Source organism: Nymphaea colorata, chromosome 9 (genome assembly GCF_008831285.2).
Source record: "Nymphaea colorata isolate Beijing-Zhang1983 chromosome 9, ASM883128v2, whole genome shotgun sequence".
Classification (NCBI taxonomy): domain Eukaryota; kingdom Viridiplantae; phylum Streptophyta; class Magnoliopsida; order Nymphaeales; family Nymphaeaceae; genus Nymphaea; species Nymphaea colorata.
In genome coordinates, this window is record NC_045146.1 from 1,970,024 (window position 1) to 2,114,202 (window position 144,179).

The following is a 144,179-nucleotide window of genomic DNA, read 5'->3' on the forward strand; positions in this document are numbered from 1 at the left end:
ACAATCTATTATGTCAATATTTGTTTTATATTCCTAAAATTACTAGATATCTTTTGTTTATCCAATGGTTTCCCAAGATATTGATGCATGCTTTGAATTTTAAGCAAATCACTATTGTGTTAAAGATCAAGCAACAAGGAACATGATACTGCAGGGAACCAACAACAATGGATTGCATTCATGAACTTCAGGGCAAGACGAAAGAAACATATTTTTGCAAAAATGCTCGTCTAGATAAGTGGCAGAAAAGATTAGGATATCTTGCCTTGATGTAGTGAATAAAGTTGTACCTCATTTTGTGCTTACCATTTGAACGTATCGTTGAAGTTACTTCTGTGAATCTTGTTGAAAGAAGAGTCGATTTTTTTTTTTTTCGGATGTTCCGCTTTATGGTTCAAGGACCTTCAGACATTATACATTCAAATGTTTGACAACCAAACCATGAATATCAACTCAAATGTTACTTAATAAGAATAAATATTAAGCAGCTTCAATATGATGGTGGAGGAGATTACCAAGCCTTACTGAATTGTTGAGAGAATGTAATATAGGGCACAAGATCTCATGTATATATATATATATATATATATATATATATATATATATATATATATATATATATATATATATATATATATATTAGACATGAAATAGGCTTGCCCTTGATGGATTAGTCTCAAATCCTCTCATATCGTTAGTGTTATATTCTTAACACCACAGTCCAGGGGCGGAGTCAGGATTTTTTTCAGGGGCGGACCAAACGGTCTAATGAACTATAGTATATATATATATATATATATATATATATATATATATATATATATATATATATATATATATATATATATAATATATATATATATATATATATATATAGTTACACTCACACACTTTAGATAATATTTGCAAACCACAGTATAGTAGAAGTGAACACATGTTGTATATAATTGCCACGTCATGAACGTGAAGCGCGACCCGTCCTACGACATATTAAATAATTGCTTGTGTCGTTAGCACAAAACGTGCTGTCCTCAACAAATAAGCTGCTCTATTTCTATTACAGTGACGTAAGTGTGAGCAGTGAGCATAAGGTAGACATACAAATATCAGAACTCAAAATATAGCAAATAAATACATCTATAAACTCCAAAACCAAAACATGTTATTTATCTAAGACAAACAGTTTTGCATTCTTTTTATGTAACACAATCAGTTTTTTGCTTCTTTTTTTATTGAAAATAGTTACATATTATCATTCATCCACCTGCACAATAAAATATAAACAAAAACTACATCATTTATTATTAAAATTAAATAATGACTCAAGTAAACATTAACATAAAAATGATGCAACAAAATACTTTACCTATTACAATTGTGCTCTACGACCTTTTATCTTATAAAAGACATCAATAATATCATTGAAGTTAAACATTTGAGCAATTTCTTTTTCAATATACAAAAGTAAATAATCTGCAAAGAATTCATCTTCCATTTTGTTACGCAACCTTGTTTTAATAAGTTTCATAGCAAAGAATCTCTTTTTTGTAGTTGCAGTGGAGACCTGAAACATTAGAATGTGACTAAGCAACCTGTATACATAAGGATATCTTTCATTTTTTTTCTACTACTTACCATTATTTAATATATATATGATAGTGTACTCAAATTTTAAAAACGTGGATGATGATAAATATCACTCTTATAATGTCTCAACTGATAATTTAAATTCATAAGATTTGAGTGTAGAAAATCTTCAAGATAAAACTTCTCTGTAAGAGTGTATGCATCTTGTGCATTAAGCGACTCATGTTGATCTTTAAGGTAAAATGTCGACATTAAACGTAGTATTTCCATAGAATTTTCATTAAATTTACTGTTCAACTCTATCAACTAAGAATTAATGGTAGCAATAAAAATATCGACATAATAATGATGTCTCATTGTAATAAAATTACGTTCACGACGAGAACGTGATCCCCTAACAAAATATTGAACATCGATATCTTGAATAAGGATATCATGTTTCATACAAAATGCTCCCACAGTATCTATAAATGAATCCCAATCATTCTCCATAAGTTCTTGTAGGAACTTTTTTAAATTATAAACCATAGCCATTGCATTTAAAATATCTTGTTTTTGTCTTTGCAATGACTGACAAAGAGTATCACTTTGTCCCAAAATTTTTTGTACCAAGTGCAAAATAAATACAAAGTTAAATGTTGTGATCATGTCGTAAGTTGAAAGACCTTCACCCCGTATTTGATATGTTGACCCATTGTCTTTTAAATTTTTCAATACTATACATGTTGCATTGTAGTGATCCAATTTGATTAAGTCATCTTCCTGTTTCAAGTTCATCTATAGCAATCTTAAATACAAATTCAGTTTCATGCAATTCATCATTACATTTACTGCTTGCACTAATAACATTAATTACATATGTTAACTGTTCAAAAAATTTATGAACATGGGCAACTTCTTTTGAAGTTGCAACAAGTGCAAATTGTAATCTACGAGCAAAACAATGAACATAATATGTATAAGGACATTTATTCAAAATTAATGCTTGCAATTCATTCAATTTACCTCACATATTACTAGCACCATCATATCTTTGACCCTACATATCTTGAATGCTAAGATTATGTTGAGACAACAAAGTAGAAATTGTATTCTTCAAAGTAATTGTTGTAGTACCCCTTACATGCACAACATCCAAAAATAGTTTACAACTATAAGAACAATGGCCATTTGCTCTTTTTTAGATTCATCTCGAGCTTCATCAATAATAATATAATATTTAGCATCACCAATTCTTCTATAACTCTCACTTTACTTGCAAAAACATGTAAAATTTCTTTCTAAATTGTTGGTGATGTATATTTAACATTCTTTGAGACATTATTGAAGACAACTTGTGAAACTCTGTCATTATAACTAGCTAAAGTTTTAATGAACTTAATAAAGTTATCTTGATTCAATGGACTTGAACTTTCATTATGGTCTCTAAAAGCACAAATTTGAAATGATAATCAACGAACTGCGTCTATAGATGCCTTTAATCTCAAGCGAATGTTGTAAACAAGCTTTGAACTTTACTTTTCAATCATTTTATCTATGTGTTTGCTTTGACGACTTAAGTTATGAAATGCTCACACATTCATATTATGAGGCGAATTTTGATTTGTCCCTTCATGAATACGAAATGTACATGTTTTCTCACTACCACCCATCCTCTTCCAAACTCTGAATTCTTCAGTAATAAATGGACTGTCATTTGAATTTGAAGTATTTAAAAGATAACACGGCAAACAATATGCACTATCTGTTTTGAAAGAATATTCTAACCATGAAAATTTTTGAAACCAACTTAGCTTGAAATTTATGAGGATGATTTGAAGGACATGACATTAGATATCTATGAAGCTTGTATTGTTATGGCTCGTAATTAATATATGCTCGCCTAACTTCACCTCTCTCATTACTGATATCTCCCATATAGGACATCCCAACCCTAGATTATGCACGATGTTTTCTTTAGTTTCAATTTTTGAATACTTAAAAGGTGGAGAATCTGAGTAAAAAGAACAACATCAAGAGCTTTCAGACTAGAACCACCAACATTTTGGTTTTCTCTTTTTTGGTTTTCTTTCTCTTGATTTTTCCCTCTTGGTTTTCTCCCTCTTGATCAATAACTTGTTTTTTTTTAAATAATCTTGAATATTTTTCATCATCTTATCAATAAGCTAACAAGAAAAACCTAAAATTTAAAATAAACAATAAGAGTTAAACATTTTAGATTATATTTAATACTTTATCTCGGAAAGATCAGATTCTAAGCTAGGCTAAGCATAGCACCATATTCGGCTTATTAAGAACTAAACTAAACTATTTGGCTTAAATTCCATTGAACTCGCAAATGAAGATAGAAAATCAAGTAAAATACCATGTAATTAGCAAAAATCCAGTACATGATCCTGAACGGCAAGATGGACATACATCGGTGTCATAAAGAGAAGCTACCGGCCATCATGATACTAAAATCCCACATCACACAAAGCACAGAGGAGAAAATGGCCAAAAGGGCCAAAAGATAGCTCAAGCACCTCAAGCCATAAGTAACATTGCCATTCAAATCACCAAGTACTCAGATCCATGTACATTATGAAAGTCCAAACCAGCACCTTGAGTAACAAGCAATCTAACCTAAGAACACGTGCCTACCCAAAAAAGCTAACATGTCGTCAGAGATTAACAATCTAAACTAATACGTGTTAAAATAAAAACCTCATTTGATTAAATTTGTAGTTCAATCAACAATTAGAGTCCGAGATTGCAACCAACGGAGCCCGAACTCTTGAACTCCTAAGCTGTCGTGCCCACCGGCAGCAGATCAGAAAACCAAAATTACTAAACACAGAAGTTAAGCAATCTCCAAAGACATTGACAATCGACACCAAAATGACAAGTCCATAAGCGAAAACAGCCTCACACCAAGAAGCCCATACCAGATACCACCAGAGTAACCAGCTCATTCAGATGATTAACAGACGTTGTTGTGTTGTGGGCCAGGGAGGGAGGGAGCCAGCGAGAGAGAAGGGCGAAATAGGGAGGGAGGGAGCGAGAGGGAGGGCGGGGCCGGCGAGCGGCAGGTCGGGCCAAACTAAAAAAATTTGATTTTTCAAATATAATTTTTTTTTTTCTATAGGTTTGGGTAGGGACATGGCACAGACGGCCCCCCTCCTCCCTCCTTCCTCTGCCCCTGCCGCAATCTATTTGATTAGTAGGAAGCAAATACCTTTAAAATTTCACATATGTTCATGAAATCATGTTTACAATTCAACCTAGTTACAAGATGATAGAAACTCTAATTTTGATTGGAAAAATGTGCCTTGTTGGCGTGTGTCTCCCTAGTATCATGGTTTTTATTATTTGAATATCAAAAATAGGAAAATAGTCTTAAAACATGTGGTTTGACAAATGTGAGTTTTCGTAATTTCAAAAATCAAATATAGCAAGAAAAGAAACTACCAACTCTTTGTTAACTCTTGGTGTAAATGCCTCCAAAAAATATAGCCAGTTATACAACATATTTTTATCCCAAAGCTTTTTCACTGCTTTTCTCCAAACAAGGAGTTAGTAGATTTTGAGAAGGTAGTCTTGAATGAAAATTGGAAGAAGGAATGCAATGTGAATGGATGTAAGTAGATAATATGAAGTGAGATGATGATGATTCCCAAAAAAAGTTAAAAAGACCCATCTCCTTGCCAAATGATGCAATCAATTAAAGGGTTTAAAATTGGTTTGAACATTTAGTCTTATTGTCAATCCATCCACCATTTGATTAGTTCTCCCTTGCAGTGCAAAGATAAAACAGAGATATTAGAAATTTGACATTCAAAATGTCCTTTTTACATGGTTCCAAGGGACATAGCATAGTTGGTCAGCTTGAGTAGCGTGCTGTCGATACGTCTTCAATTTGATTCCCGTGAGTGCTACTCCATTGTGCTGCAAATGGTGACATGCACAATACTCAAGCTAAAGAGTGTATTGTAGAACCACGCAGGTACCAAAACAGCTCTAGAGTTCAGGACAGAGTAAAGGAGGGGGTGGTGGGGGAGGATTCAGCCTCTCACTTGAGCAGTGCTTTCCCCCACTTGCTTGAAATGTCTTTTTACATGGATTTTTTAAATTCCAAACTTAATATTCAAAAGGCCTTTCTGTATGAGTTTTCTATTTAAAAACTGTTCACATGAGCTAACATATGGGATAAGTTTTTGTCCACTCGAATGGCAAATGGTCTAGAGATACACTAAAAAACACGTCTCATTAACTTGAATTCATAAAAAAGAAAAAATAGTCTCAATTTCAGGCACAAAAACAGACTACCACGGTATAGTTAATTCCTTAATTGAATTATCATGCACTGGATATATTTCTAAATGATCTTGCATTCAGGTTAAAAAAACTTCCCAAAATATAGTGAGACAATATAAGGACACCATATCCTTTTATTTGGCTACTTCATCAAAACAATGGACATGCATTTTACTTCTGATAAGGTCGCTCAAAAGGAGTCAAAATAAATTTAACATATCTTCACCAAGATGAAATCATGGACATTCTAACTATACCTCTTGCAAGCCTCATAAAGCAGCTGGACGACAAGATGGCTCAAATTCAAGGGGTCTGAGGTTCGATTCTTTTGGTTGCCATCAAGCTCCAGTATCTGAGGTTCGATTCTTTTGGTTGCCATCAAGCTCCAGTATGTTAATCCTATGCTACAAACAGTGACAAGAACAACACCCATGTTATCAAGCTCCAGTATGTTAATCCTATGCTACAAACAGTGACAACAGTGACAAGAACAACACCCATGTTAAAGGATGTATTGTAGGTTCATCTTGACACCGAAACAAGCTGAAACCTTTGAACATAAAGGTATTAGGCTGCAAGTAGTGGCAAACACAACACCCAAGTTGAAAAATATATTGTTAAGCACCGAAACAAGCCAAAACATTGAAAGCATACGGGTATGACCTTAGAGACTAAAAGTCAACATTAAAAAACTATGCCTCTTGCCCTTTGAAGGACTACTTGTGAAATTCGTGGGACTCTATTGCACATATGGACAAGTTTGAAATGATAGCTCGGAGAAACATATAAGAAGTTGCCATTAAATGAAAAAGAAGTCCAATGTGCATACTATATGGGTTTCTTGAAGGAAGTGAACAGCTAATTTTCTCCAACTTCAGGGTAAAAGAGCACTCTGTTACTCATGGATAATTTTATTGGTTCCCTTCGACCGTTTATTGGTTCTCTTTAACGAACGAATCGGTATGAAAATGATGAGAATTTATCAAATCTACGTAAGAAGTTCATAATTTTCATTAAATCCATATTTAAAATTATAATCAAAGTAATTTTAATCCATTCATTATTTAAGCCCTATCACAGATATGCTGCGAAAATACTAGTAGATAAAGACTTGTAAAGAAGCAAGACAGAAGAAATTCCACAGATTCCTGTGGCGGCTTTTACCCATATATCTATCCCTATTCCCTCTTGTCTTAGGTGTCGGTGCTAAATCAATCTCAGTTATCCAAATGATCAACCAATTGCAATTGAATCAGTAGAGAAACGATATAGCAGCAAATAGATTTTTGTCGCTTCTTACATTTTTCTGCAAACTGCTAGCAATTAGCAATTGTTCTATTTCAGTTGTTTGAGCCTTATAAATCATTGTTTATTTTTCTTACAATCTTTTCAAAATCGTTCAAAAAATTCTTAATTTGATCTCGTATTGTATTACCTGTTCCTTTTTAAAATTTAAACATTCATTTCTCGAGACTTTTCTCATCTCGATCCATTGGATTCAGCCAGTTTTGTGAATCTTTTCCAACACCTGGTAATTGGTATGCTTCCTCTAGCGATCCGAAGTAGGCAATGTTTTAAAACCTGCGGTTTGTATCAGTTCGTTACATAAAGTTTTCAAATATCGATAACATCGAGAACACACTATGTGGGGTTGAAATGTGGCCTGTCTATCCTAAGATCACAACGACCACATATGCAGGAGGAAGCCGAACGTCAGCACTTCCTTCTCTCCCACGCTGCTTGTGGCAGAAGATGCACATAAACAATGAAGGCTCTCTGACAAAGGAAGGGAAAAGGAACATTTATCATAATAAAATTTTGAAGTGGCAGAGCCCAAAACAAGCGGCGGCAGGGATCACCGTGGTACTAACTAAATAAATAGCGAGGGGGGAAGATGTTGAGCGCAACGTCCTCCACCTCCACCATCTTCACCTCCTTCCGTTCCCACACTCCTGCTCCTCTGCTTCCCAGATTCCACCGGTTTGGCTTGTTGGGTGCTCGAGGTTCTGGTCAGCATCTCTTCTTTCCCTCCCTCTGCACCAAATTACGTCCTAGAATGTCGGTTTCTGGCGCAGCAAACCTGTCTGTCAGAGCTTCAGCGGAGCGTCTCAAGAATGCGGAAGAGTTGATAAACTCCGTCGAGACTTTTATCTTCGATTGCGATGGTTGGTATCTTTTGGAAGCCGAATTCTTCTTCTGAGTAACTTCTTGTAGTCACAGCTTCAGGTTTCTGCTTTGTGGCGTTCATTACATGATTTTTTTTTTCCTTTGATATAGATGTTATGTTACTTGTTTTCCTTCTTGTGTCTGTTACTTGAATTCTGCATTTGTGATAGGTTCCTTTCTGATTAGTGTTGAAGAGTTAAAAGTATATTTTTGTCATTCATGTAGTAGTATTTGGGAGTCTCTTTGATAGATTTTTGTTTTCCTTGGAAGTTAGCCATCGCCTTCATGGGCTAGTTGAATGTTCTGAATTTATTTTGCTTCCCCATTCTGTGGGCGTCTCTTAGGAGTGATATGGAAAGGAGACAAACTGATTGATGGGGTGCCAGAAACTTTGGACATGCTCAGAGCAAAGGTCAGTAGAAGATGTTTCTTTTGTTTACTTATTGCTGCCATTGAGTCTGTGAAACACCCAACTTCATGGCTTCAGCTTCAGGGGTCCTTGACTGGGTGAGCATTGCAAGGGTATGTTACGCCAGTGCTCGTCTGTTAGTTGCCGACGAGAGGATGGGATGTTGGTCAATTGCTCTTCTATGTAGATTTTAGGACGTGTCTGTGATCCTAAAGGATCTTTCTCTAATCACATGGACAGAACATAAAAGAAACTTGTTTTCAGTAAATGGAAAAGAAAGTATAGTTTCCATAATTATATGGGTTTCGTTAAGGAACTGACAGGGTGGTTTCTCAAACTTCAGGGTAAAAGATTAGTCTTTGTGACAAATAACTCAACCAAGTCCAGGAAACAGTACGGAAAGAAGTTTGAGACACTTGGGCTCAGTGTTTCGGAGGTGAGCTAAAAGTGACATTGTGAAAAGTTTTCCTTGCTGTCTCTTCAAGTAATTCATTTGGATTTACAGGAAGAGATATTTGCATCATCCTTTGCTGCAGCTGCTTATCTGAAGTCTATTGATTTCCCCAAAGAAAAGAAGGTGTGTGTTTTCCCGTCCTCTGTTTCCAGAAATGATGCTATTTTTTGTCCTCATTTTTGCTATAACTTTTCCTATTGAGATGGCCATAACAAGACCTTCATAAGCATGTATGATTGTTCTGTGATGCATATACGGAAACATGTTTCTTTGTATCTTGGTATTTTGGTGATATTTTTTGTTGAAAATGTCTACTCAGGGTTCTGATGTAATTGTAGCAAAAATGAATTGCTAGGCTTGATATGCATGCTGTGGATGATCCATGACTCCTTGAAGTGGTTAGTCAGACTTATGAAGCTGAATGGCCCTCATTTTCCTTTAATTGATGTGTCCGCTTATGCTTCCTTGCTTTCTCTTTCTGGATCAATTGCTTAAGCTCCTACTCTTTTTTTTATTGATTGGTTGGAGGTGCTCCCATTCTCTTTCTTGATTGTTCATGAACTGCATTCATTCATTTGCTTTCTTCATCCCAGAAAACAACTGCTACCTTGCCTTCAAAGCCACCAGTTGTCATAATCTTTTGAACTGGGTGGGGCAAACTATATGATACCTGGACATTGTTACCAGCAAGCAATTCCATCCCGAACACGAAACAGTATCTTCTTGATTCTAAATGCTCATACTCTTTAGCCTTTATGATGTCCTACACATTGACAAGAACATGGCTTTTTGTTGGTTCCTAGATTTTTAACATGGAGATCACAACTCACATTGACAGTTTCGTTAAAAGCACTTGTAGTTACATTTTAGAGCTAAAGCATATATGTCCCCACACATAAAGCACACACATATGAGAGAGAGAGAGAACATTGGCAGGTAGAAACTGCATCTGCAGTAAGTAAAACCAAAGGAGGAAAAAGGGAGGTTGAAGATGAACTGATTCAAGAGAATATGAGATTCTTCTTTGGAAAAGGTTTCCTTGCACATAAAGTTAACTAGTTCCCCAGAGCTCAAGGTTTATTGGGCAGTACCAAATAACCTTCTTGGGTTTCTATAGGCAAGGTTTTGCCAGATATTAATTGGAAAATTTGTTTTTATGAGAAATCTCAAGGAAATCTTAGGAACTCAAAAAGTTTAAAGGTCTATAAAAAAATAATAGAAGAAATTATACAATTAGAAGGTTGCTACTGATTATCTTAAGTTCTTAACTGAACATCGATAAAACTTAAAATAGTTGCAACATAAATATCTTCTAGGGTTTTGACTGTTGAGGTTTTTCTCAAGTGGTAATTGGAAAGTTTGTTTTTCTCGGGAGGAATTCGAAAAATAATATGTACATACCTACATACATACATACAAAAACATTGATAAAAATTCACAACTCAGGAGAACTTCAAAACGCTTAAAATATATTAAAAAATATTGTTCCAGAAAAACATGAAAAATGCAAATTCATTTTGACATTTTTTTTTGAAATATTTTATTTCCCTTCATGTTCCCCTTTTTTTGGGAAGAAGCACCAATATTTATGGCGATATTTAAAATGTCAAAAGCAACATCAAAATTTAAAATATATTAAAAGCTGTTTATTTGGAAAGCCTTACTGTATTTCTATTTTGCCAATATTTCAAAATATCAAGATATTTTTACATTTTTCTGGAACCATGAGTTCAAGAAAACAAGCAGCAAACATGCTTACTTAGAGTTTGTTTTTGTTTAATTCAAAGTATTTCTGTCCTACTTTGTTATGATATCTCTCATACCATGCCATCTATGAGGAGATTGTTGGAAAATGTATCTTATTGTCCGTATATTAAGGTCCATATATTAAGGTCTCATGCAGGCGCGGAGCCAGAAATTTTTTTTCTATGGGGCACTAAATATATAGTTAACAAATTTTCAATTGACCTTAGGGCAGTGACCTGGATCTCATGGGGCTACCCTATATAACTGTACCCAAGTTCACCCAAGTTTTAACAAGTTTCAAAAAATGGGTGGGCCGTATGCCCCATGGAGACCCCACCTGCCTTCGCCCCTGATCTCGTGGTTGTCTTTGTATTCATTCTTCGAGATCTTTGTTTGGTGACAGTGTAACACCAGAGTAAAAGTTATTTCTGTAAGAGCTAATTTAGTCTGAGTCTTATGCTTTCTTTTAAGGCTGATAAGGTCAACTATTGTATCTACTTTTGTACTCTTTCTTTTTCTCTTTTGAACAGAAAGAGCTTCTTCTCTTGAGTGGTTCTTGTTCTCCTCATGTGAGCTCAGTTAATTTGTAGTTTTGTACATGTACCACCATGGTGCACACACACACACACACACAGACAGAGAGAGAGTATAAAGATTTGAGACCTGTTATGATCATAAGTTAGTGCAGAAAACAAGATCACATATCCTGTTGTGGTATGTGTACACAACAAAGTCACTTTCTTAAATAACAGTTACCAATTTGGGTTTTGTTGTAATAGGTTATTAAATATTCTTTAATATGAACTTTGAAATCTTACAGTGTTGCCACTCCCAGACATGATACAGCAATCAGCATTTTTTGTACCCTGAAATAGAAAAATTGAAACAACAGCAGAAATTTTCATGCATTCATGATTTAGTTTTCCTAGTTGTCATCTTCTTGTGCACCTGTCGATTCATTTGCTGTCATAACTAACTAATTTTTCTGCTGTAAGCCCTGCTTTCAACAATTTTTTTGTGGTAATCATTCTATGTCTGTTTGTGTATTTGAAAACTATAACCGATTGTCAATTTGAAATTTGTTTATTAGTGGGCTTGTTTATTTTTACTTGTTGGAATCTCAGGTTTATGTTATTGGAGAGGAGGGTATACTGAAGGAACTAGAACTTGCAGGGTTTCAATACCTTGGTGGTCCGGTAACTTTCATATTAGAAATTAGATGTGCTTCTATTGCATAAAATTGCACTTGGACAGCACCTTTCAGAGGCCAATGAAGATAGCTTTCATGATTGTTCATTCCATTTCTTTTTTCAGCAGCATTTTATTATCATATCTCATTTTGAATTTGTATTGTGCATTACCAAAATCTGATGGAAATAAAAGTTAGCAATGAGAGTTTGCTTTCATGCTCAAGATCTTCATTTTATAAATTCCAGATGAAAATGCAAGAAGAAGAATACTTGCATTCGGTGATGAAGTCAATAACGTCCTAATGCACAAATAGGTCAATTGGCTAAAGGGATTGCTATTGCATTTTTGGCATACATATATTACTCATGTATTTATATGCATTGTTGCAAGTGCCTATGGTGGTAAAAGTTTGACAAAACAAGCAGCATCAGATGACAAAGGAGCAAAAATTATTCTATGTTAATGGAAAAAAATGAATTTGAAGCTATCACATAGATATGGGTGTAAGAACAGGAAAGTGTAGTAAAATGCTTGGCATGATGCCACAGTTCATAAATGTTAGTACATGGGACCGCAGCATGTACCAGAAAACATGTTACTTTTAGAACAGCATAAAATAATTAAACATGAATATCTCCTAAATGCAAGTTTATGAAGAAAAAATTTGTATAATTATATTCATAAACTGGAAATAGCAAAAATGAAACAAGCTTGAAAAATGCAAGATAATAGATGACAACATTTGAAAGCAAAAGAACAAAAATCTATAAGAAATGAGCAAACAAGATTGCACAAAGGAAATAAATAAAGTCAATCAAAATGTATGGATTGTATAAAGCGCTGGTGGCTCCATGGCCACAAAGTATCCTGGTTTCAGGCATTATGATAAAGGATAAACTTACTAGTGAAAATGTCTTTTGATATAGAGCTGAAGGCATATAAGAGCCATTATCTGTTGGATATCAATTCAGATGTTCATAAGAAGATTGCAGTAAGATGCAATTGTGCATTCTTTAAAGTGTCTATGAAAATTGCATATATGTGAAACCCAAATATTCTAAGCAGAAGGAAAGTCTGGACACTGTGTCATTATGATACAGGTGCATGGTTTTTCCAGACCTATCAGAAGAATGAAAATAGGAATGGGGACACTAGAAAAGCAGGAGGGTGCTGGATGGGAAAGCTATGGGAGGCTTCTCCTTTTTTGAAGGAAAAAGCTGCTACGCTTAAATGCACTGCTTCTCTATGCTACTATCTGCAGTGGACTAAGATCGATTGCATAATAATGTTCAAAATAAACACAACACTTAATCTAGTCTTCCTGCACAAGCAGCAGCCCATCTACTGGACAATGGTGGTGTAACTTTTTCCAATATAAACCAACCAGCACAGAGCCACTAGCAATATTTATATCATGTTTCCTTGAAAGATGTCAGCATAAATTTAAACACGTGAATGCCACATAGATGCATGTGTTGGTGATCCTATCTCAGTATTATGGGGTCTGGTTTCCTAGGAATTTTGCAAACCAAGCCCATTGCTTCCAAGGGAAACTGAAGTTCTAAACTTTTAGTTGCTTAACCTTTGATGAAATAAAACTTGTTAGAGATTCTGATGACATGTCAAAAATGTGCTTTTAAAGGTAATAATAAAGTTATGAAGCAGAAAATCCATAAGCATTTCCTACTAAATCTCTTGTTTAAAGCCATTATGTATGAAACTTGACTAATTATTGGCCTATTTTCTGTATGTGATTTTTCCTTTGAGGTTCCAGTGTAAATTATTTATAAATTATGATGCTCCATAAAAACAATGTTGAATACTGAATCAAGTTCATGTATCTTGTTTTGCAGGCAGATGGTGAAAAAAAAATAGAGCTGAAGCCTGGGTTTTATATGGAGCATGATGAGAACGTATGTTCGTTATTTTCTTTCCAGATTAATGAAATTCCTAATTGATTCTAAAGAAAAATATTCTGATCATCATCAAATGTCACTCATTTCATTGTAATAATATGCCTATTTTAATAGGTTGGAGCTGTTGTTGTTGGGTTCGATCGTTATTTCAACTATTATAAAATTCAGTAAGATCATAAACTTTTTCATTTATCTCATTACTAGTCTGCTTATCCTTATGTTTGTGCTGGGAACTTCCTGGATCCACATATGATGTGTTAAAACATAGATTACCAATAAAGTGAAGTTTGCGAAAGGCTATCAGTTAAATTATCCAAAGGGCACGCTACTTGAAACTTTTGAACTTCTGTTTTTTCAGTCTCAGATCTCCAAACTCGACTTCTAAAGAAGTCAGAAGGTCCATTCAAGATCCAGTAGGTCATAATCTATTTAAGTTTTCCATTGTGCCTCTCTCTTGGGAAGCTTCTCCTGTAAAGCTTTTTCCTTTCAGGGACTCTTCTGAGTACCTCTACAAAAGGAATTTTTTTGCACATTGTCGTTGTGTTTTGAAGCATGCATGATGCGTATGTAATATTTTGAAGTTATTTTGGCAACTGAATTTTCTTTATGAGGTTTATTGCCGCTATGATCAGAAATAATTGTTCATTATATGAATTTTGCTATCGTGTTAGGACCAATCTGTTATGATCGGAAAATAAAACATTATAGTAATTAACAGATAGCTACTTCAATTAATCTATTTGCATCCACCAAATTGAAGTTATCATAAAAATGTTCAACGAATCCATTTATGAAATGTCATCATGTTAGACCATCATGCATATTTTGTTGAACATCCTTTTTGGTGTCCACAAATCATCATCATCAATATCATTCTCGGGTTTTTATCAGGTAAAGTTTCTCAAAACTCAAAAGTCTTTTCAAATTTCATCTTTTTAGAAAAATCTTGGAAATTGAGAATATGCGTATACGTAAAACAAAAATACTATAATATCATGATTTTTTACTAATGTTCTGGTAAAATATTGCAGAACATGCATAATAGCTTTTTAAGTAGAGAAAGAAAGAGAGAGAGAGAGCATAGAAGGATCTCTCTCTCTCTCTCTCTCTCTCTCTCTTTCTTTCTCTCTATGCATGCCTTGGGCAATGAAAGGTTGCGAAAGAGAGAGAGAGAGAGAGAGAGTCTCAAATTTAAAGATTTTTTTTTTTAACTAAAAGGGAAAATGTCATGATAGATATATTTTTGTAATACATTTAAAATCTCCCAATATCCACTGCATTTTATTGGATAAAATGATGCAAATACAATCATAGAGGTGATTTCTTTGTATGATTAAGATGATCTATAAGGTTGTGATTAGCTTTAATTTGAGAGCAGTTAGCATCCTTTATCATCTCATATGTTGTCTTGTAAATGAAAGGTATGGGACACTCTGTATACGTGAGAATCCTGGTTGTCTTTTTATTGCCACAAACCGTGATGCTGTAACTCACCTCACTGATGCTCAGGAGTGGGCAGGTTTGTTCTCTTACGTTGCATATTTTACTTTTTTATATTCCTTTTTTACAAGTTGATATCACATTTAGTTTATTAGAGCTTCTTTGTCCATAAGTGCTAGTTGTGAGTTTGTTGAATTGTTCATGTGAATCAACACTTGTTTAACCAGAGCTATTTTTTGGTGCAGGTGGTGGCTCAATGGTTGGTGCACTACGTGGATCTACTCAAAAGGAACCTCTTGTTGTGGGAAAGCCTTCAACTTTTATGATGGATTACTTGGCAAACAAGTACAGCACATGGATTCTTATGATCTCTTTCATAGTTTGATTTTGACCCTTTTGATGATTGTGCCTTATATTTGCACAAAGACTTCTTTCCACAAACAAAAACATCACTAATTCAAAAAAGGTACCTTATTTAGGTGCCAGCTGAATTATGGAGCCAGCCATCGACTTCTCTAGAAGTATAACTCAGGAAAGAAATTTAAATAAGTGTCCCCTCTAGGAAGTTTTAACTGTTTTTTTCCTCCTCCTTGTTTGTCTTCACTTTAACAAGGACAAGCCTGATGTCAAGGAGGTAAATTATGGCCCTTTATCTCTCATTTTCTTTGTTATTTCCTACTGAGGGAGGACTATATCTTAATCTTTTAGGGGCACATGGATTTTCAAAACTGTCAGGGATCAGCAACTCTAGTCTAGCATCTTTTATCAGGTCTCCCATCTCTTCCTAGATGGCCAGAACAGTTCACATAAAGAAGATAAGCATTCTGGATGTACTTTCCTTAATCATGATCTCATAGCGAATTGAAAGCTTCAGCTAATAAGCTTTTCTTTTATCATTTGTGTTGAATAAGAAAAGTTTTATGTTTTAGGAGGTTCCTTGTAATATTAAAGAGTTATAAGATCTCTTTAATATTTTCCTTATTTCCCATTGAGTTATTTTGTAAATCCCTTTTTACCCTAATCTCTTTTATAAAAGAGATAAGGGTTATCGTAATAAGGAGTTCTTTTAGTTCAATCTCACGGCAGCTTCTCTCTCTCACTCTCTTCTTCTCCGCTGCAACATGGTATCAGAGCTACGGACGTGACTGGAGACTTGAAGCACACAGCCAGCGCGCGGACGTGACGCACACCGTCGGCGATCCTCCGCCTCCTTTCAGGCTTGATCTCTTCTACTTCCTCCGTTTCTTTCTCCTTCACCTCTCGCCTGTTCTAGTTGCTGTTTTCCAGCAACGGAACAGTGTGGAGGAGTCTATTCACGCTAGGAGAGATGCGTGAATAGACTCCAGCCGTGGATTTTTTTCAGAAGTGTATATAGTATCGCAGCTGTGTGGGAGTCTGCGCTGATTAATCGCCTATGATTTGATATGTTATATGATCAACGCAGCCAAGTGGAGGACTGCTATCTATGACGTCTATGGCAAGTTTATGTTGATGGTTTTATTTGCTGTCGTTATTCATGATCTATGAAGGATAAACTATGGTACAGCAGCGTTAGATGCATAAATAGATAAGTCGTTGGTCAGCGCAAACAATACAAACAGTGGGGATTCGTTTTCAGTTGTGGGCTTGCTGATAGCAGCGTTTTTCTGTCTTCAGATTGCAGTCCTCTTTGTTGTGGTATTGCTGTCAACAGTTGGACAGCAGGTTGATTGTTTCTGCACATCTAACTTTGCCGTGTGGGACGTCTGTTCTTGTTGATCAGTTTCTTTTTCAATAGAAATATATATATATATATATATATTCTCTTGCTATTGGTGGTTGATCTCTTGTGGACAGATTTATGATGGCTGAAAGTAATAAATCTGATTTTTCTCATGAAGTTAAAAGTGGAGGAAATCCATTTTCGTATGGTTCTACTGTAAAGTTAGATGGATCTAACTATGAGATTTGGTCTCGTGTGTTTATGATGTCTGTGATTGGACATCAAAAGGAGCATGTTATAGAAGAAAACGAACCTGTTGAAAAGAGTGGAAAATATAGTTCATGGAAGGGAGATAATAATATTGTCATGTCATGGATCATGAATAGTGTGCAACCCCAAATTGTATCAACTATTGCGTACTACACCTCGGCTAAGCAAATGTGGGATTTCTTGAAACAGACTTACTCGAATGACAGGAATAATAGCAAAATATTGCAGGTAGAGGAGGAACTACTTAATCTGCAACAGGGTGACCAAAGTCTTGCTCAGTACTTCGCTTCCCTTAAGTCCATCTCTGAACGACTTAAAGCATTACGTCCTCCATGTCCAACATGTTATAAGACCCATGGTGAACAGTCTATGGTTGCGAAATTCCTACAGGATCTCTCCTCTGAATATGCAGTAGCAAAGGCTCAGATGCTGACTGGAGCAGAAATCCCTAATCTAGCTGAAGCCTACAACAGGCTTAGTCGTCTTGCTGTGACCCTCTCTTCACCTGCCAGTGATATCCATGCCTCTGCCTTAGCAGCTTCAGGAGGACGTGGACGCGGTTTATTCAGGGGAAGAGGCATGGGCCGTGGGTCAGGAGGAGGTCGGGGGAGATTTCAGTGCACTTATTGTGGGAAAATAGGTCATTTGGAAGACAGATATTGGGATAAACATGGTCGTCCTACTGCAGCGCCATCCTTAGGCAGAAATGTTACATCAAAGCTGGGGAAGAACTCTTTACAGTCTTCTATTGGAGCGGCCCAAGCAGCGTCATCAGTAGTAGATGGGTCTTTATCTTCTTCTCAGCCTGAGACAATGACTGTGAGTATCAATAAGTCAGAGTATGAGGACTTTCTAGCACACAGATCTACTCAGCCATCGGCCTCCACAGTTATGACTGACAGCGCTATGTCTGTTGACACTATCTCACATGATACAGGTACTACTTGGATTATTGATTCAGGGGCATCGAGGCACTTTTGTAGTACGCCTTCTATGTTTACTGTGCTACACTCACTACCTCAGATACGTCATGTGAGACTTGGAGATGGTAGATTGTCACCCATTATGGGATATGGAGATATCAAGATCTCTCAATCTATGACTATTCCCAATGTGTTATATGCTCCTAAGTTTCCCACAAATTTGTTATCTGTCGGACAATTGGTTAATGATTTACATTGTCGTGTTACGTTTGACTCTGGTTTATGTTCATTTCAGGACTTGCCAACTGGGAAGACGATTGGTGGAGGCTATAAGAAAGGGGGCATCTACTTCCTGTCGGATCCCGTGGGTATTGCAGCATCATCGATCACATCGTTGTCCTCCTCATTCCAGTGGCATCTCAGACTTGGTCATCCATCTGTCTCCAAGCTCCGTCATCTCCTTCCACATCTCTCCTTACCAGAGTCGTTCCAGTGTGAAGCTTGTCAACTTGGCAAACACACTCGTAGTAGTTATTCATCGAGTCTTAATACGTCCAGTTGTGGACTATTTGATCTTCTTCATGTTGATGTGTGGGGTCCTAGCAGAGTTGCTAGTAGGTCAAGATTTCGTTATTTTCTTGTCATCGTAGATGATTATTCTCGAGTCACCTGAGTTTTCCTTTTGAAGGAAAGGTCTGAAGTCGTATGTACTCTCAAAAACCTTATTATTGAAATAAAGACCCAGTTTGGTATTCTTGTTAAAAACATTCGCACTGATAATGCTCTTGAGTTTAAGGCATCTACTTTAATGAAGTTTTACTCAGATAATGGCATTTCTCCTCAGTTTACATGTCCCCATACTTCCCAGCAAAATGGAATAGTTGAGCGAAAACATCGTCAACTTTTAAATGTGGCTCGTTCCCTTATGCTTCATACTAATCTCCCTGCATATTTTTGGGGAGATGCTATTCTTACTGCTTGCTACTTAACCAATCGTTTACCCTCATCCTCCATTGATAACCAGATCCCCATTAAACTTGTGCACCCACAAAGATCCTTGTTTCCAGTGGCTCCCAAAGTATTTGGTTGCACATGCTTTGTTCATATTCTTGGACCCACACGTGACAAATTGGGAGCCCAAGCCATTAAATGCATTTTCATTGGCTACTCCAGAAACCATAAAGGCTACAAATGCTTTGATCCCTTGACTCAAAAAGAGTATATCAGCGCGGATGTCACATTCTTTGAGTCTTGTAGAAATACGAACAAGAAGACGAAGAGAAACAATGATCACGATGTAACGTGGAAAACCCTCAACACGAGGGAGAAAAAACCACGAATGAGGAGGAGTTGGTGTCCACTAGCAGCCAGACTCTCTCTCTCTTAAGATTATCATTAACACTTAAGGATTAGGGTTACATGACTTAAGTAGAGCCCAAAACGGGCTACAAGGCGGGTTGGGTATGGATCCGGACCCGAAACCCACAATCTATCAACACTCCCCCTCAAGTTGGGCATACATATCAAACATGCCCAACTTGGATACATTCCTCTCAAATGAAGCTGAAGGAAGAGCTTTCGTCAGAACATCAGCAGTTTGGTCTTCAGACTTCATGTAAGGTAAGATCAACTCTTTCGCATCAATCCTTTCCCGAATGAAGTGACGATCAATTTCAACATGTTTTGTTCTGTCGTGAAGAACAGGATTGTTGGCTAAGTTGATTGCAGACTTGTTATCACAATACATCTTCATAGGTCCTTCAATCTCTATTCCAATGTCAGTCAACAATATCTTCAACCATAATAACTCTGACACTCCCATAGCAACTGCCCTATATTCTGCCTCTGCACTGGATCTAGAGCAAACATCCTGTCTCTTGCTCCTCCATACAACAAGGTTTCCTCCCAAGTAGACACAGTACCCTGTAGTGGATCGTCTGGTATCACCACAACCTGCCCAATCCGCATCAGAATAGCCCTCGATTTCTACAGTCTCTTGTTTCACATACAGGAGTCCCTTACCAGGATTTTTCTTCAGGTAGCATAGCACTCTGTCCACAGCCTTCAGATGTGCATCGGTTGGCGCATGCATGAATTGGCTCAAAACATTCACCGCAAAGGTGATATCAGGTCTCGTGAGGGTAAGATAAATTAGCTTCCCAACCAAACGTTGATATCTTCCCTTGTCTTCTTCACAGAGAGGCTCTCCATCTCTAAGACTCAACTTGTGCCCAGTGTCAAAAGGGGTAGGAGTAGGTCTACATCCCAATTTACCAGTTTCTTCCAGCAGATCTAATGTATATTTCCTTTGGTTTAGTACAAGACCAGTACTAGACCTAGCAACCTCCATACCAAGAAAATACCTTAACTTGCCAAGGTCTTTGAGGTCGAATTCTGTAGCCAGTAACCCTTTTAGCTTGATAATCTCCTCCTCATCATCTCCAGTAACAATCATGTCATCTACGTAGACGAGTAGAAGAGTAACCCTGCTCTCCTTCTTCTTCACAAACAGAGTGTGATCTCCATTTCCTTGTTTGTATCCATGACGTATCATCACTCTTTTCAGTCGTTCAAACCACGCTCTGGGCGATTGCTTAAGGCCATACAAGGCCTTTTTCAGCTTACAACACTTTTCTGGTTCTTCATATCCTGGAGGCATATGCATATATACTTCTTCTTCGAGGTCATCATTGAGGAATGCATTCTTAACATCCAGTTGATACATCTTCCACTCCTTCATCACAGCTAAGGATATAACCACCCTCACAGTCTTCATTTTCGCAACAGGAGCAAAGGTTTCCAAGTAATCAATTCCATATTTCTGGCTAAACCCCTTGGCCACAAGTCGAGCTTTATATCTTTCAACACTCCCATCTGGTTTGTACTTGATGGTATACACCCATTTGGATCCAACTAGGTGAGCGGCTTCAGGAATCTTCACCACTTCCCATGTCAAGTTTCTTCTTAGGGCATCTATTTCTTCTTTCATTGCATCAGCCCACTTGGAGTCACTTTGAGCTTCAGCGACAGTCCTGGGAATCACAGCCAAAGAGAGAGTAGAAACAAAGCACTTGTAATCTTTCCCAAGTCTGGAATAAGAAACAAAATTACCAATGGGGTGTTGAGTACATGACCTGACACCCTTTCTCAGGGCAAGGGGAAGATCGTCATTCTTCTTTTCAACCTCATCATGAGTCTCCACGGTCTCCTTGGTAGGACTTGGTTCATCCAGGGAAGGAGTGGCATTGGGATTGGAAGTAGATCTAGCATCACAAGTCATCACCTCTGTCCGAGTACCTCGTCTAGAGTAGAACTGTCCAAACAACTGAGGGCCTTCTTTCTCAATGCTATTGTCACCCCGTTCCTCCTTCTCAGGCACATCAACAGTATTAAGTGATTCTGCTTTCTTGTAGTCCAAGAAATCTATAAACTGAAGTTCCTGTCTCTGAGAATACTCTTCCCTGCCCACAGACTGCTCCCCCTGAAGAGGATTCGCACCAAAGTAAGAGGCATGTTCCAAGAAGGTAACATCCCTCGTAACATAAGCTCGACCAGTAATAGGATCAATACATTTGTATCCTTTTTGCGTAGGGGAGTATCCAACAAAGACACCTTTGATAGACCTAGGATCAAGTTTCTTGACATTTGGACTGTGATCATGGATAAAACATACACAACCAAAAACAAGAGGAGGAAGAGGAAATGGTGGACGACTGCCAGGAAGCAACGAGTGGGGAGTCCTACCATTCAAAACACGACTGGGCATGCGGTTAATAAGATAGGCACTAGTAAGAACTGCATCACCCCAATAGTGTTTAGGAAGATTTCTCTGAAACAAAAGAGCCCTGGTGACATTAAGAAGTTGACGATTTTTCCTTTCAGCTACCCCATTTTGAGGGGGGGGTGTAACTACAGGATGTCTCTTGAACAATCCCCCGTTGTCTAAGAAACTCCTCAACAGGCTGACACATGTACTCACGGGCATTATCGGACCTGAAAGTTTTAACATTCGCACCATATTGGGTATGCACAAGAAGAATAAATGTCTCTATGATGCGAGGAACCTCGCTGCGGTCTTTTAACAAGTATATAAATGTAGCACGAGAGAAATCATCAATGAAAGTGATAAAATACTGGAAACCTTGACGGGTATGAATGCCCGAAGGTCCCCATACATCAGAGTGAATCAGGGAAAAAGCTTCATTAGCACAACTAGAAGAAAGAGGGTACGAAGCCCTCACATGTTTGGCAAACTGACAAACATCACAAGAAATGGAAGACAAATCAAAGGAGGAACACAAGTCTGGAAACAAATGTTTCAAAATCCCAAAAGGTAAATGCCCAAAACGTTCATGCCAGTACATAAAAGACTGAAGACAATCTTCTCTTCTCTTATCTGTCTTGCGGATCGCTGTCAACAGAGCAGCAGCCACACGTATGGGAAGACGATATAATCCATCAGAAGCTAAACCAATCCCAATCCTCTTCCCTGTCACCAAGTCCTGCAAAACACAACGATCGGCAGAGAATATAAGTTCACAATTCAATTCTTTAGTAAGTCTACTGACTGATAAGAGATTTAAAGGAAACTGGGGAACATGTAAAGCGCCCTGCACATGAAATTTGTCCAACAAGGACAGAGTGCCTTCGCTTGCCACACAGGTAGAGGAACCATCTGCAAGAGAAACACGTTCCTTTCCCGAGGACAACTTATACTCATGAAACAATTTTGGATTACCTGTCATGTGATGAGTAGCACCACTATCGACAATCTATTCCCCCACAGAAGAGTTACCTTGATTGCCAATAACCGCGAGAGCATGATTAGCTGTAGTTCCCTCTGAGGTCTCAATCTTGTTGACATCGATCCTGCCCAAATAAGCCCTTAGTTCACGAAGCTGGTCAGCAGAAATGGAGACTTTTTCTCCACTGGATGCTTGCACCTCAGACACAGGCGTTCTCCCAATCGAAGATCTCCCTTTGTTTCCCTTCTTTTCTGGATGAAGATCCCAACAATAATCCACGGTGTGACCTGTCTTCTTGCAGTGAGTGCACCGGCGAAGGGATCTAGACGGGCCGCCAGGACCACGACTCACGAGAGCGGATCTCTCGTTATAGGGCACAAGTTCCCTCTTCCCTTCTTTTGTAACAAGCCTCCTCTGTTCTTCCGCTTCAACACAGGAGTACACATCTTCAATACTGGACACCTCCCCTGAATTCAGAATCTGGCTTCGAACACCTTCAAACTCATCATTTAAACCTGCTAAAAATAGGAACACCCTGTTTTCCCATTCATGAGCAACATAGAGCGCCGGATCATGGGGACAATGCCAAGGAATATCAGAATGATAGTCAAGCTCTTCCCACTTGGCTTTCAAAGCCCCATAGTACTCTGCAACAGACGAGGTCCCTTGTCGAATGCCATAGACTGTCTTCATTACTTGGTAAGTACGAATTGCGGTCTTCTTTTGGCCATACATTTGCTCGAGGACCACCCACATGTCTCTAGCAGTCTTCTTCCGAAGGATAAGGGGCTGAATATCGGCGGAAACGGAATTGACAATCCAAGTTTTCACTTGATTATCCTCAAGAAACCAAGTATGCCACACATCACTTGTTCTTGCTGGTTCGGGGTTGCTCCCATCAATATAGGCCATGCGACCACGGCCAGCAATCCCCATGGTCATAGCAGGCGACCACGAGAAATAATTATCCTTGGTGAGGCGAAGAGTGATGACTTGCATGGGAACATTCTCAGTTCTAAAAGCCCCTATTTCAGTGGGATTGGTGTTGACGGTTGACGAGGAAGAGGCTGCCATAATCACAGACCAGTCTAGCTACGGGTGAAGCCCAGTAGGCAGCAAGGGCAGCAGGGAGCAACAGCACAATACAACACCAAAAAAGGCAGAGAGCAGGCAACGGACAAAACGGAGAACGCCTAAACCTCACCGGCGGAAGAGACAGCAACAGAGAGGCAGCGCCGGAGAAAAAAAAAACGAAGCAGAGCGGCGCGGCGCTGGGCAGAAACAGACCGCCGGAACCAGGCAGAGCGGCGCACCGGCGGAAGCAGACCGCCGGAACCAGGCAGAGCGGCGCGGCGCCGGAAAAAGACATGGCGGTGGGCGATGCGTCGGATGACAGAGAGGAACGCCGCTGGACAGAGCGTCGCTGGGCAGGCCGACGCTGGGCGGAAGCGACTGAACAGGAACGACGCTGATCAGGGCGTCGCTGGGCCGGTCGTTGCTAGGCGGAGACGGCGAAATCCTGAGCGGCGCTGATCAGGGCGGCGCTGGGCGGAGACGGCGGCGGGGCGACAGACGAAGCTCAGGCATCGGGCACGGACGTCGGGCACGGGCGTCGGGCGTCGGGCACGAGCGTCGGGCACGGGCGTCGGGCACGAGCGTCGGGCACGGGCGATGAACAGTGCCGGGCGAGACGATGAACAGTGCCGGGCGAGTCAATGAACAGTGCCGGGCGAATCCTCCTCCAACACGGGCAAAAGACAAACCAGAAACGCCGGAACTTCACGGCTCTGATACCATGTAGAAATACGAACAAGAAGAAGACGAAGAGAAACAATGATCACGATGTAACGTGGAAAACCCTCAACACGAGGGAGAAAAAACCACGAATGAGGAGGAGTTGGTGCCCACTAGCAGCCAGACTCTCTCTCTCTTAAGATTATCATTAACACTTAAGGATTAGGGTTACATGACTTAAGTAGAGCCCAAAACGGGCTACAAGGTGGGTCGGGTATGGATCCGGACCCGAAACCCACAATCTATCAACAAGTCTCAACCTTATTATAGCTTCACTCCTATGTCTACTGAGATGCCACGGTCTCCAGACCCACTACCTATTCCTCCTATTCCTTTGGAGTCGTTCTCTGTTGAATCTCCTTCGTCTGTTGTGTCCAAGTTTCGTGATCCACCGCTGGTCTACACACGTCGACAGGACCCTTCTCATAATCTTTTGCCAACCGTTTCTCAGGAGGTAAGTACATCTGAAGCGCATAACCCTACTCATTCTGATCCTTGTCAAGACTTACCTATTGCTCTTCGCAAAGGCAGACGGCAATGTACTTTACATCCTATATCTCATTTTGTGTCTATTGATGGGGTTGGTAAAAATATGCAACAATTCATTCATGCTTTGGCTGCTCATACAGTTCCTACGTGTCACCAGCAGGCCTTATTAGACACCCAATGGAGACGGGCTATGCAAGATGAGATGGATGCCTTAGTGCAGAGGGGCACTTGGGAACTCGATGTGATATTGTTGGCTCAAAGTGGGTATTCATAGTTAAGTATAATTCTGATGGTTCTTTGGAACGATACAAAGCTCGATTGGTTGCTAAAGGCTACACGCAGACCTACGGTGTGGATTTCTTTGAGACCTTCTCTCCAGTTGCTCGGTTGGGAATCATTCGTCTTATTATTTCTGTGGCTGTCCACCATGACTGGCACATGTATCAACTGGATGTCAAAAACGCCTTTTTGTATGGTGATCTTGATGAGACTGTCTATATGCAACAACCACCGGGATTTGAACGACAGGGGGAGTGTGGAAAAGTATGCAAGCTGAAGAAAGCTATTTATGGACTCAAACAGAGTCCTCGTGCGTGGTTTCACAAGTTTTCTGAGGTAGTCTCACAGTGTGGCTTTGTGAGATCTCCTCTTGATCATTCCTTGTTTATCAAGAAGGCTTCCCGAGGTATAACTGTTCTCGTGGTTTATGTTGATGATATTATCCTGACAGGTGATTCTGATCAAGAAATTTCTGATGCAAAGCTGTTTCTTCAAAAACACTTTGTGACGTAAGATCTGGGTCCTCTACGATACTTCTTGGGAATAGAAGTTGCTCGCAATGGGGAGGGTGTTGTTCTCTCTCAACGGAAGTATGTTCTTGATTTATTGCAGGACACAGGGATGCTAGGAGCTAAACCGGCAAATTTACCTATGAATCCACGTATACATCTTCATGATGACCAAACAGAATTAGTGGATTCTAGATCTTACAGATCCCTTATTGGAAAACTTCTCTATGTTACCGTGACAAGACCAGACATTAGTTTTGCAGTGGGAAAACTAAGTCAATTTATGGAAAAACCAAGGAAAGTTCATTGGGATGCTGCTTTGATGGTGGTTAAATATCTGAAATCTTCTCCTGGCAACTCTGAAAGTGGAAGCCTATAGTGATGCTGATTATGCTGGCTCAGTAGAGGACAGAAAATCTACCACAGGATTTTGTGTATTTGTGGGAGGCAATCTCATATCGTGGAGAAGCAAAAAACAAGGTGTGGTGTCAAGATCTAGTGCAGAATCCGAGTACAGAGCTATGGCTCAAACAGCGGCAGAAATGACGTGGGCTAGATCCATGCTATCCAGCCTAAGTGTGTCAATCACACTTCCCATGAAGATGTATTGTGATAATCAAGCAGCCACACACATTGCAAACAATCCAGTTTTTCATGAAAGAACTAAACATATTGAGGTGGATTGTCATTACATTTGGGATCTCGTTCAAGCATGAACTATTGCCACTGTTCATGTTCCTTCAGAAGATTAAGCTGCAGATATCTTCACCAAAGCTCTTCCTATTGGTGATTTCTCTAGATGTTGTGACAAGCTGAGCATGTTTAATATGTATGCTCCAGCTTGAGGGGGAGTGTTGAATAAGAAAAGTTTTATGTTTTAGGAGGTTCCTTGTAATATTAAAGAGTTATAAGATCTCTTTAATATTTTCCTTATTTCCCATTGAGTTATTTTGTAAATCCCTTTTTACCCTAATCTCTTTTATAAAAGAGATAAGGGTTATCGTAATAAGGAGTTCTTTTAGTTCAATCTCACGGCAGCTTCTCTCTCTCACTTTCTTCTTCTCCGCTGCAACAATTTGCATGGCTCTAGAAAGAATCAGCAAATAGGATTTTACTTGAGCATGCTTCATGGCCATTCATTCGTCCTATATGATCAGTATAACTTATCTCACAGTGGTAATCATTATAGTGAACTATTTGTTGGTGTCTAACCGCAGCAAGCAAGTATTTTTGCACTAACAGTATGATGTGCTCCCAATCTTTCTTATGTTTATCTTGGTCATCAAGGGTTCTATGTATGTTTCTTGCTTTTCCATTGGCTGTCCTTTACATAATCTACTACGACATCGTTGATAGCTATCCATACTGAGAATTCATACAAGAGTACACAGAAGTAACACAAGTGAAATTGTTTCTTCCAAGCACTTGACAGCTGTGCTGTTGTTGAGCTTTGGAGTGTACTGACAGTCTTCAAATCTGATGACTCAATCTTCCTTGGGACATTTTGGATTTACTTATACCATTAAGCCATATTACTACATAGCTCTGTGGTGTACCTGCGAGATCATATTTTGTAGAATGCTGCATTATCATGCTATACATGTTGGCCTTTGTAGAAACATGCAACACACGAAAGAAGAAGAAGAGAGGAACACACGATATACGTGGAAAAACCTCAGAAAGAGGAAAAAACCACGGGAAGCTCTGACCTAGGTGCACACCGCAACCCTAGGAGAGAGAAAATTATATTCACTTAATCACACAATTACACTTAAGTGAAGATTATATAGGAGGGAGAGAAGAATGCCGCCTAGGGTACCGAGCCGGCCTCGGTACCCGTGCCCCATGGGACCGGGTCCAGAAATGGACCGGTTCCCCATTACATCTATTTTAACACTCCCCCTCAAGCTTGGCATACATGTCAAACATGCCAAGCTTGCTAACATTTTTCTCAAATTGAGATGTACATAAAGACTTAGTTAAAACATCAGCAACTTGATCTTCAGACTTCATGTAGGGCAGGATCAACTCCTTAGAATCTATGCGTTCCCGTATGAAATGGCGATCGATCTCCACATGTTTGGTTTTGTCGTGCAAGACTGGATTGTTTGCCAAGTTAATAGCCGACTTGTTGTCACAATACATCATCATCTTCTCTTCCATTTTCACCCCAATATCTGCTAACAGAATTTTGAGCCATAACATTTCTGTAACCCCCATGGCAACCGCCCTGTATTCAGCCTCAGCACTGGACCTGGAACAAACTTCTTGTCTTTTACTTCTCCATACCACCAGGTTACCTCCAAGAAAGATGCAGTATCCTGTGGTAGACCTTCTAGTATCTGTGCAACCTGCCCAGTCGGCGTCAGAGTATCCTTCAATACTGAGTTGACTTTGTCGAGTATAGAGCAGTCCTTTCCCTGGGTCATTCTTTAAGTATCCCAATACTCTTTCAGCACTTTTCCAATGACAATCAGTAGGGGCATGCATAAACTGACTTAACACACCCACAGCATACGTAATATCCGGGCGAGTAAGGGTGAGATAAATGAGTTTACCAACCAGCCGCTGATACCTCCCTTTTCCTTCCTCATCCAAGATCGTCCCAGTTTTGATACTTATCCTTGTGCCAGACTCCATTGGAGTAAGAAAGGGCCTGCATCCCAGTTTACCTGTCTCTTTTAGAAGGTCCAAAGTGTATTTCCTTTGGCTCATAACAAGACCAGTCTCAGATCTAGCAATCTCAATTCCCAAAAAATACCTCAGTTTACCCAAATCTTTGAGGTCAAATTCAGCAGCTAACGTTTCTTTCATCTTCCTTTTTTCTTCTTCGTCATCACCTGTGACAATCATATCATCAACATATACTAGTAGGAGGCTCACCAGACCATTTCTCTGCTTGATGAAGAGGGTGTGATCACCATTTCCCTGTTTATATCCATTAGTCTTCATCACAACCCTTAGTCTTTCAAACCACGCTCTAGGGGACTGCTTGAGGCCATACAATGCTTTCTTGAGATAACAACACTTTCCTTTCTGCGCATATCCAGGCGGCATGCTCATATAGACTTCTTCCTCAAGGTGACCATTCAAGAAGGCGTTCTTGTCATCAAGTTGGTCCATGCTCCACTTCTTTTGTACTGCCAGAGCTAAGATGACCCTTACTGTCTTCAGTTTAGCAACGGGAGCGAACGTCTCAAGATAGTCAATCCCATATTTCTGGCTGAACCCCTTTGCAACAAGACGAGCTTTATAGCGTTCTACAGTGCCATCAGGTTTGTACTTCACAGTAAACACCCACTTGGAACCAACTAAGTGAGTTCCATTAGGAATATCAACAACCTCCCACGTATTGTTCCTTGCCAGGGCGTCCATCTCCTCTGTCATGGCCTGTAGCCATTTGGGATCCTCCCTGGCATCCTCCACTGACCTGGGAATAACAGCCATAGATAGAGAGGTAATAAAGCACTTGTAGTCTTTACTGAGTTTAGCATACGAGACAAATCTCTGAATAGGGTGAGAAGTACATGACCTGGTGCCTTTGCGTAGGGCTATGGGAAGATCTTCATTCATTGGACTTGGATCATCCGGGGAGCTCACAAGATCGGGATTGGTAACATCAACAACCTCCATCACATCATTCTTCTTCCTGGTGTATACCTGACCAAACAAATGATCACGGGACTGTTCTTCCACAGGGCCCCCTTCCATCTGACTGTCTCTGTCCTCACTGACTGTGTCAACCACACTCACACTCGGAGAACTAGCCGTGTAATCCAAGAAATCTGTGAACTGAATCAACTGATGCGAAGAATACTCGTCCACTCTCTCACCTAAACACTCCCCCTGAAGAGGATTCGTAGGAAAGTATGCCTCGTGTTCATGAAAGGTAACATCCCTGGAGACATAGACTCTGAAAGTGCTAGGGTCAACACACTTGTATCCCTTCTGAGTGGAGGAATACCCCAAAAAGACCGCTTTGATGGACCGACAATCAAGTTTCTTGAGAGTGGGACTATGATCATGGACAAAGCAAACACACCCAAACACCCGAGGGGTCAAAGGCCAGGGACTCTGATTAGGCCACAAAACAGAATAAGGGGAATGACCATTCAACACACGAGTAGGCATACGGTTAATGAGATGAGCACTAGTGAGAAGTGCATCACCCCAGTACCGCTTAGGGACATGACGTTGAAACATAATGGCCCGGGTGACATTTAACAAATGACGGTTCTTCCTTTCAGCCACGCCATTCTGAGGGGGTGTGTGGCTACAGGATGTTTCATGTATAATACCCTTGCTTCGCAAGAAGTCATCAAGGGATAGGGAGACATACTCTCGAGCATTGTCAGTACGAAGGGTCTGAACAGGGGTTTGGAATTGAGTTTCAACAAATGCAACGAAGTTTTTGACAATGCCGGGAACCTCACTACGTTCTTTCAACAAGTACACGAACGTACAACGAGAGTAGTCATCGATAAGAGTCATGAAATAATGAAAACCACGACCGGTGGGCACTCCCGAAGGACCCCAAACATCAGAGTGAACCAGTTTTATTGAACGAAATAGGGTACGAGGCCCTAACATGTTTAGACAACTGACACACTTCACAGGCGAAGGTGTCCAAAGAAACAGACCGAAACATCTTAGGAAACAATTGTTTAATCAACTGAAAAGGAAGATGACCAAGTCTCTCGTGCCAGCGCATAATAGCGGATCTGTCCTCCACGTCAGATAACTGTCCACTGGTGGCTGAAATCAAAGCAGAGGCAACCTGTACTGGCATTCTGTAGAGACCATCAATAGCCGAACCAATCCCAATCTTCTGCCCCGTCCCCAAGTCCTGCAGTAAACAACGATCAGCAGAGAATATTAGATTACAGTTTAGCTCTTTGGTAATACTGCTGACAGATAACAAATTCACGGGAATATTAGGAACATGCAGGGCATTATGAAGACAATATTTGTTCAGTAATGAGAAACTCCCTTTTCCAGCCACAGAAATAGAAGAACCATCAGCCATAGAAACACGCTGCTGCCCAGAAGTCAACTTGTATTCTTGAAACATCTTAGGGTCCCCGGTCATATGATGAGTAGCCCCACTGTCAACAATCCAATCACCGGGAGAGGAATTACCTTGATCACTTGTAGCAACAAGAGCCTGAGCTAATTTAGCTCCATCAGACGTAGATGTGTCCTCTGACGTAGTAGAAAGGCGACTGATGTAAGCTTGTAGTTCCTTGATTTGATCAGGGGAAAGCCTCGATTTTTCACCACTTGAAGAACCACTCTGAGTTGAGTCCTGCACAAGAGGACCTCGCCGACTAGACGGAGGGCGACCACGAACACTCTTCTCAGGGTGAAGATCCCAACAGAAGTCAACAGAATGTCCTGATTTGTGACAATGTGTACATTGCTTAACAGGGCGTGGTCCAGACACAGAAGAACGGCTAACAAAGGCCGAGGGACCAGTCCCGTGACTGGGGTCAATTTGCATCACTTGACGCCTTTGTTCCTCGGATTCCACTCTGGCATAAACATCTTCTATTCCAGGAATCTCATCACAGTTGAGAATTTGACTCCGAATGGATTCAAACTCATCACGCAAGCCTCCAAGGAAGAGGAACGTCCGGTCCATCCATTCCTTTTCCCAGTACCGAGCATGATCAGAACCACAGTCCCAGTTATCATTCACATGATAATCAAGTTCCTCCCACTTAGTTTTCAGGGCTGCATAGAAGGAGGCAACAGACAGGTCACCCTGTTTCAGAGAATAAATACTGCGTTTAATCTGATACGTACGCAGAACCCTTTTCTTGCGACCATACATCCTTGCAAGCACAGTCCACATATCAAACGAAGTCGGCTTCCGCAGAATAAGAGGCTGAATATCAGCGGACACAGAGCTGATGATCCATACCTTAACCTGACTGTCTTCCAACACCCACGTCGCCCATTGAGGATCAGTTTTGTTGGGCGCCGGTTTGTCGCCTGTGATATAGGAAAGACGACCACGGCTCGTTATCCCAATCTCGAGAGCAGCAGACCAAGAGAGATAATTGTCTTTAGTCAGACGAATGGGTGTGACCTGAACCGGCAAGATCTCGCTCTTGGGAGCGCTGCCCGCGTCAAAGGCCATATCACTTTTAGGTGCAAGCTCTTCCGCCATCACAAGCAGTCAAGTCAGACACAACCCCAGGCAGCAACAAGACAGCACGGCGGCGGCTGAAACACCAGCACCACACGGAACCTTAGGTGTCGGCGACGGCGCTGGACACCCACGGCAGCGGAAAGATGGGATGGCGCTGGATCGACCGACGGCGGAAGAGGAGACACCCACGGCAGCGGAAGTCACAAGCGGCAACAGGCGGCGGCGCTGGATCGTCTGACGGTGGCGGCGCAAAAGATCCCAATGACGGCGGCGCGGGAAACCCTAACGGCGCAGGCGGCTGCGGTGCAAGGGCGACTACGAAAATACGAGACGAAGCCGAACGATCTCACGGCTCTGATACCATGTAGAAACATGCAACACACGAAAGAAGAAGAAGAGAGGAACACACGATATACGTGGAAAAACCTCAGAAAGAGGAAAAAACCACGGGAAGCTCTGACCTAGGTGCACACCGCAACCCTAGGAGAGAGAAAATTATATTCACTTAATCACACAATTACACTTAAGTGAAGATTATATAGGAGGGAGAGAAGAATGCCGCCTAGGGTACCGAGCCGGCCTCGGTACCCGTGCCCCATGGGACCGGGTCCAGAAATGGACCCGGTTCCCCATTACATCTATTTTAACAGCCTTCTTTATTACCGAGATTATCAGCCATTGCATAGTGGGATGGGAGCAGCTTTTGCCAATTTTCCTGACTTGAGCAACAAGTCATGTCCTCTAAGTTGTGTCAGCAGAAAACCTTCTTCTAGTTATCGTGTCAATAATCTCTGAATAACAATTTTGTTTATTTCTTTTAAAACCAATTTCAACATGAGCTGAGCATTTAAACTTTGTTAAATTATCCTTCTTGGAAAATGAAAACACATGCTCATTGCAGAAGCTCCTCAAAACAATTCTTGTGGGAGTTAGTTCGTTAAAGAATTCATGTGGCTGGCTGAAACTTTACTTTACTTTTGGAAGCATCTTTTTCTAGTTGTCTTCATCAGAAAAACTAACCCGCATCATATGGTCTCATAACTTCCTGTTGAAAGTGGATTTAAAAATAAGTTCAGTGGCCCCTGCCCAGCAGAGAGGAAGGAACAAGGTAACTAGGCAGAAGAGGCTAAAAAATTAGCACCCATAGAAGTTGTTGAGTGGTAAAGGTCAGGGGCTGAAGTGAAAAAAAGAAAATCCAAAAACAGAGGTTAAAGTGATCATGAAAATAGGTTTGAACGTTAGAGGTATCATACTCAGAACTTAAGTAGGGAAACCCATAGCAAAAGCAATGAGAAGAGAGAGAGAGAGAGATTACTTTCACGCAGACTGCAAGTATCTATATGCATAAAGAGCAAACAAAAAAGGTACTGGTTATCGGAAGCAGGATAGGCTGATGATTACAATATTGGATAAAACATTGTGACACCATCTGCATAATATATGGGCGAACCATCCCAGGAAAATAAAGTTATGCATAATTAAATGCTTTATGAGCTCACTTCTTTGATGGACTTGAATTCTTTTGGTGTTATAAGGAGGTAGACATTTTCCATGTTATTTTATGCTCTATAGGAGAATGGTAATGATATTGAATAATCAAGGGAGCTTGAGAGAATAGTTCTGGATAACTATTAGATTATAAAAGTATTGTAAGGGCCTCGGGACCAGCTGGCTGTGACTACTAGTTATCCAGTACTGGAACAATTATGGATATCAACTACTTTGTGATAAGTCAGATACAGTATCTGTGTATGGATGTGTGTTTGTTTTTATGGCATGCATGTCTTTTAGAGGGAAAGACCCTCTGGGGCATTTATGATACTATTACTTCAGCCCGACGCAGAACATGATTTTAGTGTTCTTTGCTTTGGATTCCTTTTTCTTTTAGGGAGGTCAATTTTCGTTCATAATTTCACCAGCTGAGAGAGTGAGTTCAGAATGTTCAGATTCTTGAATAATGCATAGCTACTGACCTTTAGTTGATACGTTGTTTCCAGGAAAAGTGTTTGGCTTATCATGCACGGTAGTTTTTAATTTATTGCCAACATTCTCCTAATGACTCATTTTTTATATATGGAATTGTTTACAGGTTTGGCATACAAAAGTCACAGATATGCATGGTGGGTGATAGATTGGACACTGACATTTTATTTGGCCAAAATGGTGGCTGCAAAACGCTTCTTGTGCTTTCAGGTGATTTGATAATGATCTATTTCCATTGGCTTGCATTTTTGCATTTACACGTAAGCATGCAACCATGGAATTAAAAATGATCATCTCTCCCTCTCTCTCTCGCTCGTATAATAAAAGCATGCATAGAAAGGGTCTCTGATACTGGTGAATTATGTAGGTGTGACAAGTATCTCAATGCTTCAAGATTCAAGCAACTCAATACAACCAGACTTCTACACGAACAAAATTTCAGACCTCCTTTCGGCCAAGGCTGCGGTGGTTTGAGAAACCATATACTGTGGCATTTTTTTTTCTGTTTGTCGACCATTTTTTGTGTATTATTCCTGCTCCACATGAAGATGGAAATTGCAGGAAAGAAAAGGTACGAAAATACAATTCCATTTCCATGCCTGGAAACGTTTCAATCATCCAAATATTCCGACTGTGCATCTCTTTGTGTTTCACTGTTTCTTTTTGCAACTAAAAACATTCTCGATATCATGGCATTGCCTTCATATTTTTACACCGTTCACATTTTAGTAATCTACAGAGTGAGGTTCTCGTGTTCTTAAAGAACTAGTGTCCAATAGCAACAATAAAATATGCCAATTGATGCTTGGCCAGTTAAAGATGTTATTTTGGTAAAGGCAGTAAGACATTAGTTAAATTTGGATTGGCTCGCTTTGCGTATGAAATCATGCAATCTAGAAGATTTTGAAGGGAATGAAAAAAATCCAAGTAGAGTATGGTCGCTTGTTGCAGCATCCGTATCATCTATTGCATGATGGCATGTGCAAGCTGCATAACCTTACCTCGTACACGATGAAACTATGAGCCCTTTGCTGCATTTGCACGTACTTTTGGATTCCAAACAGGATTCCTAGCACTGCTATTGATAAATCTCTCTATCTCTCAAAAGCCGGAAATAAGAACTAAAGATGATAGTTCTTATTCATTGTTCTTACGGAGAAACTTTTTGCACTTATTATTTCAGATTTTCTTCCTTTTTTTTTTTTTTTGTTGGAGGAAGACATCTTAGTCCCCAACATAAACTCATCCGATAAGAACCCATCAAGCGTGGGAACATAAGATCCCTTTGAAAATATAATTTAACAGAATATTAAATTTCTTGTTTCACATTACATAGCCCCCCATGCCCCAGCAGCTATGATGGTACAGTTTTTCTCATTTGATATACAGTATTTACATAAAATATGCAAAGGCCCAAGGCTCATGTTTGGATCATTAAAACTGTCATATTACAAATACAGAGAAATCCACAAATGTTATCTGAATCTACAAAACAAAAACATGAATGTAGATCCCAATGGCGGAGGCAGGATATTTTGGGTGAGGAGCACTCGAGTCACCAACACAGGTCTGATGTGGGCACTCCATATAATTTTTAAGTCATCACAATGTTTGGGTGTGCAGGAGGAGTATTTTATCCTGCCACCCAGCAGAGCTCTGAAGCTCCTAGCCAACCGGTATAGAGGCCTTGGGTTGGTCCTCCTTCATGCTTCAACTTACATGTCAGTGGGCCCCCTGTTGAAGTTTAAAGAGTTGACACTCCAGGAATTCAAAATGAAAACTGGCTGCCTACTAACCTCTGCTCCAACTATTACACCAACCCCCTAGGGGACAAGTCATCAGAACGTCATTTTTCATTTTCCCAATACAATTTTTTTATGAGGTGGTGTGGGCAGTGGCCACACCAGCCCCCAAGCGTCTCTGCCACTGCTAGTTTCATGTCTTATTTTACTGTAGCCATTTACATTAGAAGTATTTGCAACAACTACCTTTCCCAATTCCTCCTCAACCACAGGTAGAGTTTTCTGCAATAGGACTTATCGACTACAAGTGTAGTTTTGACTCCTTGTCAACCCAAGTGCTTCTCTTATTAAGTTTACCCTTAAGTTTCATTGATTCTTTTCAAATATTAGGTATAGGATGACCCTGATTTCATTAATTTTATATATTATGTGTTTATGTAATATAGATAAGTGTAGGAGGAGAAGATTGCAAGGTGCCGCTGGTTGTCTTATTCCTCACTAACTTATAATTTATTTTCTTAGTTTTTTTTCTTTTTCGTAGAGTTCATTCCTTGTGTTAGCTTTTGTGGATTAGCATTTAGGTTTTGTGAGTTTCTGCAGATTAAAAAAGGTCAGAAATAGAATAGTTTTAGATTCTATTGTGTACTATTTTGAACAATTGACAGCAGGTTGTTAGCTGCTTTCGTAGACAGTTTTCTGTACGTTTCCTAGCTGATGGATTGGGTTTTATATTGTTTGAGTTAATCTCTATGATTTCTGATTTTTTTTTAGTGTTTCCAATGTGTGATTACATGTTAGTTTTGCCTTCCTCATGCCTAAAATATGCACATTATCATGCATCATATCATGCATTGACATTGTATTTGTCAACGCTGGTTTTTTAGCATCCATTGCATGCATCGCTGCACATTCCAAAAACACAAGGTTGGCACAATTTAGAAGATTTTTCAGATGCTCCTACCATCATGCATGCATGTCGCCCTTGTAATTCATGCATCTCATGTAGTGACATCATTGCACCTCATATGCATTCATCGTCCGTTACCATGTGCGTGCATATACATACATAAGCATTCATAGCATAATATATCATGTTAGGCACACATACATCATCATCATACATATAGCACATGACATCATCTCATATACCTTTGCATGTTTCATACCATCATGCCATCACTAACTAGATACTTATGCATGTCATTCAACATATTTCATGCACAAGCACATGCATTGACATCAACAAACTTGTGCCTTATACTAATATCATGAGGTATGTTATGTCGCATGCATATTTTATGTATTATTCATGCATTTTCACCAGGTATACCATGACCCTTATATAGTTAGATCACTCAACATGCGTCTCACGTCAAGGATCATGCATACATATTGTACACGTTAATTTTAGTGGAATTTTCTTCTTTCACATATTAGGTTGGGATAGCTAGAGTTAGTTGTATTTCTCTTATATGTCATGTTTTCTCTTGCATGTGAATGCATTCGATACATGTTAGGCTGTTAGTTGCATTCCGAATTTTATTTTACTCGTGGATTAGGTTCAGATTTTCTACTATGCAATCTTAATTTACCCAAGTGATCTACTGAACTCTGTTCAACCAGAATTCTGTATTGAATTGAGAATTGCTTTCTATAGGGTATGGGGGAATTTCAGCATGAAATTTCAACTGCAGACAGGTCAATATGCATGTATCTCACAGACCAATTCTGATGAAAATCAAATATCATTTAAGATTTATTTAATGGCCATATTGTCATCAGATTTACAAAAAATAGAGAACTGTATTTTTGCTAGTTTCTGTACTAAAATGAAAAAAATCTTCAAACATGCAACTGATTTTTAAGTTCTATAAAATGGGACTGTTTCCTCAAAATGGCAGCCTTTAGACGGCAACTTTCTCTTTGTTGTTTGCTACTTCCAGCTCTCTGATTTGAGGAATTTGCAAAATCTGCCTTGAAAGTTACAGATTGCACTTAGAGGGGAATTTTGGCCATTTTCAGCAGTATTTTCATGCTTTTATCGTGTAAATTAGAGAATAAGGTTTCTGATCCGTGTGTCCTTACTTTAGCCTAGAGGTATTCCTCATAAAGTTTGTGTTTTTTCAGGTGTATTTTGGTTGTCATGTAGTTGTGTTATTTGTTATTGTATAGACCTCTTTTACAGTGAGCTAAGGTGGAATGGTGTGTAACTGTGTATTGAGGTAGTTCATATAGGTTCATTCACTTTGTTAGACATATTGACTGCTATTTTATCTTGTCTTCAGGTCATACTAGAGCTTGGTGCTTCTATTTGTGAGTTAAAACCCTGGATTGAAGTCCAAGCCTGATGAATAATTAGCATTAGCTTAGGATTTAGCTCTAGTTGATTGACTCTTGCCATAACTTGATTCAGTGATTCATGTGCTGATTTGGTCCCATCTTTGTGAACCTTCAATTCCGTTAATTAATCAAGTCTTATTCATAGTATTTGAGAAGTTGAATTTAAGCCTTTGTACCCATTTCCTATGATCGAGACACTTTGGTAGATAGTGAGAATTTATAATTTGGTGTGTATGTCTACTTGATTTTCAATGCTTTGTCATCTTCAACAAGGTATTCAAAGCAAAATCACTTCACCCATCATTGAATTAAATGTCAAAGTTGATTAGACCTTCTAGTATCAAATGTCCATGCAGAAAAAAATAGTGATTTGTTTCCTTACTGGAGGTGGAGAAAACTGTGTTTCCTAGTGGGGATAATAATGTCTTTGTCACGTCTTCTCTTCCTCAGGCAACATCAATCTAGAGTACAACCACTATCAATGTTAGGTTAGAACTCTGTGTTAAGATTGTACGAATTGGATCGGGTCTGCCTCATCTTGCCCACACACCCAAACATAATGGGTGGTGGCATACTTGTAAATACTTGTTGTTTTTTGTATTTACTTGTAACATAAATTAGGTTATATCAATGACAAGGAGGAAGGGCCACGATTGCTGCCCTTTTTTCTTTTCTCTCTCTCTATTGCACGTGCAGTCACCTCCTCTTCTTCTTCTCCTCTAGCATCTACAAAAGATTCCATCCAGTGGTTTGGTGTTATATCTCAAAATCTTACATGGTATCAGAGCAAGGTTGTTGCCACTGAGATTGTCCAGTAAGAAGTTTTATTCTCTGCCCTAATTTTTGTTTTCTGTCCTAACCCTAAAATCCTTGATCTCTATCCTAATCTGTTTTTTTTGGTTGCTATCGTCTAACCTAGTACCTACTGTAAGTCTTCATCCTTATATGTTTAGCCTCAAAATCATGGACCATTACAACTGCAATTCTTCCATATTGTCATCCAGTTTCCTCTCTCAACTCAAGAAGCTGAATTACACCAACTATTTGACTTGGAAACGTCAAATAGTCCCTTTCATCAAGATTCACCGTTTCTATGAGCATCTCAATGGCACTACACCTGTGCCACCAGAATGGATCATGCGAGAGGTGAAGAATGCTGCAGGGCAAATTCAAGAAACTATTGCTGAAATTAATCTTGAATATGAAACGTGGATGACACATGATCAATCCCTTGTAACATATATCACCTCCATGTTATCAGAAGAAGTTCTTGCGGGTGTTAACGATGATATTTTAGCACTGGAGTTGTGGAATGTACTTGTTATCACGTTTTCTCAAGTATCGGAAGTGAGATCTCTACAACTGAAGAGGCAATTTCAAGATATCAAGCGAGAAACACGTTCAGTTTTGAAATACATACATGAAATCAAAAATGTCAGTAACCAGCTTGCAATCATCGGGCACCCAGTCAATGACAATGACAAGGTACAATAGGCTTTGAGTGGTTGGGGTCAGATTTTAATGTTTTCTGCACTATTTAAAGGTATTACCTGTTCTTTTTTCTTTTCTTTTTTCTTTTGAAGACCTGAGAGCAAAATTTATTCAACATGAAGCAACGACAAGAATTATTTCCTTCTGGCAATCACAATGTGTTAGTCACAGGGACCCATGCTTTGCAAGGGAACCGTCCTAAGGTTTGAAACTCACAGGGAGGCATGGGGAGAGGTATTCTTCCAACGCCAAATACAAATGCTCAGGCAAATGTACCAAAAGGATACCTACTTGTTTTTATTGCAATAAGAGAGGTCCTATGAAGTCAGAATGTTGACATAACCCTCAAAACAAAAGAAAACAAGTCAGGCGTGACAATAAGGCAGTAGGGTCAACTGTATCGAACACGATTGCATCATCGAACATTCCTTCTAATGTGCAACAAATTTTAATGACAACCTTGCCTAAAGTCAATCTTAAGCAAAATGAAGGACAATGGTATGCGGATTTTGGTGCTGCAGCCCATGTGATCGGTGACACTGGTAAGCTTTCTAGTGCTCTCCCTTATTTAGCTAAACGCTTAGTTGTCACAGGAGATGGTTTCCATAAAAAAATATCATATATTGGAAATGCACACATATCTATAGCTTATTCCTCCATACCTTTAAAGAATGTTCTTGTTGTTTCAAACGACAAGAAAAATATCATTTATGTGTCAAAGCTTATTGATGATACTCATTCCTCTGTTGAGTTTACTCCTTCTTCTGTTTATGTCAAAGATGCTCGAACCAAGAAGACATTCGTTGAGGGTGTTTGCAAAGGAGACATGTACGTCATTGAAGAAGCTCTAAAGGTGTCCAAGTCTTGTGTTTCAGATTCATCTTTTTTCAGTCATAGTGAAGTCAATATAGCAGAGTATGATAAGCCATACATTTGGCATGGTCGTTCAGCACATTGTAGTCGGTCTTTCATTCAAAGTCTTGTTGCAGACGTACTATTACAAAAGTATAGTCTAAGTCTAGTAAATGAGTCTAGTATGTGCTCAAGCTGTCATATTTGTAAGAGTCATGCTCGCCTTTTTCAGTCAATAAATAAGCGAGCTTCGAAGTTATTTGATACCATATATTATGAAGTTTGGGGGTCTATTCTTATTTCTTCTTCTTTCGAGAGTAGATATTTATGTTGTTTTTATTGATTTTTATTCTCGTTACACTTGAATTCACTTCATGAAAAGCAAATCAGAGGTTTTCTACTTGTTCACTCAATTCCATGCCTTAGTTCAAAACAAATACTCTAGTCATATCATGCATTTCCAATGTGATGGTGGTGGTGAGTTCATTTTACTGAGTACTTACTAAATCATGGGATCACTAGACAAATTTCATGTCCACACACACCACAACAAAATGACATTGCTGAAAGAAAGCATAAACACATAGTTAAAAGTGCACTAAGACAGATTTCCTGTCCACACACACCACAACAGAATGACATTGCTGAAAGAAAGCATAAACACATAGTTGAAAGTGCACTAAGTATGATGCATGACACATATCTGCCCATGAATTTGTGGACGAAAGCTTTTTATACTGATGTTCATGTCATTAATCGACTGCCGTTGTCTCTACTTGAAGCAAAATCTCATTTCTTTAGTTTACACCAAGAACAACCAAATTATAATGAACTATGTGTTTTTGGGTGTGTTTGTTATGTACATGTTAATGTTTCCTTGAGAAATAAGTTTCAAGATCGAGCTGTTATGTACAGATTTGTGGATTATGCTAAAAATTATAAGTACTATAGAGTTACAATCCAAAGATTGGACGCGTGTATATTTTACGACATGTTGTTTTTGATGAGCTTAGGTTGAAGGATTTAAAAGAGCCACAAGCAATACTTAATGTAAGAGATGATGTATATGATTTATAGCTGAATGCTGAAATATTAAGCCAAGGGGGTGATACATTCTATATTCTATGCACAAAGTGACAAAATTATTGATGAGTTTAAGACAGCCACAGATACTCAGTTGGACAGCACACTTTCATCTACTCAGACCAACAACACGTCTTCACCTACTCGGTTTTTAGTAGTGTATACTCGACGATCAGTTCCAGCAACTACTCCAGAAACTGTCACTGCTTGTCCACGTAGATCAGAACGTGTGCAACACCTTATTGATAGATGGGTAAGTTATGATAATTTCTCTTTGGATTTTCAGCTTTTCATAACAAAATTGAGCAAAAAGGTGGAGCCAAAATGCTATGAGCACGCGTGCAAAAGCAAATATTGGATCGAAGCCATGAACGAAGAAATAACTACATTAAATGAATGTCAAACTTGGAAAATTGTTCCTCGTCCAGATGGTAAGAATGTAGTATGCTTAAAATGGGTTTACAAACTCAAGTACAAACCCGATGGCAACATTGATAGATATAAAGCTCGTCTTGTGGCTAGAGGCTTCACTCAGAAGTATGGGGAAAATTACGATGAGACTTTCAGTCCAGTCACCCAAGATGAGAACGATTCATGTTATCATCTCTCTTACAGTCTCACATAGATGGACTTTATATCAGTTGAATGTTAAAAATGTTTTCCTTCATGGCTTTCTAAAGGAAGAGGTATACATGGAACAACCACTAGATTATGCTACCAATCATCCAACTCAGTGAGTGAATTTACAAAAATCGTTGTATGGGCTTAAGCAAGCATCTCGCTCATGGTTTGATAGATTTTCTCTTTATACACAACAGGCTGGTTTTCTTCGAAGTTCACTTGATCATTCCTTATTCTTATATCATGCGGGTGAAGTTACCACTTGGCTACTCATATATGTAGATAACATAGTTCTTACTGGAAATTCTTCGTGTCATATATCTCATGTGAAGGAGGTATTGAAACAAGAATTCAAGATGAAGGATCTCGGCGAACTATGGTATTTCTTGGGTGTTAAGTTTGACAAAAAATGTGACACATTAACTCTTATGCAGCATAGATATACTTTTGATATTTTGGATAGAGCGGATACGACAAATTGTAAGCCCATAAATACTTATAGTGTTCTCAACACAAAATTGAATGTCTCTGATGGGAGTGATGCATACTCAAGTCCTAGTTTCTATCGAAGTATAGTTAGCATACTGTAATAACTTACCTTTACACGTCCAGACATAGTGTATGCAGTGAATCAAGTATCTCAGTTCATGCATGCACCCACAGAAGGGCATATGGATGTTACTGAACGCATTTGCGTTATAAGGCGACTCTTGGGGATGGACTCGTTTACACAAGACAGTCAACTATTTTGAATGAACATAACATTTCCACCTACATTGATGCAGACTGGGCAGGTGATCCAAACGATAGACGATCAGTTTCAGGTTATTGTCTATTCCTTGATTCCAATCTTATTTGTTGGAGTAGCAGAAAACAGCGTGCAGTTGCCAAATCCAGCACTGAGGCAGAATATACGGCAATGGCTGTAGGCACAGCTGAGGCCTCATGGTTACGTCATCAGCTGGGAGAACTCTCCCTTCCCATTGCTCAGTCATCTTTATTCTGTGACAACCCAAGTGCAATCAAAATTGCTTTCAATCCTATTCTACATAACCGCACTAAGCATATAGAGATTGATCAACACTTCTCGTCAAAAGGTCGAGGAAGCCGAGATTGTTCCTATTTATATAGCCACGTCTCAACAAGTAGTTGATCCTTTTACTAAGGGGCTCATAGGGCACCATTTCTAGGAATTAAAGAATAAGTTGTGCATGATCAAACCTCATATACAACTTGAGGGAGGCGGTGGCATACTTGTAAATACTTGTTGTTTTCTGTATTTACTTGTAACATAAATTAGGTTATATCAATGACAATGAGGAAGGGCCACGGTTGCTGCCCTCTTTTCTTTTCTTTTCTCTCTCTCTCTATTGCACGTGCAGTCACCTCCTCTTCTTCTTCTCCTCTCGCATCTACAAAAGATTCTATCCAGTGGTTTGGTGTTATATCTCAAAATCTTACAATGAACTCAACCAAGGTTAATAAACCATGTAACTCAAAGTATGTGCAGCAGGCTGATGGTTAAAATTTAGTTCATAAAAAATGTCATTTTTTTATATGGTATCTCTGCTCAAAGGATTCTATAAACCTTACAGTTACACATACCCCACAAACCTACACTTCAAAAGCTTGTTTAAAGCTTATGTCTCAGAGGATCATCAATATGCACATAACAAACACCCAATTCATGATAGAATGAACTCCGATAGGCAAACATTACGAAGAATTGTTCTCTAAAATGGCGACAGATGGTCAGTTTATCTCATGTACAAGAAAATGGAAAGCCTCTGCCACAAAAAAATAGGTCCATTAGTTTTATGGATCATATATGTCACCCTTTCAATAATATGACATGCTACCTTTGAACAAACCTCTTATGTTAAGGTGTATGTTTTGGGCTTCCAACCTTGTGAATTGCAAGGTATGTGTTCAGCATATGCAGGACCCCACGACCCCCTTGACCATTTCTTTCTTCCCCTCCTCTACCATGTCAAGCTTAGCCTCCTCTTCTTCGCCCATAAACAATTCTTGCTGCAAACATTATGAGTACAATCCCTATGCGTCACTTCCCAACAAACCCTCAATGTCATCTCATACCATAAGTGTTTGGCACACAAATCTACAAATCTAGGAAGCACCGGTAGACACAGAAAGAAGAAAGACATGATAGTCAGGCCATCCTTTTCTTAATGTGAGAGGAGGTCTACAGCGAATGGAATAGATCCATCTAGATAACTAAGGAGATCTTGGCTCCTTGTAAAAGGATCCAAGTCAAGAAGTTTGAATTGTTCAATTGCACAAGTTGACTAAGAAAAATGGAAGCAAGACCAGAAGAGGAAGAGGAGAAATCTATAATTCAATATAGAAAATAGATGAAAAACAGAATAAATGTAGGCTGATCTCACACTAGCATGCAGTCCAGTGGTGATAATTGAATCAGCAGTAACTCATTGATTCTGAAAAAGGAAATGATTCTTTCAATGTGAAATCAGTCAGTCATATATCCCACTGAATTCGAACATCTGTTTCCTTGATTTGCAAATCACCTACGTTGGGCTGTACATAAAACAATGAAAACAGCTCTCTGATAAATCCAGGGAAAGTAATATGGCATCATGAAAAGATGTAGAAAGAAGAGATAAATTCACAATCTAAGATTTAAAGAACTTGACAACGAGAAAAGGAGGCACAATCAGATATTTGGTAGACAGAAATTTGACGTTCAACCAAGAAGAATATAAAGACAGAACTGATGTAAAGATCAAGACAGCCAATGAAGTCCAGTAGCTTGATCAGGAATCTTAGAGCTGACATTTTTCAGAATGCTGAAAGGAATTCAACAGTCTAATTAGAAGATTCAAATCCGATGATTTCCAAATTACTGGAAACAATCATGAGAATCTTCAGATCGACGAAAGAAAAGGACCACAATGTGATTATTTCAGATGCACAAATAGATCAAAATAGAAGTCTGGGAATAGAAACAGAAAAAAATCAAGAAGAGCAAATTTCATACACGGATTTATGGAAAACAGAGAAGGGAATTCGTTTTTTCACTTGAAAGTTGGAATATCTCTTTGGTCATATCTCTTGGAAGCAATCCCAAATCCAGTTCTGGCAACGCTTTGATACCATGTTAGATTTTGATTCATCTATCAAGTATAGAATAAATGAAATGCTGAAAAGTGGCTGCAACAAACGGAAATCCCAACAGCAATGAGGCGCCAAATAGAAGTCTGGGAATAGAAACAGAAAAAAATCAAGAAGAGCAAATTTCATACACGGATTTATGGAAAACAGAGAAGGGAATTTGTTTTTTCACTTGAAAGTTGGAATATCTCTTTGGTCATATCTCTTGGAAGCAATCCCAAATCCAGTTCTGGCAACGCTTTGATACCATGTTAGATTTTGATTCATCTATCAAGTATAGAATAAATGAAATGCTGAAAAGTGGCTGCAACAAACGGAAATCCCAACAGCAATGAGGCGCCAGATCTATTGATCATCTTATATAACAGATTACAATGATTAGGATACGAAAATACCCTATATGAAATTTGTAACTACAAGATCCCATTAATGAGGTGCAAGCTGATATATATATATATATGCTTGATATTTCCTCAAGTCATTCCAGGGATTTTCAAAAATCAAAAATGACTTTTTTAATATTTTTAGACAAATGGATTTTTCACTTGTATATTTTTCCAATGTTAAAAAAGAACTTTACAATGTCCTTTATATATTTCCAAGAAAAATTCATACAACCTATCAGCAAATAACTTTCTTGTTATTTTTTATTTTTTTAAGTTTCAAAATTTTCAAGGTCTTACTGATATTTTCCCATGAAAACCCACATCCAGGTAAACGAGAAAAAACTTGCTACAACTGTCCTTTCTCTTCTCCACTACCAACCCATTGTTTCTCTCATTGACTTCTTTCCCTTCGTCTTTTCCCTACCTCACCATCCTCTTTCCTCTCCTTATTCTTCTTCCCCTGCCTTTCTTTTTCTCTGGCAAATCTTCCTCTATGCTTGTGAATAAATTGAGTCTAGATTTGGCAAGGCCAAGACATGGAAATTTACAGTAGACAGCTAGCCAGATCTAAACCCAAGTGTTTGGGTTGACAATGTTATTCAATAGATCCTAAATTATCTGCTCCATTAATGTACTTGTTTTTAGCAAATCTATGTAACTGCCACAGAAAAATTATAAAAATAAAAATTTATTTTAAATTTTTACATATTTATGTGTGTATCTCACATGCATCTACAATTGCATCTATGTTAATTGCTACCTCTTTGCGTCCCCCACACCCATGTTTTCTCAAATAGTTGATGTAACGCCCTCCCTTCACGCACTTGCGTTTCTGTACCATAGCAAGGCCACCAAACAAAGAAAAGATGGAGACTTCCACCTATATAATATGGCTATAAAACCATATACTGAATACAAGCATATGGTATATCATCCTAAATTTCTGAATGGAATTTCTCATTTTGGTTTTTTTGGGCAGAGGAAGTCCTTGCGCAAAGTTTATTTCTGACACTGTCATATTTTCATCCTCTAATTTAATATGAAAAATCAATTCTACATAACTCCCTGGCACTTAGTCAAGGAAGACAACACTCTAAATATTTAAGTAACACAAATACTTAGAATGAAAAGGATTCTCCACTTCTCGTTTCACTTTTGTCCCCATTTCATGAGCAACTGACCAGTCCACTAGCTTAAAACACTTGGCTTATAACTTTATACATCCAAAATCATACACAAAAATGACAGCACAATGGTGAACCTAGCACATGACCAGATCATGACAGGAAATATTAGCTCGCGCAATAATCATCAATCAACTGAACAATTTACATTAAATGCAAAAAATTATTTTCATTGGATTCTTTTTATTTTCATATTGTACAATGCATTATGAATTATTTCCTGCAATTTGGATGAATCTGAGTGTTTCACAGCTTCGGATGCTTCATGTAAGCTTCTCAAACCACGGCCCAAGCAAGCAATTGTTGCAGCAGCAGGAACAGCTTCTGCAGCACACTCAATTCCATCACCAAACATCAATAACCCTGAGCATGCTGCAACACTAAAACCAAACGCAGCCCAGGGTGTGGCACCAACTGGCTGTCCACGGTATGACTTCATGATTCCATAGAACGCAGTGCGCATTGCAGAGAAGCTAGTTCTTTCAGCAGATGCTATGACGCCATGGGCGACTGCTCGGATTTTCTCAGCAGAAGCTGCAACTTTCATAGTAGACATGTTGGTTCCTGAACCAGCTACACTTGATACCGTAGCCTTCAATGGTGCAAACAACTTTGGAGTGCCAAAAAACTTGCCAAGTGCAGCAATTGCTCGTGGTGCATGTGTTAACCCCATCTTCACAGTAACAGGAACCTTGTAAGTTATCAATTTAAAGAAACTTGACAATGGAAGAGCTTTGGGAAGTGCAGTTACTCCTAAAATGGCTGTTGCTCCAGCACCAACTGCTACCACAGGTTTATCAGTCAACAACCTCTTCCTATCAGTTAGGCATCCCAAGGCTGCTTCTCCATCATCCTCAAATGATGTGAAACATTCACTGGCCAAGTCGGAAATCTCTGGAGGGACAAGGTTGTCCCAATGCCTCCGAATACCAGCTAAACTGCTGACGTCAACTATTGCCACCACGGAACCATATTTCTTTGCCTGACTCTTAAGGGCCTGAGCAAACAGAATATGACGCTTCTCCTCATAAGGAAGATCTGAAAAAGCAATATTTCCAGAATCCTTCTCATTTTTACTAAGAGGAGACCGAGCAACATCATTCAAAGCAATTCTTAAGCCTTCAACTGCAATCCTAAGCTTCCGAGCTTCACAAAGGACTTCGGGATCAACCTTTTCACCTCTGTCAACATTGACAAGCACTTTCTGAGCATGCACCATAGCTTTACCAATAATTGGAAGATCAACAAATATGTTTTGTAAATCAGTTAACAGAAGATAAAAGGATTGGGCATATGATGGTACTTCAAAATCTAGATTTGAGTCACAGTTTGCTTGACTCCTTTTGGGAACTGAATCCAGCTTTGAAATTGAAAAATCTAAAGAAGAAGCCAAGGATTTCACAGCTGTTAACTCAAATTTGTCAGTGAGACAAATCCTTTTACATAGAATTTTCGGCAAATCTCCTGACTGCGCCACAAGTTTCCCTGGGTTCAAGCCATTGGACTGTATAAGAGAAGATGATGCCTGTGTAGTCTTTCCCTGAACATTGTTGGCTCCTGAATCACCTTCATTGTTATGGTCCAAAGCACAACTTCTTGAAGGAGAATCAAGTAAGAACAGAGGAGACTTAACTTCCTTTGATGCCTTTTTAGCAGCTAAAAAGTGTCCATAAAATCCAACACCAAAGATTTGCTCTAGAACTTGGCACCCGGCCATATTCTCGTACTCAACCTTGTTAAGCTTCTCTTTGAAGCATCCTTTTAGAACTCCAAAATATGACATGGGTACCATTCGGGATTGATCTTCTCTCAGATTAATTTTTTCTGACAGAATATCATCCATGGTGGAATTTGACACCTGAGCCACAACGGCATCGGGCTTAACTTCCTTGATCAAAGATTCTGCATCTAGTGATGACTGTTCTGATAAATTTTGTGTCACTAATATATATACAATTGAATTGGACTGAGGTTCACGAAGTGCAAAAACAAATTTCTTGGTATGTTCAGGAATTTTGAGTCCACGAACCAAACCAGTTGACGTCTTCAGATCATCTGGCTTTGAAAGAGAAAAGGGCCATATATTCTGAAGGCGCAAAAGCAAGGAAATTGTCATGGTCTCAACGGGTAGCCTGAAGCAGAACAAATTGGATTTCTTGTATAAGTATGAAGCATAGACACTCTCCTTACAGCATATACAACAAAAACGGAAAATAAACCTATCAACTAATACCAACCTGTTGCATCAGACACCAAAGAAAAGTTTTATAGTTAAGGTCCAATAAAAATGCCCAATGCTGTTTCCCTAGATTCCTTATATAGAAGTCGAAGAAACAAAATTTCTCCAAAATCTAGAAAGAGAATAAATATTCCAATTCTTTTTCATGTTCCATAAAAATACCAGCAAAATTTATCCAACAAGTTATATGATCGGAGAAAACAACAGAAAGCAACTCTTTCAGTCGAGGCCATTAGAATCTTGACTGTCGTGAGGCCAACAGCCTGTATTCCCATCCAAGGATAACCCGCAGCTTTTCATTGACGCTAGCAAATTTAATGTTACCAATAGCCTCCATGATTTGAAGACCAAAACTCAACTGCCCACACGACCTATAAGCCTACAAAATTCCAAAAGTTTGACCAAGGAAAACTCAAAGCCAATCAAAGAAGAAAGGAAAAGCCTACCAGAAGACTCGCTTCCAACTGACCACGAACATTTACGGAAAACCAACAAAAAGCTACATAAAAGACCAATTTTATAACCACAATATTGACAACTATCTGGACAACCCCGATTCGCATCAAATCCTCAACCAAGCAAGCTTTGTTCTAAATTTCTAATCCGTCGTGCCTCTCTTTTTTCTCTTTTTCTTTCATCAAAACAATACAAGGGACAGAAGGTTAAAGTTTCAATTTCCTGGAATCACCCGTGAAGAAGAAGAAAACACAGCCAGAAAACTCGATGAAAAGGCAAAGGTGCAAATCAAGGCATAGGGAAAATAAAGGAAATAAATGAATAAGAGTTTGTTGCATACCCGACATAGAAGCAACACACGATGGCTTCCGCTCGCTTTAGTCATCCATCCCCATAGCATCATCCCCCAAGCAAAAGAGCCACTACCCATAAGTCGGGGTGTTAAAAACAGATAGCGAGCGAGCGAGAGAATGGGAGAAGCTGTGGGAGACTCATAAAACCAGGCGGCCACTCGTTCTATGGAGAAATCTTTGGCCATAATCCCAGATGCAGACCTCAGAAAGTTTTTATTTGTTTAAAACGAGTTTTTTAGTCATAACGTGCTCTGGTAATCGGCTTGCGATGGGGCGAAGTAATGCGCCAGGCTTATGAAGCGAGGCGTAATGAAGCGTAAGTACCAAGACAAAAAATTATTTAATATAAAATATTTATATAAATAATGTTAAAATAAAAAACAACGAGGAAAATAACGTGTAAGTAAATAACCGCTGACACTCTCAATGGAATTTGAAAACTTAAACAAAAGTCTGATTCAATGAAGTGCTTGATCCACAACGCAGCCAAGCTTTTAAAAAATAAATAAACAAACAAATAATCTGGTTGCTCTTTAAACATGAACTGAAATTGAAATCAAACTATCACGCCAAAGTTTCCCTAAATCAAGGAGAAAACGTTAAATCCAGCCTTTTAGAAAGAGAAACACGAGAAAAATAAACCCTCAAATGATTTGCTAATATCAAGAAATTTAAATTCGTATGTGAAATGTCATAATAAACAACATCATCTATCTCCTCTGCACAAATTACAAGCAACTAACAAGTCACATCGGTATTGCAATAATATTTTTCGTGACAATATCACAACACATGCCCCAACTTTGTTACTCTTAAAAAACCAATGTTGTAAAAGGCATACGCCTTTTGAAGGAAAATGCTTTGAGGCAAGGTGGTAACACTCATTTACCCTGCTCAACATATTTAACGCCTTACGCATGTTATGTGTTTTCAATTTAAAACAATAAGAATATTAAAGAAAACAATTTAAAGTAACAACGGTTGGAATGTTGGTAGGCGATGAGCCTCATTCCTAATAAATTTTAAGAGCATCAAATTTATATTTTGTTATGGAGGCCACCTAACATGCAAGCTGAAGCACGATGAAAGGCAATACCCTAAAACACTGAACCTAACATGCAAGTTGAAACACGACAAAAGACAATACCCTAAAGCACTGGAAGTATACTTTATATTTTATAAGGACAAGGGATTGGGTGAAGGTTTAAGCCTTTTATCGAACGGTAAAAAACCATGCTCACTATAAACTTTTTTAGGTTAAAAAAACAATTGTGTCTTGTACATGACCAATTAATTTGATCAAAACAAGCAATTGACTGACATTTTTTTTATATATAAATATCACCTTAAATTGCATTTTATGCTTTTCTAGTCAACATTGTTTTGCTTTTCAAGTTAACAAAGATTTACTCGCCTTGTTTTGATGAAAGATTTTGAAGAAGTCTGAAAGGTGGTCTCTCTTCGAAATTATGGCAAAAGATAGAACCTGCCACGAGAGTTGCCCACCCTTACTTATACAATGTGTTCCCATCCCCTTGGTCGGATACTGAGCCGTCCGGTCCAACGCAACGCAACGGAAAAATGACGTGTTTTTTACACGCCATCGCTGATCGCACTTGGCTTGGCATAAGGAAGATTTTATAGTCGAGCAAACGCTTCGAGGCGGGAAGAAGCGAACGCTTCAAAGCGTTATACGGCGGCGCACTTTGACGCGAGGCACGATATGTTTGTTAGTTAAACGAAAGGTGTCGAAACTTTGTTTTCTTCAACCAGCATTTCGAGGGTTGCCATCTCTCCCCGTCGCCCCCTGTCTCTCGCCCGTTTCTCACTTTTCACCGTCCATCGGCCGCTAGGGTATGTTTCTCTCTCTATCACTCACTTTCTCCGTCTGTGTTGGGGCGAGTGTCTTTTTGTTGTTGCTACAGGCGTTTCTTTTTGCAAAGTTTGCTTCTCATCTTCCTTTCTTTCTATTATTTTGGTTTCAAGGTTATTGTTGATGGGTTCTGCGAGCGAATGTTTTTTATTACAATAAATTGGTCCCTCTCGTTGTTCCGAGGAGCTCGGGTTCGATGTCTATGTGAGAAGGATGAGAAGTGGTTTTCGTAGTTTGTGGATTTAGCTCGATTGGTCTTTGTCCCGGTTAATTTTGATATCCGATTGGGAAATACAATGTGTTTTTTTATTTGAATTTGTTTATGATTATTTAGGTACTTTCATTTTTACAATATACGTCTTGCAGCAAGTTTACTCTTTGAGTGCTTGCCTCGTCTTGCCAACTTTTTTATCTCCATCTTCAGTTTTTTATTTCATCCTCTGCGACATGTGTATGAAGGGTCGTCTTCCGTGATAATTTTCTACATGTGTTACTATCCATTGGATCAGTACTCCATAGGAAGAACTCCAAAGGGCTAGGTGTTTCCTTAGTTATGCCCCTGGAACAATTATTCTGGAACTAGACTTCCAATGTATTCATTCCAGTTCAGGGTGGAACTTGGAAGAGGATGTTTGCACCAGCTGAGTAGGAATACCTATCAGTTCGATTCTAGAGCAGATGAGAATCTTCTAATTGAGGAGCAACCAAGGATGCCTTGATTTGAGAAATAGGTTTTAGACCTTCTTTTCAGTGGGTGAGAGAAGATAAAGATTAATGATTTTACAATTTTGGCCTTGAGAAAGAGAAAGAAACTTAAGAAAGTATGAACTAAGAATTACCATTCTCTTTGCCATCAATATGATATGTGTTCAGTTAGAGATGTTGGTTTATTAGGTGCATATTTCTGGAGTTCTCCTGGTCTGTGTTCATTAACATGAAACCATACCTCTCATGGATATCAAGAACACTGTAGCAGATATGAAGACCATATTGGCTGGAAAGACATTAAATATACTTTTGGTCTTGGAGCAAACCATCCCTGGTTAGCACAGAGATCGACAATCTAGAAACTTACCTACTATCGTCAGGATGACAATCCTTAAAAGACTTGTATACTTGTTATCATAGACTGCTCTTAGAATTGGTACATCATAAAGGAGATTGTTTAGTTTGGTTTCACATGAGTCTGGTCTCATTTTCTAGAGGTGGTTTGCTTTCATCCAGGATCATGGAAATGGACATATCTGCATTTGATGGTTGATCAGGGAAGATCAACACTAATTGGAGAATTTTAGGTGTAGTTCAAGAAGAGTAGCACCCTCATCTGCAAACAAAGAAGTCTCTGGAGCCAAATGATAAGCAGCAAAATCCACATATGGGCTACCTTTAACTCGCTCACATTAACTCTCTTCAGCAGAAGCTGAACCACGTAGAACCATAACATGGAATGTGAATTGCCTACTTTATGGAACCCTAGTCCAAGTTTTTTGTGCAGGAGATAATAGTATTGTGATGAAGTTGATTGTGTTTAGGATGCATATAAAATGGCATGTTAATTTGAACGAAGTTGTAACTATTTTTATTTTTTAATAGTTTGATGAATATCGGAGTTCACAAGTAAATCTGATGCAAGATACAAGCTACAACATGCACTTGTAGAAAGCAAATGTCTAACAGCACAACATGAGGCTAGAGAAAACTTGTAGATGTATTAATGATACTTTTGTTGCATTTTTTTCATAATATAGCCACCACCATGCATTAATATTTCTTCATTTTTGTATTTTTAATTATATAGTGCCTTGAACTATGAGAAAATTTTGAAAATATGTCCTGGAGGTTGAGAAAATTCTAAAAATATGCCCTAGATGTTGAGATTATATAATATCATGAAATACCATCCAACGGAAACTCTAAGAGGTTGCTTTTTGTTGTGAGTAAGAAGCGAAAAACTTTATATGTATTGAGGCAATAAGAGTTCTATATGACAAAATAGCTTCTATTTTCTGTAATAATAAGATTGCCAACTAATGAAAAAAATAGTGAACTAGTGAAAAAAATGTCAGCTCAATCAGGTGAAGAACTGCAGTCTGGGAAAAGCAAAAGAATGTGGAACATAATTCTTTCTTTTTAATGGCGTGATGAAGTTTTCAAAGTCTTCTATTCTTGAGCTGCAACAGATGGGTGAATGCCCAGCAAGAATTAAGTTTGATGAAAGTGCAATATGTAGCTGATTCTCATAACTGGATGGTGAAGAAAAAACAAGTCGTTGAAACCATTAAAAAATGGACATCAACAAGGAACTGGTGGAATTGAAATGGACTCAACACATTGAATGGTTTTATATTATGGTCCTGGATGTAAAATGTGGTTTTGTCAGTTTTGCCTGAAAGCATCAGTCTTCAAGTTCTTGTGCTAGTACTAAAAAATGAACCTGAAAGGCCCACACTTGTCAATTGATTAGCATGCCAAAGGTGAACTCAAGAAAATCCCAAAAGGCCAAACTGGAGTGCCTGATCACGTGAGGTCAAGAAAGTGAACCCTAAAATAGATCCATAAAAGATGAAGGATGTAAAAGTATACATACATACCAAAAGTATATGTTGGATTAAGTTGAGTTGGATACTTATCAAAACTGTATCTTTCTAGTGTGTCACAGGAATGAGTTAGATTTGGGACAACTAAATGTGTTTCAATAAAGGATAGAATTTATACACCAGAATCTTTTTCCATCTTCATGTTGCAAAACATGCAACTAGGTCTAACGATTTTTCTTTTGCATCTCAATGTTGCAAAACCTATGTGGTAGAATGCTTTTAAGGAAAACTCAATTCAAGTGGGACTTGCAAGCTACTGAAGCCATTAAACTCAATCTAAGAGAAATTCCTTGACTCGATTGTCTTTTCCTGGATTATTGCTTCTTTGGCTTTTTAAAAGCCAGATATATTATTGTTCATGACATTTCCTATATTGTGTTTGTAACATAGCAATTTTTTTAGTTACTAATTAGATAGAAGCTAAGTTAAATGCTTCCAAAACCTATAAAGCGCCTATTTTGAAGGTATCCTCAATTTTTAGCTTGTAAGACTCAAGTTATTTCCTTGATGAAGATTGCAGATTTATAGGTTTAACTGCCACAAGTGTTTATGTCTATATGTATATAAAGTGAGATAGAGAGAGAGCTTGATTAGTATTTAAGACATGTTCATATTTTATATAGGAATGTGAAAACTGTGAAATGCATTTAGACATAAACAACAAACTATGCTTCAAGGAAACCCTCATTGTGTCACTCTTACGTTTCAATGTTAATACAAAATTAATCGATGGAAATGTAAAACATGTTAATGTCCACACCATGGACAGGAATAATTGGTATAATTTAAGTGATATTGTTCTTTTGAATACTAACTATATGTGCTTAGTGAACTACATTGATTCAGTTGATTTGCATGTCTGTTAGTTTTCTACTTTCTACCTTTTGTTTTCAGTCGATTTGCATATGTCTGTTAGTTTTCTACTTTCTACCTTTTGTTTTCAGTCAATTTGCATATGCCTTTGATTTTTTTTGTGTATTAGAAATTTATTCTTAAACTTCAAATATCCGAGTAGAGTCAGTAGAAACTTAGAAACTTATTCTTAAAATTTTTTTTTGCCTGCTTGTGTTCATTTTCTAATTTTTTTTATGTACTTCTTCTTTTGTTGTTGTCTTATTAGTTTCTTAGATAATTTATTTTTTCCTAATTTGAGGAATTTTTTAGGATTTTTTTTAAATTTTCTAAAAATTGCCATATTTTTCAAGCTTGCCGTATTATACCTGAGAAAAACCTCACCATCTAAAACTTTGAAACGTTATGTGTGTCTATTGAACCCATGAGGGCCGCTCCATCAGCTTTGATTAGTGAAAGGAAAATGCAGAAAAGTAAAAAATGAGATGCTTGCACTTCAAAAGTTGAGTCAACTCACTGCAACAGTTGGTTTGGTCATAATCAAAGACCACATTATTTCTCAACTGTTTGTTTCATCAGTAAGGCGTGTTTTAGGGAGCACAACTATATCTTTAACCTTCCTATGGTGCATTGTCCAAGAAGTTGATTTGATCCATGTGTAATGTTTCAGTTTAGTTGAAAGATGGCAGAAGAACCCAAAGTGACAATGGAGGATGCTAAGATTGATCTATTTGAAGATGATGATGAGTTTGAAGAATTTGAATGTGAAGGTAAGATGTGTATTGGCAAGCTTCAGTTCATTTTTCTGCTTTCTGCATCATTTTGATTTTGAACAATCTACTCTGCCAGTTCCCTAGTCTGGTGTTTTAGAGAGTATGATTATATCTGTTTCATGTTACTATGATATGATGTGTGACCGTGTTACCATGTTGGGTTCTTTAACCTTCCTATGGTGCATCGTCCAAGAAGTTCATTTTATCCATATGTAATGTTTCAATTTATTCGAAAGATGGCAGAAGAACCAAGTTCTTGGTTTTTGTGCTTTTAATCCACAACCAGCTTTGCAAATCAACGGGGCAACAAACGCTATTTGAAGACATAACATTGATATAGCAATTGATTTCTGTGAAGGTTTTGATGAGAAAAAAATATTATGTTCTTGGACATGTTCCAAAAACACCATGTTCTTGTCCTAGGCAACATGCTGTGATTATGGATGCTATTCCTACATCCAACAGTCAAATGTTGTACATAATTACATCATGTTTGGAGAAGAATATTATGTTTTTGAAACATGTAACTAAGAACACAATGTTCTTATCAAACGTCTACTGCCTTTTGATTCACAAATATAAGTCTTGGAAAATGCTCTGTTATGGAACATAGTGTCTGGTTTCCCCAATGGCACCTAGTTTTTTCCAGTGAGGTGACCCCTATGGATGCCGGTATCTGAACAGGAGTGTCTCACATTTGATTACACAAACTTGGACAGATCCCAATTGCATTTGGTTGCACATGCATCTAAATATTTCCATATATATATATATATATATATATATATATATATATATATATATATATATATATATATATATATATATATATATATATATATATATATGTATACTTTTAATTTTTCCATGAACTTTTTAGCTAGAAATAATTTGAATGAAAATGGATATAAATTTTCCAACCATAATGACAATCGAGCAATCCTAACCCCAATTTCTTGGTGGAAGTGTGCCCTTGCGTCGATTTGCAACTCAGTTTCAGGCTGTTGGCTCTACATGGCAGCTTGCCATGAGATGGAAAGCAAAATAAAGACTTTTGAAACCAAATTAGGGATCAATATAGAGTGGAAAAACGAAAGGAGGGAACTGGACTTTGTTTTTCTGGATTGTAGTCCTTTGATAACAACAATGATACCTGCTTTATGTTCTTACTAAAATGATTTCAAGAGACTGAGATGAAAGATCCCAAGATCCAGCAGGACCATTAGAATGTGATAATGGAAAGGAATTTGTCATATGTGTATGGGTGTGAACTGTGAAGCAATTTAAAAAACCATGGGTATAGGAACATGACTGTATATTATATATATATGTATATGCTCAGCGCGCACACCCACACACATACATAATAAGAAAGAAATTATATTCCTTAAGATTCTAACAAACCGAAAATGCACCATTGCTATCATGATTGATAATTTATAAATTACAAAAGATACATTTAATCCAGAAAATCTTGTTCATATAAAAGCTAAAAAGTGTAAACTGAAACATGAAAACTATCAAATGAACATAGTGTCGTAAACTAAAGAATGAAAACCTTAAATATTACATAGTAACATACTTTGATTAACAAAATTTGTATAATAAAGACTTTATGAAATACTTAAAGTTTTACATAATTTATAGTTACAACTTGCATATATTCTTACGTACTTTATGAAATACTTAAGTTTGAATACTTTAAGGAAGAGCACCAAGGCTCATGGAAGGATGGGTTCAAACTTCAAAGAACCCAAAGAACAAACAGTTTAACTGTTAATACTCTATAGAACAGAAAATACAATAAGTGACTAGGGAGAGGATAGTTGCCCTCTATTTAGAAGGACTAGCAAGCCGTTGGAGCTAGCCAGCTGCTGGCTTTTGCATCAGAAAATGAAAAATAGATTCTAATCGCTAAAATGATCAGATGGAGATGGTACAAACAATAGATGAGCAAAACGTTCAGTCACACAGTTGCCATTCACATTTCAGAAAAATAGAAATAAAATCTGAACATAACACACAAATTGGGCAAATCAGCATGATATTGGGAAAATACGAAATTGAGCAAATAATCAGCACAAGGTGCCAGCAGGAAATTGGGCAAATCATCCCCCCCCCCTTCCCTGCCCAAAAAAAAAATCCAACACACTACATTGAACCTACCAAAACCAGAGGAAGATGGTGATGGAAAATGAAAATAGGCTGCCCACATTCATACCTGTCGCTTGCCGGAAGTGTAGCTGTTCACCGGAAGGTAGCTCCCTGCTGAAGAAGTCTTTGGATGCCGGAGAAATCCCACCTAGACTTTGAAACTCAACAGCATGGGAGGCAGCTTTCGTTCAGTCAGAGGCTGCTTGTTCATCGTGTATGAACACAGTGAACTTAAAAAGGGGGCCCCTAATTTTTTGGACCAAAATGGACATCCAACACTGCTTGGACCATGTCCGCACCTGCACCTGTGTAGGCTTGCATCGACACAGGTAACGGTAAGTTTTTAAACGCACCCATGTTACATAGATAGGAAGTCAAACTTCACTCACTATTTTTTTGTCTCAACTGGAGTGTTTTGTCGTTATGGTGGAACACCAAAATTGATTCAAGTTGCCCAAGTGGAACATCTTCTTATGTGTATTAAAGTCAACTCCATTTGATTTGCCACTGTGGGACTCACCTCTGTTTGGAAGAGAGGTTTCCATTCTGTCAGAGTGGTCTGTCAAGGAAATGACCTGGAAGAGATCTGTGTGGGTGAGATGATGCTATATGCTGAGTTGCTACTAATTTTTCTGTTTGGCTCAAGTCAAATTTTGTTGAAATGCAGAATGGGATGATGAGAAGGAAGAAGAGAAGGAAGCAACACAACAGTGGGAAGATGACTGGGATGACGATGACGTTAATGATGACTTCTCTCTTCAATTGAGAAGGGAGCTGGAGAACAACTCAGAGAAGAAATAAACTTTTCCTTGACAAATGTGTCTTTGGAGTTTGGACCCTGTAACATGTTTTTACGTGACAGGTGATTATGATACAACATAGTTATGCTTAGAATGGGTTATCGACTTTATCAAAAGTTTCAAGTGCTGTAATATAGATCTCCTGATGCTTCACTGCGTAGTGTAATTTCATTTTGAAGAGCTTTCAAGTTTTTAACCTGAAGCAATGGTAAGATTAAAACTGTCAGCAGAAAATGCAGACCAAAAACCCTAGTTTTTTCCATTCATTTGTTTGGGTTAGGGTGTCTGGTTTCTTTTGAAAATTCCTCTTACAAGTTAGTTGTCGTAATCCTGGGGCCGGGGAATGCCGTTCTTTCCTCCACAAATTTGTGTCTGTTTTTACTGTCAGTATTCAGTAGGAAGTGATGGTAACTTCTAATCAGTGAGCAATTGAGCACTGCGACATGTCCTGGGAGTTTCATTTGCGCTGCTACCTTTGATTATCACTTGACAAATGCTTCTTACCTTTTTGAATTTCTTGGTGTGGGCCATTTATGGTCAAACTGTCCTATATCTATCATGACCCTATAACTCAGGTTGGATGAGCTTATTATTTTTCCTTTTTTTTATGAGAGTCAACAACCATTCTTCAGCTCCAGGGGACTTGAAAAGTATAAACTTTATGTGTTTTGATTTAACAAGAGGCCCCTCTAACAACCATTTGCAAAATGTAGCTTTTATTTGAGAAATTCAAATATGTATGAACTGTTCTTAGAACTACAGCTGAAAGTTTCCTAAATGATAGTTTTCTTATTTCTTCTGAAAAGGAGCATAGTTGTGATAAAAAAGAAGCTTAAAAGGTTGTCTGGTACGTTGCTTCCAAGATAAGATCTTCTCAGCTTATGATTGTTGATCACAAGTTTATACTTATTAGTGGAAATCGCGGATGTAATAGTGTTTTCTTTCACTAAGGGTCTTTATCACTAGGAGCTCAAAGTATTCATGCATATTATCCTGTATCTAGCCTACCAACCACAGCCAGGGATTGGTAAGGTTGTAACTTGGTTGGATGTTTAGTATAGTTCCAATGCATTTTTTCTGGCGAGTATGCTGAAAACGGGCAATCCACCATTATCTTGGACCAAGCGATGCTGCTATATCTAGCAGATTGCTGTCACATTTCTATCCACATTCTTGCCAACATTTCATGCCATTTATGCCTTATACTTAGATGCTTAAGTCTGGATTTAGTTATTCAAATGTGATGTTGATTGACGAGTTGATTCTTGTTGGATATCCAACGTTCTGCAGCTGTCAGCACCTTTCCAGTCTGATATGATCCGTGATCTTGGTTGCAGCTGTCTTCAAATTGGGCTTCTCCTCCGAACATTATCCATAACCAATATCATCAAATTGGAGATGTATGTCTCTGCACTCATATTGATGTGTGTCTGCCGTAGTTACCACTTAGGCTGCCTGCGGGTTGCATTTGAGATGGCTGCCGTCATGGATGTAGGTCTTCGTTGGTTGAATCACATAAACGTCTTTGTTCCATCAATCTTCAGATTGGCCTCTCCTCGAAACATCTTCTAGATTATCCTTAATCAATCCCAACAAAATTATAGACTGTTTTTCCGTCCTTGTATTGATGCATATCTTCTGCTGTTATCACTCCTGCGTAGCCTGTATGCAGGTTATGTTCGCATTGCTTTTGAGATGGTTAGCTGCCATAATGGATGTACAGGTTCTTAATTATTGAATTACGTAATGTCTTCATTCCTTTCTTTCTGCTTTGCTGTATGTGTTGAATCTGCTATTCTCTTCATCTTGTTGGCATCCATCTTCAGATCGATTCTCCTCGCAGGCACTTCACATTTTCCTTATCAATCCACCCCACTTTTCAATACCTTCCATGGTTTGTTTGAGCTTGCTCTTCTAAACACTAACGTCAATAATTCCTTGCGTTAAGCTATACTGTGGCTGGAGAAACCATGATCACTTGTTCGCCTTATATGCTATCCATGTTTTGAACAACGTGGTATGATCTAAAAGGGACTCAGTTTTGGATCTAATTTTCAAAATCAACTATCGATCAGATCAGTTACAACTCAACCTCTACTTGTTGAACGTAATTGTAAGGGTGAACGTACTGATGGCCTGCAATTACCATCCTAATCACAGCGCCCGGCGATCATCAGCAAAGCGCTGATGGTTTGTGCTAGACGTTTTGACTTATTGGAAAAATTCTAATAGTTCAGGGCGTTTAATTCACTTGGAATCAGTGGAATTCTAGAATCATTATTCTCATCATTTAAAAATGAAAATTGCGTTATCAAACAAAGAATTTTGATTTTGGAATTATAGACTCATTCTATAATCAAAATTCTAGCATTATGATCTATTTGAGCGGGTGGAATTATGATTCCAGCAATCTGGAATCTTTTCATCTCGTTTGGGAGCACAAAGCATGAATGCCTTAATTCATGAATTGTTTAAAATTTTAATTCTCATTTCGTTAAAACAAGTATTTTTAATTATAGAATCAAAATTTCATACTATCAAACCCGAAGAAAAAATGAAACTGGAATTTTCATTACAATTCCAAGTTGATGTGAAAATTTAATTCTCCAATTTTGATTCTAAAGTCAGAATTCGAAGACATCAAACGCCCCCTCAACGAATTGGCTAGAATAACGGAATGGTTCGGAAACATCTCCCTTATTTCTGATTGCATTGCCTGTACAAGAAGCATCATTGACAATAAAAAGAAAAGCCACTTTTTTCTTTCCAACGACGGCGTGGGGAGTTTGGAATCGCCTACGATAATGGTAACAATCAAATCTCACCTTCATGAGCATTTTATCTTCAGAACCCTCTCAGAATTATTTTTATTTCTCGTCCAAATCCTTCCGATACAACGTCATTAGTGTCGTGGTGTATTGCCTAAGATCAGCTGATACACATTTCGTCACCGAACTGAAATGATCTTAGAGGCTCACGTCATTTTTGAAAAATCCTTCTTTTTTTTTATGTTTTTCTAAGTAAAAAAGGAAGTATGCTAACATAAATACGGAGATACGTCCCGATCCACTTGCAAAGATACCACTCCATCAGGCAGCAAAAGGTAATGGGCTCAAATTGGTAGAAGTTTGATACAGTCTCTCTTTCACGTAGAGTAGTTTATCATGCGGTTTTATTGAGAATCAAAGTTTCTACCTTTCTCCCCATTTGTCTAAGGTAACAGACCTATTTTTGGTGTTTTGGGTGCCATCCTAGTATGGTTTAACTTACAGATTGGTTGGTGACCCTTCCCCCTCTTGCGCAGTTAGAATTGATGCTCCTCCTGGCACTCAAACTGAAAAATGGCTGCTTACCAGTTACCAGTCCTTGATAGCATCCATTGGTAGTTCTTAAAAATTTAAAAATTTTATGACTTGTCCCCTTCGCCAGAAACTCAAAAAATCTTCTGGGCCACTGACACGTCTGAATATTAATTTACTGTCATTTGCTTAAAAAAATTTTGATCTTTTGACTTACTTTTATGTGAATATGGTCGGCACCACCCTCACCTATCTCCTGCAGGCTGTAGCTTAGTTGCTGCTACAGACACCATACGCACTTTCTAGTTCAAATTAAACAAGCAACTCAGCCCCGAAAAAGGGTTGGTTATAGTGTGCCATGAATTCACCCAAGTCGTTCATCTGCGCGCCTTCTCTTTCGTCTTGCTGACGCGTCGGGTCGGGAGAAAGTCACCGTGTCTCGATAGAGATCGTCTCTGTCTTCAAGGATGGCAAACTCATAACCTTTTGATGTTTAGTTAGGTTTTGCTATGTGGGTGTCAAGTAAACCCTTACTTCTTTCTTAGTTGAGGTTCGTCGTCTTCATTCTCGATGGCAGCTACTGAACAACTTGGTAAAGCTTTGCGGGTAGTTCCGTTCTCGGATGATTTCTTCGCTTATACGAGATGGATGAAGAGAACGTCCGGTCTTTATGCATCAAAACGCATATACCTGTTGTTGATTCTGATATAACTCGATGAAGAATGTCGTACGATATGATCTCTTTATGTCGGTGATGTGGATGTCCTGAAAGTTTCAGTTTCTACGTGCGAAAGTGCTAGTTTCTCTGATGCGCATGCTGAGAAATCTAAGCATGTTTCTGCTGAGTTCTCCATTTTCCCGTGGAAGGATGAGGGATGCAAGTTTATTCCTTCAGAAGCGCGATTTAGTGAAGGTGAGATTGAAATGGGTGAAAAACAGAGGCCTCGATCACATCATTGACAACGAAACGGATCTGAAAGCAGTTTGCTTGATAAAGGATGCCATCAAGAGGAGCTCTGCTGGGTGCCTGAGCGCCTCCTCACTCTCCGAGAGGCAGAAGCACTTGGGCTTGACCGTGCCCGTGTTGCGGTTTGTGCGAAGGTATCCCACACTCTTCGAAGAATTTCGTGGCGATAGATTTAAGAACGTCCCCATGTTCCGGTTGACGGATACTGCCCGTGTACTTGACGAGCGAGAGCAGCGTATATACCAGAGCCATGAGGAAGATTTGGTGGAGAGGTTGTGCCGGTTGTTGATGATGACCAAGAGCAGGACACTTCCGTTTCAATCCATTGATCCACTGAAATGGGATCTGGGTTTGCCAGATGATTATGTGAAGAGAATTGTCCCCAAGTATTCGGATCATTTTCGAATGGTCAAGCAACAAAATGGTCTGTTGGCTTTGAGCCTGGAAAATTGGCATGAGGAATATGCGGTATCGGAGCTGCAGAAGAGGAGTGAGAATACGGATGAGTATGGAACTTATCGAAATCTTAAAAAGGGACTGTCGTTATCGTTTCCATTGAGTTTTCCTCGAGGTTATGGATCACAAAAGAAAGTGATAGCATGGATGGACGAATTTCAGAAGCTTCCTTACATATCTCCTTATGAAGATCCATCACAAATCGATCCTAATAGCAACCTCATGGAGAAGAGGGTGGTTGGTGTCTTCCATGAACTGTTGAGCATAACAATACACAAGAAGACTAAGAGAAATTACCTAAGGTGCTTGAGAGAGGAGATGACTTTGCCAGAGAAATTCACAAGGATTTTTACTCGATACCCAGGTATCTTCTATCTGTCTCTGAAATGTAAAACGACAACAGTGGCCCTCAAGGAAGGTTACCAGCGAGGAAAGTTGGTTTGTCTCCATCCGCTTGCTGGAATTAGAGAAAAGTACTCTTATGTCATGAGGACAGGAGTTATGTATAGGGGAAGGGGGTTGAAGGGCGATGGCTCGAATCAGCTTGTATTTCCTAACAAAGATAGCTTAGTTCCTGAGGAGGGCGATGAAGTGAGACATGAATCAGAGGACAACATTGAAGATGGTGGTATAGATGATTCTGAAGATGATGACTGATAAGTTGTAATTTATTTTGCCCAGTTTCAGCTACAGACCATTCTGATTACCAAGCAAAATCTATATATTTTATGAGTCATGTTTAGTGTCGGTTGGTATGCTGTAGTGGTGCTCTCTCCTCATTCCTTTTACTGTATCAGCACTCAATTGATTTACTTTAAAATATTATTATTCGGCTTGCTGACTGTCAGAGTTGCTTCTGCCTTTTGTTGAGGTGCGTCATCAACCTAATATGATGCCTAATGCTGGCTACACCTCACCATCCTACATCTGCTCTCTAGCTGTTTCTTCTTGTTCAGCTGCTGCCCACATTAGCAGAATAGTATAGGGAGATAGTTTGGCACTCAAGTGTATAGGGAGATAGTTTGGCACCAAAATCTAGTGGAAATAAAAGTTAGCAATGAGAGTTTTCTTTCATGCTCAAGATCTTCATTTTATACATTCCACTATCCCAGATGAAAATGCAAGAAGAATACTTGCATTCAGTGATGAAGTCAATAACATCCTAATGCACAAATAGGTCAATTGGCTAAGGAGATTACTATTGCATTTTTGGCATACATATATTACTGATGTATTGTTATGCATTGATGCAAGTGCCTATGCTGGTAAAAGTTTGGCAAAACAAGCAGCATCAGATGACAAAGAAGCAAAAATTATTCTATGTTAAGGAAACAAAAAAAGAAATTTGAAACTATCACATATATATGGGTGCAAGAACAGGAAAGTGTAGTAAACTGCTTGGCATGATGCCACAGTTCATAAATGTTGTACATGGGGCCGCAGTATATACCTGAAAACATGTTTTAGAACAGCGTAAAATAATTAAACATGAATATCTCCTAAATGCAAGCTTGTGAAAAGAAATTGTATACTTATATTCATAAACTGAAAATAACAAAAATGAAACAAGCTTGAAAAATGCAAGATAATAGATGACAACATTTGAAAGTAAAAGAACAAAAGTCTATCAGAAATGAGCAAACAAGATTGCACAAAGGAAATAAATAAAGGCATTTGCAATGTGTGCATTGTGTAAAGAGCTGGTGGCTCCATGTCCACAAAGTATCCTGGTTTCAGGCATTATGATAAAGGATAAACTTACTAGTGAAAATGTCTTTTGATATAGAGCTGAAGGCATATAAGAGCCATTATCTGTTGGAGATCAATTCAGATGTTCATAAGAAGATTGCAGTAAGATGCAATTGTGCATTCGTTAAAGTGTCTATGAAATTGCATATATGTGAAACCCAAATATTTAAAGCAGAAGGAAAGTCTGGACACTGTGTCATTATGATACAGGTGCATGGTTTTTCCACACCTATCAGAAGAATGAAAATAGGAACGAGGACACTAGAAAAGCAGGAGGGTGCTGGATGGGAAAGCTATGGGAGGCTTCTCCTTTCTTGAAGGAAAAGCTGCTACGCTTAAATGCACTGCTTCTCTATGCTACTATCTGCAGTGGACTAGGATCGATTGCATAATAATGTTCAAAATAAGCCCAACACTTAATCTAGTCTTCCTGCACAAGCAGTAGCCCATGTACTGAATAATGGTGGTGTAACTTTTTCCAATATAAACCAACCAGAACAGAGCCACTAGCAATATTTATATTATGTTTCCTTGAAGGATGTCAGCATAAATTTAAACACGTGAATGCCACATAGATGCATGTGTTGGTGATCCTATCTCAGTATTATGGGGTCTGGTTTCCTAGGAATTTTGAAAACCAAGCCCATTGCTTCCAAGGGAAACTGAAGTTTTAGACTTTTAGTTGCTTAACCTATGAGTTTCATCATATAAAACTAGTTAGAGATTCTGATGACATGTCAAAAATGTGCTTTTAAAGGTAATAATCAAGTTGTCAAGCAGAAAATCCATAAGCACTTCCTACATAATCTCTTGTTCAAAGCCATTATGCATGAAAATTAACTAATTATTGCCCTATTTTCTGTATGTGATTTTTCCTGTGAGGTTCCAATGTAAATTATTTTATAAATTATTATGCTCCTAATAAAAACAATGTTGAATACTGAAATAAGTTTATGTATCTTGTTTTCCAGGCAGATGGCAAAAACAAAAAAAATAGAGATGAAGCCTGGGTTTTATATGGAGCATGATGAGAACGTATGTTCATTTTTTTCCTTTCCAGATCAATGAAATTCCTAATTGGTTCTAAAGAAAAATATTCTGATCATCATCAAATGTCACTCATTTCATTGTAATAATATGTGTATTTTAATAGGTTGGAGCTGTTGTTGTTGGGTTCAATTGTTATTTCAACTATTATAAAATTCAGTAAGATCACAAACTTTTTCTTGTATCTCATTACAAGGTAGTCTGCTCATCCTTATGTTTGTGCTGGGAACTTCCTGGATCCACATATCATGTGCTAAAACCTTATTCCTAAAAAACGCGTTTTTTTCAAAAAAAATTGAAAAAAATGCGATAAATTAAATTGCCATTTAAAACTAAAAAAAAACGCGTTTTTAACGTTGTTTTTTTGCTTTGTTTTCACTTTTTTCATTTTTTAATGCCAAGCAGTTTTTTTTCATTTTCTATTTTTTATTTGTTGCAAATCTACTTATCTTTTGATGTTTGTGTTATTAGTTTCTTACTTATTTTATTTTCTTTCCCTATTTTTAGTTTTTTAAAATTTCTCTTCTTTTTTTTCGTATTATACTCGAAAAAAACCTCGCCGTTTAAAACTCCAAAATGTTATTTGTAACTATGGTTAAAACATAGATTACCAATAAAATAAAGTTTGCGAAAGGCTATCAGTTAAACTAGCCAAAGGGCACCCTACTTGAAACTTTTGAACTTCTGTTTTTCCAGTGTCAGATCTCCAAATTCAACACCTAAAGAAGTCAGAAGGTGCTTTCCAGACCCAGTAGGTTATAATCAATTTAAGTTCTCCATTGTGCCTCTCTTGTGAGAAGCTTCCCCTGTAAAGTTTTTCCTTTCATGAACTCTTCTTATACCTCTACAAAAGGAATTTTTTTGCACATTGTCGTTGTGTTTTGAAGCATGCATGATGCATATCTAAGATTTTGAAGTTCTTTGGGCAACTGAATCTCTTAATGAGGTTTATTGCCGCCATGATCAGAAATAATTGTTCATTATATGAATTTTACTATCGTGTTGGGACCAATCTGTTATGATTGGAAATTAAAACATTATGGTAATTAACAGATAACTACTTGAATTAATCTATGTGCATCCACCAAATTGAAGTTATCACAAAAATGTTCAACAAATATGTTTATGAAATGTCATCATGCTAGACCATCATGCATATTTTGTTGAACATCCTTTTGGGTGTCCATAAATCATCGTCATCAATATCATTCTCGGGTTTTTATCAGGCAAAGTTTCTCAAAAGTCTTGCTACATTTCATTTTTTAGAAAAATCTTGGAAATTCAGAATGTGTATACGTAAAACAAAAATACTAGAATATCGTGAATTTTACTAATTTTCTGGCAAAAATATTGCAAAACATGCATAGTAGCTATGTATGGATACATACATATATATGCATGTCTTGGACAATGAAAGGTTGCAAGAGAGAGAGAGTCTCAAATTTAAAGATTTTTTTGAAAATAAAGGAAAATGTCATGATAGATATATTTTGGTAATAAATTTAAAATCTCCCAATATCAACTGCATTTTATTGGATAAAATGGTGTAAATACAATCATAGAGGTGATTTATTTACTATGATTAAGATGGTCTATAAGGCTGTGATTAGCTTTAATTTGAGAGTAGTTAGCATCCTTTATCATCTCATATGTTGTCTTGTAAATGAAAGTTATGGAATACTCTGTATACGTGGGAATCCTGGTTGTCTTTTTGTTGCCACAAACCGTGATGCTGTAACTCACCTCACTGATGCTCAGGAGTGGGCAGGTTTGTTCTCTTACAATGCATGTTTTACATTTTTATATTCCTCTTTTACAAGTTGATAACGCGTTTAGTTTAATAAAGCTTCTTTGTCCATGTGTGTTAGTTGTGAGTTTGTTTAATTATTCATGTGAATCAACACTTGTTTAATCAGAACTATTTTTTGGTGCAGGTGGTGGCTCAATAGTTGGTGCACTATGTGGTTCTACTCAAAAGGAACCTCTTGTTGTAGGAAAGCCTTCAACTTTTATGATGGGCTACTTGGCAAACAAGTACAGCACATGGATTCTTATAATCTCTTTCATAGTTTGAATTTTGACACTTTTGATGATTGTGCCGTATGTATTTGGACAAGACTTCTTTCCACACAAACAAAAACATCACTAATTAAAAAAAGGTACCTTATTTAGGTGCCAGCTGAATTATGGAGCCAGCTGTGGACTTCTTCGGAAGTATAACTCAGGAAAAAAATTTAAATAAGTATCCATCTAGGAAGTTTTAACTGTCTCCTTCTCCTTGTTCCTCTTACTTTAATAAGGACAAAAAGCCTCATGTCAATGAGGTAAATTTTCTTTGTTATTTCCTGCTTAGGGAGGACTGTGTCTTAATCTTTTAGGGGCACATGAATTTCCGAAGCTGTAAGGGATCAGCAACTCTAATCTGGCATCTTTTATCAGGTCTCCCATCTCTTCCTAGATGGCCAGAACAGTTCACACAAGGGAGATCAGCATTCTGGATGTACTTCCATTAATCATGATCCCAGTGCTGTTGTTGACCTTTGGAGTGTACTACAGTCTTCAAATCTGATGACTGAATCTTCCTTGGACATTTTGAATTTTTACTTATATCATTAGGCCAAATTACTACGTGGCCCTGTGCTGGTAAGAAAATACTCGTTGGTTCTCCAATCGAGAATTTTCTTTATCCTAGATTACTTCCCTTTTTTTTTTCTTTTCCTTATTAGGGAGGTGAAAGTATTAATCCTTAGCTATTTTTATGTGTTTGAAGTCATCTTATTGACTCAAAGTAGATTTAACTTGTACTAGCAGAGGTACCACATCTGTGAGATCATATTTTATAGAATGCTGCATTCTCATGCTATACATGTTGGCCTTCTTTATTACCGAGATTATCAGCCAGTCCATGGTGGGATCGGAGCAGCTTTTGCCAATTTTCCTGACCTGAGCAACAAGTCATCTCCTCTAAGTTGTGTCAGCAGAAAAAGAGCCTCTTCTAGTTATTGTGTTGGTAACCTTCAATAGCAATTTTGTTGATTCCTTTTAAAACCATTTTCAACATGAGCTGAGCATTTAAACTTTGTTAAATTATCCTTCTTAGAAAATGAACAAATGCTCACTGCAGAAGCTCCCAAAACAATTCTTGTAGGATTTGTTCGTTAAAGAATTCATGTGGCTGGTTGAAACTTAACTTTACTTTTGGAAGCATCTTCTCCTAGTTGTCTTCATCAGAAAAACTAACGCACATCATATGCTCTCATAACTTCCTGTTTTGAGTGTTGCCACACATTTGCAGGTGATGGATTTAAAAATCAGGCTTCCATGACCCCTGCCTAGCAGAGAGGAAGAAACAAGGTAACTAGGCAGAACCGGCAAAAAACTTATAACCCATAGAAGTTGTTGATTGGTAAAGGTCAGGGGCTAAACTAAAAAAACAATCCAACAACAGAGCTTAAAGTGATCATGAAGATAGGTTTGACCGTTAGAGGTATCATATTCAGAACTTAAGTAGGGAAGCCCACAGCAAAAGCAATGAAAAGAGAGAGAGAGAGATTACTTTCACGCAGACTGTAAGTATCTATATGCATAAAGAGCAAATGAAAAAGGTGCTGGTTATCGGAAGCAGGATTGGTTGATGATATGATATTGGATAAAGCATTGTGACACCTTCTGCATAATATATGGGCAAATTATCCCAGCAAAATAAAGTCATGCATAATTAAATGCTTTATGGACTCACTTCGTTGGTTGACTTGTATTCTTTTGGTGTTATAAGAAGTAGATGTTTTCCATGTTATTTTATGCTCTCTAGGAGAATGGTAATGATATTGAATAATCAAGAGAGCTTGAGAGAAATAGTTCTGATTAATTGTAAAAGCATTGTAAGGGCACCAGGGAGCTTGAGAGAATAGTTCTGGATAACTATTAGATTATAAAAGTATTGTAAGGGTCTCATGAGTCGTGACCAGCTGGCTGTGACTACTAGTTATCCAGTACTAGAATAATTATGGATATCAACTACTTTGTGCTCAGTCAGATACAGGCATCTGTGTATGGATATGTGTATTTGTTTTTCTGGCGAGCATGTGTTTTAGAGAGAGAGACCCTTTGGAGCATTTATGATACAATTACATCAACCTGACGCAGAACATGATTTTAGTGTTCTTTGTTTTGGATTCCTTTTTCTTCAGCCTGATGCAGAATATTCAGATTCTTGAACATTGCATAGCTACTGACCTTTACTTGATACGTTTCCAGGAAAAGTGTTAGGCTTATCATGCACAGTAGTTATATTACCAACATTCTCCTAATAACTGATTTTTATATATGGAATTGTTACAGGTTTGGCATACAAAAGTCACAAATATGCATGATGGGTGATAGGTTGGACACTGGCATTTTATTTGGCCAAAATGGTGGCTGCAAAACGCTTCTTGTCCTTTCAGGTGATTTGATAATGATCTATTTCCACTGGCTTGCATTTTTGTCATTTACACGTAAACATGTAACCATGGATTTAAAAATGATCATCATCTCTCTCTCTCTCTCTCTCTCTCATCTAATAGAAGCATGCATAGAAAGGGTCTTTGATACTGGTGAATTCTGTAGGTGGACAAGTATCTTAATGCGTCAAGATCCAAGCAACTCAATACAACCAGACTTCTACACTAACAAAATTTCAGACCTCCTTTCTGCCAAGGCTGCGGTGGTTTGAGAAACCAAATGGTGTGGCATTTTTTCTTCTGTTCGTCTTGACCATTTTTTGTGTATCGTTCCTGCTTGACATGAAGATGGAAGTTGCAGGATAGCAAAGGTCCAGAAATACAATTCCATTTCCATGCCTGGAAACATTTCAATCATCCAAATATTCCAACTGTGCATCTCTTTGTGCTTCACTGTTTTTTTTTGCAAGTAAACATTCTCGGTATCATGGCATTGCCTCCATATTTTTACGCCATTCACATTTTAGTAATCTACAGATTGAGGTTCTCGTGTTCTTAAAGAACAAGTGTCCAATGGAAATTTTGTTAATTAAATTCAATAAAATATGGCAATTGATGCTTGGCCTGTTAAGATGTTATTTTGGTAAAGGCAATAAGACATGCTAATTAAATTTGGATGTGCATGCTTTGTGTATGAAATCATGCAGCCTAGAAGATTTTGAAGGGAATGAATAAATCCAAGTACAGTATGGTCTCTTGTTACAGCATCTGTATCATTTATTGCAGGATGAGGTGCAAGCTGTATAACCCTACCACGTACATGATGAAACTATTGAGTCTTTTGCTGCATTTGCACGTAATTTTGGATTCCCAACAGTATTCCTAGCACTGCTACTGATAAATCTGTCTATCTCTCTCTCTCTCTCTCTCTCTCTCTCTCTGCGTGTGTGAAAAGTGGAAAATTAGAACTAAAGATGATGATAGCTCTTGTTATTGTTCTTACGGAGGAACTTTGCTAGTTGTGCAGCTGTATGGTATGAGGGGATAGCTTGGCACCCAAGTGTATCACATGTAACTGATTGTATTGTTGTGAAGTGTACAAGCATAAACACATTTAGCTTGTCTATAAGAATATTAAACTAGTTTCTATACAGCTAAACAAGAAACAGCTGCAAGCAATGACAAGATTGGCTAGAGATGAGGAGTGTTGAGGAAGAGACTCATGCTAACTGCAGTCTCTCAAAATGAGTTTCTCAAGATGAGGAAGGCTCTCCAGGTAGGCTACTGAAACTACTCTGCCTCAAGTTTAGAAAGCGAGTTTAGTATATCCATAGAACCGAGGTGAGACACCAGAAAGAAGCACAAGGTTCTGATTGTAATTCAAATCTAGTATCTTCAACTTTTCTAGTTGTGCAGCTGTATGGATTTCAGTTATCCCAGTTCTTGACAGCCTTAACTGAAGCAGAATTTTCACTTTCAAATGGAGGCAGGCAGTCATTGATATTCTTGCAATTTCTTAATGATAAAACTCAAACTTTCCTGGCAGTCCAGTACAATCAGCTAGAATTTGAGGTTTCCATAGGCTGGTGAATACATGTCAAGGTTTTGCACCGGTATGCTAGAATGGTGTAATTTTTCAACGGAAGGACCTCTTACACAAAAGCTTCTAATTATTTTTCATGATGATGAAGGCAATGCACAAGCAACTTGAAAAATGATGCTTATAGTTTAAGGACAGTGACAAGATCCTCTGTGTAAACCTGGTATTCCTTTGAATTGTGTGCCATGTGTTCACAAGTTTCTCCAAAGAGCTCAATTTTCTGGCGGCATCAGGTAGATTTTCCTGCTGACTGCAGTACATCATGGGTGGCAACAGTTTTGTCAGCTGTTTTGTTGAATCGAAAGCACTCTTCTTTGATTCATCACCAATCTTTTTAGTGATGACACTTCCCCCAACCCTTTTGATAGAAGTGAGAGCTTGTTACAGCCTGAAAGGAAGAACTTCAAGTGAAGTTGATCGTGAACTAGCTTGAGGTAGTCTCTTCAACATTCCACCATGTGTCACATCCCAGTACACGAAGCTCTCAAGTCCCTATAGATTCATGAACATGAGTTGTTTTGAAGTTGCAGACTGTCAAGTTCACCAAGCAAGGGATTTTGGAGAAACCTGATTTTGTTTCATCTTCTCAGAACAGAGTTTGAGTATTTTCAATCTACCAACGCTTGAAAACACATGTAAAATCGTATCAGTCTATCAAGGATCCGGAAACCTCTGCCTGCTTTGACCAACAGGGGATCATTGACTTAAACAACTAACCTTGCATTTTGATGAGCAATGCTTCATTAGAATTTGCTGAATTTCAGCACCATGACATAGACAAAGGATCAGAACGTTCTCAAGGTTAGAATCAGTCGGCAACTTGAAAGAACATCTGGACGGTTCAATCATTTGAATCCTGTATGCTGCTGGTAGATGTGAGAATTTACTAGCAACTTGCAAGCATATGGGATCCAGATGAAGCAGTCTCAAACTAGACACTCATTTTGAAGGCTTTGTTGCATAAATGAGTGGCGAAAGCTCCATACCGTGATGCTTGTGATATACAAGCCCTCTTGAAGCTAAATACAACTGAAATTAGCATTATCTCAAGTACAAAGCCATGGCCTGACCTGCATCTAGCATTCCATGATATTTGTATCATCACTAGTAGTGAAGGCTTTGTTGCTTCACTAGTAAACAACCATGGTTCATGATATTGGTTTCCTGAAAATTTTTTATGGTTTCCTAGAAACAACCATGATATTGGTTGTGATATCTGGATATGGCTGACGATTCCTATAATACACTGTCATAGTTGCTGTTAGAATATGTTGCTGTGGGAACCGGATCCATTCCTGGACCCGGGTCTATGGGGCGCGGGTACCGAGGAGGGCTCGGTACCCTAGGCGGCATGTAGAAACACGAACCACACAGAGAGAGAGTGGAGAACGAACACACAATCTACGTGGAAAACCTCAGAAAGAGGTGAAAAAACACGGGGAGGCTCTGACCTAGGGGCACACCGCAACCCTAGGAGAGAGAAAATTATATTTCACTTAATTCAACACTAAACACAAGTGACAATATAAAGAGGGAGAGAGGAGAAGCCGCCTAGGGTACCGAGCCCGCCTCGGTACCCGCGCCCCATAGACCCGGGTCCAGGAATGGATCCGGTTCCCACAGCAACATATTCTAACACTCCCCCTCAAGCTTGGCATACATGTCAAACATGCCAAGCTTGCTAACATTCTTTTCGAATGAAGAAGTACAAAGCCCTTTAGTTAGGACGTCTGCAACTTGATCTTCAGACTTCATATATGGCAGAATCAGCTCCTTTGAGTCAATGCGTTCCCGGATAAAATGACGGTCAATCTCCACATGTTTGGTCCTGTCATGTAGAACTGGATTATTGGCAAGATTAATCGCAGACTTGTTGTCACAGTACATCTTCATTTTATCTCCCAGTTCCACACCAATATCAGTCAAAAGAATCTTCAGCCACAGCATCTCTGTAACCCCCATTGCAACAGCCCTGTACTCAGCCTCCGCACTAGACCTCGAACATACTTCTTGCCTCTTACTTCTCCAAACAACTAGGTTACCTCCAAGAAAGATACAATACCCTGTAGTAGACCTCCTTGTGTCAGTGCAACCTGCCCAATCTGCATCTGAGTAGCCCTCAATGGTAAGTTTGTCCTGTCGAGTATACAACAGTCCTTTTCCTGGGTCATTCTTTAGATATCCCAGCACTCTTTCTGCACTCTTCCAGTGACAATCCGTGGGAGCATGCATAAATTGACTTAGCACATTTACCGCATACGTGATATCAGGGCGAGTTAGAGTAAGATAGATAAGCTTACCTACTAGCCTCTGATATCGCCCTTTTCCTTCCTCATCCAGAATAGTGCCCGTCTTGATACTTATCTTAGTTCCCGACTCTATAGGAGTAAGATAGGGCCTACAACCAAGTTTGCCTGTCTCCTTTAGTAAGTCAAGAGTGTACTTCCTTTGATTCATAACCAGCCCTGTCTCTGATCGAGCAATCTCTATCCCCAGAAAGTATCTCAGCTTACCCAGATCCTTGAGGTCGAATTCCTTAGCTAATCTCTCCTTCATCTTTCTGTTTTCTTCTTCGTCACTGCCAGTGACAATCATATCATCAACGTAGACAAGGAGAAGACTCACCAGACCACCTCTCTGCTTTATGAATAGGGTATGATCTCCATTTCCTTGCTTGTACCCAGTAGACTTCATAACGATCCTTAGTCTCTCAAACCAAGCTCTAGGCGACTGCTTCAAGCCATACAAAGCTTTCTTGAGGTGACAACATTTTCCCTCTTGAACATACCCGGGAGGCATGCTCATATAGACTTCTTCCTCCAGATGGCCGTTCAAGAACGCATTTTTAACATCAAGCTGGTCCATGCGCCACTTCCTGTGCACAGCAAGAGCAAGAATAACCCTCACGGTCTTCAACTTTGCAACAGGGGCAAAGGTCTCAAGATAGTCGATTCCATACTTCTGACTGAACCCCTTTGCAACCAAACGAGCTTTATATCGATCTACAGTGCCATCAGGTTTGTACTTCACGTTGTAAACCCACTTAGAGCCAACTAGGTGTGTCCCCTTAGGAATATCAACAACTTCCCATGTTTTGTTCTTAGCTAACGCACCCATCTCCTCTGTCATAGCATGTAACCACTTGGGATCATCCTTAGCATCATCCACCGACCTGGGAATAACAACTTTGGATAAGGTTGTGATAAAACATTTGTAATTTGTACTGAGCTTAGCATAAGAAACAAATCTCTGAATAGGGTGAGAAGTACATGACCTGGTGCCTTTGCGCACAGCAATGGGGAGCTCTTCATTCGATGGACTTGGGTCATCCGGGGAGATCACAGGATTGGGATTGGTTCTATCCTCATCACCAACATCTTCCACTGTAGCTTTCTCCTTTCTGACATAAACCTGGCCAAACAAGTGATCCCGGGCAACAATGGGCTGAGCATCCACCGTGACCCCTTCCATATGGCTGCCCTTCTCATTACTGACCGTGACCGTGTCAATCACACTGGGACTAACCTTGTAATCCAAAAACTCCATAAACTGAATTAGCTGATTAGAGGAATACTCTTCCCCTTTGTTCCCAAGACACTCCCCCTGAAGAGGATTCACCGAAAAATACGACTCATGTTCATGAAATGTGACATCCCTCGAGACATACACTTTGGAAGTAGTGGGATCCACACATTTATACCCCTTCTGAGTGGAAGAGTACCCCAGGAAAACTCCTTTAATAGACCGGGGATCAAGTTTTTTGAGAGTAGGGCTATGATTATGCACAAAACAACTGCACCCAAAGACACGAGGAGTAAGAGGCCACGGATTCTGAGTGGGCCACAGGGTAGAATAAGGAGACTGACCATCCAACACCCTAGTAGGCATACGGTTAATGAGATGTGCACTAGTGAGAAGTGCATCACCCCAATACCGCTTCGGGACATGACGTTGGAACATAATGGCCCGGGTAACATTCAATAGATGACGATTTTTACGTTCAGCTATACCATTTTGAGGAGGGGTATAACTACAAGAGGTTTCATGAACAATCCCCTTGCCTTTCAAGAATTCAGCAAGGGATTGGGAGACATATTCCCTTGCATTATCCGTACGGAAAGCTTGAACAGTAGTATGGAATTGAGTCTCAACAAAGGCAACAAAGTTTTTCACAACTGCTGGAACCTCACTACGTTCTCGCAACAAGTACACGAACGTACATCTAGAGTAATCATCAATAAGCGTCAAAAAATAGTGACAACCACCACACGTGGGTACTCCAGAAGGACCCCAAACATCGGAATGAACTAAGGCAAACGGATGAGTGGTTTTATTCAAAGAAATAGGGTACGAAGCCCTGACATGTTTAGCCAATTGACACACTTCACAAGCGAAGGAGTCAATTGAGACAGAAGCAAACAAATGAGGAAACAACTTCTTTATTAACTGGAAGGGTAGATGTCCAAGACGCTCGTGCCATCGCAGAACAGTAGATCTATCGTTCACACCAGACAAGTGACCACTCGTGGCAGAAATCAATGCTGAAGCAACTTGTACCGGCAGCCTGTAGAGCCCATCAGTAACCGAACCAATCCCAATCTTCTTCCCCGTCACCAAGTCCTGCAGGGAACAATGATCAGCAGAGAAAATCAGATGACAGTTTAATTCTTTCGTAATACTGCTGACAGAGAGTAAGTTCACAGGAATATTTGGAACATGCAGGGCATTGTGGAGACGGTATTTGTTCAACAGGGACAAGCTCCCTTTCCCAGCCACAGAGATAGAAGACCCATCTGCCATAGACACGCGTTGCTTGCCAGAAGAAAGTTGATATTCTTGAAAGAGTTTAGAGTCCCCTGTCATGTGGTGAGTGGCTCCACTATCAACAATCCAATCACCAAGAGAAGGGTTACCTTGATCAGTCGAGGCAACGAGAGCTTGGGCTAGCTGAGCCCCTTCAGACGTGGAGGACTCCTCAGGGGTAGTAGATAGACGGCTGATGTACGCCTGTAGCTCCTTGAGTTGAGCAGGGGACAACTTGGACTTTGCACCACTAGAAGAATTGCTCTGACGGGAATCAGACACAGAAGGGCTACGCTTGCCAGAGGGAGGACGACCTCTGACCAGTCTCTTCTCGGGATGAAGATCCCAACAGAAATCCACCGAATGCCCCAACTTGTGGCAATGAGTGCAATGTCGGGCAGGACGCTGCCCAGTCCCTGAGGCACGGCTGACAAAGGCAGAAGGGCCATGACCGGTGTCAAGATGCATCACCTGGCGACGTTGTTCTTCAGACTCAACACGAGCATATACTTCCTCTATCCCCGGAATCTCATCACCATTAAGAATCTGGCTACGAATAGACTCAAATTCATCCCGCAGGCCTCCCAGAAACAGAAACGTACGGTCCATCCATTCCTTTTCCCAGTAGAGGGAATGATCTGAACCGCATGTCCACTCATCAGTCACATGATAATCTAACTCCTCCCACTTGGTCTTCAGGGCAGCATAGAAGGCAGCAACAGACAAATCACCCTGTGTCAGAGAGTAAATACTGCGTTTAATCTGATAGGTGCGCAAATGTCTCTTCTTGCGACCATACATCTTTGCAAGCACAGTCCACATATCAAAAGAGGTCGGCTTCCGCAGAATGAGGGGCTGAATATCGGATGACACGGAGCTGATAATCCACACCTTCACTTGGCTGTCCTCCAACGCCCACGTCGCCCATTGAGGATCAGATTTGATGGGCGCAGGTTTGTCGCCAGTGATGTAAGAGAGACGCCCACGGCTAGTAATCCCAATCTCGAGAGCGGCAGACCAAGAGAGGTAATTGTCCTTGGTCAGACGGATGGAGGTGACCTGGATCGGCACGTTCTCAGTCTTGGAGGCGCTGCCCGTGTCAAGAACGGCATCTTTTTGAGTCCCCATCGCTTCTGCCATCACAAACTAGCACACAGCAACAAGAGGCACAGCAGCGGGAATGAGGCAACGGCGTCGGGAAGGAGGCAGCGGCGACGGCGGCGGGAATGAGGCAGAGGCAACGTAAAGCAGGCGACGGCGCAACACAGAGGCCACCCACGGTGGCAGAAACAAAGAACGGGACGAACGGAGGACCGCGGAGGCGTAACAGAGGGCGGCGGAACAGAGGACGGCGGCGGCGGAACAGAGGACGGCGGCGGCAGAGCAGGGCGACGTCACAAGAGCAGCAGCGACGCCGGAACAGAGGACGGCGGCGGCGGAACAAAGGACAGCGGCGGCAAAGCAGGGCGACGTCACACGGGCAGCAGCGGCGCCGGAACTTCAACGGCATCGGGCGACGAAAAAACTTGACGATCCTCGGAAAAAACGCTTCTCCAACTCCGCTGGCTCTGATACCATGTAGAAACACGAACCACACAGAGAGAGAGTGGAGAACGAACACACAATCTACGTGGAAAACCTCAGAAAGAGGTGAAAAACCACGGGGAGGCTCTGACCTAGGGGCACACCGCAACCCTAGGAGAGAGAAAATTATATTTCACTTAATTCAACACTAAACACAAGTGACAATATAAAGAGGGAGAGAGGAGAAGCCGCCTAGGGTACCGAGCCCGCCTCGGTACCCGCGCCCCATAGACCCGGGTCCAGGAATGGATCCGGTTCCCACAGCAACATATTCTAACAGTTGCAATGCTTTGTGAAGTGGTGAATCAAAGGACATCTATGTTATCACTCTTATCATTGGCCTCAGCCACAGTTTTGCACCTGATATTCAACTTCAATCACGAGAAGAAATATTGCAAGATCTCAAAGCACATCTTGTTTCTGTTTGTTTAGCATGCGGCAGTTTTCAAGATGCAGGGAAAAATTATCTTGCTGCTTAGGTGAGTAGGTGTTGTGTGAGTGCCATCTGCCATGTGAATCTTGTGTGGCTCTGACTGATCGTAAAGGAAGTGTCAAATTTTAGTAATATATGTAAACTTATGTCGAGCCGATTGTAGAGAAAATTAGTACATTTGATTAAGGAAAGACACCCTTGATAATGTGAAATTCAGTGACCTGAACATTGGGTTGCACAATGTCATTTGTCAATTAATACTGATGGTTAGCAATTACTTTCCATCAAAATTTTGAGGTTTTAGTTCCAGATGCTGCTAGCATGTAAAGTCTTGTGACCTTGAGAGTGGCTTGTAACCATTACACTCCTTTTGTCTAACTGCACAAAGCTACAAATTTTTAATTCATGTGCACATGAAATAGGAGATAAATAGACGACTAAAATATCCAAAAGTATAACTGTAATGTGTCTCTGTTTCCCGTGCACCATTTATATGATCACACAAAATATGTCCCGAAGGTCTTTGTGCTTAGCAGTGAACAGGTGTAATGATAGGAGCTGTCACTAACTCCTTCATTAGTGATTTGCTAAAAATTAATTGTTTTGCTTGTAGATTTGGAGACAAAGTATCTTCTTTTCTGCTGTTTGCACTTGTCATTGATTTTTATTTGTTGAACCCTTTGGGAGGTCAACATGAGTACTTGAGTTACTTTTTTTTTCACAAATACGCTTATCTCCTGATTGGTATTGTGTAGCAGAAATGGTATCGTTAGATAAATAAAGCCAGCTTTAGCTATGACACAAAAAATGTACGTACCAAATATAAGATTGCGGCAAAAAAGGACAGGTTCAGAAGGTGATCTGATTTTGCTTCAAGCCCTTCCTTTGTGGAATTTCTCACATTGATGTGTTAAATATCTTAAGTTGTCCACTCATTTCTTGGCAAGCGTATTTGTTCTATACAGAATTGGTCTCTGTCTTTCTGATATTCTTTACCTAATTCGATTCTTGCATTCTGCTCTAATTTTGCTCTAATATCATTACGATAATCAAGAGTTAGAACAAAATATCACTTTAGTCTCCTTCTCTTTAATCAGGTACAGAAGTTTTTCCTTGTCTTTGCTTGTTAAATATGGGTCACGTTTGATTGCAAAGAAAAGTGTCCCCTTGAGACCTTTATGGTTCGATAAATTCTTGTAAAATTCTTACTTTTATGAGAAAATTGATGTTCGATGTGTATACCTCAACAAAAACGACCCGGTAGGAGCTTTATCCTTTGAAAAGCTTATGTGCAGATCTCTCTGCATTTCTTGTTTCCATTATGAAGGTGGTCCATCTTCATGTTGTTGCTAGACTCGTGCAACTCGCATTGCTTAGTCTATCTCCCTTTTTACTGAATTTTTATTGTATTAATGAGAAAATATGTATATGTATATATGTGAGTGTGTGTGTGTGTATATATGTATGTGTGTGTGTGCTAACTAGATTATGACCACAAATGTTTGACAGGTAAATTTGGTTATTAATATTATTTTGCATATTTTCTATTTTTCACAAAAGTAACCGTAAGGATGTGGCTATGATTTGGTTATTAATATTATTTTGCATATTTTCTATTTTTCACAAAAGTGACCGTAAGGATGTGGCTATGATTAATTTTTTAAGAATCAATGGTTGATTTGCTTAACTATGAGGCACAAATATTGCAAAAAGATGTGTTCATCTTATGATGTCTTCATATTATATATCATGCTTAATTTAATGCAATAAACATGGATTGGTAGGGAAAAAATAGATAAACCGTGATCTGCGGCATCTATTTCCTAACGAAGATGGTTTCCTAATTCTTTGGCATCACCATCACGGCATCCACTTACCCAAAAATATGGACTTTATCTAGCAAAACTAAAAACTCCTTCCTTTCCAGTAGAGAATACCATCATTTATTTAATCATCAAATAAAAGTTAGTAACAATAAAATGAAAGAAAAATGTTACATAGCGGAAGTGTGTTTTCTTTTGCATATTTGTTGTTGGGACCAACTTTCTCTAGCTAGGAGAAACTAGTTTCAAGGATACTCTGTCTCGTCATTTTGTTCCAATGAGTGAACAGAACCTATATAAAGATAACTTCAATTACCAGTCCAAATGTCATGCAGTGGCCGAGCCAGAAATCTAAGATGCTGTAATCAAATAAAGTTCTAAGTCGACATAAGCGAGCACTTGGATTCATTCAGAACCTGTAGACAGGGCCACATGTGACTCCTCTACTGGTCAACCTTTAAAAGTTGGAAAAAACATGACAGGTCTCAGGCTGAGAAACTTTGTCACACTTGTTCCAGACATAAAACTCCAAGGCCATTTGCCCTTGTTAAGGTCTCCGGATGTGATGGCTTTGCGCTGCGCCGCTGAGATGACCAATGACTGGCTGCCTACCAGCCACTGACCCAACTGGTCTACCGCATTTCTCGTGACATGACATGTCATTGATAGGGCAATATGGACACAACAAGCAAGACCTACTAAGCAGGAGCGAAGCCAAGGGAGGACAGGCATGGGCAGTCACCAGTTCTCAAATTTTGGAAAAACAAAATTTAATAGTTCAAATTTTGAAAAAATTGCATTTGGCTCATGTAAAATTTTAGGAAAACAATTCAACCCCGTAAACAAATATATATATATATATATAATTTGGTCCCTTCCCAACAAAATTTCTAGCTTTGGTCCGCCAATAAGGTTGCATGTCGTCTCTAAAAGTAGTCAATAGAGCCTACTTTTTGGTTCACCCCTCGTTGGCATTTAAGTACTAGTACGATAAGAGTAATGAAAGCATTCGTTTGCATTAGTTAAATGAATGTTGCATAAAAACCGCTGTCCACTAATTACAAAATATAAGTACTGTTGAAACTTGAACGTACAAACGCGTTTCTATCCTCCAAATAGCTATTATAGCTTTCATAGTTCATTTTATTATGCTTTTGAAATGTATATTTTTTCTTGCGTGATCAATTCATGTCAAATATTCATAATATTTTTTAAATAGATTCTCACAAAACTAACCACATATGTGAATTATGCAGTCAGGACCTTACATTGCTTGATTCCAGGTTATAAGTTGCTTAATTTTCTGATAAATGCAAAAACAAAGTTTAAAATTTCATAAACTCAAACAATCCCTTTTTTTTTTTGCATGGACAACATACTAACTTCTATTTCTCGTTTATATAAAAAATATGGGTTATATGTTACTCTTTAAATACCAATGATAATCATATTTTTAGTACAGTTACTCTTATGGGTTCTACCCGAGTTATTCCTGTCAAATGTCCCATTTACAGTAAGTTTATATGTTTTCTGCAAATTTAATCATAGGGATTCATTTTATGCAGTTAATTTTATAAGAATTAACACTTTAATAGTTTGGCGAGCGTGTGCGCAATATATATATATATATATATACATATATATATATATATATATATATATATATAGAGAGAGAGAGAGAGAGAGATTGGTTTATAGTGCAGTAACGCTTTATAATGTTTAACTACGATTTATGGTGCTTTTAAATGGGGTTTAAATGTCTAGTCATCCGACAGTCGGGGGGAATATATATATTGAGTGTGTGTGTATGCATATAGCTTAACTGTTAGAATTTGCAATATATTATGTATTGTTGGAGCGTACGCAAGTTTCGTCTTCCTATATATAATTGTTTTTATTTCTGTTCCGTTGAGAAAGACATTTGGGTTGGTTTTTGATGGTTAGGACTCGGCAACTAAATTGGTAAAGGGGCACCATCTGGGATCGGCTGCTTCTCGGACACAAAGATTTTAATAAACTTACGGGATAAATAAAAAAATAAGAAAAAAAGAAATAAAAAAAATAAAAATAAAAATAAAAACAAAAATTGGCAAGTCAATGTCAGCTGCGGGAGGCACTCATACGTAAATCCACCCAAAGATGAGTACCTATATGAAATTTTGGCAATTTTAAATGTGCATGTGCTCCTGGGGCTTGTATGTGGCTCTTCATTCCGACAATTCAAAGGGCTCTACACTTTGTTAATGCTCCATGAATATGCTCAACAAATTGAGGCAGATTCGCAATAACAAATTGTTCATATCATCAATCGAGCTTGAAGTGAAAGCCAAGACTTGAACCTTCTTAAGGGCAGCCATTTGAAAATTATTAGATTAATGTAGCATTTTATTATTAAGAAAATTAGGTTAATTTAGAATTTTATTATTAAGAAAATTAACTTTCTTAGTTTCTTAGTTTTTGTTTTATCCTTAAGAAGCCAGCTAAGAAATTGATGCTGTTACTGCTTTAACTTAATTATGTAAGGCCTTCACTTGAAAGGGAATAAGTTGGTACTTCTTGTACCTTCTATATCACACTTGCTCGTGGTCGTATTTCTCACTGATCTCAGTTGTTTCAACATTGTGCACTCAGACTGTTCCCTAGGGGCTGGCTCAACAACTTAGGGTGGGGGTAGGTAGGTAGACAGTGTCTATTTCAAGTGTCGTGGGCATCAATCTTATGTGCCTCAAAAATGTGGTTTATCAATGGACAAATTGAAATATAACATCAGCGGTACCTCGAGGCACCATAAGCAGACCTTGTACCTTAGGATTCAGTGTGAGTGGCACCTCGATGCGCCAAAAGTAGACCTTGTATCTTAAGGAGTTAAGAGGTTGGGTGAGAGTTTCGACCATCTGCCAGGCGGTGGGTCTCCTCCACTCACCTGTAACATTGTGCACTCGATACCGTTGATGCAAATAGATCTGATTCCATATGGTTCTTACTGAATTGGACTAGCTCCAAAAATTTCACTATTAGATCCAAGTCTGGAGACGAATCTAAATGCGAAAAATTGTTTGGTGTAGTCAAGCCCAGCAAAAGACTGACCCAAGTACATTGGATATAAGAGGCGCCAAAACACATGAAAATTTGATCTGTGCAAATTTTACCAACAACTTGAAATTGAAAAATTGCAGAACAGTAGAAGTTTCAATGTCAAATTGTAAAACGTGTCATAAAATATTTTTTTTTCAATGTTTGATTATTGAGAATAAATTCTTCCACAAAGTACATTTGAGAGATCAATTCTGGATATACAAGCGAATAGGCAGAGTGCTACATATTCAGAAATAGGCATCTAAGTTCATAAATTAATTTTCAACATGCAATAGACTCTATAAAACTATGTAATATCTATCAAACACAAAAAAGAAATGTTACTTTTGTGTGAAATAAAAAAAAAAACATTATATTGGAAGCTAACAAATGCTCCACCCACTCCCAAGGGATCCACAGTTGGGACTTTTGAGATAAAGGGAGTTCCAAATAAGAATAATACATCTTAAACCCCCCCTTTTTTTTTTGCAAGGATAACAAAGGATAGCAAAAAAGAGTTAAAAGATCAAAAATGACATTTTCCTTTGAAAAATTTCTAAGTAGTCTCCCGCCCCATTTTTTGGAGGTGCATATTTGTTGCAGGCACCACCCCAATGCACGTAACAATTACTTTTTCAGGAAAAAGGTGGAGGCTTAGGCTCTCACGCAGGCGGTAGAATGAAATTCTCCTTTTCATTCATCTAAAATTTTGAAAAAATAATTTTATAAATAACAGTTTTAAGAACCTTCAAATAAGTCTTACCAAAAGAAACTAATAAATTCATGTTACACGGCCCCAAAGGTCAAAATTTATTTCAAGGAACATTCTATCCTAGCTATGAAACGTATGTATGTGCCTGAGCAGGGATGCAAGTGGGTCCAGATTTGGCTTGAAAGATTTCTGATACGCCAAATCGTGTTTGCAATCTATGTTGGAGTTACATCATCAGTAGCGGAGATGGCAGAAGAGGTTGGCGCGTTAAGTTGGAGGGACGTGTAAAAGAAATCCAGAGTTTTATTGGCTGCTCATTTGGTTTGAAATTGGAGAAGTCATAGGTCAAAGTTGGGTGTACCTTTCTGCATATTTAGGCAACTTTTATTTAAACATATCCATTACTTTTTGTTTATTTTTCTACGGTGCGCTTGATGGCCCAGAATCCAAGGAACTTTGGAATCTTTTTTTGTTTAAATATTAATTATTAAATCAAATATTAATAAGATTAACTTAGAATTACATCTATTATAAATGTATAATTGACGTAGGGAGCTGGTAGTAAAAATCGAAAATTTTATATGTGAATTCAAAATTTTTAGTTTTATACATACAAAAAGTTTGGCAAATTATATTTTGGTTCTTATTAAAATTATAAGTCCATCATTTGCAGAACTACTCTAAAGAAACAGCACTGCAAATTATTTTAGTTTTGGTTTCTTCAATAAAAACAATAAATTGTTTTTTATTGCTAATGTAAGACAGACACCCATGTCTTTTCACCGTGTTTGATTGCCCGTGGCAAAAAGCAGTTCCAGCACTATGAGAGACCGAAGCCCTCAATCTCACACCACGCGGATTACTAGAGGCAAAGCCGTCCTTTTCAAGTGTGACTTTGAAAACCTCCTCCATCACTGATACGTCAATAGCACGATAAAAAGCTTGCCTAATCAGTTTAAATAAGTTTCATGCGCGGAGTCACAAATTTTTTGTGAAGGGGTCGAAAGTTTTTTAAATTTTGCCGAAATATCATTTTTAAAATCTTTTATGTAAGATAAATAAAATGTTCTAAAAGTTACATGTAAATAAAAAAAAATGAGGTAAAGCTACGGCCCATGCAGCCCTCCTGGCTCTGTCCTTGCAGTAAGTTGGTTTATTTTAAAATTGAAATCCAAAGTGATTTGAGATTATATTAGATGTGTCACATACAAAGGGAAGCCTCTCAAATTTAAAATAAACTGAGGCTATGTCGACTTACTTTAAATACGAGATCTGCAGTGATTCAAGATCATTAAATGATCAGATACCGAAGATCTGATTTGAACCCTCAGATTTTAAATTCAATGGGTCCCGTAAACGGTAGATCCATACGTGACAATCTCATATCATTATTTTGTCGATCTCTCTAGACGTACTCGTTGTCCAATCCCAGAAACCTTTTAGATACAATACAAAATTCTCCTTTTCAATAATGAAAAAGCTTGCGGATGCTACCATTGCATAGGGGCCTGAAACATGATCCTATATCATGCAATCTAATCATTCAGTGAACCAAGAAATTAAGAGTTAATTGGATTTAAGTTGAGTTTGCATTTGTAAGACATCATTTTCTTTGATTTTATAGGAAAAACACTTGGAAAAAAAGCAATTAAGTTATATAAAGCTTCAAAAACATAAATAACGGAAAAATACAATCATTAAGTGTAATTTCCCCTGCTAAGACAAAGATTAATGAAAACAATGGAACGTATTAAAATTTGATTAAAAACACAATTTCATGTCCGAACTGACAAAATACAGATTAAAGAGCGAGAACTCGAATCTTTTCTAGTAATCCATAGCTAGAGATCTAAGTACTTGGGGGCTTAGTCCAGTGGCAGAACCAACAATTTTTTAAAATTTTTATATATGACAAGTAAAAATTTTCTAAATTTATATGTAATTATTTTTATTTTTATTTTTTAATTTTGGCCAAGACCCATGTGGGCCTTACCTTGGCTCTGCCCCTAACTGGGTCATATTCACACCTTTAGGCCAGAATCTGAACCATATATACTTGAACTCGGACCAGGGCAGGATTCGGAATCAAACAGCTTCTCCAAACCAAATCAGGCAACTAATTGGGTCTTCCTTAGATTTCAACCTATGATTTGGGCTTTGTTGGAAGATTTGCATTTTGAATCTAAATCTATGCATAGAGTTGGATCTTATGATAACGGATCCGACAAGGGTCATTTATTCCACGATCCGTCGACAATGATACTCCAAAAAAGCGGTGACTGGTTTTATTAATAAATCTTAAAAACGAGGTCTAAGGTCAAGTTTTTTGGAGGGTTGGTGATTTTTTTTTTTTTTAAAGTTCCACGACAATGAGAAGTAAAATTATTACTATGCAATAAAATTACTTTAAAATTTGAGGTAAATTCATAAAACGCTAAAAAAATAGTGTTTCATAAATAAACATTGGACAATAACAATCTGTTATGAGTGCCAAATGACCAGATGGCCCTTATAACCGTTTAACAACAATAACGTGGTGTTACGATCATATGAATCTACCTCAAAAAATGTGGTATATTAATCAAATATTATGATAAGTGTATCATGAATATACCACATGGGACAATTATTGTGTATTATTATTACCAAACAGCCAGGGATGTCAACATATTTGATTTGAATTAGACATTCATCAAACTGATTGAAAAAATCAGATATGAAAAAAGATTTCATATCCGATTAAGAAATCAGATCGGATTTACATATACATAAATATCTGATCGGCTTCATATATGAATTCAGATCTGATTCATTTTTAAACAAATATCCTATGTCTAGTGCTATTAAATTTTGAAAATTGGCAAAAATCTAGTTCTAAATTCCAATTCCGATTGTAAAATTGAATTTTGGATTTGGATATGACTTTTCTTTTTTCGAATTTGAATCCAAATTAAAATATGTGAATATATGAAAAAACGAATATAATTAAAAATATATCTGATCGGTTGATATCCCTACAAACAACCATTTAATGTTTAACATTATCCAAAATATGGTTAAGTTATCACAGCACTGATTGATTAAAAGGAACCTTCCATTGGCTTTACCTTTTCTAACTATTTTAAAAGTGGATGATTTAATGATTCAAAAAGTCCACTATTTTAAAAACCGATCATTTAATGATTCAAAAAGACCAAAGTAACTATATTCCTTTATCTTCACCTTTTCATGTTTTACTTTTAGTTTACTTTTTACAATATTGTAGGAATTCGGTAGCTCTTGATCCATTGCTTTCTCATTTATTAAGCAACGTTAAAGGTAAAAAAAGTTAACCGTGTTTTCTTTTTCTGCCTCTAATGAACAATGGACGACTTTGAGGAAGGCCAACTCTTGCACTTTTTCACGTAACGTTGGAAAATTTAGGTGGATTTTTTACATCAATTCAAACGAATGTTATCCATATTATTGAAACCTGATTAACTTGTTTGTTCAAATTAAAAATTTAATTAAAAATGTTTAAAAAAGTGGTTCAAAAATTCAAAAGCACATGATTCTTAGACTTGAGTCGGTCACGAAAAAGCCGATATAATGTATATGATCTAAAGGGGGTTGGCGTGACGGCTTGGAAATGTTGCTAATAAGCAACAATCTATATTTTTAATGTTAGAGGCGTCAACTTGTAAGAGAAAAATCAATAATATGTAAGTTGAAGTATAATGATAACAGATTCCCGAAACATAATTAAAAACACGAGATTCAACAGATGCAATCTATATTCACATTTGTTTGTCTTCCAATGAGGAAGGGTTGCAATATGAATAATATTGATGTCATATATATTTTATTTATTTGTATGTTTTTTTAATCTTTGTTCATATATTTAGCCATTAATTGGGATATCAATACTGTATTCAATTTTTCGGATATCTGTATATTCACATTAGAATTCAGTTAAAGAAAAATCTAATACTATATCCGAATTCAAAATCCGAATTCATAATCCTAATCCTATTTTTAGATTAACTTCCAAATACAAATCTGAATCCGATTTTTAAATTGAATTCAAACGATATTAGACAGATCTTTATTTAAAGCTATATCCAATTCTAATCCAGCCAATATATATATATATATATGCGAATCTGAATCCAAATCCATATAAATATCGTTTATTATATCTGAATCCGATCCAACTTCTATATCCTAATTTTTCAATATTTACTGAGCGTTGATTTTAGATAACAGTAAGGTAAAGCACGCCCTTGTCAATAGTCCATAAAATTAGGGACGAGTGCAGAAAGCGGGAAAGAGGAAGAGGAAAAGAATGAAGTGCATGGAATTGGTGTGAAAATGAAGCGAAATACAGCGCCTTCCCTTCCCTGCTGAGAGAGAGAGAGAGAGGGAGAGAGAGGTGTTCGCGCTATAAGTAAATCGTTCCCTCCCTCAAACCATCTGTGCTTTCTTCGCGTCTTCCTTTTCGTACTCTCTGTTTCTCTTTCTTCCCTCCCGCACTTTCTTCTGTAAGTTCCCTCTCCGGGAGAAGGAAGAAGAAGAAGAAGAAGAATGGGGTTTCGGGGCGTAGAGATGTGAGGGCCTGTAGATCTGAGAAGGAATTGTTGAGCCTCAGGCAGTGTCCAGGAATTCTTTGATCCGATCCTCCAGATCTAAGCCTCTGTTCTTCAGCCACGTTTTCGTCTCGTTTAGATCTAGAAAGTTCGCGATCTTGCAAGCGAGAGCCGGGCCGAGGGCTGCTTCCCTAGATCTGGAGGTTTCTATTTTCCGGCTGAGTTGTGAGTGAGCGGAATTCGATGATTTTTTTGGTGATCTGAGCGATCCTGGCAGAATTGAAAGGAATCGTTTGGTTTTATTGCTGGTTCGGCTCGTTCCTGATGCGAAAAATGAAGGTGCGTGATTCGCTTGGTACTCGATGAAAAACACAAGCTGATTTATCGTTTCCTGTTTTATCGCTTACTTTCTGCATGATCGTAAGGAGACGGCTGGGTCGGACTATTCGTATAGATGCGATGCCTTGTAGTTTGCTATGGCCATCTATTTTGTTTGTGCGTGTGTTTTCCATGTTAGCAGGAAATACGAATTTCGTTCGTTTTTGATGGGATTTTGTTTAATCGTCTTGACACGTTTTGTTTTCGAACTGCTCAACGAGAAGAAGTGGAACTCGAATTGAATGAGGAACAACTTCGAACAATTTGGCGTTTGAACATAATAATTTTTCTTAGCTGTTTTGTATTAGTGAAATAAATTTTGGTTTTAGTGCTTGTCTAGTTTCATGAGCAATTATCCCGTTTCAGGTACCTTGATTTAATAAAAACTGGGATTTTTTTTTTTAATTCTTGAAATTTCTTTTGTTTCCGTCTTTTTCTCTCCCTTTTTTTTTTTGGACCTTTTCACCTTTTAGCAAGCTGGAGCTAGACGGACCGCATTTTTGCCTACCTCCTTCATCGGCCGGTTCTTCATGGATCATCCGCAACAGTTGGAAACTACTGTACTGTATCTCTGGATGGGATCTGAAGCACCACTATCAACCAAAACGCTAAGGTCCTTAATCTTCTAAGTTCTAACCCGTGGGATTGGATTTACATAACGTTTGCTCATAACACTCCATGATCACTATGGAGGCATCCCGCGATGAGTTTCGTCTACTAGTACTATTCGCTCTTTTGGAGATCTCTAGGCTGAGCTGCCCATAAACAATTGAGAATACTCCTTGACGGCATACTTTATAGTCTATATTGAATAAGAGTAAGCGAATCATTATTCATAGAACCCATAAGAGAAGTGGTGGCGTTCATCTACTAGACTACTCCATACAATCTGCTTAATGATACGATAGTATGAAAAATTTGAAGACTGGCATTGCAGCAACATTGAGCATTTTTTTCTAATAATTATGACTTCTATTTTTGCCATGTCTTCATAGGTAACCATATTCTTAAGCTCCCTAGCTAAAGGATGATCCGAAAAGGGTATCTAACTGCATCCAAATTATCCTTTTTCACATTTTTGGTTGTTCTTCAAATGTTGAAAAGATAGAAACCACAAGTTTCTTCATTGACATTCTTTCCTGCACTGAAGTTGTTACTCACTACTAAAGTTGTACTTTAATGGTCATTGCCATCTTTGTTCTTGGCAGATAAGGCTGCTTTGATTGCCAGCCTTTTTTGTTTTATTGGTATTTTTCAACAAAAGCACTTCATAGCTATGTGACATTGGTGTGGGTGCAGATGTGAATGCAAGTCACGATGCAGGTGCAGCATTTAGAAAAAAAGAAAAAGAAAGTAAAACATAAGTGCATATATATATATATATGTATATATATATATATATAATGCTGCCCATAAACTTTAAAATTAGCACTAAAATATCTACAAAGTACAAACAAGAAAACTAGCGATTAGCAAGTAACAAGTTCTGTTTTTATTGGTGGTTCAAAAGAAAATAATTTGTTCGTTGCAACGCCTGCACCTAAGTTGTGTAAACTTGGGTGTGGCAACCTTTTTGAAGATTCCATGTTTCTTAGCTTTATATAGTGCTGATCAAATTCTTACAACGCTTAAGCGAATGAATTTGGTTGTTTTGAGATTTATGTATGCTTGTTGCATACTGGGATGCATTATAGGAAAAAGAAAAAGAAGAACAAGGAGCTTGTCTTGAAACAGAGGATGAACAAAAAGAGGAGATCCTTAGTGCCTGTCTAGAATGCATACTTAAAGAAAAAATATTAAAAAGAGTGCCAGACATTAAGCGATTAATAGCAGGTTAAAAAATATAACGTTGTTAAAAAATTTATAAAAATATGAAAATGACGAAATTATTAAGAATTCAAGACCTTCAAAATCTTGATGTTACATGAAAAGGTGTAGTAGCAATTGTTTTTTTGAAATTGATGATGCACATGTAAAATAGTAGAAGACATTGTGAGAAGATTAAAGAATCCAAAATGGCAGCGTGGCATAGTTGAAAAATAGAATGCCAGAGTAACAGCTGTTGCGACAATGTAAGGCAGCAAAAGGAGACAGGAGGAGAGAGATATGTGGAAGCCCTAATGGGCAAAAGACTTTTTCCTCAAAAAAGTCGAGCTCTGCCCCTGACTTATTCGGATCGGCAGATTTGGTGTGGTAAAATCTTCGGCGTTTGATGCTGCACAGATAAACTGTACATACCTGAAAATATTTGTGGGCTGGGCAGGCACACATTGTTTTTGCTGTGCATCAAACATACCCTAATATAAAATGAATGAGTTCTGAAAAAGGTGAAAATCTTTCCATCTTCTAGATAGTAAAAATCTTGTCCCATTTTTCTTTGTTTGTTGCTTCAATCAGCTGGATGAATAGCTCATTGTTGTCAAAGATTTCACTGTACTGGATCTGGTTTTCTTAATGTCCGAAAAGTAGGTAGCACATGAATGAGGTGCCAACTATATAATTGAACATAAGGATATAATTTACTTCTTTTATGGGCTTCTTTTGTTGAAAAAGTGCCTTCAAGTGAAACAAAGCATGCTTTTGAGGTTATAATACTTCAATGTTGACTTTTCACCTGCCAAGGAAATGTCTAGTATTCAGCATCCAGAATGGTTGTCCCAGGGTAAACTTGTGCTTTTGTCGGTACTAGGTTGGTGCTTCTTGTACCGTAATGGAGGTTTTAACATAATCATTTCCTTATTTGTATCCTGATCATCTTATATGAGGTAGCAATTGTCTTATTCTTATTATAAATGAAGGTCCTAGAACGATATGCCTCTTGGAATTCATTAATGGAACGTTGATTAGTTTCATGTGGCTTTCTTTCTCATGTTTTGTTGTTCCTTTTTCCTGTTCATGTCTTTCTTTTCTTTTTGAAAGAAATGCAGCAATTTTGATATTTTTTTGTGTCCTGAAATACGTCTTTTCTTAGTTTCTGGTCATCTCTGTTTCCTTTGCCATGTCAATGAGTCTGTATCTCTATTTTTTATTCTTGATATTTTTTCCTTTAAATTGTTTTTTCTGTCCCCATTTTGGCAGATTCAGGATCATGATTGGACACATTTTTTTCCTTAGTGGAGTGGTTTTAGTATCACCACTTGGCACAAAACAATTTCTAAATTGACTGAAGCCATCAGGATGAATGGGATGGTGGAGTGTAGTGTATGTCATTCCAAATTGGGCTTATCACCAACTGCTAGGACCATCTCAAGGGCGTATGACCGGCATAGAAGTAAATTGTCTTCAAAAACTCGAGCCCTCAATATTGTCTTGGTTGTAGGTGACTGCTTCTTGGTTGGTCTACAGGTAATTATTTTCTTAAATCTATTGTTATTTCTATGTGTTGACTCCTATTGTGGTAACCAGATGCTTGTTTATCTAACTAGTTTTGTTAATTTTCAGTCGCATATGGTTCTGTCTAGTTCATGCTAAATTCTGTTACTAAGTGTCTAGTAGACATTGACTTGATGGTTCATCTGTTTCTGCAGCCTATTTTGGTCTTTATGTCCAAAGTAGATGGTGGTTTCAAGTTCAGTCCTATAAGTGTGAATTTCTTGACTGAAGCTGCAAAAGTTCTTTTTGCTGTTATTATGCTCTTAATCCAGGTTCGATTTCATTGTCTTTGTTATATTCTTTTGCATGACCATTTATTATCCCATATACTTTTCATGACATAAAAGTGAACTGGCCAGTAGCGTATTTTATTGAGTGGCATTTTCAACATTTAGCCTGCATATTTGAGCTGATCTGATGTGGTAGCAGTTTGCTTATATGGAGGAGTTCTATACCAGAATCTAATCTCTATCAGATAAAGGATCTAGGATCTAACCTTAATCACATTTAAGGTTTACTGTTTTCGGTCATACATTGACACAATATCTCACTTAAGATAAGATGATAGAGCATCACCTCAAATTTGAGGATCTGTTATTTAAGGGATTTTAGATCGGTCAAGATCTGGAATTATGAACCCACACTTAATGTTTTATTGCCACTGTGGACTGTCTTTGCGGGCTATGCAACATACTAGAATTATGATATTTTGGACATGTATAGGCACTGTAAACAGTTGTTGACTTGTTTCTTTTTGCCTGCTAGGGTTATAGTTAAAAACTTAAAATTACTTTAGTTATCATCTAAAAAACAAGTGGATGCACCATTTTTGTTAGCTTTTCCTTTTTTCAACACTATAAAATTATAAATGACTGTCATTAGCAGTGTGTTTTGACCTGCTGATAATTTCTCTTTATTCCAGTAGTAAACATGTAAACTCAGCCGTTTCTTTTTACCTATGATGGTAATTCAGTTTGTATCTTCCTTTGCTAGACTTGCACATGATACATGATAGGTAAATGCTTTTAATGATCTTATACAGGTTATTCTTTTCATTTTGAAGATTCCACTTCTTTGTGCTATAGTAAACAAGATGTTCCTCTGAGTTTTTTTGATATTTGCAACAACAGACTTTAGTACTTAGCTGAGCAAGAAGTCTTGTGATATCCAGCTTTTGTTATGAAATTTTTGATGGCATATCATTTTCAATTTCAACAGAGGTTGGTTTTAAGAACATCAATGCAAAGGATTTCTTAACTATTTCACATGTTCTATATTAGTCCTGAAATGCATTTATCCTTCTTTGCCCACAAGGGTTTTTAAATCTTTGGAATCTGGATTGCTGCTGGGACTGTCTTAGAGGACTTGTAGTCAGTTCTTGCTTGCTGCATTGCTGTTTGTAGTCAGTCATATTGGACTAGCCAGTTTGGGGTGCTGAAGAATTGAGAAGGTTGAGGGGGAGTCAAGCTGGAAGCTCATAGCAACTGTGTGTATAGCATCCTATGCTGAAAAATCGTAAGCTGGACTTTCAACTGCTGTGAGCAGAAAGATGGTTCCCAGATTTGATGATTTGTGATGTTGGAGCTGGAAGTTGTACAAGGAACTCTTTGAACTTTGAGACATGAATCTTGTGGCACTAGGCGAACCAGTGCAGAAACTTGCTGGTCATTTTGATGTTTTTTTTTGTCATTAAAATATATATATTAGCATGCAAGAAAATCAAATTTGGCTGTTCAGACTTCTGAAAGCAAGGGACCTGGTTACTTAAAGCTGCTACCTGGATTTTGGTTCATTTTGATTGCTTTTAATGTTGGCAATGACATCTCAAATACATTTTTATTAGCAAGTAATCGAAAAGAAAATGTTTCAATTGTCTCAGATACTAGCCATCTACTAAGAAAACCTGATTTATGCAATTCACGTAACTTCTTTTCTTCCCACATTCTGCTTCCTGTAGTAATTTTTTTGTATGACAAATACTTCTAGTACTGGGTATGGTTGAAGAAATGAAGAAAGACATTTTCATGCATTTACTAATTTGACTTTTATTTTAATTTCTTTGAGTTAATTGGAGCAAATGTCAGAGACTCAGAATGGTCGATTAATTTCTTAGGATGTAGACCACTGACATTTTATCCTTTTTGCAGTCTAGGCGCCAGAAAGTGGGGGAGAAGCCTCTTCTTTCGATTTCAACCTTTGTGCAAGTTAGTACTCTTATATTACTGCAGAGTGCAATTTTGTTTGGCGTTAAGAGTTTCTTTGGGAATCTTCATATCAATAAACTAACGTTCTTGCTTACCATTTAAAAATGAATTCTGCTACTATTCTTTTTTTTTTTTGGTTTTAAGTTGATTGCTTTTATTTACCTTTGCCGTTGTTTTTTTTTTCTATTCTTGGCATGCCTTCTTGGTGAAAAAGAAAAATTATTCATGTGAAGATGTTGGGAGTCAACATATGTTTCCCAACACAGCTCTCTACATGCTTGTTGATTCTTGTGATCATGTGGCATTTCTGTTTTTTTTTCTTATTAATGAGATTATTTGTTTTATGATTTGTTTGTCGAGTGAGTGGCTTCCTTAACATGTCTATGAATGTCTCCTTTTCAGGCAGCTCGGAGTAATGTTCTTCTTGCCGTGCCAGCTTTTCTTTATGCCATCAATAACTATCTGAAGTTCACAATGCAGGTTAAGCAAGAGCTTCAATATACTTTGCAATATATATTGTCATCCATGATCTTGCACTTGTGATTTCAAAAAATATGAGCTTATTGGTGGTGCAGAGAATTTTTTCAGCTTCTTAAATAATGGATGGTTGTTAGCTGACTATCTGATCACCTTACTTTTACTGTCTTACAGTTGTATTTCAACCCTGCAACGGTGAAGATGCTTAGTAATCTGAAGGTGAGCCTTCAGTCCTAGAATGGTGTATAGTTTTTTACTAGTAAATTCATTGTTTTATGTGCAGACTATGTCACAAGGTTGTGGGGTGCAGCTTTTTTCAGAAAAGACCATGAATGCACGTGGCATCGAGAATATATACATTTAGGATTTCTTCAGCCACCTGTCCATCCGGCCTCTCACAGCACACAGCCTCAATGCATCAGGCTGTGTTTTGTGAGAGGCTGGATGGACAGATAGCCGAGGGTTTCAGCTCCTATATAAAAGTTTTAGTTTTTTTTTGCTTTCTTTTCTTCATTTAAGATACTTTTGCCGGCATCCTAAACTCTAATGTTGCATGTGAGGGATGTTACTCAGGTTGACAGTTGCTATTCCTACCATATCCCTCTATGGGGTTGGAGCCTCAAAGGCTGAACTAGTTAGTTGTGATCCATATCTTAAAACGCTTTATACTTTATATGATTATCATTATTCTCTAGAGATTGAGGAACTGATATCATCCATGTCCAAAGTAGATTCTGGAGGTGTGGATGGCCTTGGATGCTCACATGAGGTACTTGAATGGTATGCCCACACTCATAATGTGCATTGTCCTAGGAAAGGTAGCAGTAATGGAGGTAGAAACTTTTGCTTGAGGGGCATTAATATCTGTTGCCAAACTCCTATCCTCATCCTATGGAGAATATGCTTTATTATTTGGTGAAACCACAGCCCAAATATAGATCAACTTAAATTGAATAAAGAATGCAATGCAGTGTCGTTTCAAATTCTGACGGAGTCTAAGCAACATGACCACCTTGAGAAGTGGAAACCAAACAGCCAATTTGGACAATTAAAACCGGCCATCCATAATCTGAAAATGTGGAATACCTGTGGCATGAAGTATGAATGCTTCCAGTTTCGAACATCTGTGTCACTATGAGGCATGCCAGTTATACAATTTTGTCCAAGGGGAAAGCCATTTTAAATGCAAAAAAGGGGGAGATACAAAAATTCCTGTCATGAAAGCACACAAGGTGTAAGATTTACAAGCAAATAAGGGGAAAGCATATGGGGAGGGAGAAGGAGAGACACTGCAAGAAAAGGGTTTTGGGCACCATAGATAAAACTGGCAACCTCTGCAAATCTGCCCATCTCGTCCTGAAGAAAAACAAGTGGTAGAGGCAGCCCACTGCTCTGTGTCAGTGGAAGACAGAGAGAGACCTATCTATGAAGCCGATGCCTGTGGTGAAGATGGTTGGTGGTCAACTGCAGTGGGGACTGCAGTGGAGAAATGCCAGTCTCACAAAAAATAAGACGATATAGCTGCCACTGGCAGGGATGTCAGTAGCACATAGTGGAGGCTACAGCCTGTTTTTTATGTTCATGGGGCCACAAGGTGAATTGCAAAGGGCGATAAGCGAAAGGCAAAACATGAAAATGGCAAATTCCTATAGTGCAGAACACTCAAAGGGCAAACTATTTAGTGATTTCATGACTGTGATGCAAAGGATAAGTGGAAACCCTCGAAGGGTGAGATGCCAAGAGTGAGTGAAAAGTCAAAACACTCGATGAGGCTGCATGATGTGGGGCACCAATCTGGGTCCAATGGGGGCAAACCATGTGGCTCGAGTTGGCTTCAGCTACCTTTGTGAAAGGTTTTCCTGGGCTCATGTGGGCACATGGCTCTGCCACTGCAAGGTAGGTTCAAGCCATTGTGAATTTCTGCGGTAGAAGAGAGAACGGAAAAAAGGAAGAACGATTAGCAGCTTTACTGGAAGAAGAGAAGACTATCTGAGATTCTCAAGCTTCTGGATATTGTACGTTAAGATTATAATGTACTGTCCTTAGATACCCCTGTGCGTTAAGACATTGTAATAGTACATAGGAAACAGATGATATTTCTTAATATCAGTCAGAGCAACACCACCTAAATTTGTGTTACTCTTAACAACCCCAAGCTGAGCATGATTTAGAACCTTGGACAGTTGAACTGCTTGTCTATCAACTTGCACATGTTGAAACATAGAACAACCATCCAGGTGTATAGATCGGCAACTTGTTTCATTCTTGCTTTTGCTTATATAGCATCTTGGTAAATTATGCACTTTCATCTGTGTCATGCTTTCTCAAGCTCTCTATATTCCATTTTTGACTCTCCATTTCCAGTATAAAGTTTTCATTGTTTTTCAGGTTCTGGTCATTGCCATCCTTCTGAAAATGATAATGAAACGAAGGTTCTCTATAATACAGGTTTGCTGTTGCAATTTTCACTTCTTTCACATCTTAGATGTTCCATATGTGATATGACATATGTAGTTAGATGCAGCAGGCATAGTCCTACAAATGCCAGCAGTGTCAAATGACTGAAGCACCATTTTGTGTCCAGGCATGGGTTCAAGTGCAAACATGGTTGTGTGCTATTCTGTAATTGGCCATGTTTATTTGGTACTTGCATATTTTTATTGGATGTCTTAAGATACACACTCCTGCACCAGCTTCATATATAAACAAGTAAAATTTGTGAATATATACTCCTTTTCACAGTGCAGTTCTTTATTTTTGGAAGCTCTCTAAGGGTCTCATGAATAAAATTTGAAGTCTTGATATGAAGGGAACTGGTTTTCGAAGTGCAAATTTAGTGGGTATTTTTGAGGATATGCAGTGGGTCTGTTTTTCTTCTCTTAACTGTAGTAATGTATTTCTGTTGACTCATTATAATTGTGTATTTCTTCAATGTTGATGCTGAATTATTAGTGCTGCAATAACTAAGAAATGTTGAATGTTTGTTCACATGCTTTGTATCTGTGATGTGGAAAGTATAGTAAACATTTGAGGTTCCTTGACTTTGGTAAGCTGACGGTTGTATTGCCTTGTTATTGTTTTACACTGGTGGGCCTGTGGTTTTGGTGATGGTGTTGAATGTGCTTTAGAAAAGTTGGAGTCATGTGTACTTAATTTTTCAAAAATATTTCTCACGGACTTTTTGCGTTAGGTGGTGTTGGAGAGATGTAATCATTGTTCATGAAAATATCGTCTTGTATGTTGCAGAAGATCACCTTTTATGACATTTAAGGGTGTTGCATTCTTCCTAAATTCATTATCTTGTTCTTTCTTAAACAGTGGGAGGCTCTTGCGCTTTTACTTATTGGAATATCTGTCAACCAGCTACGGTCGCTTCCAGAGGGTACCACAGCATTGGGCTTACCAGTTGCTACTGGTGCATACCTGTATACCACAATTTTTGTGAGTGATACATGCTGATCTGTGATCTAGTCATTTCAAAATATTTTCAGACTCAGTCTCACTCTCGTGAATAAGAATAATGCATTAACCATTCCAGTGTTGTTTTAGCAAATGACTGTTTTCTGTTGGTTCTCTTGGCAGAGAACTTAATTATTCATTATAGTACTATGTGGGATATCTAGTATGTGTTAAGTCTCCTACTGCCAAGAATCAATTCAAATAGTTTTCTTATCCCACTGATTTTTGAATCATGTGTCTTTCTGGTCTGCTTTCAGCCTTTCAGCTATTTTTGTTTGATTTTCATTTGGAAATACTTCAGGCATGCTTGGTGAATTTTCATGTTTTTAGTTGACTTGTCCCAACTTTTAATGCGATTCTTGTGATTTTAACATTATCACATGATTTATTCTATAACTTACCATGTTCCGATTACCTTGCTACAAAATTTATAGGTCACTGTTCCATCTTTGGCATCTGTCTACAACGAATATGCCTTGAAGAGCCAATTTGACACAAGTATCTACCTTCAGGTATTCATACATTCCGACTTTTAAAATCCAAATTGCTTATATAAACTGGTTGTGTGACCTTTTCTTTCAAGAGATTGATTATTTTTTTCCCTTCGTCAGTGAGAATTATTGGTTGTAGAAAGCTGCTGTTTTCGTGGTGTAGCTGGCAATCCTTTTTTGTTGTCATTTTTCTTAAAATTTGATTTTTGTGGAAATTAAGTTAATGCCTTAATGGTTTACTTGTTTAAGCTACTTCAGTTTTGGGTATATTATATTTGTCTTAAGACATAAATCATTGGATTAGATTTGAATCATAGTCTACAAGCATCTTTAGATTTAGCTACGTATACCATAGCTTCACTTTTAGACTGCAAAAAGTTCATTTAGGTGAGAAAATGCAGAATGTTATGCTCGAATGAAGGTCGCCCTGTAAAGAATTAGTCAGAGAACCAAACCAAGGAACTATGTCACATGATCGTCGGGTGCTGGTGTGGGTGCGAGGGTGCAGCGAGGGTGTATATATATAATATATTTATTTTATATATATATGTCTGTGTGTGTGTGTGTATGCATTCATAATATATATAATTTTAGCTTGTTTCTTAGCTTAATCTGTCCTTTCTTTTTAATTTTATTACTATACATAAAGAAAGAAAGGGACAGGGAGAAGAAGAAAAAAAGAATGGAAAATATTTTGAACTTGCATAAGAAAGGATGCGGTTGAGGTGCGTGTCGGACCTGCACCAGCACCAGCATCATGTCGACACGGGTGCAGCCTTTGAATAGTCCGTGTGACAAAGCCAAGGAATGATCACAAATATCACTGACCTGGAAGTGCTACTGTGCTTTTGATAGTGCATTTTGATATTTAACATTCCTTGTGTTCTGGGAACAGCACTATTATTGTTAAGATGTGATGACTTTATGGACAATATCTGCAAGAGTCTCAAAATACACATTTCTAAAATATTCCAATTGTCTCCATTAGGTAGGATTTTGTTGGCCCAAGCACAACTAAATAATATTAGTACTATCATGATACAATTACATTATGGACCTTAGTAGTCAAAGCGTGCCTAGGTGTTAGGCCCTAGGTGCCCACCTACTCGACTAGGCTGGGCCACATAGGAGCCTATGTAAGAAAAAATGCTCTCATTCTTTCTCCCTCCTATTTTCTTCTAATTTTACCTTTTTTTTTGTTCTTTTTTCTTCTACTTTTGTCCCTTGTTCTTCTTTCCTTCTCCTCCTTCCTTTTCTTCCTCATAATTTTTCCTTTCATATATTATTTTTGGCCCACCTAGGCCCTGCCCAGGCTCGTTTAATGCTTTTGACTATCAATTTACGGATGATATCTGCTAGAGCATCAAATCTGCTATAGCATCAAAATACACCGTTCCAGATTTTCCAATTATACAAGTTCTGATATCATTTTCTTTATTCATTTAGTGGCATCCTATGTCACATAGGTACGGGTACGGGTACGGACCATTTTCAAAAAATTTGGGTACGGGGATATGCCGTACACACACAAACAAATATATATAAATAAATAAATAAATAAATAAATAAATAAATATATATATATATATATATATAAAATAACATATTCACACATATATATCAAAAAATTTCAAACAAAATAACATATTCACACATATATATCAAAAAATTGCAAACAAAATAAAATCATGGTCCAAAACACAGTATGGAAGTAATTAACATACAATTATACAAACATGTCAGCTTTCTTGATTCTCCTCAGTCGCATCATGAAGATTAGAAGGAGCAATGAATCCTCTCACGAAACGATATATCACAGCAATAACTAGGGAAGACACAGAGATGATCACGAAACGATATATCTCAGAACCTGCCGTCGCCGTCGTTTTCTGATTAAGAGGTCAAATAAAGGGAACACAAACACAAACAGAGATGCATATTTCTAACAGTCGATGCATATCTCCGACGAAACACTTGGAAAATAGAACACAAAAAATATACACAAACGGAAATAACTCGACTGCCGTCGCCGGTATGGTCCGCTGCCGGCAATAACTCGACTGTCATCTCAAGATCGACGATTGTCGTTGCCGGTCGTCGCCGGCGGTGAAGGCCGGTATGGTCCCTCACAGTCGCTGTTGCCGTCGCCCAGCCGTTCCGCCGCTGATGTCGCCTTTGTTTCGCTGCTGTCGTCGCTGGAGAGGACCCTGCCTTCCCTGCCGCTGCCGTTGCCGGAGACTCGGAGAGGAGAAAACGTAAAACGAAAAACGAAAAAGGGTTTCGAAACTTAAGGTTTTTTAACGTTAAAACAATGTTAAAAGATAAAATCAAATAATCGTTAAAATAAAAAAACGGACATATTTAGACTCGGTCAACTTTGACCGTGTCCAAAAATGGACGGATATGGCCTCCGGTGCGTTGACCGTACCCGAAACGGTCAACGCACCAAATTGCAGTACCGGGTGCCGTACCCGTACCCGTGTCGTACCGGTACCGGACGGGTACTCCTCCTTTGGAGCCGTACCCGTGTTACAGAGGTGGCATCCTTTCATCTTTTTGTTCTTGTTTTGGAACTGATATAAGTTTTCCTTTTTAAAAGACTATCTTGGGATGTGTAAAGAAAGTGGAGAATATCTGAGAAAATTCCTGGGCACTGTCCAGTGTGTATTTGCACAGTCAAAGTTCTTATACTGTAAGTGATTAATTTGTTTTGCTTTCCAATACCAATAAGAGGTTGAAGCTTCTAGCTCTGTGAAAACTGGTCAAGCTGTTGCATTGGGTAAACTAATCAAATATGAATTGAAGTTCAGTTAAGATACCATATTCTGCAAGTTAATCTAACTATGCTTGTCTAACATATGTTATCCTTACATGCATAACCATTCTGCTTCTATCTTCCGTTTAATTTTCTAACCATTTGCACGCTTTCTCATTGTTCTTTGTATGAAACCCTTATTGACTGATCTTCTAGCTCTGTCATTTAAGTTATAGTTATCATAGTTGAAGTACGTGGAGTTCCAAGAATTTGTTTTTATGGAAAATTTATCTTTGAACCTAAGACTTGTTATAAATGCATCTGCCTTATGACCTTTCAGTTGTCATGACTGTGAGGTGTTTCTGTTGTTACTGTTGTTATTCTACCTATCTAATTTCTCTTTTCTTTTGGCACAGAATTTATTTTTGTACGGATATGGTGCAATATTCAATTTCCTTGGTATCCTTGGGATGGCTGTATTTAAAGGTGTGTTTTGAAGCTCTGGTTAGATGTACTGTTCTTGTGACCTAATGGACCTAGTTTAGATGTGATGCATCAATTTTCTGGGGATTCTAAAGGCATGCTTCTGTTAATATTCGTACTTGGTGACTTGTATAGAGATCTTCTCATCCTTGTCTGTCTTTGATTTCTGCAGTCTAGTGTACTATCATTCACTGTTTCTAATACAGTTCTCACCCGTGTGACATGGGTGTGGGTGCAAACATCATTGCAGAGAATTTTAAAAATTTGGGTGTGGGGGACATGACTCTGCACACCCCCACATAGTAGGAAAACAAACACATATGTTTATTATTTATATTCATAAAAATATAAATGTTTAAACAAAAACATCAAAATGTCAAAAAAAATATTAGTACATGATATGATAATAGTGTTGGTCTTTCTGATATGTGGTTCATATGGAATGTTTGAGTTACATAATATTAGTATACATCAATAGCCTATGGTTTTTATATTCACTTCTCTTGGCCTGTGCAAGATGCTTAAAATAAAGAAAAACCATCCTGTTTACTTTTTCACCTACAAACATGTAATGCTCTTGCTGCTGTATTATTTGAACAGGACCTAACAACTTCAATATTCTACAAGGCCACTCAAAAGCTACCATGTTATTGATATGCAACAATGCAGCACAAGGAATTTTGTCCTCATTCTTTTTCAAATATGCAGGTCATATTTCACTCTTCTGTGCCTTTTTGTTGGTTTACTTGGTATTCTGGTGGTATCTTGTATTCCTTATAATTGATCGTTTCTTTTACATGAATAGAAAATTTTCGTTCCCTGGCTACTGACTACATTTGATGGATGTTCTTGCTTACATGTTTGCAACATTGTCAGTTGTTTACTCACTGGTTTTTACAGATACCATACTGAAGAAGTATTCGTCAACTGTTGCCACCATTTTCACTGGCATAGCATCTGCTGCATTATTTGGCCATACTTTGACAGTTAATTTCATGTTAGGGATTTCCATTGTCTTCATATCAATGCATCAGGTAATCTGAGTTTTCTTTATAGGATCAATCATTTGTTTAATTTATTGTGTTTCTAATTTTTTTTTTCATTTGTTTAATTTGTTGTGTTTCTAATTTTTCTTGTTTTTGTTTTTGCAGTTCTTTTCTCCACTATCTAAGGTCAAAGAAGAGCAAAATGGGGCAGTAGAAATATTGGAGGTTCAAAAGAATCACAGGTTAGTTTTATAGTTGTGCCTTCACCATGCGACAAAAACTATGAGTGAAGGTCCGGTCACCCAATGCTTCTACTTAACAAAGTGACATACCACTGAAGGTATTCAGTCACTTGCCATTGTATTAGTATGTGCCATCATTTTAGTACATTGATAAGGTTAACAGGGACAAATTCGTGGTCCATATTGCAGACATGTGAAAGTGGGAGTGACCTGATCCCAGTTTTTCGTACCTTTGTTTATCAGAGATAGAGAGTATGAGCATGCAGTGTAAGGCTTGGATTGCACCATTCACTTGCCATCAGGCACCTACTTGCTATCGAACAGGCTAGCACTTTGTGGGCAAATATAATTGTACAGACGGGCTTCATATGCCCAAGAATGTAGGGGGAAAAAGTCGTATTTCTGTGTGTATATTTAAAATCAACTTAGCTTTTTTGGCTTATAAATTTTGTAGCCTTTTTGACTTTTCTTATTACATCAACACATCAAAGAATTGAGTTTTCCTTGTTTTTGCAATATATATATAGCTATTGTCAATAAATTTCCAACCTTTGTCACATGGATGCAGGTATGGGCATGGATGTAGCGCAACTGCATAAAACTCGAGTTCTTATCACACACACACACACACACACACTCACTCACTCACTCACATATATGAAAACAATAACATTTCATTACATTAATTGTTTATATTCATACATAATAAAATAATAAAAAAAAAACATCAAATTAGTTTTACAACACCCATTTTTCCTCGTCCATGTGGCATAGTTCTCGTTCATTTGTGGAAAACAGTTTTATGTATACGTGTGGTTCATTTGTGGAAAACAATAAGAGAACTGACTTTCAACTAAAGGTCTCTGAACTTCTCAGAGTAGCAACTGAAATCCCTATGCATATATATAGCTATAGATATGGAGCATTTTGATGTGTTTGAGTTATTTACTGTTTTTTGGTTTTGTTTTGCAGATCAAAGGAGTCATCATTCATAAATATGGCTGCTGGAGCCAATGAAGAAGTATGTACTCTTGATTTTCTTCTCCCCAATAGGTCTTTTGAAGTTGTTATGCTTTAACTAATGAAATTCTTCCATTTTAGACAAACTTGCCAAGACTGACTTGTTTTTTTGCTGCTCGTGCCAGACTACACATCGCATTGTTTCTAGTGAGAGAGAACCACTTCTCCCCACCTAATTCTAATGTGTAAGGTATGCTTCCTGTTTAGTGTTATATAATATGTTCTAGTTTTCAAAATGTCACATGATCTTATGCTTACTAGTTACTAAGTTAGGATTGTCCATACAAATTGCTATCATTTCTAACCCCACCAAAAATGAAATATCTTCCTATGGCTTGCTCCAATGTCTAGAATCTTCAGATTCTGCACCTCATGGGTTAAGGACTTGAGATGTGTCTTGATCTGTTATCCTGGCATACTTACAGTTTTGTTGAATCTAGATCCTATATATAAACTTATTAAGCCTTTTGGGGCTCAGATTCAAAGGGCTTGCCAATGTCAGGGTGGATTTTGTCTATCGGGCAGGCATTCATGGTTTGGTTCCTACATGCATCCCCTTTGAAGTCAAAACTATAGGTATAAGTATAAAACCTGGTGTAAGATACAGCAAGTGCGTCTCACTGCTCCTCGTAAGACAGTCCACGCCCAGGTTTCCGTTAAGTACTCATTTGAAAACAAGAATCTTCAAGTTCCTTTTTGTCTTTTACATAAAATGTTTTACGCATAATAGTGGAATGGATAAGAAGCAAAAGCAACAAAAATAGTTTCACAAAACTGCGTACCATGTGATTTATGGAGGTTGGAGTTCATGAATTTCTCTCAAGATTTTTAGAAACTGCAGATTCTCTGTTAGAGTACAAGTGTTTAAAAATTTACTCGTGCACAATTTGGTCATCACTTGTTTAGGCAAATGATTTCTGAACCCAGATGGATCTTGGAAGTGGTTTAACCAATTCTACAGAGGAATGAGAGGGCCATTTTTCTGGGGTTGGTGAGGGCTAGGTATCTTGGTTAATTTTGAGCGACTGGATAAACCCACACACCAAACAGGGTCTCTAGGGTACTTTTGGTTTCTTCAATGCAGTCAATGGGCTGGTCCTTTTGACTACTCAAAACTTTGTCAGTTGCAGTTGCTGGTTTCTTCTTTCTATGTTTTGTATTAGAGGTTGTTTCGGTGAAACTGGTATTATTGCAAAACCCCAAGTGTTCTCAATCACCTTGATTGTTGGCCACATCGTGAGAAAAGAAAAGCAGAATAAATTCTGAATAAATTGCAAAAATGGCTACTTAAGGTTTCTTTGTTATTTTTTCTAATCAAAATCTGTTTATACTTTCTGCACAAAGTGAACAATGTTGTGTTACAGTGCTTAAAATTTACTGTTATCTGTTTCTGTTCATGTGCTTGTAGCAGGAAATTTCTATCTAGGATTGATTCTTTCGGCTGCAATTGTTCTCCACTGGAGAGACCAGCCAGTTTTACGAAACTCGGTGAAATATATAAGGTGATTTGTTTCTTGAGTGGTGCTTAGCAAACTTAACCCTATCAAATTGTCGACCTATAAATGGCGAGAAAATAGTTGAAATTTGAGTACGAAGAAAAAGGCGGTCTGGTTGGTGGTGCAGTTAAGATGGCAGATCTGCTGCTCTTTGCTGTCACACAATGCTTAAGCTTGGGCGCTTGTATTTATACCCCGTTATATAAAATCAGTCTCCAGCCTTTTTTGCTCTACCTCAACAATTATAAGGGTATATAGCTAGTCATTTTTTGTATTTTATCCAATGTAATATTGGAGGGGACATTGTTGAAATTTATTGTTAAAGATAAGCCATTATTGCATTTCAATACCTTCCGCTTTGCATTTTGATCAGACGATTCACTTTTAACTTGAGATACGAACCAATCAGTTCGCATTGCTGAGGCATTACTTGCCTGCCAACTTACTTTGGATTGCAGATGAGCAATCCCATGTTCACTCATGGGCCCTGAGTTCGTCTCAAGGAATATTATAAAACCGTATTTAAATCTGAAGCAGAACTCACTTGAAAAAATCAGCACTCTATGTATATTTCAAATTATGGAAAATATTTCAACGTCTCTCTTATTATGTGACCATAGAGTGCTATACAAATACCATTCGATGTCATCTACCATGGACAAATAAAGCTCATTGAAGCTTTACTAAACAACAGTTTACAAAAACAAGATTGAACGCCAAAGCAGATTGAAAATCAAGTGGCAGATTTATTTACCAGACAACTGAAAAACTAGTTTCGGTTTTTGAAGAACAAGTAATAAATGGTTCATGGGTATGTGCAACTCTAAAGAGACTAAGATAAGTTACTGGATTTGGATCTGGATCCAATTGAATAAGACCAGAAATATGTTAGCCCATATGTATAATTGCAAGTTGTGACGTTTGTAGTTTGAAGGCATCAAGTCCTTTACGCCAAGCTTTTCCACCGCATAAATAATCAAATGAATTGTTATTAACAACAGAAGATTTAACAGTTGCCACGACGTATTTTCATCGGAATAACAATAAAATACACAAGCATTCAGCTATATTTACATATCTCCTCTGAAAAACGGTTGGTTTAAGAAGGAACTCGAGAAGGTGCCTCCACCATTGGGGAAGAGAGTGAGGAAGCAAATAACAGCCAGTACCAGGCCCCAACCGTACCTGTCATCTCCTATAGGTGTGATTTCATCCTTTGCAGGTATTTCTTCACCACCTCTGAAGAAGGTTGCAAACAAGCCCCATGCCAAGCAAAGCACACTGCCAGTAAGCCCACCTATGCCCAACAGCAGTGATGTTGCAAAGGACAATGTTGCCGCCACATTTCGCCCAAACAGAGCTTGAGCTATTCGACCACCTTCAAGTCGTCCGCAAGGTAGAAGATTCAAAGAAGTCACCACCATTCCTAAAGAAAGATCAGAACCGTAAACCATTTGGCCCCGTAATGGTGATCAGGAACCTTAAGGCCTCCATCGATTATTGCCTTGGATATCTGAACTCAGGCAATTCTAAATCCTAGGATTTGAGATACTCTAGACTGCAACTAACTCTATCTACCTTCCTTTCCTTCTAAACTCAGTTCGGAGGTCCATGCTTGGAAAATGCCCGACCCAATGTGGGTTATGCAAATTTCAAGAAGCGACAGTCAGGTTGATATTGATTAGCAAAATCTAGATTGAACAAAGAAAATGTCCCCTCAGTCTTTCTCCTAGTCAGACATGCTGGTGGATGCAGCATTGATGACAAAATCACATCAATCTGATTCTGCATTTCGTTCAGTTGGGTCCGCGTATAATTTCCTAGCACTTGGTCGACCATGAGCCTTCACGTTTTGAAACGAGTAATCCACTTACCTAAAAGACCAGCAAAAGCAAGGGGATCAACAGGCACACCAAGTCCTTCAACAGCATTAGGCAGAACATTCCCCAGATCATCTGAGTAAGGACCGATCACGAACTCGATAAAAGAAAGCAATGGGTTGCTATAGAAGAACTGTGGCCTTATGTACCTGTCAAAAGCCAGAAAGAATTCATATGTACTTGTCAGCTGTTAAGAAGCATGGTGGGACAATTTTGTTCACAGATAAGTTAGGTAGCCTACAAGGCATTGTCGCCTCCATTAAAGCTTCCATCAGCCACGAAAGCAGAAATTGCCAGAGCCAGGGATGTCAAATAAGCACTTGCAGTACGTGCAACAGGAATGTCAAAAAGGGCCTTCTTGTTAGGCAAAAGGGACTCATAATTGTTCATAACACCCAGGCAACCCGTCCAATTGGATGGTACAAGAAAGGATGGGCTCAGGTCTACTCCATAGCTAGCCGCTGTTATTCTTGTTGCAATCTGTTTTGGCAAAAAAATGAAATGTTGAATAAATAGAATAGAATACAAAGGAGCATGACTTTTGCCTGTATTAGATCATGGAATACGAACAAAATATGAGCACTCTATAGGAACAACATTCTTCTGGTTCTTCTTGTTTTATTCTTCTTCTCCTCCTTTTGAGGTCTGGTGCACCGTTCTTCTTCTGGTGGTGTTCTTCACCACATTTTGATATTTTTCTTCTATTTTTGTGCACTACAACTTTTTGTTCAACTTTGTTAATACCATGTTTTAAAAATTTAATCATGTTATGATATGTTTAATTTTTTATCATGTTGCACTTGTTTCATTGTTATACAGTCAACATTTTTCAAAAGTGTTTCAGCTTTGCTAACAGCTTTTAACATTTAATAGTTCTTCAGGTAGTCTCTTTTTTGGGTTGAAGTTGCCTGATGCTGCCTCGTCTCATTGAGGCTCAGGTTCCTCCATTAGGCGCAGCAGAGTCAAGCATCCCAACGATCCTATTTGGTGAGATTTGACGGCTATAAAACAGTCAACTGAAAAACATAACTTACATTTACTTTTGAAAACGATCTGCACGTGCATGTTCCTATACTCAACATGTACGTATAATAATAAAAATATGCATATTGAACAGCACATACGTTGTCCCTGTGAATCTTGACATGATTTTGCCTCAGTATAATTTTCGTTCTGACAAGTTGCTGTAACTTAGTGGACATAAGGTACGAGGGAAATTTTAAATCAAGCAGAAAGACTGTCAAATATTCTTTAAAATTGTTCTGAAGGCCTTTACGATTAGAAAAAGAATGGCTGACAATATCTGACCACAATGGTCCCATTTCCGCTGCTGACTAAGCGCCCAGCAGAATTATTCTGCATTACTGCAATAACATGGAACTATCTGACGGAGTTCACAAATAAAAAAACGAATGTAATATTATCTGATCACCATGGTCGCATTTATGGCTATAATCAAGCACATGCAGATTATACTGCAGTGTAGCAGGTAGTTTTTATGAGTGTAAGGGATGAGACAGTTGGGGACTTACCTCAGAAACCACTAAAATAGTCAGGAAACCACCAAAAAGAGGAAGCACATTAGCAACATAGTCCTCAAAAGTAGCGTCGGGCTTGAGGAAGAAGCCGCTCATTAATGCAATAGTTCCAAAAGTTGCAACAGATAAGGCGATGGCGCTAACATATCCCCATGGAGTGCTCAGCTTCGTGGTCTCAAATTGAAGATCAATCTCAACTTTGGGTTGCACCATGCACACCTAAGCCATTGGAAAAAGGTAAGAAATTTTGGACGAAACGTAGTGGGGAACCCCAAAAAGAAATTCTAACCAAGAACTTTCCACTTCACCTGCTTCTTTATGTCACCTGCTTCCTCTTGCATCAACCACACAACTACTTCTCTCCCTGCTGCTTCTGATAACTTCTTTTCCAATTTGGGGATGGCCTCCTCTGGGGGTTTCCTCAAATTACCAATGAAGATTCCACCATCTCCAAACCGCCGAACATCAACAGCAAAGAATGTATCAAAACCAAAGCAGCTCTTCAGCTAAAAACATAAAGAAACAGAAATTCAAGATTCAGGGCAAAACAAACAACTGGAAGTAAGGAAGAACAACATGAAAATTTTGACATTCTAAAGCTTGCCTTGTTAAGGTCTAAGGCTTTGAAAGTTTCTTGTGCCTTTTCTAAGCTCTCTCTCTCTTTCTCAACACTGTCACGAAGAACATTGGAGAAGAATCTGCCTACAGGATTACTATTTGTTTCGTTGCTGAGTTCCTTGAGTTTCCTCTCAGCTCGCTTCTTCTCAAGCTTGATAGCTGCTTCAACGGAAGGACTACCCATAAATCTCTTGAATTCTTCATCGACCTTCCAGTCCACCTCTTCCGTGTTCTGCGGTTCTTCTCCAGTTTCTACCGAAGAGTTCCCTTCAGTTTCACCCTCAATGGGGTCTGAAATTGTGGAAACTGTAGGGGCTTGAGATTGTTCCTCATGATCTTGATCCGAAAATCTGACATAGGTTCTTCTTGAGCAACTGGAAAATGGAAGATTTGACACAGGTTTCTTCTGAATGGCACATGGGTAGCTCGAAGGAATGCGTTTGATGAATTGGGTTTTGAAGGGGCATGGCGAAGAAGCGAAAATCGACAACACCACCATTTTTACCTGAAGAGCAGGAAACAAATTGAAGCGGATACTCCATCGGACTCGAGATCGGATTGATATTTGACCAGCGGGAAGAGGCCTCTAGAAATGGCGGGATGTTTCTAAAGATGGAGCAAGGTAAGTGGAAGCGAGAGGATACCAAAGGCCATCTCCCTCTGGGCACCACGTGTCTAAGCAGTAGACCCTACCTCCTTCCCCACCCCCTCCTCCTCCCTCTCTGTCTCTCTTTTCTTCTGCATAGAAATCGCAAGATAACACGCGAATATGAACAACCAATAAGGTGGTCGTGCAAATTGCAAGCAGAAACAGAGCAGTCCAAATTCAGAGGAACGCTCCGGAAGGCAAAGAAAATTTACAGATGATGAGTCCCTGGCTGATCCTATCAACGCATGCAGGCCACACACTTCATTGCTTATAAATGCGCAGGAAAATATCCGGCAGTTTTCATCTTCCCAGTACAAGCATCTCAAAAACACGCATGGAAGAGCCATCTGTACATGTGACCAAACTCTGAAAGCAACCTGAGCAAACTCGATCGTCTCCTGGTGCTCTCACCCGCTGCTCAACAAAAAGTTCGCACAAAGGCACCTCACAGATCAGTACAGAGGAAAACGAACAACTTAAGTATTTTGTGCTTTCTACCGTCTTTCTTTCACCTCCAGCCTCAACTTGCCTGCCGACAAAAGCAAAAGCATTGCGACTCTGGTGTAAATGCTCGAAGGCAGCATAAGATTTCCAGCAATATCTGGTTCAATCTCAAAAAAACTACTGTCTGTGATCATGCGCAAAAACCGAAACTGCCATGAGTTCGACAGGTACTCAGCAGGGCGCCCCTAACCTTGGTCATTAATGGTTTTGAAAGTGTCAGGCCTTTTAGAAATTGAAGAGAGATCGTCCATGTTTCCCTTTCAACTGAGGGTTCAATTGGCCGATTGGAATTAAATAGATGTCTGGTTGGGCGTGACCATATTCATTTCAAGTATTGGGCAGCGCCAATTTTCTGTAAGCAAGGTAAGTTCAGGTCCAGTTAGTCAGCATAAGCCTCCTCATATTGAACGGAGATCAGGAGCCTAGTCTGATCTGTATCAGCTGAACATCGAAACGATACTGGTCGTCGTGGTCAATAGTACGCGTTTTTTCTTTCGTTGAGAAGCTGATAAGCGGGTTGTCTTTGTTTTGAAGCATCGAGGCATCAACTTTCAATGCTTAAAAAAAAAAAAGCTACCAACACATAAGTTGAAATGTACAGGAGATGACAGCCTCGACAACGAAAACAATCCATGTATCATAGGGAGACTAGATTGGGTGGACACTGCAACCATCAGCCAGGTGGTAGATCTGTCCCATTCACCTAATAATACATTTAAAGAGTTCAGAATTTAGGTTTTTTTTTTAAATGCATCCGTATGTAATCAATAAGTTGCGAAAGCAAATTATACTCTGAAAATCAGTTTATTTGGGCCTGTAGTTGCATGTAAGATTCTATAAGTCATGAAACCTTTTAATCTTCTGCCCTAAAAAAATTGAAAAAATTTAGTTGATGTCAAAATAAAAAGTTATATACAACTATAATGACTAATGCCAAAGTTTTATTTTGTGTCTAAAATAAAGCAACTCCTACATGCAGTCAGAAATAAAATCGCTATGTTGAGCGACATGGCCCGAGATGAGTGAGGAGAGGGAGGGGGCTTAAACTCTCGCTCGGACGACTGCTATATCATTTTATATTTTATATTTTGTAAAGTAGAATTTGTATCATATTATTTTATATTTTGAAAAGTGGAATTTGTACTTTTCAAAATATAAAAATTAATTTTTTTTACTGATTAACGTTTTGTCAGAAGATGGTGCCCTCGTGTCCAATCATTAAATATAAAAGGTTTCAACTTTACGTGTCCGAGCAATTTAGACAGCTGGAGAGTGTTGAAAAGAATGGGCACTTGTAAACGTGGTCGTCAATCACTCATATTCAGCCTTGTTTAATATGATAACATGCAAGCAACAACGCCTCGTCCTTTACAAGGGCTCATCGTCCACATAGCCGTTGGTATTGTCAGGAAGAAGAAAAGTAACGGAGAAGGTGCTTTAGAAAAGATCGAGGGAGGGCCGAATCACACAGCCGACATGAAGAATCTAAATATCATAGGAAAATAAGAGCTAAAATACAGAATGAGCATATACACCATTACACCATTTAAATCAAATCAACCAGATCATTCCTGTTACAATCCAAACTCATGGCCACTCTGGTGCAGGCAACACAAACCGCCTGCAACAAGACTCAAAAGTAGAAAAACATGTACAAAGACTGAAATTTGGACAAAGCATGAGGAATTTAGAGGCCTGGGGAAGAGACAGAACCCAGGTGAAACAGAACCTTCAAGACATAAAAAACAGCACGGAATGGCACGAAACCATATGGGAGGCGCAAATTCACGGAACATCAGCTTGACATTTATGGACCAGCTGTAGGTGGAGGTGGTGCAGCTGATTGAGGCCTCGGCACGAGAAGTGGCTGCAGTGCCTTAACAACAATGCTCATGTTTGGTCGAAACTCCGCCTCGTACTGCACACATAATGCTGCCACAGCTGCTAACTGCAGTGCATATTTGAATTAGGACTCTCAAATCTAGTGAACACTGCAAAGGAAACAGGTGCATGCATGCAGGAAAGCCAAAGCAGCATTGATGGTTTATGCATAATTCACAAAGTAAAATTAAGTATAATTCAGGATACTAGGGAAAATACAGACAAATTTTCACAAACCATCTACCATAAAAAGCACCCGCCAAGTCGAAACTCCATTTGCGTTGCAGGAATGGATAATTTCGTTGAGAGAGCTTACCAACGGAATGATCAAGTTGGAATAAAAACAAACACATGCACGACATGATAAAAATTAGGTTAATCCAATGAGCATAACTTTTCAAATCACTGTGTTCAGGAATTCAGATGAAAGTCTCACCTAATGAACAAGTTTTTAATGACAAGTTGACAACACTCACAATTTCAAATCAAGAACTAGAACAAATGATGTTAATTTTTATGCGAAGATGAATGTGAAGGTAAAAACATTCAAAATGAAAAACGCACCCAGTTCTTTGCCAGGGGTCCAATAGCTTGGATAAGGAAGGGAAGAGTCAAAGTGGTCGCAGAACAGATACTTTTTCGCTACCAGTAACCCTCTAATTAGAGCCCCATAGCCCTCTAATTAGAGCCCCGATGGCCATTTAACTGTTTTAACCTTATGTACAAGCAGATCCACTCCACTATGAAGGATCCAGTTTACACATACACGTGGCCCATGATTATTTATGTGGACCAAACTAAGCCAGTAATTTGTCAAAGACAAAGCAATTTGTGCAGAATGCAGCGACAAGGAAGAACACATATATCTAAAACTGCTCGTCCATCATATGTGCAATATGATTGGGAATGATTGCTTTTGAGTCAAGTCCTAAAGAAATGTATGATTGCTCAATCTAGTTGCTTTTAAAGGATAAGACAATTTATGCAGAAATCAAAGGCAAGGAACACAACTAGTGTGCAAGACTCAGAGAGAGAGAGAGAGAGAGAGAGAGAGAGAGAGAGAACCTTAGCAATTCCTTTTGCAGGATATTCTCCCTTCAGCCTTGGATCTACACATTGTTTCACCTTATCCTCACTCAGCCTGGGAGTCGCCTAAACCAATTGAAGGAAACAACTCTTAGTTCAATTCTGGCGACAATGATGCTTGCTGTAAGATAACACTGATTTTGAGATAGATTCAAGGTACCCACCCAGGTAACGAGGCTTTGTTGCCCTCGTGGCATGGTATGATCCACTGGTTTTCTGCCAGTTAGAAGCTCAAGAAGAACAACTCCAAAGCTGTATACATCACTTTTCTGGGTCAACTGACCTGTCATTGCATACCTGGAACAAGAAATAAAAGCCACATTAATATAACATCAAATTCTATACCATCCATTCACTTAAACATATATAAATCTACAGAAACACAAACATTAAACAAGTTTTAAACGATATAGATGTACAACACAAAATTTATGTGAATCTTCATGGCATTCCATCAGAAACAATATCTTTCTCAAGCACAAAATGGAGCAGACAATAGAAGCTTGATGAAGGAACTAAGAACAAATACCATTAATGCAAGAGCAGTTTAGCAGTAACTACTAACACATTAGACTATTTATGGACGTTGGTTATGACCATAAAGTTGAAACAGTGTGAAGAAGCAGCTTGCACACAACAAATGTGAAATTGCTGCATGCTTTCGGTTCTCTTTTGAATGCCAAGGAACAGCTTTCGTTAATGTGTCACAACAAGTGTCTGTAAATGCTGATTGGCAACAGGGATAGTTATGTCTCTTTTAGTTAAGCAACAACTTCAAAACATGGCTTACATACATCCTATTGTCTAATATTTAAAAGAAATTCAATCTCTTATACTACAAGATCCACTACATTAAAGAACCTGCATCACACTCAATGATTCAAGAAAACAAAGATAATGAAGTAAAATCATAGTACTGAAGAATTACTCTGGTGCATGATAGCCAAAGGTTCCCAACACTCGTGTGGAATGAAGGCGAGCAGCCATATCAGGTGCCTGATTTGAGAGATTGAAATCTGCAATTTTGGCTTTAAAGTCATCAAATAGGAGAACATTGCTAGATCTGATATCTCGATGTATTATAGAAGGCTGAACTTTCTCATGCAGGTATTCCAGGCCTCTTGCTGCATCAACAGCAATTTTTACTCGCTGCATCCAGTCAAGTGCAGGACCAGGTTGTGCGCCTTGCACTCCTTTTCGACCTGAAAATGAGAAAATGAGAAAATAGCCATCCTCATGCAGCAGCCTACCCAGATAAAGCATGAGGATTGTCAACCATACCATGCAAGATATCATGCAGAGAACCCATCGTGGCAAACTCATACGCTAAAACACGCAGATTCCCCTCCACACAGTAGCCAAGCAACTCAACAACATTGTCGTGCTTCAATCTTGAGACTGCAGAGACCTGCAATCAGCAATAAGCACATGATTAACTCTGACAGATAGAGCCTCAAATTACTCATGTCGCACAGTCTGAATTGTTAGTGAATGAATGAAAATCATTTAACATATGGGAAGACGCTAACCTGAGTCAAAAACTCTGTATTGGACTCTGGTTCATTTGAAACATCAAGCTTTTTTATTGCCACACCTTTGCCACTATCCAATGCTGCATAATAGACTCTGCCATATGATCCTTCACCAATTAAAGATTTTGTCCCAAAATTGTCAGTCTTTTCTTTCAGTTCAGCCAACGACAAGGCTGGTACGTCAATTGGTGGAATCTTTTGAGGTTCAGGCATGGCTTGGACAGATGGCTTTGAACCTTTTTGTATTCCTGAGAGGAAAAAAAAATGATATCCTTGAAATTTTGAAAGAGAATGTAGAATAGTAGATTAGTTTACAATGAGATGCTCAAGGGAAACTAACTTAAAACTTGTAGCATTTCTCAGATAATTATCATGGATAAAAAAATAACCCTCATGCCTCCCACCCCTCCAAAATCATTCTTATGTCCCTCTCCTTTTCTACATCAACTCATCAAGTGGCACCAATGCCAGCTTTTTTACTCATGTTAAAACCTAGGTTTATGGTGAAAACACCACTAGTTTCTCTTGTTAAGTGCATGTCTAGTTATCAGAGAAAGGTAAGTGAAAAAGGGAATGAGAAACATATGTCATATTCAAAGTTTGAAAGAAGGTCTCCAGAAAGACATGCAGACCTCACTTCAACGTAGTCTGAACTTAGAAACTTAGAGCTGCAAAGAAAAAATATGAACTATGCAGATGACAGTCCACATATGAAACGTAAAGCATTTCCAAATAACCAAATGAGACAGCTACTTTAGGTCCATAGCACATGGGTGACTTAAATCATATGCCCATTTATTTGCTGTACATATTCCCTAGTATCGCGTATATTCCTACTCTTAGATATACAATCACCGAGGAGGAAAAATGTAAAAAAACAAAGTAAAAAAAAAGATTTGGATACCATTTTCATGACAGGTTTATGCCTTGAAAACTGTTAGACAATTAACTTTACACTGTTTCCAATGCTGCAAATGGCAAACCATGACAGATGTGTGCTTTGCAAACTGTCGCATATCAGGGGACTCATCTGAAAGAATTTATACACCGTTATTATCTTCTAACTAGTACTGCAACTTCCATATAGCTGGCGTTCTGCTTGAAAAATGTCCAAAAGCACCCGTCTGTGTAAAGCTCTAAAATCATGTCCCACATATGCTCCAAAGAAGAGCTCATATTGTGAAGCATCAGACATTCAACCAACATTAGCTTGTAAGATCGAAAAAATTACAACAATTTGAGCAGTGGTTCACATAGAAGTACTTTCATGAATCAAACGATGGAGCAAGTTATATACCATCATAGGCATTCGTTGGGCTTCTTAGCAGATCATCATCATCAGCCCTATATGTATCATCCACATGACAACTACAACAGAGCCAACGCTTCATCCTGTATCTCCTCTTGAAGCGCCTTACCTCGTCAGGGTAGGAATCGTCCCTACATGCAATGAAGTGAGGACGTGCATATGCCTGAGAAAGAAGAATGGACACAATAACGTATGAGCACTTGCATACGATTGAGTACGTAATATAATTTAGTGTTGCTTAACTCCTAGACGACAAAATCGTAGAACACACAGGATGAAAATGCAACATATTAAATATAATCTGATAAAATGCAGATTCCCCGTTGTTACTAAATTACAAATAGTTCCACTAGATTGTCAAGCAAAAGATGGTGTCGAATTACATGCTACCATCTCAACCAAATCCAGCGGACAGAGTTTCCAGAATATAAAGCAAATTTCAACTTCTTTTTCAAATCCTTCAACTAAACATACAAGGAAAAACTCAGCCAAAGATTTACGACCACATGCTCAAAACGCGAAACTTATGATGGTTTTAAAACAAAGAAAAATCTAAGACAAATCCCCATAAGTCTCACCAACAAACCATGCCGCTGCGCGTTGTCCTCCATTTTAAGAATCACTGACCAAAGCAATCCAAACACGTTTGTCTTTCAGATCATACGAAGACAACAGGCTACCGCAAGGCAACCACGGAATAAAAAGAAGAAAGACGACGGATAGGTTCCAGAAACAAAACTAGACAAAGAATTGAAAGACCAAATTATGTCGAGAAGATCTCAATTACATCAAGTACCACACTCCACACATTTTGTACGAGATCCTTAGCAATGGATCTTCTTAAGAAAAAAAAAAAAACCAGTCGCCTTCAAAAACCACCAGAAAATCCAATTTTTTGGAAGACCAAGAAAACCATTAAGCTTAACACGGTTCCTCCCAAAGAGAAACGAACGAACACAACGGGGAAACCCAGAAAACCGAAATTCCGAAGGACAACCTTCACCTGAAATACCAATGAGAAATTAACAGATCGTATGAATATCCAACAGATGGAGGAAAAGGGTAAGGGAATACAACAACGGAGGAACCAACAAAAACGATCGGTTAAAAGAATTCTCTCTCTTTAACCAAAAATGCCGACGAAAAACAATAGATCGCCGAATTGGTTCCCGAGAGGAACCAAATTATCGACCACCAACAAAAGATCAAAACCAGAAACGGAGCTCCAACAAGCAAAAGAAGGAGAAGAAACCAAAAAAGAAGGAAAAAAATACAGAGAAGATAAGCTCCCCACGAAGAAAGAAGAACTTTTCAACGGAACCGAGGGGAGGGGGCCGTCTTCTAATATCTAAATCGGTATAAGAAGGGGAGAGAGCGAGAGAGAGATCCATGCCTGTATTTGCGGAGAAGGTCCTCTTCGATGGTGGTTTTCTCTTCTCCAACGTCGATAGTTTTCGAGCTTCGGTAGGAGAAAAGGGGAGGCGAGAGGAATCTGGGTGCCGTGGCAAGCTTGTTCGCGAGGTGGTGAGACTGCATAAAACGGAAGGGGCCAAAAAGCAAACGCAGCTAAAGAGGACGGGTACGTCCTGGGATATATGCGAAAGTGACCTGTCCTTGCCGAAATTCAATTTTTCTGCTTTTAATTAGTCGCGATCCGGTGAGGCTGCATCGCCGCGTGACGGAAATACCCCTAAAAGTTTCCATAAATTACACACGATCTATAATTGTATTATTTGTTACCAGATCCCCTTCGGATCCAGGTTGTCATGTTTGGACTTGCCCCGGTAACGGTTTGACTGATGTTCCTTGGAAACCGGGAGACATCTCAAACCGTGTTTGATGGTGTGTCTTTCTAAGTATCTTATTTTACTATTATGCATGGAAGTGGTAGTTAATTAAGGGATAAACTATTATGACATGTTCTTTATAAAGATAATTAATCTGGGGTTGATGGGTCTCCTACTAAATTATATATTGATGGGGACCCACTTGACCTTTTCCAATTTGAAAAACTTAAGAACAAAGCTATGACATGGTTGGTAGAGAAACGTTTGTTGGTGGAGAAAAGAAAATTGATTGGTTGAGTTTCAAACTTTTTCTGCTAGATGGGTTGAATGCATGCTGTTCTTTTTAGTAAAAAAGCAATGGGAAATCTTATATAAGGGTGCATCAAGATTGAGAAGTAAACGATGGTGATGCTCGAAGTTGTGGAAAAAAATTTGAGGATCAAAACAAACATTCACATCTGGAACGGAGGGGGAACATTCGTTCCCTGTATTTGCTGAAAATTTAAATTAAATATAATATAAAGTTGTCTCTTTCGCTTATAAACATTAAAAATTTATATATATGTGCCTTCTTGACTTGTATTTCTAATGTTGTCTCTTTGGCTTATTTTGGATTATAAACATTAGAAATTTATATATACGTGCCTTGCTGAATTGTATTTTTCTTTTGCCACTAAATTCATTTTTAATGAAAGAAAGATTAGGATCGTCAAGGGGGTTGGTGCAATAGCTGGAAGGCAGCCAATATTTGTTTCAAAATCTCGTGGCACCAACTTCATGTGCTGTAAAAAGGGGAACATCAATATGCAATTAAAGTATAGCAAGAGCATCATCCCGAGGTTCTAAAAGGTTGCCTGGTATAGTGATATATCTTGTAGGATGCGAGAAAAGTTAGAGGTTTTGGGTTTTAGTTGGGTAATAGGATGAATATACTCCTCAGGGTTTTACAACTTATAGTGAGAAACTAAGAAGACATTTGGGTGACACTTCAAAACCAGATTTTGGAGTTTTGTCTTTAAAACCAACTTTTTGGAGTATTTGGGTGTTGTCAAAACTGGGTTTGAAGAAAACTCAGTTTTGACGAAAGCTGGCTTTGTAAAACGTAGTGAAAAACTTAGTCCCCCATTAGGTTATTCAAAAACCAGGTTTTAGATGTGTCACTCAAACAAAGGAACAAAGTTTTTAAAACTCCTTAAAAAACTTGGTGTGTATAAAACTTAGTTTTTACAAAGCTGGATTAGTGGAGAGTGTTATTCAAACACCCCCTAGCCGCCAGGCGTAGGATGATGTTTGTGTAAGTAAAATAGAAAAAAGAAACTATATATATATATATATATATATATATATATATATATAATTTGTCGCCTCATATCCTTTGTAAGCAAAAAATGCCTTTACCTTCAACTATAGTATCAGGAAGTGTTGAGGATAAGGGGAAAAAATAAGCTCAAGTACGTGTATGCGAATCTTTGATAACGGGAAAAATAGACTGCTTGTCACCCTAACTAGCATAACCTTGTCAATGGCTCAAAATTAGGAATGTCAGCAGATCGGATACAAATCTGATTTGTATCCAATGTACTCTTAATAGTATCTGTTTTTCATATAAAAGAAAAATCATATCCGAAGCCGAACCTGAAATCCGATTTTCACAATCTGAACCCAATTTTTGCATTCACATTTGCATCAGAATCCAAAATTTTAACCAAATCAGGCATGTTTTCAAAATGTAAGAGCATTAGATATATGATATTTATTTAAAGCTAAATTCGATCCCAATCCAATCAGATATTTAAGTATATCTGGATCCGATTCAATGTAATTTCTTAAATCCGGCCCAAACCCAACCACAAACCCTGGAAGTAGAGAGAAGGAGGGGATGAAGTGACGGGGTTTGATTTTCAATTGAGCCGTGGGATCAAATATTTATTCCATTTACTTGGAAGCGGTAAAATTACCAGGATGAGTGCTGGATTCCCATTTTAGAGGATCTATTCTTTGGTTCCTTCAAGTTGTTGAGGTTGTGAAAATTAATAGTAAAACTTTTATGTTTACAAGTTCTTTCAAAGAGGGGGAAGCTTTGGTCTTGGAATATATATATATATATATATATATATATGCACGAAAGAAAATAATGATTTTTCCATCGCCAGTAATAAAAGGAGTGAGATTTTATACCTAAACACAGTAATAGCTCAAGATAACGATTTTTTCATGCAGTGAATTTATTACAGTGACCCGTCATATTAGTTTTCGATTGATATTTTTTTTATATCCTAATTTTCTATTTTATTACATAATTTTGTGATTTAGTTGTAGGTTAACATCACAATGTAGTGCTGTTGGCGTCAATTAAACCATAGTTAGAAAAATTCAATGCTTCTTGTTTTTTTTTATTGAGCAGGAGGACAACAACCCACTATTTGAATGCCCGGTTTTGGGTTGCATCGGGACCTGGGTGAGGTACGGCACATCCTTCAACTTGAGTGTCACTATCCTACCTTTTAGATTAACATTGTCGTCAAAATCACATGTTATCCAATTTGCCGCTGTCAAACCCATTAGATGAAGAAGTTTCTTTACGAGCTTGGAGATAAATAAAAAAAAAGGCCGTTTTCAAGCGTTTATTGACATCACCTCATCACAAATCAACAACTCACTTGTATTTCATTAGCCTATTTTGATTTGTTATCATTGGTGTGCTGTTTGCTGATATATGAATCACACCATACCTAAATAAAAAAGTATAAGATGATTAGGGATGTTAACAAATCTGATTTGGATGACGAACTGCTTCAAAAGAGTGAAATATAGAAAAAAAAATTAATCACTGCATAAAAAATCAAATTGGATTCAGATTTAAGAAATGATATTCGATTGGATTCAAATTTTGATAAATACCCACATCGGATTTCGTTTTGCTAGGTTTGGGTTTAAATAAATATCTTTATCTCCAATGTTCATGCATTTTGAGGGTTCCTAACATATTATCATGCAGTTCAGATTCAGATTGGGATGTAAATTTTAAAATCAAATTCAATTTGGATTCTGATCGTCATGAATTTGGATATACTTTTCTTCATTCATTAATTTTGAATCTAGTTCAAATCCGAACACATAAACATACAAAAAATCGATATTGTTAAGATATATTGATTGAAATCTGATCCATTCGCATCCCTAGAGATGATTCTAAAGTGCAACTTTTCAGATGTTATGATTGCAATCTCCAATACGCATTCACTTAAGTTGCCATTAGCATTTCGATGTTCTTGACTCTATTGTACTTTGGCTTCGGTAAAATTCTCGTTGGCCTTCTATTTACATTGTCTTCCTAATGAGATGCTTCAAAATGTAACTTCAACTAATAGATTCTTGTTTACGTGATAACTAAATTTGATCTAAGTTATTTGATTTGCAAATGAAAAGTATTGAAATTATAAATTTGAAATGCCAGTACAATGATTGGAGTTCAACAGGGGTGGAGCCAACAATTTTTTGTTGCACCTGTCAAACAATAGTTTCAAAGAGGCCGGAAAATAATAATAATATATATATATATATATATATATATATATACATATATATATATATAAAACTAATTTTTTTGATTTTACATGTAAAATTTAGATGGTTAAAAAACTGAGGAGAGAGGGGGTGGGGGGTGTCCAACCATTATTTATTTCTTGAGATCTTACTCTTAATAAACAGCTATTTTCCATGCCTCCAAAGTTCAAGGATGTGTTAAACAGTTTACCTTCAACTTGGTAACGCATATCCCGCTTCATTGATCAAAGAGCATAGCACTTATGAGAATCGAACTGAGGACCGAGCTCCCACTGGTGAATGACTGATATACTCTTTGAGGCTCTTGGTAAGGGTTATCATATTTTTATACATAGTTAATGATTTAATTTTTTATGCAAATTGAATTTCATGATAATTCCATTCATTAATTTCTTTCACAAAAAGTCGCCATATGGCCAATTTCTTTTAACAGTTAAAAGAGATGATTCATTATGTGCATTAAGCATCCGCAACTCAAAATTCCACGAACATTGTGACATTAAAAGGTCGTAATTTTCATTTAAAAAGAAGCATGGTCAACATATGGACCACAAGAAACGCGTTATGTTGTTTATAGTTTGTAGTAATTTATTCAGATGCTTCATAAATTATATATATATATATATATAATATGCATTTTTGCATTGATGCAGGATCTGCAGATTTTCCTTTTGGGGATGTTTCATATATATGTTTTCTTTTTTGGGTGTACTGGATGAGGTTAGTTAACACGCTGGACATCCTTAAATCAAATAAGTGAAATATTTCCTGGAAACTTTGGGAAATATTTCACCTTTTCACATTTAAAAAATTCAAGGCTTTTGAGAGATCTGTATATCTGTCAATCTCTCCCTACTATTATTTCACACGCATATGTCACAATAACTTAGCATTTGCTAATTAGATATAACAGGACATACAATATACATGTTGGTTGGCTTTGAGTTTAGACCTGGGCATCTGGCCGGCCCGGCCCGGTGAGAACTGGTTGGGGCTGGCGCAATGTCCAAAACCTGGGCCCGGCCATGCTCGATGCTCGAAACTTGGGCCTGGCCGGGCCTGGGTTTTGGACATTGAGCCAGCTAGAACCAGTTCTCACTGGGCCGGGCCAGCCAGATGCCCAGGTCTAAACTCAACACCAACCAACATAATAACATATATATTTTAATTAATAAAAAAATTATTTAAAAGTTATCGAGCCAGATCTGGCCCCTGTCGGGTCAACCCGGGCCAGGTACGGGGTACCCACCGGCCGCCCGACCCGGCGCCCAGGTCTAGTTGAGGTAACAAATGTTCTCCATATTAAGGACAAGGGTTGTGGTTGCACACTCCTTTCCCTCCTTTCACCTCTTTCTTTCTCTCTCTCTCTCTTTCCCACTCAGACCTTTCCTAACAAAGTCATACCAAGGCTTCAAAGATTAGCATCAAAAGGATAAAGATCTTTTGGCAGCATGGCCATTGTTATTTGTAGTTCACTTGTCACACAAAGCAAAATCTCCCATTCATTTTTTTAGATTCAAAAGGTACAATTAAGTTTTTCCATGAAAAATTAAAAACCAAATAAGTTTTCCTCCAACAAGTTAGCAATTATTTCATTGTTAATTAAAACGGCAATTATCCGTTTCTAACAACAGTTAATTTGGTGTGAAATTTGCCATTTCTCCCTTTTGACAATAAGTGAGAGGCACAACCATTCCCATATCCCCCCAACCTCATGGTTTAGGACTCCTTCAGGACCTGGATGGTCAATAGTGCACCATTCAAATTTGACTATCAGTCCAGAGTGGAGCAAGAAATTTTTTGCGGGTCGAATTAAAGTTTTTAAATTTTGATTAGGACCGAAATATCATTTTTCAAAATTTTAATATAAAACAAGTGAACTTTTTTAAAATTTACATGTAATTTTTTTTCTTGAAGTTGGGGCTAGGGCCCAAGCGGGTCCTACCTGGGCTCCGCCCTGGACTCTATTTCAGAATTCCAGGAACTGTGCCAAACTCTCGTTAAGATCCTTTTTCAAAATATGTATTGCCGGCCTCTCCCCATCGAATGAGGGGACCCTCATGCCTTTTTAGGCAAGGGCGGAGCCAGAAAATTTTCATGAGGGAGGCCGAATTAAAGTTTCTAAATTTTGGTTAGAGCTGAAATATATTTTTTCAAAATTTTTGTATAAAACAAGCGAAATTATTTAAGCCAGGTGACTAAGCAAAAATATTCATAACATATTAGTAGCTTGGTTACTGAAATTAATTGGTCTAATTGAGGATTTTAAAAACTAAAAAAATCATGAATTTGTTACTCATTAAATAAGCTAATCCAATTATGATATAGTGCTTCAATTCCAGGCTCATTGTTTTTGCTGGATCAATTGATTCCACCAATTTCATGATTTAATTATGAACAGAAGAGTACTTTCCATTTCATCTCCAACTCAATTAATTAATTTGGCTTTATTGGGACCTACCACCCATCAACATGGAGGTCACCACTGAGTGCTGGAGCCTCTTCATGCCACCTAGGTCATTCACTAAAAAAGGGCCATGAAATCATAATGCGGTTACTTTCTGTGTAGGACACCGATATATAAGTTGAGGCAGCGGAAGACATCATCTTGTGGCACTGAAAATAAGCTTGGTTTCTCGACAGGATGGGGAGAAGGGTGAAGACTTCTGCTCTCAATGTGGTGGTAACTAGGATGAAATACTCCTCTTGATCCTGAAAATTATAAAGATCTTCTTTAGGTCAAAGTCAGTAGCGTTTGCCCATGCCAACAACAAATTTTTTATTTATTTTTACATTCATTTCTTACAATTATTTTCTTATTTATATATGTTGTGCCCCTTCAAAAAATGAGAATTAAACAGTGTTCCATAGCCAAAAAGTTCTGGTTCCGCCACTGGTTAAAGTAATTTACTCTCATGAGTTGCATATTATTTAAGTGAAGAACAGTTGCTTTGGGCTGACCTTGTCCATAGGGCATTTTTAGTTGACTTGTGATTGCAAGAAACTGCAAATTCTAGGTTATTTTATGTTGGAAAATTAGGATAATCTAAAAAAATAAGAAATGAAAGGAACTGAAATAAAAAAAATATTTACAATATCAATGATCAATGCGACCTTTCTGAATAGATGAAGGTTCATCTATCTATAGATATGATAAACTTAGCGCGAAAGATAAATCATAAAAATAAAGATAATTGCTTAATTAACCAATAACTAAGCACAAACTATGGAACTATATAATTAAAAATACAAATGAAAATTATTTGGATCCAAGTGAATCTAAGAAACCCTATTGGTGTATATCACTTGCACCCCGCATCAATTTTTGCCTAATTGGCAGAAACTCATCTCCATATATAGCCTTGGTTAACACCTTTTCCAATTTCTCGCAAATAATCCAAATTATTTGTAAATCTACAAAATTTTAGTTTAATATATATATAAAATTTGAAAATTTCTATTTCAGCCCCCGTTAAAATTTTGAAACTACAGTTTGGCCCATGCGACAAAAAATTCCTTGCTCCGCCCCTGCATATTGTTGCCTAGCTTCTCTCTTGGCAGATTGCCAGTGACCCAAAACATAGACTTTTCTTGAATGTGTAAAAGCATCTATGCAAGCAGGTGTGGACAAAGCGGAAGCCAGAATACAAATTGATCATGTTGCTTTGATTCTGATTTTCTCAATCAAATGAGACATTGAATTTATCTTATTTTATTTACATTACTGTACTTTTTCCTTTCCTTTCATTTTTTTACTATATTTGTTTATATGCTTGATGCTCATGTCTGGAAAACCATATACGAGCAATAGTGGACTACTCTCCAAATGACTATTAGTATATAGAAAAGGAGAGCACCTATGTCACTCGAACTAGAGACCAGCTGCCTAACAACCATTCATCGAAGAGAGTTGCGCACTACCCCACTCGTGGCATCCAAACAATTTATCATCAATCTTGAAAATCCCAAAGTGAAGCAATAAAATGTATTCAGCAGTAGTGGAGGCTACTGTGTGTCTGGTGTGGGCCACTGCCCTCACCAGTTCCTGAAATCTCACATTGTGATTAAGCTGGACCTATGCTCAGTTAGGTCCAGTCACATGCGGTGCCCGCACCAAATCACAGACAGTGCCCTGCAATCACTCATTTTCCTAAGCAAGAGATCAGTTAGTGCCCTCTCAGCTAAAATTTTCCGGCTCCGCCATTGGTATTTAGACGACAAGCGTGTTCAAGGGTTAGCATAAACATATATGGTGTAGGCAAGTTAGATGTTGAGATTTGGTTGAAGACCAAAGATGGGTTGGATCAGGGACAAGGTCCGACTAGTAATTGGACCCAATCATAAACTAAGTGGATTGAATGAAACCAACCCAACTAGGTTCTTCAACAAGCATTAACGGGTCCATGTTGTTGGAGTCGAGGAGTGAATTAGGTCTGGATTTGAGGAACAACACCCAGATTAATAATAGATTTGGATCCATTGGGGTGTGAAAGAGTGCTTATATGTTTGGTAGGGATGTCAACGGATCAAATTCGAAAAAAATATACCCTTAATCATATCTACTTTTTCTGGTATTCACATATGCATATTTGAATATGAACAAACAAAAGTCATATCCAAATCTGAAACCAAAATTCAATCCAAACCTGATTTGTACATTTATAGCTGAATCTGAATCCAAATTTGGAACCGAATCTGGCCGATTTTCAAAATATAAGAGCATTGGATATAGGCTATTTATTTGAAAATAAATCCGATCTAAATCTGGATCCAAATCTGATTGGATATTTATGTATATTGGAATCCGATCAGATGTTATTTCTTAAATCCGAATCCAATCCGATTTCTTCATCAGATATTATATTTTTTTCCATATCCGATATTTCCAGAACGGTTCAGTTGGATACCCGACCCAAATAAGATATATTGACAGTTATTGTTTGGTGAAATGAGACCGGGTTTCGATCTGGAGTAAGAGGTCCCAAGAGGAACCTGGTTGGCAGCGAAAAACAAGCTGGAAATTAATTGGTTTTCAATGCTCAGATCATTTCTTTAGCTTGAACTTGGATCCGGCTTATCATTAGTTGATCCAGGACATTTGATGATGAACATAGCCTGTTTGCATATGTATTAATTGTTCGATTTATATGATAAGCCAAGCTTGAACTTGACCCAAGTTAGCTTTAGCTCGAGGTTGAGTGTAATTTACCATTTGTAAGCTCATCCTAGGCACAATTTTAGTTTTGAAACCCTAATTAGGTTGATTTTTGCTTGTGAGTCTGTATTAATTGAACTAAATTATAAAAACATACGTGAAGAAGACAAAAGATCACTGAGCAGATCAATGAGGGTAGTTTGATAGTCTCAGGTCTGAGATCCAAGTCGATTTGAGATTATTGGAAATCTCGAATCAAAATCCGCAGATTTAATGTTTGACCCCCTTCCATCTGCCCTCAAATGTGAGATTTTGTCCACAAACTGAGTATCTCAAATCTCCTTTTTGATAGAATCCGGTATTTATTTACATTGTGGGTCCTTCATAAAATGGATCATAGATCAGCTTTGGATCTGAGATCGGAGGCTATAAACAGCCCCTGAGAGCATTCCCATTAACGGACAGGACGCATGTAGGGAAATATAAGTGTTGCAAAGATACCCATAAGTTAATATTGTCCAGTTTACTTGATTAATGTTTCACAAGTGCAAGGTGCCAAACAATTACCCTTCTTAATCAAAGTACTAAAATTGTTATTCATTTCTTGACAAAGCAATTTTATGACACTCGCCTTATAACCCATCAATTAGCTTGATATTTAGTCTGTTTACAATTAGTTCACATAGTTTTTACACTTGCTTATTCAACATATTTGGTGAATATATATAAGATGAGGTCAAAGGACTTTTTGCAATGTCAACTTAATTAGAGTAATTTGATAGGAAACATATTAAGTCAAATCATTTTCTGAGCAAATCCACGAAAATTAACTGTTCATTTCTCTCTCTCTCTCTATCTCTCTCTCTCTCTCTATATATATATATATATATGTGTGTGTGTGATTTAGCTGTAACCCCTAAAATTAAGTGCTTGTTTCTGTTGATACGTGATTTAGCTAACAATCATACATGCGCTGGGGATAGGATATTCTTATTCATGCCTGACTCATTCTCATAGCGATCGACATGGCTTATGTTCAGCTCACTAACTCGTTGAACCGAGTCGAGATGAGTGTGGCACGATTCCCAGCCGTAATGTTAGGCCATGCATGGCGCCGTAGGCGGAGATCGCCCATAGCTGGATATCCCTGCCATGGCGAGGAGGAAAGTGTGGAGCCTGATTCATATTTAATAGACTTTCTTGACTTACACAAATTTTTGTTAGGGCATTTATGCACTTTTATTTTTACTGATTTGCCCTGATCCTCATGTTTATAAAGAGAAAAGTTTTTTTGTATTCTTTGGTTCTATTGTAGTACTGAAATACTCCGTGTATCGGTGGACATAGGAGAACTCTTGTCTTCCAACCACACATAAAATTTTTTGTCTGTTCTTTTTTTTGTTTTTTTGTTGATTGATTCTTTTAACATGTTAAGCGAGAGAATGAAAGAGCTTCGTTGCAAGCCTTTACCTGCCAAACTCGCTTCCCAAAAAAGCAAGAAAAAAAAAACCATCTGTTTGAAAACTGGAGTATGATTTTAAAATTCCCAAGTTCAATCGTTCAAAAAATGGAAGACTTACTATGGTGAAATACTCAAATCATGTATAAATTCCCAAGTTCAATAGTTCAAAAAATGGAAGACTTACTATGGGGAAATACTCAAATCATGTATGGAGGTTACTCTTTTGGTGTGGCATGCTTTCTGTCATTCATCTTTTCCTCCGCCTTGCTGACCTCTCATCGTCCACGTCCCCATCCTGACCTCTTTCACCTACCCGTGAGTTCACCTTTTCTTCTTGCTACCTGGCTTCCTTTGGTCATTCTGTCGCGTCATTCCCACCTCGATCCCTTTGGTCTCCTGGCCCATCAACACTTTTGACCACCTGCAATGCCTTGACATCAGTTTGGCTAACCAGTGTCCCTTATATCTTGTCGCGACTGAGTCTCGGGTCCACCTTTTTATTTCTTGCCCTTTTTTCTCTAGTGTCCTTGCTTCTGCCGGACCTTCCATTGTTAGTAGTCTTCCAAACCCATCATTCATTCGTCTTCTTTTCCTTTTTTGTCCTTCCCCCCACCTGACTGCTTCCTGGGGTCATGTCTGGAGGCCGTGGCTCATTTTAGCTTGGTGGCGCATTTGGGAGGAGCGCAACAACAGAGTCTTCAAAGACACATTCTCTTCGCCAGATTCTGTTGCTCGACTTGTGCAAGGGGATGTCCAGTTTGCCATTCGGTTGAAGCGCCGCTGTCCGTCTGCGGCTGGATGACTGTGCCGCTCCGTCTTTCCTCTCTCTCTTATTTTTCTGTGCATTGTATTGTATATTTCTTCTTCCTGCTTCTATTTTTGCGGTTTGTTCTTTGCGGATTGTTTTTGTATCTAGGGGACCTCTTGTCCCCAAATTTTGTTATATATTCCCATTTTATCGTCACATCTGAAGGTTACACCGAAGGTGGTTATGGGCACCGGTGTGTGGTATGCCCATGACATCAGCCTCTAAACTGGGTTGGGCCATCCTTAAAGTGGGCCAAGGGTCAACATGTCATGCATTGAGGGCTGTGCACGGTGCAACCTTTCTCATATTGCAGCGTTGGTTGGCTTTATTTCCGCTTACAGATATTAGAGAGGTTGAATTGAGATTGGGCTCATTGTTAAAAGGGCAATTCAGGATGTCAATGGATCATATTTGAATGAGATATGCTCTTAACCATATCCATCTTTCAGAATAATCATAAAACTGAAGTCATGACCAATCCAAAATTTGATTTCACAATTCAAATCCAATCTAAATCTGATTTTAAGAACATTCACATCTGACTCCAGATATGAATTTTGAACTGAATCTTACTGTTTTTTTCCACATATAAGAGTGTTTGACACACGATATTTTTTAACACTAAATCTAACCGAAATCCGAATTTGCGAATCTGAACGGATTCCGATCAGATACAAAATTTTTGTTCAATATCCAATGTTTTGAGAACAGATCGGTCGGACATTCCATCCAAATCATATGTATTGACATTCCTACTGCCGCAATAGCCCGTTGTAAATTAAAACTCTGTGGGGGATCTGGGGGGAGTTTTCTGAAATCAATGAGGGCTGCAACACAGACTTGAAATTGGGCAGTGATTTTTTGTATTGGAAAGATGATGGCACGCAAATAGTAGTCTAGGAGATCGTATCTGTTGAGATGGCGTAAGTGGATTTGGTTCTTCCATAAACCTATTTCTCACGCCTGTTGGTTTTCTTACGTGTGTGATCAGAATCGACTGCATGCCAACTCAAAGTAGATTCCAGCGCTTTGCGAACTCTTTTGGCATGAAGATGTAGCCTACGTAGAAAAGCGTGCAGGTGAAGACCAGAATCACAGTCTTTTCTCCTGCAGCTATTCTTTGGCTGTAAGACATAATGTCACCAACAAGTTTGTCGTAAATCATAATTCTGTCAGTTACTCTGTATTCTTGTGGGGAGGAAGGAAAACATTTCTCTGCAAAGGATTCCGGTTATGTTGGTTACTTTGATTTCGTTTTGTTGTTTTAGAAGATTTGGGGATTTAGGAATTAGGCTGAAGAGGCTTATGTTCTGAGCTTGTCCTCGATGCGATATTCTATTTATAGATTAAAACTTGCTTCTTCAGTCCTGTTTGGCAGTCTAAGGGAGATTGCTTCCATTCACTGCATGAAAATTCATGATTGTGCTGGAATTCTTTGGCATGATGATCAGATTTAGCGACATAACATAATTTCTGATCATTTGGGGGCTTGTGTGAAAGCAGGATGCTGGAACGGCGGTTGCTAAGTCACACAGATACGGCAAAATAGTTGCATGTATGAGCACCGGATAGTGTTCAATGAATCTGCTCTATCATGAGATACTTTGTTGTTGTTCTCATTATCAAATGACCGATAAAGAGTGTTTGATTATGTTAAGAAAGGAAAATTGAAATTAACCAGCTGCTACATGTTACTAGATGGTTAAATATTTCAAATGAATCACAAAAAACATCAAGAAACTGTCACTAAAAACATCATAAACTATGGCTACGTTATTGTTATCACCCCAAATTTTTCAAAAACGGGGCTATTAAAATTTTGGGTCTATTATTTTTAAAATGAATTTTAAATCCAAGTTTATATCCAAATCTAGCATTTCAAACTCAAAATCCAATTATCAAATCCAAATTAGATCCAAAATCAAAGTTTAGATCCAAATTGGGAATTCCAAAGCTCTACCCTCTTGAATTCGAATTTTGAATTTTGGCTCTATAACTCTTCCCTTTTGAATTCAAATCTTGAATTAGAATTTCGAAATTTGGCTCCAAAGCTCTTATCTCTTTAATTCAAATCTTGAATTCGAATTTTAAATTTTGGCTCCAAAGCTCTTATCTCTTTAATTCAAATCTTGAATTCGAATTTTAAATTTTGGCTCCAAAGCTCTTCCCTCTTTAATTCAAATCTTGAATTCGAATTTTAAATTTTGGCTCCAAAGCTCTTCCCTCTTGAATTCAAATCTTGAATTCGTATTTTGAATTTTGGCTCCAAAATCTCTATAAATACCCCATAATCTTCTCTCTTGAGAGGGGCCAACCATGGAGGAACCTCATGTGCTTCCTCACTTATGAATATCTCTTGGAGACTACGCCGTCATCATCTTAGAGCTTCACTCAAGGAGGTCTAGGATCAAACCAAACTAAGGTGTTCACTTTCTCAAAATCATTCGTATCCGAGGTATGTAAACCTCTATTTTCATTTCTTCATTTTCTCACTTCTTCCTCTCCCCATGGTCATATGAGATGACCCTCAATCTCTATTTTTAGAGTCGAGGCTATGCTCAAGTGCACCGAAAGCACGAGAAGATGAGATGATCTTTTATTTTCATGTTTAAATCATGCAATCTTTCCTTTTCATATCTTCCTTTTCCTCTTGCCATCTCACCATGGCCGTGCAAGATAGCTCTAATGATCCCGAATCAAGAGCTACTCTTGAGTGCACCGAAAGTATGAGCAAGACGGAACAAAATCCATATCTTTATTTATCTCCAAAAATATACTTGATATATTGTCTTCATTCATCATTCATGCTTGAAATGATGCTTATGCATGATATTCTAATCTTTCATTTATATGACCCAATGCACGATGAGAGTGAGTGTTTGGGGTTGGGATTTCTTCTTGTGATTTTTGAGGTTGAGACTTGTCCAACCCGAGGAAAACCTTCACGGAATATGTACATGTTAATATGCATTTGCATATCATTTTGCGCTAGTTTTTTTTCTAATCACCCCATTAAGAACCCTAACGAGTGTCTCGTTATATTGCTTGATTTTCTTTCATACCCAATGGTGGAAGAAATATATCTCTTGTGGCAAACCGAATCATAACATTGCATGTTTTTATATAAATCATATTTTCTAAAACATTTTCAAAAGAAACCTCTCTAATACGGCCTTGGAGACTTAACTTAGGTTCTTGCATGAGCCCAAGTTCCTCTCCGGCCTACATAAAAAATTGAAGTCGGCTATTTTCAATTCATTTCTTGATTTTAATACTCATGAAGACGTATGCGTATATACATGTTATATATGTATGTGTGCACATGAATATCTTTCTTTGTCATTCTCTCTTTATGATTTAACATGTCCTTTTACAAACTCTCATATACGTATATATAAATATATATGCGTGTATTCCATTTTTAAATCTCTCTCCCTCTCTTTCGAAAATGATCTTTTCTTCTCTATTTGATTTAAACATCATTTTTTACAAGCTTTCATATACGTATCTATACATATATATATACATATATATGTACATATGTATACGTATATGAATATATATCTATCTTTCTTTTAAATATTTGATTTTATGATTTTCAAGATCTCTTTCTCTATATCTCTCTTGGGATGTAGTCTTTCATGTTTTCCGTTCTTTTAATATCTTACTATTTAAGATTTTAATTTTTCATTTGCCGACTTTATCAAGACCACAAACCAAGTAATGACCCAATATTGGATTCATGCTTGATAGGTCTACAATCTCAATCCATTTTCAAAAACTTTTCTTTCATATATATGATATTTACAAAAACAAAAATCTTAGATGCATGTTATGGTAGGAATGCCTTAGATGAATGTTGTGGTAGGAATGCTTCATTCTCTTTCAATCATATAGGATCAATGCATCAATTCGTTTTCACTTCCACTCAATATCACAAATGAGCACAATCACATCTCCAAAAGAATTTAAGCAAGAGAGGATGAAGTTCTAACTAGGTGGTAACCGAATTAGAGCAAAATCTCAAACCTACTTAAAGTCTTAAGAGAACACTAAAGTGATTTCAAAATGATTTCACAAGCTTTTCAAATGATATTTACTAATTCCACTTTTTCCTCAAAATATTTCACATTCTTAAGCGATTCTTCAAGAATCTTTTCAAAAGTTTGAATCACCAAACTTTCAATATTTTTCAGCACCGCATATAGAATCAAAAAGTTGTTTAAGTCAAAATGAAATGCATCAATGATAAACATTAGCCCTTGGGTTGATTACCCCCAGTAAAGGCGCCGAGAACGGTCGATCTTCGTACCGACGGGCGAGTCTCTTTCTTCCCTATTTCAAAACTAAACCTCATTTTTCTGGAGCACTCCAAAACCAATGAAAATTTTGGGATGCAAACAGTTATAAACCGCCGTTAATGTTCCATGGCTAAAGATTTTCAATTCCATCCAGCTGACAGTGGCCAGCCGGTTGATTTCAATTCCTCTGTTAACAAATTAGGAAACACACATTTTATTATCATTAAGAAAACAAATTTTCTCAAACAAATAGTCGTCCCATTGATGTATTTAGACAGTGATCAATTCACATGAAAAAAATCTGGATCATATTTTATTCATGGAAGCAACAATAACGCCAATATTTTTTATCATGCAAGCAATCATATTTCATACATTTAAACCAATATATATTTTATAATTATTAATTTACATACATTTTTCATTTTACTATGTATGTGATTTGTGATTATTGTCTTTGACATGGCCCCACTTCAATTTTTATTTTTAAAATTTTGTACATGTAATTTTTAAAAATTTTCATTTAGCTTATATAAAATTTTAAAAAATTATATTTCAGCCGTTGTTAAAATTTTGAATAACAAGTTTCTTTGTTCCTTCGAAACATGTGTCGCATGAGAGCTCTCTCTTTTTGGCTGCCTTGTAAAGGGGCATAGCAAGAAACCTGCTCGCTAGCATTTGAAATGATAAGTGAACGGTAGTAGATACAAAAATAAAATATTTCTTATTTTTTTCTATTCACCAGAAATTTTGAGCCCATTAAGGTTGTGTATAGTGAATGCCTCCTCTACATCATCTCTCTCTCTCTCACATCAAAGATCTCCATTTTCTTCTCTATGAATGTGACCACCTGCCTGTCGTTACGATGTCCAACCGTTATTGTCACCTTTAACAAGGGTAATTGGACCAAGGACTAAGGATCATTTGATCTTATATGCTTATGCATTGAGGTTTGGACTTGAGAATCCAAAATTTATTTTTGAGCAAGTGATTTGAAGTTATTTTTGGAGTAAAATTGAGATAAATGACAAGTTATTTGAGAATTCTTTGGAGGGTTTTCAAATTGATTTGAAGACCATCGTTTTGAATATATCATTTGAATTGATATGAGATGAATAATGGTCATGGCTTTTATCCATGATCTTGAAAGTCAATTTGACATTTTAGATCATAACTTGTAAGGAAAATTGGGGAGGTTTGAAGATTAAAATCAAGTTCATTGTTGTGAACTCAAGATGATTTTTGGGTTGAGATTGTGATCGTCTTATGATCATCTTTTGGAAAATGACCAAGTTCATCTTTTGAGATCTCTTTTGCTAAATCATTTGATTTGGTCTAAGAAAAGAGAAACTTTGGATTAAGTGGAGTTCATTCTTTTAATGAAACATGAGTTCCAAATTGTTAAAAAAAAATATTGTTTTCTAAAGACGTTTTGGCCAAGATTATGGATGTGATGCTTATGTTTCCTTTGGAAATTAAGTAAAGTTTTAAAATTCTTGTTGCAATATGATTTGGTCAATTTTTGCAACTCGAATTTGGATCACTTAATTTCTTGAGAAGGTGCTTGTGAAGCTATTGACTTTGAGTGAGTGTAAATGTGTAAAATAAGTAGGGAAACTATATAAGACATGCATTCTTCACTCTCATAATCTCTCAAAATTCATTCATTTAAAACATTCATGCTTCCTTCTCTCATAATCACTCAAAGTTCATTCATTTGGCATATTCATGCTTCCCTCTCTCATAATCTATTCATATAAAATTACACATTATACAATTTATACATAAAGATGATTTCAATTAAAATGTAGGATTTTCTCTAAATGTACTTATCATATTTTTAAGCACAAGTATTAGACATGCAGTCCATAAGCTTGAATCATGAATAAGAATTTTAAAACAATTAAAAAGTATGCAAATGAACATGAAATGAATCTTTAAAATAGGGAAAACGTGGATATCATCCATTTTACTCAAAATTGCCTTCAAATCAGATTTTATTTTGATTTAAAATTAAAATGTTGGTTCTAAAAGTGTTTCGTTCTTAGACAATGATGAGATTCGAATTGACTTCATATAAATTAGGAATTCAAATCGGCAAAAGAGGCATGTGCTTCTTCAACACATATTTTGTTCATATCATGAAGTTTAAGAGACTTTTCTTTCTCCACAACCAAATTAAGTTTCAGATCCTTGTGGCAAAAGATCCGTCTATTTCTTGGACGATTTCAGCATTTTCGATTTTGTTCTTTAGAGCATATTAAAATTGGGATCTTAAGTATGATTTTGCATTGTTCTTAAGACTTAATCAATCACATGTAAGTCTGAAAATTGACGAATTAAATCAGCAATTCCTAAAATGCTTTTAGGGAGCTGGTTGGATAAGTTTAGAATTTTCATTGTTTCACCACGAAACATAGCCACTTTATGGCTGAATATTAGCATTTCAAGCATGTAAACTTTGAAATTCTTACACTAATTCTTGCAAAATATGGTCTGATTTAAGCAACTTGCATACACTTTACGTATGAGTTACTGGAATCAAGCAAATTTTCAGATGAAATGAAAATGATTTCATAGCTTTGCACTATGAAAATCAACAAAGTGATCTCTTTTCTTAAAATCAGCTTGGAAACGTGTTCCAACCTGATTTTAAAAGAAGAAAACGACTCTTAACAAGAGATTGTATATATATATATATATAGTATACTTTATGGCTGAATATTAGCATTTTAAGCATGTAAACTTTGAAATTCTTATACCAATTCTTGTAAAATATGATCTAATTTCAGCAATTTGCATATACTTTATGTATGAGTTGCTGGAATCAAGCAAATTTTAAGATGAAATGAAAGTGATTTCATAACTTTGCACTACGAAAATCAACAAAATGATCTCTTTTCTTAAAATCAGATTGGAAACGTGTTCTAACCTGATTTTTAAAAAGGAAAACGACTCTTAACCTACGATACACGGGTACGCCCCCTACCGGTACCGGTACGACACCGGTACCGGTACAAGGCTGGGTATGGCTCCGGTACGTGTTGACCGTACCGGATACAGTCAACGTACCGGAGGCCGTATCGGTCCAAAATTGGACACAGTCAACATTGACCGAGTCCAATTTTGTCCATTTTTTTAAACGTTTATTTCATTTTAACGTATGTGAAGATCCTTCAAAGAAAAAAAAAACATTAGCACAAACATTCAATAATATGGGAAGGGCAGAGATGGATAGAAGGATCAGAAGGTTCTTTTTTGCAAGTTCACTTCCTTTTAATGTAGCCAGAAATCCTTATTGGAAAGATGTTGTTACAGGTTTGGCAAATTGCAGTTTGAGTGATTATGTACCCCCGAGTTTGGAGAAGTTAAGAACAATAATTCTTGTAGAAGAGAAGGCAAACATTGAAAAATTATTAGAGAAGAAGTAATTTTCGTGGATACAATATGGAGTATCCATTGTTTCTGACGGGTGGACTAATATACAAAGGCGGTAACTAATAAATTTTATTGCTTATTCGCTTGATGGACCAATCTTCTTGAAATCTGTTGATGCATCTAGGGAGTATAAAGATGCTGAGTATTTAAAAGGGCTATTTATAGAAGTAGCCAGGGGAAGATCCTTTTCTAATTGGGGAGCTGAGCAATAAAAGGATTTTTTTCATCATTTTTAAAACCTTTTTGGATCTTTTTCATAATATTTATTATTTTTTTTTGCAACGGCTAAACTAACAATTTCAAAAATTACAACAATTTTTTTTTTCTGGTGGGGTGGGTGCGTAAACTTGAATGAAAGATCATGCACTGGAAAGCCCTTATGTTGGGATTTCGAGTGAGTGAGAGAAATATCTCACAGACCAGGTGAAGGATGCCTTTTGCTTCCAAGGTCTCAGGCTATAAAGGAGCCTATGCTATGGTCAGTGCATCTTCAACTCGTTTCTGTGTCCTACCACAAAGGAAAGTAATACTCATAGGAATCAAACTGATAACATGCATGAGATCTTGGCATAAGCAGTCACCAATTTAACTTGCTATGCTATGTCACATGATACCCATATAAGCCCAACCAAAGTTTTGAACTTTGGAAAGGGAGGAGGACAATTCATGGATAGAGAAATGTTGTAATTTCTTTCAAGGTATTGTTTGATGGATGGCCTTGATTTTTCTTTTTTTTTTTTAAATCTGAAAAAGGCATACAGCAGAGAAAAGTGCCTTAACGCACAAGCCGCCGTCATGAAAGAATATCATCAACATGGAGGAATACATAAAGTATTAACGTTGTTTCTATTGAGTTTAGACAACAATATTTATGTGTGTTTTCTTTTCTCATGTAACCAAACCATTAATTTACCACGATACTTTGCCTCTACTCCTAAGTGGAAGGGAGAGCATCTTTGAGAGGAAAATGTTACTCAAGTTTGTGAACAACTTCTACGAAAGTAAGCACTTGAACGATGACTATAAGAACGAAGTGTTTTCTCAAATTTAATGTATTTAGCTGTAGATTATTATTCAATGTCCAAATTAATATGAACTATATTAATGCATTTGATTTAACCATTCTGGTGAGTGGATGATACCCATCACCTACAAAGAACCAAAACATCCAACAAATTTCTTGTCCTCTCAAGGTATAGGTTCTGTTTTCGTTTCAGAGTGCTGCCTCTGTTATACTTTAACACATCAGTGATCCTCTTTTTAGAACAAAAAGTTGATGCCCCAAACACTCCAAATGATATTTGGTGGCCTGCCAATCCCAACTCTATGCCAATACGCTCGAGAACTTACTAGTGAGCCCATAACTCAGTTAAGGCAATCTGCTGGTCTGCTTGTTGATGATCAGTTTTCAAATAAATTATCAACGTGAAAGGGAATACGTACGTTGGTCTTTCGCTGGCTTCATTATTTTGATAAGACATGTTCTTTCCTTTTGGTTGTCATTTGTGCTCCTACTTTTGCAAAGTGGAGAAAGACACTGACACTAATATTCTCGATCGAGGATTTTTTTTTTTCAAATGGAGAATATGGTTTAACGATTGAAAGGTAGTATATATATATATATATATATATATATATTTTCCATTGAACGAGCAGTGGAGAATATTATGAAATATGGTACATTAAAGGGCATATCGTCCACTTAATGTTGAGTATCAAAAGGCATAGTATAAGTAGTTAGATTGGTACCGTTTGTGTGAAAACATTTAAGTCATCAACTGCCATTGCAACAAGTTGAAGACGCCCGGCATAGGCTTCTTAGTAGTCTTAGACTCTGGAGGTAAGAAAAATGGAGGAACTTTCGGCCTTCACTTCGACAGTAGGATATTTTTTCGAAGTCACCCAAGTAAGAGTTTTGATTGGCTCCATGATCTTTCCTTCAAAGTCGGGGCACCCAAGAATGGTGAGTTAATTATTATTCAATTAAAGCGACTACTTTGCCAAGGGCCAAAGATTAGAAAGCAAAGCATGGCCTTAGCTAATGTAACCTATGTTACTTACAAGGTTGGTGCCAAAAGCTAGCAAGGGTCATCATCCCTCCCCCCCCACGCTAACTGTTATAATTTTCAAAAGTGTAAACTTACCAAATTTTTAATATATATTAATGGATCCCTATGAAAATTTTTCAGAAAAGCTTTAAAACTGATGAAAAATCCATGGATTGTCCATCACCTCAATTGAAAAAAGATCTTGACTCTAATGACTAGTTAGATGAAAAAATGGCTCGTCTCATGTTTCTAGTGGTACTGCTCAATCATAGAGAAGAATATGGAGATCTTTGATGAGAGAGAGAGAGAGAGAGGATGTGTAGAGAACGGATGCACTGTACATGAACTTAATGGATCCAAAATATCTGGTGAGTGGAAATAAATAAGAAAATTTTCATTTCTATCACACTTTTTGAAACTGTCAAAAAAGAATAAGTTGGTTTTTTGTTTGTGTTGCCCTTATTTAGGTGGAACCAGTGGTACGTTACTGGATATCAGTCACCATCCTAAATAAAAGGAGCAAAAACAAATTAAAAATTCTTCTTTGGTAGACGGAACACAAGCATGTGCATTTTATTGTGGACAGATTTGTGGAAATGCATGCTTTCATCGGAAGTTTGTTTCTTTCTTCAAAAACCAAGATCCAAGTGTAATGTTCAGTTTAAGTCCTTTCATTCTTTGGTAGCAGTAACTCTGCCTTCTCTCGAATGCAGTGTTTCAATAAGGAATAGTTGAAATACAATGTAGAGGAACACATGGAAGGATTTGTTTTCGCCTTGTGAAAACGTTGTGTTCTATTGTGAACCATCAAGCGACAGGACAAACCATTCCTCCTCACAACTTGTTCTCTACGACAAGAACCTCATACCCTTTGATCATATAGTACCAAGAATATATGTTCTATCAAGGACATCCATCTTACTCATCCTTCTCCTCACCGAAAACCAGGTAGAAACTCAAAGGAAATGGCGTAGCTACTGAATGGTAAGTTGTTAGGAAGGATGCCGTCTTGCACTTCAGAGACAGAGAAGAAGAGAAAAATAAAGAAACAGGCAAGAATATACCCAGTTGAGAAAGACAAAGGTGTGCTACATCCACAGCTGCTCTGAGTCTCCACTATTTTCTCAGAATCAAAAAGTGATACAAGAAATGGTAGCCCTAAAGCCGACCATGCTTCTTGAAGTCGGAGAAAATATTGAGGGCTTTTCTGCTGAATGCTGCTCTCAGGATGGTTCACAACTGAAGTTTTTTGTCTATTGATCTTCTCCTAGAAAGAACACACTGGTAGCTACCCTGTTACCCAGATCATGAGTATTGGATACATACTAGTGCAAGCATTCTCCAAGTGTAGGGCTGCTTGGGCTAGCAGCATCAGGATCAACCATGACCTGATCATAAAGATAAAAAAAAAATGGCAAAACGCCTTGTGACATACATAAAAGGTTGAAAACGGAGACTAAACTCAACGATCATCAGCTCTTACCAGTGTACAGAAGGTCCTCAGGTCATCCCCACCGACTACAACCCTCGGTTGGTGAGCCACAGCGATGGTCTGAACTCACACCCATTCGTCACTCCCCTTGAGCTGTATCTTACTGTTAGAGGTACAGATATTAAAGGGATCCAACACATCTCCCACTATCCTTGCCACTTCCAATGAGTCACTTTCTCTTCTGGTCATGTCTGCTTCTGTTTATAACAAGAGGGTGAGCAGGAAACTAATTCCACCGACGGAGTGAAGAGGAAGCTTGGAGTGAAGGGGAAGCTTCTGTTCACCGGAGACATGCCGGTCATCACAATTAGCTGAAGGAAAAAGCAGAATATTCAAGATGTCTGCGGTCCCTGCAATTTTCCTAACAAAGACGGCCTGTGATGTATATTCACCGATCAGTCAGTGACGGAGCTAGAATTTTTTGGAAGGCGCACTCCAATCAACAGCAGAGGCCTGGTGCCACAGTACCCCATGCAATATTTGGGTAATGATACTGAAATTTCAAGTCCTTTTAAATAATTTTTTGATTTTCCCACACCTACCCCCATGTATTTCCACTATTGCTATCGGTGTTATGTAGTCTCCGGGAGTTATCTCGCATTAATTCATGAGTAGCCTAAATTGTATCTAGGCTGCTTGCAACTGCTTGACAGCAAATATTCCAGGTAGACCCACGTATGATCACCCATCTCGAACCCAGTCCTTGGAAAGAAAGTGTGGAGCAAATCTTGCATGTTCATGCTGCAATACTCCTACAACTCTAATAAATCATGACAACAGATTTGTCTGTGCTCTCATATGAAAACTGTAGACACTTGCATCCAGAAACCATGATCTCTCTCCCCCTCTCGTTATGATATATATATATATATATATATATACACCATGTGAATGGACTGGGTAGTAAAAATCACATTGGGAGTGACTGCTTTCAACTTTTGCCTCAAATTAACCACAGTTCGGGCCCCCTCCATTTGCAACAATTTCGCTTAGGCTGGATCTCCTCTGCTGCGCCCTACTCACCTCACCTGGGGCATCGTGGTTGCTGGTGTTTAAAAAGAGAGAGAGAGAGAGAGAGAGAGAGAGAGAGAGAGGATCAAGAAACCCCCTCCCAGTCAATATTTCATATGAAATGAAAGAGTTGGACATGATGTGATGCTGTTTCTTTTGTTTTTTTGGGATTTAGGATAAGATTCCTGTACTCTCCAGCATTAAGAAAAAAATTAGTAGTCTTCTAAGTTCCAGTACCTTATGAACAAGATGTACAAGTGATCAGCTGGCCAACTTGCACATGGAGTCGAGGGCAACATCCATGCTCCCCAAAAAGGGAGAGTAGAGGAATCGTCCGCTCCCGTTCCTTTGACGAACTGAACATCGTTAGGTCCGGAATTCTGCAGACAACCGGATGCAGACCATTCCGAATGCTGCAGACAACCGGATGCAGACCATTCCGATCTTTATTACGTTGTAGGATATATCGATCCAGAGAACTCACTTTTCTTCCGAAATCCATTGTGCTCCTAGTTAATGTGATATGTTAGGCTGCTTCACACAGGTGCGCGTCACTTGTTGAGCTAACTGCATGCTTAAAAGGAAGGTCACTCGTTCCTCGCCCCATCCGAGTCAAGAGCTTTTCATCCGAGAAAAATAACAAATACGATATTCCATTCTGGCCATCACTAGCTCTTCCCTTGGTTGTGCAAGGAGCATGCCCGAGGGCCAAAATCAGAAAATTGGAATCAAGCTCCATACCTTAGCGTCCTTCCTTATACTCATTAGACAAACCATAGAAGATTTGAGAATCTAATCCTTATTGCTTTGTGTTTATTAATGTAAAAATCTATTGATAAGGCGCCCACCGAATATCTTATTGTTGCTTCAACAGAGCTAATGTAGTTGGTCGGCCAGGTAGTGCATAGAAAGACGCATCATCAGTATGATTATCAAAAGCGCGACTCCCTTGGGACCACAAATGGTGGGATCATGACACCCCTTGAAGGGTGTAGCATAGTCCACTTGGGTCTCTAAAGCAGCCTATGACTAGGAGGTAGGGGAAATGGAGGGCTTTTAAATCTTTTTCCGGGCTGTGAGTTGTTAACCTCCTGCTCAGCCTGGAATATCTTGTTGTTGTTCATGTAATTTTTCTAAACTCAGCTAAAATTATTAGGGTATTGTAACTAAACAAATGGAGAGGTGTTGATATGGTG

The 144,179-nt window shown here is 38.1% G+C and overlaps 7 protein-coding genes across 12 annotated transcripts; 4 read left to right on the top strand and 3 right to left on the bottom strand.

Moving 5' to 3' along the window:
- The first annotated feature begins 7,548 nt into the window (after positions 1 to 7,548).
- On the top strand, positions 7,549 to 71,265 carry LOC116260169 (phosphoglycolate phosphatase 1A, chloroplastic-like). Of its 2 annotated transcripts, none has more exons than XM_050079531.1 (11): positions 7,549 to 8,048; positions 8,394 to 8,461; positions 8,802 to 8,894; positions 8,964 to 9,035; positions 11,783 to 11,854; positions 13,703 to 13,762; positions 13,880 to 13,932; positions 15,187 to 15,284; positions 15,451 to 15,550; positions 70,859 to 70,962; positions 71,126 to 71,265. In XM_050079531.1, the coding sequence occupies exons 1-11, from the start codon at positions 7,778 to 7,780 to the stop codon at positions 71,140 to 71,142; spliced, it is 1,008 nt and encodes a 335-aa protein (XP_049935488.1). In that variant the 5' UTR covers positions 7,549 to 7,777; the 3' UTR covers positions 71,143 to 71,265. The 2 variants fall into 2 exon arrangements, with proteins under 2 accessions (XP_049935488.1, XP_031494156.1); XM_031638296.2 differs by lacking the exons at positions 70,859 to 70,962; positions 71,126 to 71,265 and adding exons at positions 34,160 to 34,263; positions 34,421 to 34,706 and having other exon boundaries at positions 7,555 to 8,048.
- Positions 47,024 to 50,086, bottom strand: LOC116260168 (uncharacterized). Of its 2 annotated transcripts, none has more exons than XM_031638294.2 (2): positions 49,938 to 50,086; positions 47,024 to 48,988 (listed from the first exon to the last, which is right to left on the bottom strand). In XM_031638294.2, exons 1-2 carry the CDS (start codon positions 50,025 to 50,027, stop codon positions 47,072 to 47,074), a joined length of 2,007 nt encoding a protein of 668 aa, XP_031494154.1. In that variant the 5' UTR covers positions 50,028 to 50,086; the 3' UTR covers positions 47,024 to 47,071. The 2 variants fall into 2 exon arrangements, with proteins under 2 accessions (XP_031494154.1, XP_031494155.1); XM_031638295.2 differs by having other exon boundaries at positions 47,024 to 49,034; positions 49,938 to 50,078.
- On the top strand, positions 51,548 to 59,195 carry LOC116260115 (protein DSS1 HOMOLOG ON CHROMOSOME V-like). The gene is made up of 3 exons (XM_031638209.2): positions 51,548 to 51,804; positions 55,943 to 56,042; positions 58,867 to 59,195. Exons 2-3 carry the CDS (start codon positions 55,955 to 55,957, stop codon positions 58,998 to 59,000), a joined length of 222 nt encoding a protein of 73 aa, XP_031494069.1. The 5' UTR covers positions 51,548 to 51,804; positions 55,943 to 55,954; the 3' UTR covers positions 59,001 to 59,195.
- LOC116260902 (protein WHAT'S THIS FACTOR 9, mitochondrial) lies at positions 62,716 to 68,539 on the top strand. Its single transcript, XM_031639434.2, has 3 exons — positions 62,716 to 64,384; positions 66,442 to 66,505; positions 68,452 to 68,539. Exon 1 carries the CDS (start codon positions 63,107 to 63,109, stop codon positions 64,376 to 64,378), a length of 1,272 nt encoding a protein of 423 aa, XP_031495294.1. The 5' UTR covers positions 62,716 to 63,106; the 3' UTR covers positions 64,379 to 64,384; positions 66,442 to 66,505; positions 68,452 to 68,539.
- An 18,035-nt stretch (positions 71,266 to 89,300) lies between the features above and the next one.
- Positions 89,301 to 107,264, top strand: LOC116260247 (CMP-sialic acid transporter 5-like). Of its 3 annotated transcripts, none has more exons than XM_031638425.2 (16): positions 89,301 to 89,893; positions 93,011 to 93,277; positions 93,460 to 93,576; positions 95,452 to 95,508; positions 95,911 to 95,988; positions 96,160 to 96,204; positions 98,374 to 98,433; positions 99,304 to 99,426; positions 99,879 to 99,956; positions 103,107 to 103,176; positions 103,774 to 103,881; positions 104,074 to 104,207; positions 104,325 to 104,401; positions 105,374 to 105,422; positions 105,547 to 105,611; positions 106,830 to 107,264. In XM_031638425.2, the coding sequence occupies exons 2-15, from the start codon at positions 93,110 to 93,112 to the stop codon at positions 105,595 to 105,597; spliced, it is 1,215 nt and encodes a 404-aa protein (XP_031494285.1). In that variant the 5' UTR covers positions 89,301 to 89,893; positions 93,011 to 93,109; the 3' UTR covers positions 105,598 to 105,611; positions 106,830 to 107,264. The 3 variants fall into 3 exon arrangements, with proteins under 3 accessions (XP_031494285.1, XP_031494286.1, XP_049935445.1); XM_031638426.2 differs by having other exon boundaries at positions 106,833 to 107,264; XM_050079488.1 differs by having other exon boundaries at positions 93,017 to 93,277.
- A 656-nt stretch (positions 107,265 to 107,920) lies between these two features.
- LOC116259808 (probable zinc metallopeptidase EGY3, chloroplastic) lies at positions 107,921 to 112,367 on the bottom strand. The gene is made up of 6 exons (XM_031637737.2): positions 110,940 to 112,367; positions 110,644 to 110,841; positions 110,330 to 110,554; positions 109,039 to 109,277; positions 108,792 to 108,946; positions 107,921 to 108,343 (listed from the first exon to the last, which is right to left on the bottom strand). The coding sequence occupies exons 1-6, from the start codon at positions 111,450 to 111,452 to the stop codon at positions 107,988 to 107,990; spliced, it is 1,686 nt and encodes a 561-aa protein (XP_031493597.1). The 5' UTR covers positions 111,453 to 112,367; the 3' UTR covers positions 107,921 to 107,987.
- A 1,216-nt stretch (positions 112,368 to 113,583) lies between these two features.
- LOC116260762 (PTI1-like tyrosine-protein kinase 3) lies at positions 113,584 to 119,468 on the bottom strand. 2 transcript variants are annotated; one of them, XM_031639234.2, is made up of 8 exons: positions 119,308 to 119,468; positions 117,903 to 118,077; positions 116,603 to 116,853; positions 116,355 to 116,481; positions 116,002 to 116,275; positions 115,238 to 115,370; positions 115,053 to 115,139; positions 113,584 to 114,054 (listed from the first exon to the last, which is right to left on the bottom strand). In XM_031639234.2, the coding sequence occupies exons 2-8, from the start codon at positions 117,994 to 117,996 to the stop codon at positions 113,914 to 113,916; spliced, it is 1,107 nt and encodes a 368-aa protein (XP_031495094.1). In that variant the 5' UTR covers positions 117,997 to 118,077; positions 119,308 to 119,468; the 3' UTR covers positions 113,584 to 113,913. The 2 variants fall into 2 exon arrangements, with proteins under 2 accessions (XP_031495094.1, XP_031495093.1); XM_031639233.2 differs by lacking the exon at positions 119,308 to 119,468 and adding an exon at positions 118,493 to 119,244.
- Positions 119,469 to 144,179: the final 24,711 nt, after the last annotated feature.

What these genes read in the sequence shown, in the direction of transcription:
- LOC116260115 (XM_031638209.2), top strand. Translation starts at nt 55,955, where the DNA reads ATGGCAGAAGAACCCAAAGTGACAATGGAGGATGCTAAGATTGATCTA. An exon ending in TGAAGAATTTGAATGTGAAG is followed by an intron (nt 56,043 to 58,866) that starts GTAAGATGTGTA and finishes GTTGAAATGCAG; the next exon opens with AATGGGATGATGAGAAGGAA.
- LOC116260902 (XM_031639434.2), top strand. Translation starts at nt 63,107, where the DNA reads ATGCGCATGCTGAGAAATCTAAGCATGTTTCTGCTGAGTTCTCCATTT.
- LOC116260247 (XM_031638425.2), top strand. Translation starts at nt 93,110, where the DNA reads ATGAATGGGATGGTGGAGTGTAGTGTATGTCATTCCAAATTGGGCTTA. An exon ending in AGATGCTTAGTAATCTGAAG is followed by an intron (nt 96,205 to 98,373) that starts GTGAGCCTTCAG and finishes ATTGTTTTTCAG; the next exon opens with GTTCTGGTCATTGCCATCCT. An exon ending in GAAGGTTCTCTATAATACAG is followed by an intron (nt 98,434 to 99,303) that starts GTTTGCTGTTGC and finishes TTTCTTAAACAG; the next exon opens with TGGGAGGCTCTTGCGCTTTT.
- LOC116260169 (XM_031638296.2), top strand. Translation starts at nt 7,778, where the DNA reads ATGTTGAGCGCAACGTCCTCCACCTCCACCATCTTCACCTCCTTCCGT. An exon ending in ATTTCCCCAAAGAAAAGAAG is followed by an intron (nt 9,036 to 11,782) that starts GTGTGTGTTTTC and finishes TTGGAATCTCAG; the next exon opens with GTTTATGTTATTGGAGAGGA. An exon ending in AACGCTTCTTGTGCTTTCAG is followed by an intron (nt 34,264 to 34,420) that starts GTGATTTGATAA and finishes TGAATTATGTAG; the next exon opens with GTGTGACAAGTATCTCAATG.
- LOC116259808 (XM_031637737.2), bottom strand. Translation starts at nt 111,452, where the DNA reads ATGGTGGTGTTGTCGATTTTCGCTTCTTCGCCATGCCCCTTCAAAACC. An exon ending in CTATTTTAGTGGTTTCTGAG is followed by an intron (nt 109,278 to 110,329) that starts GTAAGTCCCCAA and finishes TTGCCAAAACAG; the next exon opens with ATTGCAACAAGAATAACAGC. An exon ending in TGCTTTTGCTGGTCTTTTAG is followed by an intron (nt 108,344 to 108,791) that starts GTAAGTGGATTA and finishes ATCTTTCTTTAG; the next exon opens with GAATGGTGGTGACTTCTTTG.
- LOC116260168 (XM_031638294.2), bottom strand. Translation starts at nt 50,027, where the DNA reads ATGGGTAGTGGCTCTTTTGCTTGGGGGATGATGCTATGGGGATGGATG. An exon ending in GTGTGTTGCTTCTATGTCGG is followed by an intron (nt 48,989 to 49,937) that starts GTATGCAACAAA and finishes TTGCGCCTTCAG; the next exon opens with AATATATGGCCCTTTTCTCT.
- LOC116260762 (XM_031639233.2), bottom strand. Translation starts at nt 118,525, where the DNA reads ATGGAGGACAACGCGCAGCGGCATGGTTTGTTG. An exon ending in CCCAACGAATGCCTATGATG is followed by an intron (nt 116,854 to 117,902) that starts GTATATAACTTG and finishes TTTTCCTCTCAG; the next exon opens with GAATACAAAAAGGTTCAAAG. An exon ending in ATACAGAGTTTTTGACTCAG is followed by an intron (nt 116,482 to 116,602) that starts GTTAGCGTCTTC and finishes TGCTGATTGCAG; the next exon opens with GTCTCTGCAGTCTCAAGATT.